Below are 144,179 nucleotides of genomic sequence, written 5' to 3'. Positions count from 1 at the left end.
ATTTAATTCCGATGCAATATCTGTGTTTCATCGTCAATAAGAAGATCCAAGGGATACAGTAAACCTGAAGTAAAGCATCGGAATCTAAAACTGGACTCACAGGAGAGGTTCAATTCATAGAAAGTTAGAGTGTCAGTCCTCTTGTACTTAAATCGGCATTGTGCCTTTTGTATTAAATTCGGATGCAAACTCTGTGTTTCTTCGTCAATAAGAAGGTCCAAGGGATACAGTAAACCTGAAGTGAAGCATCGGAATCTAAAACTGGACTCACAGGAGAGGTTCAAATCATAGAAAGTTAGAGTGTCAGTCCTCATGTACTTAAGTCGGCATTGTGCCTTTTGTATTAAATTCGGATGCAAACTCTGTGTTTCATCGTCAATAAGAAGGTCCAAGGGATACAGTAAACCTGAAGTGAAGCATCGGAATCTAAAACTGGACTCACAGGAGAGGTTCAAATCATAAAAAGTTAGAGTGTCTGTCCTCTTGTACTTAAGTAGCATTGTGCCTTTTGAATTTAATTCCGATGCTATTTCTGTGTTTCATTGTCAATAAGAAGGTCCAAGGGATACAGTAATCCTGAAGTGAAGCATCGGAACCTAAAACTGGACTCACAGGAGAGATTCAAATCATAGAAAGTGAGAGTGTCAGTCCTCTTGTACTTAAGTCGGCATTGTGCCATTTGTATTAAATTCGGATGCAATTTCTGTTTTCATCGTCAATAAGAAGGTCCAAGGGATACAGTACACCCGAAGTAAAGCATCGGAATCTAAAACTGGACTCACAGGAGAGGTTCAAATCATAGAAAGTTAGAGTGTCAGTCCTCATGTACTTAAGTCGGCATTGTGCCTTTTGTATTAAATTCGGATGCAAACTCTGTGTTTCATCGTCAATAAGAAGGTCCAAGGGATACAGTAAACCTGAAGTGAAGCATCGGAATCTAAAACTGGACTCACAGGAGAGGTTCAAATCATAAAAAGTTAGAGTGTCTGTCCTCTTGTACTTAAGTAGCATTGTGCCTTTTGAATTTAATTCCGATGCTATTTCTGTGTTTCATTGTCAATAAGAAGGTCCAAGGGATACAGTAAACCTGAAGTGAAGCATCGGAACCTAAAACTGGACTCACAGGAGAGATTCAAATCATAGAAAGTGAGCGTGTCAGTCCTCTTGTACTTAAGTCGGCATTGTGCCATTTGTATTAAATTCGGATGCAAACTCTGTGTTTCTTCGTCAATAAGAAGGTCCAAGGGATACAGTAAACCTGAAGTGAAGCATCGTAATCTAAAACTGGACTCACAGGAGAGGTTCAAATCATAGGAAGATAGAGTGTCAGTCCTCTTGTACGTAAGTCGGCATTGTGCCTTATGAATTTAATTCCGATGCTGTTTCTGTGTTTCATTGTCAATAAGAAGGTCCAAGGGATAATGTAAACCTGAAGTGAAGCATCGGAATCTAAAACTGGACTCACAGGAGAGGTTCAATTCATAGAAAGTGAGAGTGTCAGTCCTCTTGTACTTAAAACGGCATTGTGCCTTTTGAATTTAATTCCGATGCAATTTCTGTGTTTCATCGTCAATAAGAAGATCCAAGGGATACAGTAAACCTGAAGTAAAGCATCGGAAACTAAAACTGGACTCACAGGAGAGGTTCAAATCATAGAAAGTTAGAGTGTCAGTCCTCTTGTACTTAAATCGGCATTGTGCCTTTTGTATTAAATTCGGATGCAAACTCTGTGTTTCTTCGTCAATAAGAAGGTCCAAGGGATACAGTAAACCTGAAGTGAAGCATCGGAATCTAAAACTGGACTCACAGGAGAGGTTCAAATCATAGGAAGATAGAGTGTCAGTCCTCTTGTACTTAAGTCGGCATTGTGCCTTATGAATTTAATTCCGATGCTGTTTCTGTGTTTCATTGTCAATAAGAAGGTCCAAGGGATAATGTAAACCTGAAGTGAAGCATCGGAATCTAAAACTGGACTCACAGGAGAGGTTCAAATCATAGAAACTGAGAGTGTCAGTCCTCTTGTACTTAAAACGGCATTGTGCCTTTTGAATTTAATTCCGATGCAATTTCTGTTTCATCGTCAATAAGAATGTGCAAGGTATACAGTAACCCTGAAGTGAAGCATCGGAATATAAATCTGACCTCACAGGAGAGGTTCGAATCATAGAAAGTGAGAGTGTCAGTCCTCTTGTACTTAAGTCGCCATTGTGCCTTTTGTATTAAGTTCGGATGCAATTTCTGTTTTCATCGTCAATAAGAAGGTCAAAGGGATACAGTACACCCGAAGTAAAGCATCGGAATCTAAAACTGGACTCACAGGAGAGGTTCAAATCATAGAAAGTTAGAGTGTCAGTCCTCATGTACTTAAGTCGGCATTGTGCCTTTTGTATTAAATTCGGATGCAAACTCTGTGTTTCATCGTCAATAAGAAGGTCCAAGGGATACAGTAAACCTGAAGTGAAGCATCCCAATCTAAAACTGGACTCACAGGAGAGGTTCAAATCATAAAAAGTTAGAGTGTCTGTCCTCTTGTACTTAAGTAGCATTGTGCCTTTTGAATTTAATTCCGATGCTATTTCTGTGTTTCATTGTCAATAAGAAGGTCCAAGGGATACAGTAAACCTGAAGTGAAGCATCGGAACCTAAATCTGGACTCACAGGAGAGATTCAAATCATAGAAAGTGAGCGTGTCAGTCCTCTTATACTTAAGTCGGCATTGTGCCATTTGTATTAAATTCGTATGCAATTTATGTGTTTCATCGTCAATAAGAAGGTCCAAGGAATACAGTAAACCTGAAGTAAAGCATCGGAATCTAAAACTGGACTCACAGGAGAGGTTCAAATCATTGAAAGTTAGAGTGTCAGTCCTCTTGTACTTAAGTCGGCATTGTGCCATTTGTATTAAATTCGGATGCAATTTCTGTGTTTCATCGTCAATAAGAAGATCCAAGGGATACAGTAAACCTGAAGTAAAGCATCGGAATCTAAAACTGGACTCACAGGAGAGGTTCAAATCATAGAAAGTTAGAGTGTCAGTCCTCTTGTACTAAAATCGGCGTTGTGCCTTTGTATTAAATTCGGATGCAAACTCTGTGTTTCTTCGTCAATAAGAAGGTCCAAGGGATACAGTAAACCTGAAGTGAAGCATCGGAATCTAAAACTGGACTCACAGGAGAGGTTCAAATCATAGAAAGTTAGAGTGTCAGTCCTCTTGTACTTATTTCGGCATTGTGCCTTTTGAATTTAATTCCGATGCTATTTCTGTGTTTCATTGTCAATAAGAAGGTCCAAGGGATAATGTAAACCTGAAGTGAAGCATCGGAATCTAAAACTGGACTCACAGGAGAGGTTCAAATCATTGAAAGTGAGAGTGTCAGTCCTCTTGTACTTAAAACGGCATTGTGCCTTTTGAATTTAATTCCGATGCAATTTCTGTTTCATCGTCAATAAGAATGTGCAAGGTATACAGTAACCCTGAAGTGAAGCATCGGAATATAAATCTGACCTCACAGGAGAGGTTCGAATCATAGAAAGTTAGAGTGTCAGTCCTCTTGTACTTAAAACGGCATTGTGCCTTTTGAATTTAATTCCGATGCAATATCTGTGTTTCATCGTCAATAAGAAGATCCAAGGGATACAGTAAACCTGAAGTAAAGCATCGGAATCTAAAACTGGACTCACAGGAGAGGTTCAATTCATAGAAAGTTAGAGTGTCAGTCCTCTTGTACTTAAATCGGCATTGTGCCTTTTGTATTAAATTCGGATGCAAACTCTGTGTTTCTTCGTCAATAAGAAGGTCCAAGGGATACAGTAAACCTGAAGTGAAGCATCGGAATCTAAAACTGGACTCACAGGAGAGGTTCAAATCATAGAAAGTTAGAGTGTCAGTCCTCATGTACTTAAGTCGGCATTGTGCCTTTTGTATTAAATTCGGATGCAAACTCTGTGTTTCATCGTCAATAAGAAGGTCCAAGGGATACAGTAAACCTGAAGTGAAGCATCGGAATCTAAAACTGGACTCACAGGAGAGGTTCAAATCATAAAAAGTTAGAGTGTCTGTCCTCTTGTACTTAAGTAGCATTGTGCCTTTTGAATTTAATTCCGATGCTATTTCTGTGTTTCATTGTCAATAAGAAGGTCCAAGGGATACAGTAATCCTGAAGTGAAGCATCGGAACCTAAAACTGGACTCACAGGAGAGATTCAAATCATAGAAAGTGAGAGTGTCAGTCCTCTTGTACTTAAGTCGGCATTGTGCCATTTGTATTAAATTCGGATGCAATTTCTGTTTTCATCGTCAATAAGAAGGTCCAAGGGATACAGTACACCCGAAGTAAAGCATCGGAATCTAAAACTGGACTCACAGGAGAGGTTCAAATCATAGAAAGTTAGAGTGTCAGTCCTCATGTACTTAAGTCGGCATTGTGCCTTTTGTATTAAATTCGGATGCAAACTCTGTGTTTCATCGTCAATAAGAAGGTCCAAGGGATACAGTAAACCTGAAGTGAAGCATCGGAATCTAAAACTGGACTCACAGGAGAGGTTCAAATCATAAAAAGTTAGAGTGTCTGTCCTCTTGTACTTAAGTAGCATTGTGCCTTTTGAATTTAATTCCGATGCTATTTCTGTGTTTCATTGTCAATAAGAAGGTCCAAAGGGATACAGTAAACCTGAAGTGAAGCATCGGAACCTAAAACTGGACTCACAGGAGAGATTCAAATCATAGAAAGTGAGCGTGTCAGTCCTCTTGTACTTAAGTCGGCATTGTGCCATTTGTATTAAATTCGGATGCAAACTCTGTGTTTCTTCGTCAATAAGAAGGTCCAAGGGATACAGTAAACCTGAAGTGAAGCATCGTAATCTAAAACTGGACTCACAGGAGAGGTTCAAATCATAGGAAGATAGAGTGTCAGTCCTCTTGTACGTAAGTCGGCATTGTGCCTTATGAATTTAATTCCGATGCTGTTTCTGTGTTTCATTGTCAATAAGAAGGTCCAAGGGATAATGTAAACCTGAAGCGAAGCATCGGAATCTAAAACTGGACTCACAGGAGAGGTTCAATTCATAGAAAGTGAGAGTGTCAGTCCTCTTGTACTTAAAACGGCATTGTGCCTTTTGAATTTAATTCCGATGCAATTTCTGTGTTTCATCGTCAATAAGAAGATCCAAGGGATACAGTAAACCTGAAGTAAAGCATCGGAATCTAAAACTGGACTCACAGGAGAGGTTCAAATCATAGAAAGTTAGAGTGTCAGTCCTCTTGTACTTAAATCGGCATTGTGCCTTTTGTATTAAATTCGGATGCAAACTCTGTGTTTCTTCGTCAATAAGAAGGTCCAAGGGATACAGTAAACCTGAAGTGAAGCATCGGAATCTAAAACTGGACTCACAGGAGAGGTTCAAATCATAGGAAGATAGAGTGTCAGTCCTCTTGTACTTAAGTCGGCATTGTGCCTTATGAATTTAATTCCGATGCTGTTTCTGTGTTTCATTGTCAATAAGAAGGTCCAAGGGATAATGTAAACCTGAAGTGAAGCATCGGAATCTAAAACTGGACTCACAGGAGAGGTTCAAATCATAGAAACTGAGAGTGTCAGTCCTCTTGTACTTAAAACGGCATTGTGCCTTTTGAATTTAATTCCGATGCAATTTCTGTTTCATCGTCAATAAGAATGTGCAAGGTATACAGTAACCCTGAAGTGAAGCATCGGAATATAAATCTGACCTCACAGGAGAGGTTCGAATCATAGAAAGTGAGTGTGTCAGTCCTCTTGTACTTAAGTCGCCATTGTGCCTTTTGTATTAAGTTCGGATGCAATTTCTGTTTTCATCGTCAATAAGAAGGTCAAAGGGATACAGTACACCCGAAGTAAAGCATCGGAATCTAAAACTGGACTCACAGGAGAGGTTCAAATCATAGAAAGTTAGAGTGTCAGTCCTCATGTACTTAAGTCGGCATTGTGCCTTTTGTATTAAATTCGGATGCAAACTCTGTGTTTCATCGTCAATAAGAAGGTCCAAGGGATACAGTAAACCTGAAGTGAAGCATCGGAATCTAAAACTGGACTCACAGGAGAGGTTCAAATCATAAAAAGTTAGAGTGTCTGTCCTCTTGTACTTAAGTAGCATTGTGCCTTTTGAATTTAATTCCGATGCTATTTCTGTGTTTCATTGTCAATAAGAAGGTCCAAGGGATACAGTAAACCTGAAGTGAAGCATCGGAACCTAAAACTGGACTCACAGGAGAGATTCAAATCATAGAAAGTGAGCGTGTCAGTCCTCTTATACTTAAGTCGGCATTGTGCCATTTGTATTAAATTCGGATGCAATTTCTGTGTTTCATCGTCAATAAGAAGGTCCAAGGAATACAGTAAACCTGAAGTAAAGCATCGGAATCTAAAACTGGACTCACAGGAGAGGTTCAAATCATTGAAAGTTAGAGTGTCAGTCCTCTTGTACTTAAGTCGGCATTGTGCCATTTGTATTAAATTCGGATGCAATTTCTGTGTTTCATCGTCAATAAGAAGATCCAAGGGATACAGAAAACTTGAAGTGAAGCATCGGAATATAAATCTGACCTCACAGGAGAGGTTCGAATCATAGAAAGTTAGAGTGTCAGTCCTCTTGTATTTAAAACGGCATTGTGCCTTTTGAATTTAATTCCGATGCAATTTCTGTTTCATCGTCAATAAGAATGTGCAAGGTATACAGTAACCCTGAAGTGAAGCATCGGAATATAAATCTGACCTCACAGGAGAGGTTCGAATCATAGAAAGTTAGAGTGTCAGTCCTCTTGTACTTAGGTCGCCATTGTGCCTTTTGTATTTAGTTCGGATGCAATATCTGTTTTCATCGTCAATAAGAAGGTCCAAGGGATACAGTAAACCTGAAGTAAAGCATCGGAATCTAAAACTGGACTCACAGGAGAGGTTCAAATCATAGAAAGTTAGAGTGTCAGTCCTCTTGTACTTAAGTCGGCATTGTGCCTTTTGTATTAAATTCGGATGCAAACTCTGTGATTCATCGTCAATAAGAAGGTCCAAGGGATACAGTAAACCTCAAGTGAAGCATCGGAAACTAAAACTGGACTCACAGGAGAAGTTCAAATCATAAAAAGTTAGAGTGTCAGTCCTCTTGTACTTAAGTCGGCATTGTGCCTTTTGAATTTAATTCCGATGCAATTTCTGTGTTTCATTGTCAATAAGAAGGCCCAAGGGATACAGTAAACCTGTAGTGAAGCATCGGAATCTAAAACTGGACTCACAGGAGAGGTGCAAATCATAGAAAGTTAGAGTGTCAGTCCTCTTGTACTTAAGTCGGCATTGTACCTTTTGTATTAAATACGGATGCAAACTCTGTGTTTCATCGTCAATTACAAGGTCCAAGGGATACAGTAAACCTGAAGTTAAGCATCGGAATGTGAAACTGGACTCACAGGAGAGGTTCAAATCATAGAAAGTGAGAGTGTCAGTCCTCTTGTACTTAAGTCAGCATTGTGCCTTTTGAATTTAATTCCGATGCAATTTCTGTGTTTCATCGTCAATAAGAAGGTGCAAGGTATACAGTAAACCTAAAGTGAAGCATCGGAAACTAAAACTGGACACACAGGAGAGGTTCAAATCATAGAAAGTGAGAGTGTTAGTCGTCTTCTACTTAGGTCGGCACTGTGGCTTTTGAATTTAATTCCGATGCAATTTCTGTGTTTCAGCGTCAATAAGGACGTCCAAGGGATACAGTAAACCTGAAGTGAAGCGTCGGAATCTAAATCTGACCGCACAGGAGAGGTTCGAATCATAGAAAGTGAGAGTGTCAATCCTCTTGTACTTAAGTCGGCATTGAGCCATTTGTATTAAATTCAGATGCAATTTCTGTGTTTCATCGTCAATAAGAAGGTCCAAGAGATACAGTAAACCTGAGGTGAAGCATCGGATCTAAAACTGGACTCACAAGAGAGGTTCAAATCATAGAAAGTTAGAGTGTCAGTCCTCTTGTACTTAAGTCGGCATTGTGCCTTTTGTAATAAATTCGGATGCAAACTCTGTGTTTCATCGTCAATAAGAAGGTGCAAGGTATACAGTAAACGTGAAGTGAAGCATCGGAATCTAAAACTGAACTCACAGGAGAGGTTCAAATCATAGAAAGTGAGAGTTCAGTGCTCTTGCACTTAAGTCGGCAATGTGCCATTTGTATTAAATGCAGATGCAATTTCTGTGTTTCATCGCCGATAAGAAGGTTTCAAGGGATACAGTAAACATGAAGTGGAGCATCGGAAACTAAAATTGGACTCACAGGAGAGGTTCAAATCAAAGAAAGTGAGAGTGTCTGTCCTCTTGCACTTAAGTCTGCATTGTGCCATTTGTATTAAATTCGGTCGCAATTTCTGTGTTTCATCGTCAATAAGAAGGTCCAAGGGATACAGTAAACCGGAAGTGAGGCATCGGAATCTAAAACTGGACTCACAGCAGAGATACAAATCATAGATAGTTAGAGTGTCAGTCCTCTTGTACTTAAGTCGGTATTGTGCCTTTTGTATTAAATTCGGATGCAATTTCTGTGTTTCATCGTCAATAAGAAGGTCCAAGGGATACAGTAAACCTGAAGTGAAGCATCAGAACCTAAAACTGGACTCACAGGAGAGATTCAAATCATAGATAGTTAGAGTGTCAGTCCTCTTGTACTTAAGCCGCCATTGTGCCATTTGTATTAAATTCGGATGCAGTTTCTGTGTTTCATCGTCAATAAGAAGGTCCAAGGGATACAGTAAACCTGAAGTGAAGCATCGGAACCTAAAACTGGACTCACAGGAGAGATTCAAATCATAGATAGTTAGAGTGTCAGTCCTCTTGTACTTAAGTCGGTATTGTGCCTTTTGTATTAAATTCGGATGCATTTTCTGTGTTTCATCGTCAATAAGAAGGTCCAAGGGATACAGTAAACCTGTAGTGAAGAATCGGAATCTAAAACTGGACTCACAGGAGACGTTCAAATCATAGAAAGTGAGAGTGTCAGTCCTCTTGTACTTTAGTCGGCATTGTGCCATTTGTATTAAATTCGGATGCAATTTCTGTGTTTCATCGTCATTAAGAAGATGCAAGGTATACAGTAAACCTGAAGTGAAGCACCGGAATCTAAAACGGGGCACACAGGAGAGGTTAAAAGCATAAAAAGTGAGAGTGTCAGTCCTCTTGTGCTTTAGTCGCCATTGTGCCGTTTGTATTAAATTCGGATGCAATTTCTGTGTTTCATCGTCAATAAGAAGGTCCAAGGGATACAGTAAACCTGAAGTGTAGCATCGGAATCTAAAACTGGACTCACAGGAGAGGTTCAAATCATAGAATGTTAGAGTGTCAGTCCTCTTGTACTTAAGTCGGTATTGTGCCTTTTGTATTAAATTCGGATGCAAACTCTGTGTTTCATCGTCAATAAGAAGGTCCAAGGGATACAGTAAACCTGAAGTGAAGCATCGGAATCTAAAACTGGACTCACAGGAGAGGTTCAAATCATAGAAAGTTTGAGTGTCAGTCCTCTTGTACTTAAGTCGGCATTGTGCCTTTTGAATTTAATTCCGATGCAATTGCTGTGTTTCATCGTCAATAAGATGGTCCAAGGGATACAGTAAACTTTAAGCGAAGCATCGGAATCTAAAACTGGATTCACAGGAGAGGTTCAAATCATAGAGATTGAGAGTGTCAGTCATCTTTTACTTAAGTTGGTATTGTGCCTTTTGAATTTAATTCCGATGCAATTTCTGTGTTTCATTGCCAACAAGAAGGTCCAAGGGATACAGTAAACCTGAAGTGAAGTATCGGAAACTAAAACTGTACACACAGGAGAGGTTCAAATCATAGAAAGTGAGAGTGTCGGTCCTCTTGTACTTAAGTCGGCATTGTGCCATCTGTATTAAATTCGGATGCAATTTCTGTGTTTCATCGTCAATAAGAACGTCCAAGGGATACAGTAAACCTGAAGTGAAGCATCGGAATCTAAAACTGGACTCACAAGAGAGATTCAAATTATAGATATAGTGTCTCTCCTCTTGTCCTTAAGTCGGTATTCTGCCTTTTGTATTAATTTCGGTTGCAATTTCTGTGTTTCATCGTCAATAAGAAGGTCCAAGTGATACTGTAAACCTAAAGTGAAGCATCGGAATCTAAAACTGGACTCACAGGAGAGGTTCAAATCATAGAAAGCTAGAGTGTCAGTCCTCTTTTGCTTAAGTCACCATTGTGCCTTTTGTATTAACTTCCGATGCAATTTCTATGTTTCATCGTCAATAAGAAGGTGCACGATATACAGTAAACCTGAAGTGAAGAATCGGAATCTAAAACCGGACTCACAGGAGAGGTTCAAATCATAGAAAGTGAGAGTGTCAGTCCTCTTGTACTTAAGTCGGCATTGTGCCATTTGTATTAAATTCGGATGCACTTTCTGTGTTTCATCTTCAATAAGAAGGTCCAAGGGATACAGTAAACCTGAAGTGAAGCATCGGAATCTAAAACTGGACTCACAGGAGAGGTTCCAATCATAGAAAGTGAGAGTGTCAGTCCTCTTGTACTTAAATCGTCATTGTGACTTTTGTATTAACTTCCGATGCAATTTCTATGTTTCATCGTCAATAAGAAGGTGCAAGATATACAGTAAACCTGAAGTGAAGAATCGGAATCTAAAACCGGACTCACAGGAGAGGTTCAAATCATGGAAAGTGAGAGTGTCAGTCCTCTTGTACTTAAGTCGCCATTGTGCCTTTTGTATTAAATTCGGATGCAATTTCTATGTTTCATCGTCTATAAGAAGTTCCAAGGGATACAGTAAACCTGAAGTAAAGCATCGGAATCTAAAACTGGACTCTCAGGAGAGGTTCAAATACAAGAAAGTTAGAGTGTCACTCCTCTTGTACTTAAGTCGGTATTGTGCCTTTTGGATTAAATTCGGATGCAATTTCTGTGTTTCATCGTCAATAAAAAGGTCCAAGGGATACAGTAAACCTGAAGTGAAGCATCGGAATCCAATACTGGACTCACAGGAGAGGTTCAAGTCATAGAAAGTTAGAGTGTCAGTCCCCTTGTACTTATGTCGGCGTGCTGCCTTTTGAATTTAATTCCGATGCAACTTCTTTGTTTCATCGTCAATAAGACGGTGCAAGGTATACAGTAAAACTGAAGTGAAGCATTGGAATCTGAAACTGGACTGACAGGAGAGGTTCAAATCATAGAAAGTGTGAGTCTCAATCCTCTTGTACTTAAGTCGCCATTGTACCATTTGTATTAAATTCGGATGCAATTTCTGTGTTTCATCGTCAATAAGAAGGTCCAAGGGATACAGTAAACCTGAAGTGAAGCATCGGAACCTAAATCAGGACTCACAGGAGAGATACAAATCATAGATATTTAGAGTGTCAGTCCTCTTGTACTTAAGTCGGTATTGTGCCTTTTGTATTAAATTCGGATGCAATTTCTGTGTTTCATCGTCAATAAGAAGGTCCAAGGGATACAGTAACCCTGAAGTGAAGCATCGGAACCTAAAACTGGACTCACAGGAGAGATTCAAATCATAGATAGTTAGAGTGTCAGTCCTCTTGTACTTAAGTCGCCATTGTGCCATTTGTATTAAATTCGGATGCAATTTCTGTGTTTCATCGTCAATAAGAAGGTCCAAGGGATACAGTAAACCTGAAGTGAAGCATCGGAACCAAAAACTGGACTCACAGGAGAGATTCAAATCATAGATAGTTAGAGTGTCAGTCCTCTTGTACTTAAGTCGGTATTGTGCCTTTTGTATTAAATTCGGATGCATTTTCTGTGTTTCATCGTCAATAAGAAGGTCCAAGGGATACAGTAAACCTGAAGTGAAGAATCGTAATCTAAAACTGGACTCACAGGAGAGGTTCAAATCATAGAAAGTGAGAGTGTCAGTCCTCTTGTACTTTAGTCGGCATTGTGCCATTTGTATTAAATTCCGATGCAATTTCTGTGTTTCATCTTCATTAAGAAGGTCCAAGTGATACAGTAAACCTGAAGTGAAGCATCGGAATCTAAAACTAGACTCACAGGAGAGATTCAAATCATAGAAAGTTAGAGTGTCAGTCCTCTGGCACTTAAGTCGGCATTGTGCCTTTTGTATTAAATTCGGATGCAAACTCTGTATTTCATCGTCAATAAGAAGGTCCAAGGGATACAGTAATCCTGAAGTGAAGCATCGCAACCTAAAACTGGACCCACAGGAGAGGATCAAAATATAGAAAGTTAGAGTGTCAGTAATCTTGTACTTAAGTCGGCGTGGTGCCTTTTGAATTTAATTCCGATGCAACTTCTGTGTTTCATCGTCATTAAGAAGGTGCAAGGTATACAGTAAACCTGAAGTGAAGCTCCGGAATCTAAAACTGGGCTCACAGGAGAGGTTCAAAGCATAAAAAGTGAGAGTGTCAGTCCTCTTGTACTTTAGTCGCCATTGTGCCGTTTGTATTAAATTCGAATGCAATTTCTGTGTTTCATCGTCAATAAGAAGGTCCAAGGGATACAATAACCTGAAGTATAGCATCGGAATCTAAAACTGGACTCACAGGAGAGGTTCAAATCATAGAATGTTAGAGTGTCAGTCCTCTTGTACTTAAGTCGGTATTGTGCCTTTTGTATTAAATTCGGATGCAAACTCTGTGTTTCATCGTCAATAAGAAGGTCCAGGGGATACAGTAAACCTGAAGTGAAGCATCGGAATCTAAAACTTGACTCACAGGAGAGGTTCAAATCATAGAAAGTTTGAGTGTCAGTCCTCTTGTAATTTAATTCCGATGCAATTTCTGTGTTTCATCGTCAATAAGATGGTCCAAGGGATATAGTAAACCTTAAGCGAAGCATCGGAATCTAAAACTGGATTCACAGGAGAGGTTCAAATCATAGAGATTGAGAGTGTCAGTCATCTTTTACTTAAGTCGGTATTGTGCCTTTTGAATTTAATTCCGATGCAATTTCTGTGTTTCATCGTCAACAAGAAGGTCCAAGGAATACAGTAAACCTGAAGTGAAGTATCGGAAACTAAAACTGTACACACAGGAGAGGTTCAAATCATAGAAAGTGAGAGTGTCGGTCCTCTTGTACTTAAGTCGGCATTGTGCCATCTGTATTAAATTCGGATGCAATTTCTGTGTTTCATCGTCAATAAGAACGTCCAAGGGATACAGTAAACCTGAAGTGAAGCATCGGAATCTAAAACTGGACTCACAGGAGAGATTCAAATCATAGATATAGTGTCACTCCCCTTGTCCTTAAGTCGGTATTCTGCCTTTTGTATTAAATTCGGATGCAATTTCTGTGTTTCATCGTCAATAAGAAGGTCCAAGTGATACTGTAAACCTGAAGTGAAGCATCGGAATCTAAAACTGGACTCACAGGAGAGGTTCAAATCATAGAAAGTTAGAGTGTCAGTCCTCTTTTACTTAAGTCACCATTGTGTCTTTTGTATTAACTTCCGATGCAATTTCTATGTTTCATCGACAATAAGAAGGTGCAAGATATACAGTAAACCTGAAGTGAAGAATCGGAATCTAAAACCGGATTCACAGGAGAGGTTCAAATCATAGGAAGTGAGAGTGTCAGTCCTCTTGTACTTAAGTCGGCATTGTGCCATTTGTATTAAATTCGGATGCACTTTCTGTGTTTCATCTTCAATAAGAAGGTCCAAGGGATACAATAAACCTGAAGTGAAGCATCGGAATCTAAAACTGGACTCACAGGAGATGTTCCATTCATAGAAAGTGAGAGTGTCAGTCCTCTTGTACTTAAGTCGTCATTGTGACTTTTGTATTAAAATCGGATGCAATTCCTGTGATTCTTCGTAAATAAGAAGGTCCAAGGAATACAGTAAACCGGAAGTGAAGCATCAGAATCTAAAACTGGACTCACAGGGGAGGTTCAAATCATAGAGATTTAGAGTGTCTCTCCTCTTGTACTTAAGTCGCTATTGTGCCACTTGTATTAAATACGGATGCAATTTCTGTGTTTTTTCGTCAATAAGAATGTCCAAGGGATACAGTTAACCTGAAGTGAAGCATCCGAATCTAAAACTGACCTCACAGGAGAGGTTCGAATCATAGAAAGTAAGAGTGTCAGTCCTCTTGTACATAAGTCAGCATTGTGCCATTTGTATTAAATTCGGATGCAATTTCGGTGTTTCATCGTCAATAAGAAGGTCCAAGGGATACAGTAAACCTGAAGTGAAGCATCGGAATCTAAAACTGGACTCACAGGAGAGGTTCAAATCATAGTACGTGAGAGTGTCAGTCCTCTTGTACTTAAGTAGGCATTGTGCCATTTGTATTAAATTCGGATGCAATTTCGGTGTTTCATCGTCAATAAGAAGGTCCAAGGGATACAGTAAACCTGAAGTGAAACATCGGAATCTAAAACTAGACTCACAGGAGAGGTTCAAATCATAGAAATTTAGAGTGTCACTCCTCTTGCACGTAAGTCGGCATTGTGTCTTTTGTATTAAATTCGGATGCAAACTCTGTGTTTCATCGTCAATAAGAAGGTCCAAGGGATACAGTAAACCTGAAGTGAAGCATCGGAATCTAAAACTGGACTCACAGGAGAGGTTCAAAGTATAGAAAGTTAGAGTGTCAGTCCTCTTGTACTTAAGTCGGCGTGGTGCCTTTTGAATTTAATTCCGATGCAACTTCTGTGTTTCATCGTCATTAAGAAGGTGCAAGGTATACAGTAAACCTGAAGTGAAGCACCGGAATCTAAAACTGGGCTCACAGGTGAGGTTCAAATCATAAAAAGTGAGAGTGTCAGTCCTTTTGTACTTTAGTCGCCATTGTGCCGTTTGTATTAAATTCGGATGCAATTTCTGTGTTTCATCGTCAATAAGAAGGTCCAAGGGATACAGTAAACCTGAAGTATAGCATCGGAATTTAAAACTGGACTCACAGGAGAGGTTCAAATAATAGAAAGTTAGAGTGTCATTCCTCTTGTACTTTAGTCGCCATTGTGCCTTTTGTATTAAATTCGGATGCAATTTCTGTGTTTCATCGTCAATAAGAAGGTCCAAGGGATACAGTAAACCTGAAGTGAAGCATCGGAATCCAAAACTGGACTCACAGGAGAGGTTCAAATCATAGAAAGTTAGAGTGTCAGTCCTCTTGTACTTAAGTCGGTATTGTGCCTTTTGTATTAAATTCGGATGCAAACTCTGTGTTTCATCGTCAACAAGAAGGTCCAAGGGATACAGTAAACCTGAAGTGAAGCATCGAAATCTAAAACTGCAGTCACAGGAGAAGTTCAAATCATAGAAAGTTTGAGTGTCAGTCCTCTCGTACGTAAGTCGGCATTGTGCCTTTTGAATTTAATTCCGATGCAATTTCTGTGTTTCATCGTCAATAAGATGGTCCAAGGGATACAGTAAACCTTAAGCGAAGCATCGGAATCTAAAACTGGATTCACAGGAGAGGTTCAAATCATAGAGATTGAGAGTGTCAGTCATCTTTTACTTAAGTCGGTATTGTGCCTTTTGAATTTAATTCCGATGCAATTTCTGTGTTTCATCGTCAACAAGAATGTCCAAGGGATACAGCAAACCTGAAGTGAAGTATCGGAATCTAAAACTGTACACTCAGGGGAGGTTCAAATCATAGAAAGTGAGAGTGTCGGTCCTCTTGTACTTAAGTCGGCATTGTGCCATCTGTATTAAATTCGGATGCAATTTCTGTGTTTCATCGTCAATAAGAGGTTCCAAGGGATACAGTAAACCTAAAGTGATGCATCGGAATCTAAAACTGGACTCACAGGAGAGATTCAAATCGTAGATATAGTGTCACTCCTCTTGTACTTAAGTCGGTATTCTGCCTTTTGTATTAAATTCGGATGCAATTTCTGTGTTTCATCGTCAATAAGAAGGTCCAAGGGATACAGTAAACCTGAAGTGAAGCATCGGAATCTAAAACTGGACCCACAGGAGAGGTTCCAAACATAGAAAGTGTGAGTGTCAGTCCTCTTGTACTTAGGTCGTCATTGTGACTTTTGTATTAAAATCGGATGCAATTCCTGTGATTCTTCGTCAATAAGAATGTCCAAGGGATTCAGTAAACCTGAAGTGAAGCATCAGAATCTAAAACTGGACTCACAGGGGAGGTTCAAATCATTGAGAGTTAGAGTGTCTCTCCTCTTGTACTTAAGTCGGTATTTTGCCTTTTCTATTAACTTCGGATGCTATTTCTGTGTTTCCTCGTCAATAAGAAGGTCCAAGGGATACAGTAAACCTGAAGTGAAGCATCAGAAGTTAAAACTGGACTCACAGGAGAGGTTAAAATCATAGAAAGTAATAGTGTCAGTCCTCTTTTACTTAAGTCGGCATTGTGCGTTTTGAATTTAATTCCGATGCAATTTCTTTGTTTCATCGTCATTAAGAAGGTCCAAGGGATACAGTAAACCTGAAGTGAAGCATCGGAATCTGAAACTGGACTAACAGGAGAGGTTCAAATCATAGAAAGTGAGAGTGGCAGTCCTCTTGTACTTAAGTCGGCATTGTGCCATTTGTATTAAATTCGGGTGCAATTTCTGTGTTTCATCGTGAATAAGAAGGTCCAAGGGATACAGTAAACCTGAAGTGAAGCATCGGAATCTCAAACTGGACTCACAGGAAAGGTTCAAATCATAGAAAGTTTGAGTGTCAGTCCTCTTGTACTTAAGTCGGCATTGTGGCATTTGTATAAAATTCGGATGCAATTTCTGTGTTTCATCGTCAATAAGAAGGTCCAAGGGATACAGTAAACCTGATGTGAAGCATCGGAATCTAAAACTGGACTCACAGGAGAGATTTAAATCATAGAAAGTGAGAGTGTCAGTCCTCTTTTACTTAAGTCGGCATTGTGCCTTTTGAATTTAATTCCGATGCAATTTCTGTGTTTCATCGTCAATATGAAGGTCTAAGGGATACAGCAAACCTGAAGTGAAGCATCGGAATCTAAAACTGGACTCGCAGGAGAGGTTCAAATCATAGAAAGTGAGAGTGTCGGTCCTCTAGTACTTAAGTCGGCATTGTGCTATTTTTATTAAATTCGGATGCAATTCCTGTCATTCAAAGTCAATAAGAAGGTCCAAGGGATACAGTAAAACTGAAGTGAAACATCGGAATCTAAAACTGGATTCACAGCAGAGGTTCAATTCATAGAAAGTGAGAGTGTCACTCCTCTTGTACTTAAGTCGGTATTGTGCCTTTTGTATTAAATTAGGATGCAATTTCTGTGTTTCATCGTCAATAAGAAGGTCCAAGGGATACAGTAAACCTGAATAGAAGCATCGGAATCTATAACTGGACCCACAGGAGAGGTTAAAATCATTGAAAGAAAGAGTGTCAGTCCTCTTTTACTTATGTCGGCATTGTGCCATTTGTATTAAATTCGGATGCAATTTCTATGTTTCATCGTCAATAAGAAGGTCCAAGGGATACAGTAAACATGAAGATAAGCATCGGAATCTGAATTTGGACTCACAGGAGAGGTTCAAATCATAGAAAGTGAGAGTGTCAGTCCTCTTGTACTTAAGTCGCCATTGTGCCTTTGTATTAAATTCGGATGCAATATCTGTGTTTCATCGTCAATAAGAAGGTTCAAGGGATACAGTAAACATGAAGATAAGCATCGGAATCTGAATTTGGACTCACAGGAGAGGTTCAAATCATAGAGAGTTAGAGTGTCTCTCCTCTTGTACTTAAGTCGGTATTTTGCCTTTTGTATTAACTTCGGATGCTATTACTGTGTTTCCTCGTCAATAAGAAGGTCCAAGGGATACAGTAAACCTGAAGTGAAGCATCAGAAGTTAAAACTGGACTCACAGGAGAGGTTAAAATCATAGAAAGTAAGAGTGTCAGTCCTCTTTTACTTAAGTCGGCATTGTGCGTTTTGAATTTAATTCCGATGCAATTTCTTTGTTTCATCGTCATTAAGAAGGTCCAAGGAATACAGTAAACCTGAAGTGAAGCATCGGAATCTAAAACTGGACTAACAGGAGAGGTACAAATCATAGAAAGTGAGAGTGGCAGTCCTCTTGTACTTAAGTCGGCATTGTGCCATTTGTATTAAATTCGGGTGCAATTTCTGTGTTTCATCGTGAATAAGAAGGTCCAAGGGATGCAGTAAACCTTAAGTGAAGCATCGGAATCTCAAACTGGACTCACAGGAAAGGTTCAAATCATAGAAAGTTTGAGTGTCAGTCCTCTTGTACTTAAGTCGGCATTGTGGCATTTGTATAAAATTCGGATGCAATTTCTGTGTTTCATCGTCAATATGAAGGTCTAAGGGATACAGCAAACCTGAAGTGAAGAATCGGAATCTAAAACTCGACTCGCAGGAGAGGTTCAAATCATAGAAAGTGAGAGTGTCGGTCCTCTAGTACTTAAGTCGGCATTGTGCCATTTTTATTAAATTCGGATGCAATTCCTGTGATTCAAAGTCAATAAGAAGGTCCAAGGGATACAGTAAAACTGAAGTGAAACTTCGGAATCTAATACTGGATTTACAGGAGAGGTTCAATTCATAGAAGGTGAGAGTGTCACTCCTCTTGTACTTAAGTCGGTATTGTGCCTTTTGTATTAAATTAGGATGCAATTTCTGTGTTTCATCGTCAATAAGAAGATCCAAGGGATACAGTAAACCTGAATAGAAGCATTGGAATCTATAACTGGACCCACAGGAGAGGTTAAAATCATTGAAAGATAGAGTGTCAGTCCTCTTTTACTTATGTCGGCATTGTGCCATTTGTATTAAATTCGGATGCAATTTCTATGTTTCATCGTCAATAAGAAGGTCCAAGGGATACAGTAAACATGAAGATAAGCATCGGAATCTGAATTTGGACTCACAGGAGAGGTTCAAATCATAGAAAGTGAGAGTGTCAGTCCTCTTGTACTTAAGTCGCCATTGTGCCTTTGTATTAAATTCGGATGCAATATCTGTGTTTAATCGTCAATAAGTAGGACCAAGGGATACAGTAAACCTGAAGTGAAGCATCGGAATCTAAAACTGGACTCACAGGAAAGGTTCAAATCATAGAAAGTTAGAGTATCGGTCCTCTTGTATTTAAGTCGGCATTGTGATTTTTGAATTTAATTCCGATGCAATTTCTGTGTTTCATCGTCAATAAGAAGGTCCAAGGGATACAGTAAACCTGAAGTGAAGCATCGGAATCTAAAACTGGACTGACAGGAGAGGTTCAAATCATAGAAAGTGAGAGTGTCAGTCCTCTTGCACTTAAGTCGGCATTGTGCCTTTTGTATTAAATTCGGATGCAAACCCTGTGTTTCATCGTCAATAAGAAGGTCCAAGGGATACAGTAAACCTGAAGCGAAGCTTCAGAAGTTAAAACTGGACTCACAGGAGAGGTTAAAATCATAGAAAGTAAGAGTGTCAGTCCTCTTTTACTCAAGTCGGCATTGTGCGTTTTGAATTTAATTCCGATGCAATTTCTGTGTTTCATCGTCAATAAGAAGGTCCAAGGGATACAGTAAACCTGAAGTGAAGCATCGGAATTTAAAACTGGACCCACAGGAGAGGTTCAAATCATAGAAAGTTTGAGTATCAGTCCTCCTGTACTTAAGTCAGCATTTGCATTTTGAATTTAATTCCGATGCAATTTCTGTGTTTCATCGTCAATAAGATGGTCCAAGGGATACAGTAAACCTTAAGCGAAGCAACGGAATCTAAAACTGGACTCACAGGAGATGTTCAAATCATTGAGATTGAGAGTGTCAGTCCTCTTTTACATAAGTCGGTACTGTGCGTTTTGAATTTAATTCCGATGCAATTTCTGTGTTTCATCGTCAACAAGAAGGTCCAAGGGAGACAGTAAACCTGAAGAGAAGTATCGGAATCTAAAACTATACACACAGGAGAGGGTCAAATCATAGAAAGTGGGAGTGTCGATCCTCTTGTACTTAAGTCGGCATTGTGCCATCTGTATTAAATTCGGATGCAATTTCTGTGTTTCTTCGTCAATAAGAAGGTCCAAGGGATACAGTAAACCTGAAGAGAAGCATCGGAATCTAAAACTGGACCCACAGTAGAGGTTAAAATCATAGAAAGTTAGAGTGGCAGTCCTCTTTTACTCAAGTCGGCATTGTGCGTTTTGAATTTAATTCCGATGCAATTTCTGTGTTTCATCGTCAATAAGAAGGTCCAAGGGATACAGTAAACCTGAAGTGAAGCATCGGAATTTAAAACTGGACTCACAGGAGAGGTTCAAATCATAGAAAGTTTGAGTGTCAGTCCTCGTGTACTTAAGTCGCCATTGTGCCTTTTGTATTAAATTCGGATGCAATTTCTGTGTTTCATCCTCAATAAGAAGGTCCAAGGGATACAGTAAACCTGAAGAGAAGCATCGGAATCTAAAACTGGACCCACAGTAGAGGTTAAAATCATAGAAAGTTAGAGTGGCAGTCCTCTTTTACTTATGTCGGCATTGTGCCATTTGTATTAAATTCGGATGCAATTTCTATGTTTCATCGTCAATAAGAAGGTCCAAGGGATACAGTAAACCTGAAGTGAAACATCGGAATCCAAAACTGGATACACAGGAGAGGTTCAATTCATATAAAGTTAGAGTGTCACTCCTCTTGTACTTAAGTCGGTATTGTGCCTTTTGTATTAAATTCGGATGCAATTTCTGTGTTTCATCCTCAATAAGAAGGTCCAAGGGATACAGTAAACCTGAAGAGAAGCATCGGAATCTAAAACTGGACCCACAGTAGAGGTTAAAATCATAGAAAGTTAGAGTGGCAGTCCTCTTTTACTTATGTCGGCATTGTGCCATTTGTATTAAATTCGGATGCAATTTCTATGTTTCATCGTCAATAAGAAGGTCTAAGGGATACAGTAAACATGAAGATAAGCATCGGAATCTGAATTAGGACTCACAGGAGAGGCTCAAATCATAGAAAGTGAGAGTGTCAGTCCTCTTGTACTTAAGTCGGCATTGTGATTTTTGAATTTAATTCCGATGCAGTTTCTGTGTTTCATCGTCAATAAGAAGGTCCAAGGGATACATTAAACCTGAAGTGAAGCATCGGAATCTAAAACTGGACTGAGAGGAGAGGTTCAAATCATAGAAAGTGACAGTGTCAGTCCTCTTGCACTTAAGTCGGCATTGTGCCTTTTGTATTAAATTAGGATGCAAACCCTGTGTTTCAACGTCAATAAGAAGTTCCAAGGCATACAGTAAACCTGAAGTGAAGCATCAGAAGTTAAAACTGGACTCACAGGAGAGGTTAAAATCATAGAAAGTGAGAGTGTCGGTCCTGTTGTAGTTAAGTCGGCATTGTGCCATCTGTATTAAATTCGGATGCAATTTCTGTGTTTCATCGTCAATAAGAAGGTCCAAGTGATACAGTAAACCTGAAGTGAAGAATCGGAATCTAAAACTGGACTCACAGGAGAGGTTCAAATCATAGAAAGTGAGAGTGTCAGTCCTCTTGTACTTTAGTCGGCATTGTGCCATTTGTATTGAATTCCGATGCAATTTCTGTGTTTCATCTTCAATAAGAAGGTCCAAGTGATACAGTAAACCTGAAGTGAAGCATCGGAATCTAAAACTAGACTCACAGGAGAGGTTCAAATCATAGAAAGTTAGAGTGTCAGTCCTCTTGCACTTAAGTCGGCATTGTGCCTTTTGTAATAAATTCGGATGCAAACTCTGTGTTTCATCGTCAATAAGAAGGTCCAAGGGATACAGTAAACCTGAAGTGAAGCATCGGAACCTAAAACTGGACTCACAGGAGAGGTTCAAAATATAGAAAGTTAGAGTGTCAGTAATCTTGTACTTAAGTCGGCGTGGTGCCTTTTGAATTTAATTCCGATGCAACTTCTGTGTTTCATCGTCATTAAGAAGGTGCAAGGTATACAGTAAACCTGAAGTGAAGCACCGGAATCTAAAACTGGGCTCACAGGAGAGGTTCAAAGCATAAAAAGTGAGAGTGTCAGTCCTCTTGTACTTTAGTCGCCATTGTGCCGTTTGTATTAAATTCGGATGCAATTTCTGTGTTTCATCGTCAATAAGAAGGTCCAAGGGATACAGTAAACCCGAAGTATAGCATCGGAATCTAAAACTGGACTCACAGGAGAGGTTCAAATCATAGAATGTTAGTGTCAGTCCTCTTGTACTTAAGTCGGTATTGTGCCTTTTGTATTAAATTCGGATGCAAACTCTGTGTTTCATCGTCAATAAGAAGTTCCAAGGGATACAGTAAACCTCAAGTGAAGCATCGGAATCTAAAACTTGACTCACAGGAGAGGTTCAAATCATATAAAGTTTGAGTGTCAGTCCTCTTGTACTTAAGTCGGCATTGTGCCTTTTGAATTTAATTCTGATGCAATTTCTGTGTTTCATCGTCAATAAGATGGTCCAAGGGATACAGTAAACCTTAAGCGAAGCATCGGAATCTAAAACTGGATTCACAGGAGAGGTTCAAATCATAGAGATTGAGAGTGTCAGTCATCTTTTACTTAAGTCGGTATTGTGCCTTTTGAATTTAATTCCGATGCAATTTCTGTGTTTCATCGTCAACAAGAAGGTCGAAGGGATACAGTAAACCTGAAGTGAAGCATCGGAATCTAAAACTGGACTCACAGGAGAGGTTCAAATCATAGAAAGTTAGAGTGTCAGTCCTCACTTACTTAAGTCACCATTGTGCCTTTTGTATTAACTTCCGATGCAATTTCTATGTTTCATCGTCAATAAGAAGGTGCAAGATATACAGTAAACCTGAAGTGAAGAATCGGAATCTAAAACCGGACTCACAGGAGAGGTTCAAATCATATAAAGTTTGAGTGTCAGTCCTCTTGTACTTAAGTCGGCATTGTGCCTTTTGAATTTAATTCCGATGCAATTTCTGTGTTTCATCGTCAATAAGATGGTCCTAGGGATACAGTAAACCTTAAGCGAAGCATCGGAATCTAAAACTGGATTCACAGGAGAGGTTCAAATCATAGAGATTGAGAGTGTCAGTCCTCTTGTACTTAAGTCGCCATTGTGCCTTTTGTATTAAATTCGGATGCAATTTCTGTGTTTCATCGTCAACAAGAAGGTCCAAGGGATACAGTAAACCTAAAGGGAAGCATCGGAATCCAAAACTGGACTCACAGGAGAGGTTCAAATCATAGAAAGTGAGAGTGTCGGTCCTCTTGTACTTAAGTCGGCATTGTGCCATTTTTATTAAATTCGGATGCAATTCCTGTGATTCAAAGTCAATAAGAAGGTCCAAGGGATACAGTAAACCTGAAGTGAAACATCGGAATCCAAAACTGGATACACAGGAGAGGTTCAATTCATATAAAGTTAGAGTGTCACTCCGCTTGTACTTAAGTCGGTATTGTGCCTTTTGTATTAAATTCGGATGCAACTTCTGTGTTTCATCCTCAATAAGAAGGTCCAAGGGATACAGTAAACCTGAAGAGAAGCATCGGAATCTAAAACTGGACCCACAGTAGAGGTTAAAATCATAGAAAGTTAGAGTGGCAGTCCTCTTTTACTTATGTCGGCATTGTGCCATTTGTATTAAATTCGGATGCAATTTCTATGTTTCATCGTCAATAAGAAGGTCCAAGGGATACAGTAAACATGAAGATAAGCATCGGAATCTGAATTAGGACTCACAGGAGAGGCTCAAATCATAGAAAGTGAGAGTGTCAGTCCTCTTGTACTTAAGTCGGCATTGTGATTTTTGAATTTAATTCCGATGCAGTTTCTGTGTTTCATCGTCAATAAGAAGGTCCAAGGGATACAGTAAACCTGAAGTGAAGCATCGGAATCTAAAACTGGACTGAGAGGAGAGGTTCAAATCATAGAAAGTGACAGTGTCAGTCCTCTTGACTTAAGTCGGCATTGTGCCTTTTGTATTAAATTCGGATGCAAACCCTGTGTTTCAACGTCAATAAGAAGGTCCAAGGGATACAGTAAACCTGAAGTGAAGCATCAGAAGTTAAAACTGGACTCACAGGATAGGTTAAAATCATAGAAAGTGAGAGTGTCGGTCCTGTTGTAGTTAAGTCGGCATTGTGCCATCTGTATTAAATTCGGATGCAATTTATGTGTTTCATCGTCAATAAGAAGGTCCAAGTGATACAGTAAACCTGAAGTGAAGAACCGGAATCTAAAACTGGACTCACAGGAGAGGTTCAAATCATAGAAAGTGAGAGTGTCAGTCCTCTTGTACTTTAGTCGGCATTGTGCCATTTGTATTGAATTCCGATGCAATTTCTGTGTTTCATCTTCAATAAGAAGGTCCAAGTGATACAGTAAACCTGAAGTGAAGCATCGGAATCTAAAACTAGACTCACAGGAGAGGTTCAAATCATAGAAAGTTAGAGTGTCAGTCTTCTTGCACTTAAGTCGGCATTGTGCCTTTTGTAATAAATTCGGATGCAAACTCTGTGTTTCATCGTCAATAAGAAGGTCCAAGGGATACAGTAAACCTGAAGTGAAGCATCGGAACCTAAAACTGGACTCACAGGAGAGGTTCAAAATATAGAAAGTTAGAGTGTCAGTAATCTTGTACTTAAGTCGGCGTGGTGCCTTTTGAATTTAATTCCGATGCAACTTCTGTGTTTCATCGTCATTAAGAAGGTGCAAGGTATACAGTAAACCTGAAGTGAAGCACCGGAATCTAAAACTGGGCTCACAGGAGAGGTTCAAAGCATAAAAAGTGAGAGCGTCAGTCCTCTTGTACTTTAGTCGCCATTGTGCCGTTTGTATTAAATTCGGAAGCAATTTCTGTGTTTCATCGTCAATAAGAAGGTCCAAGGGATACAGTAAACCTGAAGTATAGCATCGGAATCTAAAACTGGACTCACAGGAGAGGTTCAAATCATAGAATGTTAGAGTGTCAGTCCTCTTGTACTTAAGTCGGTATTGTGCCTTTTGTATTAAATTCGGATGCGAACTCTGTGTTTCATCGTCAATAAGAAGGTCCAAGGGATACAGTAAACCTGAAGTGAAGCATCGGAATCTAAAACTTGACTCACAGGAGAGGTTCAAATCATATAAAGTTTGAGTGTCAGTCCTCTTGTACTTAAGTCGGCATTGTGCCTTTTGAATTTAATTCCGATGCAATTTCTGTGTTTCATCGTCAAAAAGATGGTCCAAGGGATACAGTAAACCTTAAGCGAAGCATCGGAATCTAAAACTGGATTCACAGGAGAGGTTCAAATCATAGAGATTGAGAGTGTCAGTCATCTTTTACTTAAGTCGGTATTGTGCCTTTTGAATTTAATTCCGATGCAATTTCTGTGTTTCATCGTCAACAAGAAGGTCGAAGGGATACGGTAAACCTGAAGTGAAGCATCGGAATCTAAAACTGGACTCACAGGAGAGATTCAAATCATAGATATAGTGTCACTCCTCTTGTCCTTAAGTCGGTATTCTGCCTTTTGTATTAAATTCGGATGCAATTTCTGTGTTTCATCGTCAATAAGAAGGTCCAAGTGATACTGTAAACCTGAAGTGAAGCATCGGAATCTAAAACTGGACTCACAGAAGAGGTTCAAATCATAGAAAGTTAGAGTGTCAGTCCTCTCTTACTTAAGTCACCATTGTGCCTTTTGTATTAACTTCCGATGCAATTTCTATGTTTCATCGTCAATAAGAAGGTGCAAGATATACAGTAAACCTGAAGTGAAGAATCGGAATCTAAAACCGGACTCACAGGAGAGGTTCAAATCATAGAAAGTGAGAGTGTCAGTCCTCTTGTACTTAAGTCGGCATTGTGCCATTTGTATTAAATTCGGATGCACTTTCTGTGTTTCATCTTCAATAAGAATGTCCAAGGGATACAGTAAACCTGAAGTGAAGCATCGGAATCTAAAACTGGACTCACAGGAGAGGTTCCAATCATAGAAAGTGAGAGTGTCAGTCCTCTTGTACTTAAGTCGTCATTGTGACTTTTGTATTAAAATCGCATGCAATTCCTGTGATTCTTCGTCAATAAGAAGGTCCAAGGGATACAGTAAACCGGAAGTGAAGCATCAGAATCTAAAACTGGACTCACAGGGGAGGTTCAAATCATAGAGAGTTAGAGTGTCTCTCCTCTTGTACTTAAGTCGCTATTGGGCCACTTGTATTAAATACGGATGCAATTTCTGTGTTTTTACGTCAATAAGAATGTCCAAGGGATACAGTTAACCTGAAGTGAAGCATCCGAATCTAAAACTGACCTCACAGGAGAGGTTCGAATCATAGAAAGTAAGAGTGTCAGTCCTCTTGTACATAAGTCGGCATTGTGCCATTTGTATTAAATTCGGATGCAATTTCGGTATTTCATCGTCAATAAGAAGGTCCAAGGGATACAGTAAACCTGAAGTGAAGCATCGGAATCTAAAACTGGACTCACAGGAGAGGTTCAAATCATAGTACGTGAGAGTGTCAGTCCTCTTGTACTTAAGTCGGCATTGTGCCATTTGTATAAAATTCGGATGCAATTTCTGTGTTTCATCTTCAATAAGAGGGTCCAAGGGATACAGTAAACCTGAAGTGAAGCATCGGAATCTAAAACTGGACTCACAGGAGAGGTTCAAATCATAGTACGTGAGAGTGTCAGTCCTCTTGTACTTAAGTCGGCATTGTGCCATTTGTATAAAATTCGGATGCAATTTCTGTGTTTCATCTTCAATAAGAGGGTCCAAGGGATACAGTAAACCTGAAGTGAAGCATCGGAATCTAAAACTTGACTCACAGGAGAGGTTCAAATCATAGAAAGTTAGAGTGTCAGTCCTCTCTTACTTAAGTCACCATTGTGCCTTTTGTATTAACTTCCGATGCAATTTCTGTGTTTCATCTTCAATAAGAAGGTCCAAGTGATACAGTAAACCTGAAGTGAAGCATCGGAATCTAAAACTAGACTCACAGGAGAGGTTCAAATCATAGAAAGTTAGAGTGTCAGTCCTCTTGCACTTAAGTCGGCATTGTGCCTTTTGTAATAAATTCGGATGCAAACTCTGTGTTTCATCGTCAATAAGAAGGTCCAAGGGATACAGTAAACCTGAAGTGAAGCATCGGAACCTAAAACTGGACTCACAGGAGAGGTTCAAAATATAGAAAGTTAGAGTGTCAGTAATCTTGTACTTCAGTCGGCGTGGTGCCTTTTGAATTTAATTCCGATGCAACTTCTGTGTTTCATCGTCATTAAGAAGGTGCAAGGTATACAGTAAACCTGAAGTGAAGCACCGGAATCTAAAACTGGGCTCACAGGAGAGGTTCAAAGCATAAAAAGTGAGAGTGTCAGTCCTCTTGTACTTTAGTCGCCATTGTGCCGTTTGTATTAAATTCGGATGCAATTTCTGTGTTTCATCGTCAATAAGAAGGTCCAAGGGATACAGTAAACCCGAAGTATAGCATCGGAATCTAAAACTGGACTCACAGGAGAGGTTCAAATCATAGAATGTTAGTGTCAGTCCTCTTGTACTTAAGTCGGTATTGTGCCTTTTGTATTAAATTCGGATGCAAACTCTGTGTTTCATCGTCAATAAGAAGGTCCAAGGGATACAGTAAACCTGAAGTGAAGCATCGGAATCTAAAACTTGACTCACAGGAGAGGTTCAAATCATATAAAGTTTGAGTGTCAGTCCTCTTGTACTTAAGTCGGCATTGTGCCTTTTGAATTTAATTCTGATGCAATTTCTGTGTTTCATCGTCAATAAGATGGTCCAAGGGATACAGTAAACCTTAAGCGAAGCATCGGAATCTAAAACTGGATTCACAGGAGAGGTTCAAATCATAGAGATTGAGAGTGTCAGTCATCTTTTACTTAAGTCGGTATTGTGCCTTTTGAATTTAATTCCGATGCAATTTCTGTGTTTCATCGTCAACAAGAAGGTCGAAGGGATACAGTAAACCTGAAGTGAAGCATCGGAATCTAAAACTGGACTCACAGGAGAGTTTCAAATCATAGATATAGTGTCACTCCTCTTGTCCTTAAGTCGGTATTCTGCCTTTTGTATTAAATTCGGATGCAATTTCTGTGTTTCATCGTCAATAAGAAGGTCCAAGTGATACTGTAAACCTGAAGTGAAGCATCGGAATCTAAAACTGGACTCACAGGAGAGGTTCAAATCATAGAAAGTTAGAGTGTCAGTCCTCTCTTACTTAAGTCACCATTGTGCCTTTTGTATTAACTTCCGATGCAATTTCTATGTTTCATCGTCAATAAGAAGGTGCAAGATATACAGTAAACCTGAAGTGAAGAATCGGAATCTAAAACCGGACTCACAGGAGAGGTTCAAATCATATAAAGTTTGAGTGTCAGTCCTCTTGTACTTAAGTCGGCATTGTGCCTTTTGAATTTAATTCCGATGCAATTTCTGTGTTTCATCGTCAATAAGATGGTCCAAGGGATACAGTAAACCTTAAGCGAAGCATCGGAATCTAAAACTGGATTCACTGGAGAGGTTCAAATCATAGAGATTGAGAGTGTCAGTCCTCTTGTACTTAAGTCGCCATTGTGCCTTTTGTATTAAATTCGGATGCAATTTCTGTGTTTCATCGTCAACAAGAAGGTCCAAGGGATACAGTAAACCTGAAGGGAAGCATCGGAATCCAAAACTGGACTCACAGGAGAGGTTCAAATCATAGAAAGTGAGAGTGTCGGTCCTCTTGTACTTAAGTCGGCATTGTACCATTTTTATTAAATTCGGATGCAATTCCTGTGATTCAAAGTCAATAAGAAGGTCCAAGGGATACAGTAAACCTGAAGTGAAACATCGGAATCCAAAACTGGATACACAGGAGAGGTTCAATTCATATAAAGTTAGAGTGTCACTCCGCTTGTACTTAAGTCGGTATTGTGCCTTTTGTATTAAATTCGGATGCAACTTCTGTGTTTCATCCTCAATAAGAAGGTCCAAGGGATACAGTAAACCTGAAGAGAAGCATCGGAATCTCAAACTGGACCCACAGTAGAGGTTAAAATCATAGAAAGTTAGAGTGGCAGTCCTCTTTTACTTATGTCGGCATTGTGCCATTTGTATTAAATTCGGATGCAATTTCTATGTTTCATCGTCAATAAGAAGGTCCAAGGGATACAGTAAACATGAAGATAAGCATCGGAATCTGAATTAGGACTCACAGGAGAGGCTCAAATCATAGAAAGTGAGAGTGTCAGTCCTCTTGTACTTAAGTCGGCATTGTGATTTTTGAATTTAATTCCGATGCAGTTTCTGTGTTTCATCGTCAATAAGAAGGTCCAAGGGATACAGTAAACCTGAAGTGAAGCATCGGAATCTAAAACTGGACTGAGAGGAGAGGTTCAAATCATAGAAAGTGACAGTGTCAGTCCTCTTGACTTAAGTCGGCATTGTGCCTTTTGTATTAAATTCGGATGCAAACCCTGTGTTTCAACGTCAATAAGAAGGTCCAAGGGATACAGTAAACCTGAAGTGAAGCATCAGAAGTTAAAACTGGACTCACAGGATAGGTTAAAATCATAGAAAGTGAGAGTGTCGGTCCTGTTGTAGTTAAGTCGGCATTGTGCCATCTGTATTAAATTCGGATGCAATTTCTGTGTTTCATCGTCAATAAGAAGGTCCAAGTGATACAGTAAACCTGAAGTGAAGAACCGGAATCTAAAACTGGACTCACAGGAGAGGTTCAAATCATAGAAAGTGAGAGTGTCAGTCCTCTTGTACTTTAGTCGGCATTGTGCCATTTGAATTGAATTCCGATGCAATTTCTGTGTTTCATCTTCAATAAGAAGGTCCAAGTGATACAGTAAACCTGAAGTGAAGCATCGGAATCTAAAACTAGACTCACAGGAGAGGTTCAAATCATAGAAAGTTAGAGGTCAGTCCTCTTGCACTTAAGTCGGCATTGTGCCTTTTGTAATAAATTCGGATGCAAACTCTGTGTTTCATCGTCAATAAGAAGGTCCAAGGGATACAGTAAACCTGAAGTGAAGCATCGGAACCTAAAACTGGACTCACAGGAGAGGTTCAAAATATAGAAAGTTAGAGTGTCAGTAATCTTGTACTTAAGTCGGCGTGGTGCCTTTTGAATTTAATTCCGATGCAACTTCTGTGTTTCATCGTCATTAAGAAGGTGCAAGGTATACAGTAAACCTGAAGTGAAGCACCGGAATCTAAAACTGGGCTCACAGGAGAGGTTCAAAGCATAAAAAGTGAGAGCGTCAGTCCTCTTGTACTTTAGTCGCCATTGTGCCGTTTGTATTAAATTCGGAAGCAATTTCTGTGTTTCATCGTCAATAAGAAGGTCCAAGGGATACAGTAAACCTGAAGTATAGCATCGGAATCTAAAACTGGACTCACAGGAGAGGTTCAAATCATAGAATGTTAGAGTGTCAGTCCTCTTGTACTTAAGTCGGTATTGTGCCTTTTGTATTAAATTCGGATGCGAACTCTGTGTTTCATCGTCAATAAGAAGGTCCAAGGGATACAGTAAACCTGAAGTGAAGCATCGGAATCTAAAACTTGACTCACAGGAGAGGTTCAAATCATATAAAGTTTGAGTGTCAGTCCTCTTGTACTTAAGTCGGCATTGTGCCTTTTGAATTTAATTCCGATGCAATTTCTGTGTTTCATCGTCAAAAAGATGGTCCAAGGGATACAGTAAACCTTAAGCGAAGCATCGGAATCTAAAACTGGATTCACAGGAGAGGTTCAAATCGTAGAGATTGAGAGTGTCAGTCATCTTTTACTTAAGTCGGTATTGTGCCTTTTGAATTTAATTCCGATGCAATTTCTGTGTTTCATCGTCAACAAGAAGGTCGAAGGGATACAGTAAACCTGAAGTGAAGCATCGGAATCTAAAACTGGACTCACAGGAGAGATTCAAATCATAGATATAGTGTCACTCCTCTTGTCCTTATGTCGGTATTCTGCCTTTTGTATTAAATTCGGATGCAATTTCTGTGTTTCATCGTCAATAAGAAGGTCCAAGTGATACTGTAAACCTGAAGTGAAGCATCGGAATCTAAAACTGGACTCACAGAAGAGGTTCAAATCATAGAAAGTTAGAGTGTCAGTCCTCTCTTACTTAAGTCACCATTGTGCCTTTTGTATTAACTTCCGATGCAATTTCTATGTTTCATCGTCAATAAGAAGGTGCAAGATATACAGTAAACCTGAAGTGAAGAATCGGAATCTAAAACCGGACTCACAGGAGAGGTTCAAATCATAGAAAGTGAGAGTGTCAGTCCTCTTGTACTTAAGTCGGCATTGTGCCATTTGTATTAAATTCGGATGCACTTTCTGTGTTTCATCTTCAATAAGAATGTCCAAGGGATACAGTAAACCTGAAGTGAAGCATCGGAATCTAAAACTGGACTCACAGGAGAGGTTCCAATCATAGAAAGTGAGAGTGTCAGTCCTCTTGTACTTAAGTCGTCATTGTGACTTTTGTATTAAAATCGCATGCAATTCCTGTGATTCTTCGTCAATAAGAAGGTCCAAGGGATACAGTAAACCGGAAGTGAAGCATCAGAATCTAAAACTGGACTCACAGGGGAGGTTCAAATCATAGAGAGTTAGAGTGTCTCTCCTCTTGTACTTAAGTCGCTATTGGGCCACTTGTATTAAATACGGATGCAATTTCTGTGTTTTTACGTCAATAAGAATGTCCAAGGGATACAGTTAACCTGAAGTGAAGCATCCGAATCTAAAACTGACCTCACAGGAGAGGTTCGAATCATAGAAAGTAAGAGTGTCAGTCCTCTTGTACTTAAGTCGTCATTGTGACTTTTGTATTAAAATCGGATGCAATTCCTGTGATTCTTCGTCAATAAGAAGGTCCAAGGGATACAGTAAACCGGAAGTGAAGCATCAGAATCTAAAACTGGACTCACAGGGGAGGTTCAAATCATAGAGAGTTAGAGTGTCTCTCCTCTTGTACTTAAGTCGCTATTGTGCCACTTGTATTAAATACGGATGCAATTTCTGTGTTTTTACGTCAATAAGAATGTCCAAGGGATACAGTTAACCTGAAGTGAAGCATCCGAATCTAAAACTGACCTCACAGGAGAGGTTCGAATCATAGAAAGTAAGAGTGTCAGTCCTCTTGTACATAAGTCGGCATTGTGCCATTTGTATTAAATTCGGATGCAATTTCGGTATTTCATCGTCAATAAGAAGGTCCAAGGGATACAGTAAACCTGAAGTGAAGCATCGGAATCTAAAACTGGACTCACAGGAGAGGTTCAAATCATAGTACGTGAGAGTGTCAGTCCTCTTGTACTTAAGTCGGCATTGTGCCATTTGTATAAAATTCGGATGCAATTTCTGTGTTTCATCTTCAATAAGAAAGTCCAAGGGATACAGTAAACCTGAAGTGAAACATGGGAATCTAAAACTAGACTCACAGGAGAGGTTCAAATCATAGAAAGTTAGAGTGTCAGTCCTCTTGCACGTAAGTCGGCATTGTGCCTTTTGTATTAAATTCGGATGCAAACTCTGTGTTTCATCGTCAATAAGAAGGTCCAAGGGATACAGTAAACCTGAAGTGAAGCATCGGAATCTAAAACTGGACTCACAGGAGAGATTCAAAGTATAGAAAGTTAGAGTGTTAGTCCTCTTGTACTTAAGTCGGCGTGGTGACTTTTGAATTTAATTCCGATGCAACTTCTGTGTTTCATCGTCATTAAGAAGGTGCAAGGTATACAGTAAACCTGAAGTGAAGCACCGGAATCTAAAACTGGGCTCACAGGAGAGGTTCAAATCATAAAAAGTGAGAGTGTCATTCCTCTTGTACTTAAGTCGCCATTGTGCCGTTTGTATTTAATTCGGATTCAATTTCTGTGTTTCATCGTCAATAAGAAGGTCCAAGGGATACAGTAAACCTGAAGTATAGCATCGGAATTTAAAACTGGGCTCACAGGAGAGGTTCAAATCATAGAAAGTGAGAGTGTCATTCCTCTTGTACTTAAGTCGCCATTGTGCCTTTTGTATTAAATTCGGATGCAATTTCTGTGTTTCATCGTCAATAAGAAGGTCCAAGGGATACAGTAAACCTGAAGTGAAGCATCGGAATCTGAAACTGGACTCACAGGAAAGGTTCAAATCATAGAAAGTTTGAGTGTCAGTCCTCTTGTACTTAAGTCGGTATTGTGCCTTTTGTATTAAATTCGGATGCAAACTCTGTGTTTCATCGTCAATAAGAAGGTCCAAGGGATACAGTAAACCTGAAGTGAAGCATCGGAATCTAAAACTGGAGTCACAGAAGTTCAAATCATAGAAAGTTTGAGTGTCAGTCCTCTTGTACTTAAGTCAGCATTGTGCGTTTTGAATTTAATTCCGATGCAATTTCTGTGTTTCATCGTCAATAAGATGGTCCAAGGGATACAGTAAACCTTAAGCGAAGCATCGGAATCTAAAACTGGACTCACAGGAGAGGTTTAAATCATAGAGATTGAGAGTGTCAGTCATCTTTTACTTAAGTCGGTATTGTGCCTTTTGAATTTAATTCCGATGCAATTTCTGTGTTTCATCGTCAACAAGAATGTCCAAGGGATACAGTAAACTTGAAGTGAAGAATCGGAATCTAAAACTGTACACTCAGGGGAGGTTCAAATCATAGAAAGTGAGAGTGTCGGTCCTCTTGTACTTAAGTCGGCATTGTGCCATCTGTATTAAATTCGGATGCAATTTCTGTGTTTCATCGCCAATAAGAAGTTCCAAGGGATACAGTAAACCTGAAGTGATGCATCGGAATCTAAAACTGGACTCACAGGAGAGATTCAAATCATAGATATAGTGTCACTCCTCTTGTACTTAAGTCGGTATTCTGCCTTTTGTATTAAATTCGGATGCAATTTCTGTGTTTCATCGTCAATAAGAAGGTCCAAGGGATACAGTAAGCCTGAAGTGAAGCATCGGAATCTAAAACTGGACTCACAGGAGAGGTTCCAAACATAGAAAGTGAGAGTGTCAGTCCTCTTGTACTTAAGTCGTCATTGTGACTTTTGTATTAAAATCGGATGCAATTCCTGTGATTCTTCGTCAATAAGAATGTCCAAGGGATTCAGTAAGCCTGAAGTAAAGCATCAGAATCTAAAACTGGTCTCACAGGGGAGGTTCAAATCGTAGAGAGTTAGAGTGTCTCTCCTCTTGTACTTAAGTCGGTATTTTGCCTTTTGTATTAACTTCGGATGCTATTTCTGTGTTTCCTCGTCAATAAGAAGGTCCAAGGGATACAGTAAACCTGAAATGAAGCATCAGAAGTTAAAACTGGACTCACAGGAGAGGTTAAAATCATAGAAAGTAAGAGTGTCAGTCCTCTTGTACTTAAGTCGGCATTTGCCTTTTGAATTTAATTCCGATGCAATTTCTTTGTTTCATCGTCATTAAGAAGGTCCAAGGGATACAGTAAACCTGAAGTGAAGCATCGGAATCTAAAACTGGACTAACAGGAGAGGTTCAAATCATAGAAAGTGAGAGTGGCAGTCCTCTTGTACTTAAGTCGGCATTGTGCCATTTGTATTAAATTCGGGTGCAATTTCTGTGTTTCATCGTGAATAAGAAGGTCCAAGGGATACAGTAAACCTGAAGTGAAGCATCGGAATCTCAAACTGGACTCACAGGAAAGGTTCAAATCATAGAAAGTTTGAGTGTCAGTCCTCTTGTACTTAAGTCGGCATTGTGGCATTTGTATAAAATTCGGATGCAATTTCTGTGTTTCATCGTCAATAAGAAGGTCCAAGGGATACAGTAAACCTGATGTGAAGCATCGGAATCTAAAACTGGACTCACTGGAGAGATTTAAATCATAGAAAGTGAGAGTGTCAGTCCTCTTTTACTTAAGTCGGCATTGTGCCTTTTGAATTTAATTCCGATGCAATTTCTGTGTTTCATCGTCAATATGAAGGTCTAAGGGATACAGCAAACCTGAAGTGAAGCATCGGAATCTAAAACTGGACTCGCAGGAGAGGTTCAAATCATAGAAAGTGAGAGTGTCGGTCCTCTAGTACTTAAGTCGGCATTGTGCCATTTTTATTAAATTCGGATGCAATTCCTGTGATTCAAAGTCAATAAGAAGGTCCAAGGGATACAGTAAAACTGAAGTGAAACATCGGAATCTAAAACTGGATTCACAGGAGAGGTTCAATTCATAGAAAGTGAGAGTGTCACTCGTCTTGTACTTAAGTCGGTATTGTGCCTTTTGTATTAAGTTAGGATGCAATTTCTGTGTTTCATCGTCAATAAGAAGGTCCAAGGGATACAGTAAACCTGAATAGAAGCATCGGAATCTATAACTGGACCCACAGGAGAGGTTAAAATCATTGAAAGATAGAGTGTCAGTCCTCTTTTACTTATGTCTGCATTGTGCCATTTGTATTAAATTCGGATACAATTTCTATGTTTCATCGTCAATAAGAAGGTCCAAGGGATACAGTAAACATGAAGATAAGCATCGGAATCTGAATTTGGTCTCACAGGAGAGGTTCAAATCATAGAAAGTGAGAGTGTCAGTCCTCTTGTACTTAAGTCGCCATTGTGCCTTTGTATTAAATTCGGATGCAATATCTGTGTTTCATCGTCAATAACAAGGACCAAGGGATACTGTAAACCTGAAGTGAAGCATCGGAATCTAAAACTGGACTCACAGGAAAGGTTCAAATCATAGAATGTTAGAGTATCGGTCCTCTTGTATTTAAGTCGGCATTGTGATTTTTGAATTTCATTCCGATGCAATTTCTGTGTTTCATCGTCAATAAGAATATCCAAGGGATACAGTAAACCTCAAGTGAAGCATCGGAATCTAAAACTGGACTGACAGGAGAGGTTCAAATCATAGAAAGTGAGAGTGTCGGTCCTCTAGTACTTAAGTCGGCATTGTGCCATTTTTATTAAATTCGGATGCAATTCCTGTGATTCAAAGTCAATAAGAAGGTCCAAGGGATACAGTAAAACTGAAGTGAAACATCGGAATCTAAAACTGGATTCACAGGAGAGGTTCAATTCATAGAAAGTTAGAGTGTCACTCCTCTTGTACTTAAGTCGGTATTGTGCCTTTTGTATTAAATTAGGATGCAATTTCTATGTTTCATCGTCAATAAGAAGGTCCAAGGGATACAGTAAACCTGAATAGAAGCATCGGAATCTATAACTGGACCCACAGGAGAGGTTAAAATCATTGAAAGATAGAGTGTCAGTCCTCTTTTACTTATGTCGGCATTGTGCCATTTGTATTAAATTAGGATGCAATTTCTATGTTTCATCGTCAATAAGAAGGTCCAAGGGATACAGTAAACATGAAGATAAGCATCGGAATCTGAATTTGGACTCACAGGAGAGGTTCAAATCATAGAAAGTGAGAGTGTCAGTCCTCTTGCACTTAAGTCGGCATTGTGCCTTTTGTATTAAATTCGGATGCAAACCCTGTGTTTCATCGTCAATAAGAAGGTCCAAGGGATACAGTAAACATGAAGCGAAGCATCAGAGGTTAAAACTGGACTCACAGGAGAGGTTAAAATCATAGAAAGTAAGAGTGTCAGTCCTCTTTTACTTAAGTCGGCATTGTGCGTTTTGAATTTAATTCCGATGCAATTTCTGTGTTTCATCGTCAATAAGAGGGTCCAAGGGATACACTAAACCTGAAGTGAAGCATCGGAATTTAAAACTGGACTCACAGGAGGAGTTCAAATCATAGAAATTTGAGTGTCAGTCCTCTTGTAGTTAAGTCGGCATTTTCCTTTTGAATTTAATTCCGATGCAATTTCTGTTTTTCATCGTCAATAAGATGGTCCAAGGGATACAGTAAGCCTTAAGCGAAGCATCGGAATCAAAAACTGGACTCACAGGAGAGGTTCAAATCATAGAGATTGAGAGTGTCGGTCCTCTTGTACTTAAGTCGGCATTGTGCCATTTTTATTAAATTCGGATGCAATTCCTGTGATTCATCCTCAATAAGAAGGTCCAAGGGATACAGTAAACCTGAAAAGAAGCATCGGAATCTAAAACTGGACCCACAGCAGAGGTTAAAATCATAGAAAGTTAGAGTGGCAGTCCTCTTTTACTTATGTCGGCATTGTGCCATTTGTATTAAATTCGGATGCAATTTCTATGTTTCATCGTCAATAAGAAGGTCCAAGGGATACAGTAAACATGAAGATAAGTATCGGAATCTGAATTTGGACTCACAGGAGAGGTTCAAATCATAGAAAGTGAGAGTGTCAGTCCTCTTGTACTTAAGTCGGCATTGTGATTTTTGAATTTAATTCCGATGCAATTTCTGTGTTTCATCGTCAATAAGAAGGTCCAAGGGATACAGTAAACCTGAAGTGAAGCATCGGAATCTAAAACTGGACTGAGAGGAGAGGTTCAAATCATAGAAAGAGAGAGTGTCAGTCCTCTTGCACTTAAGTCGGCATTGTGCCTTATGTATTAAATTCGGATGCAAACCCTGTGTTTCATCGTCAATAAGAAGGTCCAAGGGATACAGTAAACCTGAAGTGAAGCATCAGAAGTTAAAACTGGACTCACAGGAGAGGTTAAAATCATAGAAAGTGAGAGTGTCGGTCCTCTTGTAGTTAAGTCGGCATTGTGCCATCTGTATTAAATTCAGATGCAATTTCTGTGTTTCATCGTCATTAAGAAGGTCCAAGGGATACAGTAAACCTGAAGTATAGCATCGGAATCTAAAACTGGACTCACAGGAGAGGTTCAAATCATATAAAGTGAGAGTGTCAGTCCTCTTGTACTTAAGTCGCCATTGTGCCTTTTGTATTAAATTCGGATGCAATTTCTGTGTTTCATCGTCAATAAGAAAGTCCAAGGGATACAGTAAACCTGAAGTGAAGCATCGGAATCCAAAACTGGACTCACAGGAGAGGTTCAAATCATAGAAAGTTAGAGTGTCAGTCCTCTTGTACTTAAGTCGGTATTGTGCCTTTTGTATTAAATTCGGATGCAAACTCTGTGTTTCATCGTCAATAAGAAGGTCCAAGGGATACAGTAAACCTGAAGTGAAGCATCGGAATCTAAAACTGGACTCACAGGAGAGGTTCAAATCATAGAAAATTTGAGTGTCAGTCCTCTTGTACTTAAGTCGGCATTGTTGATTTGAATTTAATTCCGATGCAATTTCTGTGTTTCATCGTCAACAAGAAGGTCCAAGGGATACAGTAAACCTGAAGTGAAGCATCGGAATCTAAAACTGGACTCAGAGGAGAGGTTCCAATCATAGAAAGTTAGAGTGTCAGTCCTCTTTTACTTATGTCGGCATTGCGCCATTTGTATTAAATTCGGATGCAATTTCTATGTTTCATCGTCAATAAGAGGGTCCAAGGGATACAGTAAACATGAAGATAAGCATCGGAATCTGAATTTGGACTCACAGGAGAGGTTCAAATCATAGAAAGTGAGAGTGTCAGTCCTCTTGTACTTAAGTCGCCATTGTGCCTTTGTATTAAATTCGGATGCAATATCTGTGTTTCATCGTCAATAAGAAGGTCCAAGGGATACAGTAAACCTGGAGTGAGGCATCGGAATCTAAAACTGGACTCACAGGAACGGTTCAAATCATAGAAAGTTAGAGTGTCAATCCTCTTGTACTTAAGTCGGCATTGTGATTTTTGAATTTAATTCCGATGCAATTTCTGTGTTTCATCGTCAATATGAAGGTCCAAGGGATACAGTAAACCTGAAGTGAAGCATCGGAATCTAAAGCTGGACTGACAGGAGAGGTTCAAATCATAGAAAGTGAGAGTGTCAGTCCTTTTGCACTTAAGTCGGCATTGTGCCTTTTGTATTAAATTCGGATGCAAACCCTGTGTTTCATCGTCAGTAAAAAGGTCCAAGGGATACAGTAAACATGAAGTGAAGCATCAGAAGTTAAAACTGGACTCACAGGCGAGGTTAAAATCATAGAAAGTAAGAGTGTCAGTCCTCTTTTACTTAAGTCGGCATTGTGCGTTTTGAATTTAATTCCGATGCAATTTCTGTGTTTCATCGTCAATAAGAAGGTCCAAGGGATACAGTAAACCTGAAGTCAAGCATCGGAATCTAAAACTGGACTAAGAGGAAAGGTTCAAATCATAGAAAGTGAGAGTGTCAGTCCTCATGTACTTAAGTCGGTATTGTGCCTTTTGTATTAAATTCGGATGCAATTTCTGTGTTTCATCGTCAATAAGAAGGTCCAAGGGATACAGTAAACCTGAAGAGAAGCATCGGAATCTAAAACTGGTCCCACAGGAGAGGTTAAAATCATAGAAAGTTAGAGTGTCAGTCCTCTTTTACTTATGTCGGCATTGTGCCATTTGTATTAAATTCGGATGCAATTTCTATGTTTCATCGTCAATAAGAAGGTCCAAGGGATACAGTAAACATGAAGATAAGCATCGGAATCTGAATTTGGACTCACAGCAGAGGTTCAAATCATAGAAAGTGAGAGTGTCAGTCCTCTTGTGCTTAAGTCGCCATTGTGCCTTTGTATTAAATTCGGATGCAATATCTGTGTTTCATCGTCAATAAGAAGGTCCAAGGGATACAGTAAACCTGAAGTGAAGCATCGGAATCTAAAACTGGACTCACAGGAAAGGTTCAAATCATAGAAAGTTAGAGTGTCAGTCCTCTTGTACTTAAGTCGGCATTGTGATTTTTGAATTTAATTCCAATGCAATTTCTGTGTTTCATCGTCAATACGAAAGTCCAAGGGATACAGTAAACCTGAAGTGAAGCATCGGAATCTAAAACTGGACTGGCAGGAGAGGTTCAAATCATAGAGAGTGAGGGTGTCAGTCCTCTTGCACTTAAGTCGGCATTGTGCCTTTTGTATTAAATTCGGATGCAAACCCTGTGTTTCATCGTCAATAAGAAGGTCCAAGGGATACAGTAAACCTGACGTGAAGCATCAGAAGTTAAAACTGGACTCACAGGAGAGGTTCAAATCATTGAAAGTGAGAGTGCCAGTCCTCTTGTACTTAAGTCGGCATGTGGCATTTGTATTAAATTCGGGTGCAATCTCTGTGTTTCATCGTCAATAAGAAGGTCTAAGGGATACAGTAAACCTGAAGTGAAGCATCGGAATCTAAAACTGGACTCACAGGAAAGGTTCAAATCATAGAAAGTGAGAGTGTCAGTCCTCTTGTACGTAAGTCGGCATTGTGGCATTTGTATAAAATTCGGATGCAATTTCTGTGTTTCATCGTCAATAAGAAAGTCCAAGGGATACAGTAAACCTGATGTGAAGCATCGGAATCTAAAACTGGACTCACAGGAGAGATTTAAATCATAGAAAGTGAGAGTGTCAGTCCTCTTTTACTTAAGTCGGCATTGCGTCTTTTGAATTTAATTCCGATGCAATTTCTGTGTTTTATCGTCAATAAGAAGGTCCAAGGGATAGAGCAAACCTGAAGTGAAGCATCGGAATCTAAAACTGGACTCGCAGGAGAGGTTCAAATCATAGAAAGTGAGAGTGTTGGTCCTCTTGTACTTAAGTCGGCATTGTGCCATTTTTATTAAATTCGGATGTAATTCCTGTGATTCAAAGTCAATAAGAAGGTCCAAGGGATACAGTAAACCTGAAGTGAAACATCGGAATCTAAAACTGGATTCACAGGAGAGGTTAAAATCATAGAAAGTTAGAGTGTCACTCCTCTTGTACTTAAGTCGGTATTGTGTCTTTTGTATTAAATTCAGATGGAATTTCTGTGTTTCATCGTCAATAAGAAGGTCCAAGTGATACAGTAAACCTGAATAGAAGCATCGGAATGTAAAACTGGACCCACAGGAGAGGTTAAAATCATAGAAAGTTAGAGTGTCAGTCCTCTTTTACTTATGTCAGCATTGTGCAATTTGTATTAAATTCGAATGCAATTTCTATGTTTCATCGTCAATAAGAAGGTCCAAGGGATACAGTAAACATGAAGATAAGCATCGGAATCTGAATTTGGACTCACAGGAGAGATTCAAATCATAGAAAGTGAGAGTGTCAGTCCTCTTGTACTTACGTCGCCATTGTGCCTTTGTATTAATTTCGGATGCAATATCTGTGTTTCATCGTCAATAAGAAGGTCCAAGAGATACAGTAAACCTGAAGTGAAGCATCGGAATCTAAAACTGGACTCACAGGAACGGTTCAAATCATAGAAAGTTAGAGTGTCAGTCCTCTTGTACTTAAGTCGGCATTGTGCCATCTGTATTAAATTCGGATGCAAATTTCTGTGTTTCATCGTCAATAAGAAGGTCCAAGGGATACAGTAAACCTGAAGTGAAGCATCGGAATCTAAAACTGGACTCACAGGAGAGATTCAAATCATAGATATAGTGTCACTCCTCTTGTACTTCAGTCGGTATTCTGCCTTTTGTATTAAATTCGGATGCAATTTCTGTGTTTCATCGTCAATAAGAAGGTCCAAGGGATACTGTAAACCTGAAGTGAAGCATCGGAATCTAAAACTGGACTCACAGGAGAGGTTCAAATCTTAGAAAGTTAGAGTGTCAGTCCTCTTTTACTTAAGTCATCATTGTGCCTTTTGTATTAACTTCCGATGCAATTTCTATGTTTCATCGTCAATAAGAAGGTGCAAGATATACAGTAAACCTGAAGTGAAGAATCGGAATCTAAAACCGGACTCACAGGAGAGGTTCAAATCATAGAAAGTGAGAGTGTCAGTCCTCTTGTACTTAAGTCGGCATTGTGCCATTTGTATTAAATTCGGATGCACTTTCTGTGTTTCATCTTCAATAAGAAGGTCCAAGGGATACAGTAAACCTGAAGTGAAGCATCGGAATCTAAAACCGGACTCAGAGGAGAGGTTCCAATCATAGAAAGTGTGAGTGTCAATCCTCTTGTACTTAAGTCGTCATTGTGACTTTTGTATTAAAATCAGATGCAATTCCTGTGATTCTTCGACAATAAGAAGGTCCAAGGGATACAGTAAATCTGAAGTGAAGCATCAGAATCTAAAACTGGACTCACGGGGGAGGTTCAAATCATAGAGAGTTAGAGTGTCTCTCCTCTTGTACTTAAGTCGGTATTTTGCCTTTTGAATTAACTTCGAATGCTATTTCTGTGTTTCCTCGTCAATAAGAAGGTCCAAGGGATACAGTAAACCTGAAGTGAAGCATCAGAAGTTAAAACTGGACTCACAGGAGAGATTTAAATCATAGAAAGTGAGAGTGTCAGTCCTCTTTTACTTAAGTCGGCATTGTGCATTTTGAATTTAATTCCGATGCAATTTCTGTGTTTCATCATCAATAAGAAGGTCTAAGGGATACAGCAAACCTGAAGTGAAGCATCGGAATCTAAAACTGGACTCGCAGGAGAGGTTCAAATCATAGAAAGTGAGAGTGTCGGTCCTCTTGTACTTATGTCGGCATTGTGCCATTTTTATTAAATTCGGAAGCAATTCCTGTGATTCAAAGTCAATAAGAAGGTCCAAGGGATACAGTAAACCTGAAGTGAAACATCGGAATCTAAAACTGGACTCACAGGAGAGGTTCAAATCATAGAAAGTTAGGGTGTCACTCTTCTTGTACTTAAGTCGGTATTGTGCCTTTTGTATTAAATTCGGATGCAATTTCTGTGTTTCATCGTCAATAAGAAGGTCCAAGGGATACAGTAAACCTGAAGAGAAGCATCGGAATCTAAAACTGGACCCACAGGCGAAGTTAAAATCGTAGAAAGTTAGAGTGTCAGTCCTCTTTTACTTATGTCGGCATTGTGCCATTAGTAATAAATTCGGATACAATTTCTATGTTTCATCGTGAATAAGAAGGTCCAAGGGATACAGTAAACATGAAGATAAGCATCGAAATCTGAATTTGGACTCACAGGAGAGGTTCAAATCATAGAAAGTGAGAGTGTCAGTCCTCTTGTACTTAAGACGCCATTGTGCCTTCGTATTACATTCGGATGCAATATCTGTGTTTCATCGTCAATAAGAAGGTCCAAGGGATACAGTAAACCTGAAGTGAAGCATCGGAATCTAAAACTGGACTCACAGGTAAGGTTCTAATCATAGAATGTTAGAGTGTCAGTCCTCTTGTACTTAAGTCGGCATTGTGATTTTTGAATTTAATTCCGATGCAATTTCTGTGTTTCATCGTCAATAAGAAGGTCTAAGGGATACAGAAAACCTGAAGTGAAGCATCGGAATCTAAAACTGGACTCGCAGGAGAGGTTCAAATCATAGAAAGTGAGAGTGTCGATCCTCTTCTACTTAAGTCGGCATTGTGCCATTTTTATTAAATTCGGATGCAATTCCTGTGATTCAAAGTCAATAAGAAGGTCCAAGGGATACAGTAAACCTGAAGAGAAGCATCGGAATCTAAAACTGGACCCACAGGAGAGGTTACAATCATAGAAAGTTAGTGTCAGTCCTCTTTTACTTATGTCGGCATTGTGCCATTTGTATTACATTCGGATGCAATATCTGTGTTTCATCGTCAATAAGAGGGTCCAAGGGATACAGTAAACATGAAGATAAGCATCGGAATCTGAATTTAGACTCACAGGAGAGGTTCAAATCATAGAAAGTGAGAGTGTCAATCCTCTTGTACTTAAGTCGGCATTGTGATTTTTGAATTTAATTCCGATGCAATTTCTGTGTTTCATCGTCAATAAGAAGGTCCAAGGGATACAGTAAACCTGAAGTGAAGCATCGGAATCTAAAACTGGACTCACAGGAACGGTTCAAATCATAGAAAGTTAGAGTGTCAATCCTCTTGTACTTAAGTCGGCATTGTGATTTTTGAATTTAATTCCGATGCAATATCTGTGTATCATCGTCAATAAGAAGGTCCAAGGGATACAGTAAACCTGAAGTGAAGCATCGGAATCTAAAACTGGACTGACAGGAGAGGTTCAAATCATAGAAAGTGAGAGTGTCAGTCCTTTTGCACTTAAGTCGGCATTGTGCCTTTTGTATTAAATTCGGATGCAAACCCTGTGTTTCATCGTCAATAAAAAGGTCCAAGGGATACAGTAAACATGAAGTGAAGCATCAGAAGTTAAAACTGGACTCACAGGAGAGGTTAAAATCATAGAAAGTAAGAGTGTCTGTCCTCTTTTACTTAAGTCGGCATTGTGCGTTTTGAATTTAATTCCGATGCAATTTCTGTGTTTCATCGTCAATAAGAAGGTCCAAGGGATACAGTAAACCAGAAGTGAAGCTTCGGAATCTAAAACTGGACTAACAGGAGAGGTTCAAATCATAGAAAGTGAGAGTGTCAGTCCTCTTGTACTTAAGTCGGCATTGTGGCATTTGTATTAAATTCGGGTGCAATTTCTGTGTTTCATCGTCAATAAGAAGGTCTAAGGGATACAGTAAACCTGAAGTGAAGCATCGGAATCTAAAACTGGACTCACAGGAAAGGTTCAAATCATAGAAAGTGAGAGTGTCAGTCCTCTTGTACTTAAGTCGGCATTGTGGCATTTGTATAAAATTCGGATGCAATTTCTGTGTTTCATCGTCAATAAGAAAGTCCAAGGGATACAGTAAACCTGATGTGAAGCATCGGAATCTAAAACTGGACTCACAGGAGAGATTAAAATCATAGAAAGTGAGAGTGTCAGTCCTCTTTTACTTAAGTCGGCATTGTGCCTTTTGAATTTAACTCCGATGCAATTTCTGTGTTTTATCGTCAATAAGAAGGTCCAAGGGATAGAGCAAACCTGAAGTGAAGCATCGGAATCTAAAACTGGACTCGCAGGAGAGGTTCAAATCATAGAAAGTGAGAGTGTCGGTCCTCTTGTACTTAAGTCGGCATTGTGCCATTTTTATTAAATTCGGATGCAATTCCTGTGATTCAAAGTCAATAAGAAGGTCCAAGGGATACAGTAAACCTGAAGTGAAACATCGGAATCTAAAACTGGATTCACAGGAGAGGTTCAAATCATAGAAAGTTAGAGTGTCACTCCTCTTGTACTTAAGTCGGTATTGTGCCTTTTGTATTAAATTCAGATGCAATTTCTGTGTTTCATCGTCAATAAGAACGTCCAAGTGATACAGTAAACCTGAATAGAAGCATCGGAATCAAAAACTGGACCCACAGGAGAGGTTAAAATCATAGATAGTTAGAGTGTCAGTCCTCTTTTACTTATGTCGGCATTGTGCCATTTGTATTAAATTCGAATGCAATTTCTATGTTTCATCGTCAATAAGAAGGTCCAAGGGATACAGTAAACATGAAGATAAGCATCGGAATCTGAATTTGGACTCACAGGAGAGGTTCAAATCATAGAAAGTGAGAGTGTCAGTCCTCTTGTACTTGAGTCGCCATTGTGCCTTTGTATTAAATTCGGATGCAATATCTGTGTTTCATCGTCAATAAGAAGGTCTAAGAGATACAGTAAACCTGAAGTGCAGCATCGGAATCTAAAACTGGACTCACAGGAACGGTTCAAATCATAGAAAGTTAGAGTGTCAGTCCTCTTGTACTTAAGTCGGCATTGTGATTTTTGAATTTAATTCCGATGCAATTTCTGTGTTTCATCGTCAATAAGAAGGTCCAAGGGATACAGTAAACCTGAAGTGAAGCATCGGAATCTAAAACTGGACTGACAGGAGAGGTTCAAATCATAGAAAGTGAGAGTGTCAGTCCTTTTGCACTTAAGTCGGCATTGTGCCTTTTGTATTACATTCGGATGCAAACCCTGTGTTTCATCGTCAATAAGAAGGTCCAAGGGATACAGTAAACCTGAAGTGAAGCATCAGAAGTTAAAACTGGACTCACAGGAGAGGTTAAAATCATAGAAAGTAAGAGTGTGAGTCCTCTTTTACTGAAGTCGGCATTGTGCGTTTTGAATTTAATTCCGATGCAATTTCTGTGTTTCATCGTCAATAAGAAGGTCCAAGGGATACAGTAAACCTGAAGTGAAGCATCGGAATCTACAACTGGACTAACAGGAGAGGTTCAAATCATAGAAAGTGAGAGTGTCAGTCCTCTTGTACTTAAGTCGGTATTGTGCCATTTGTATTAAATTCGGATGCAATTTCTGTGTTTCATCGTCAATAAGAAGGTCCAAGGGATACAGTAAACCTGAAGAGAAGCATCGGAATCTAAAACTGGTCCAACAGGAGAGGTTAAAATCATAGAAAGCTAGAGTGTCAGTTCTCTTTTACTTATGTCGGCATTGTGCCATTTGTATTAAATTCGGATGCAATTTCTATGTTTCATCGTCAATAAGAAGGTCCAAGGGATACAGTAAACATGAAGATAAGCATCGGAATCTGAATTTGGACTCACAGGAGAGGTTCAAATCATAGAACGTGAGAGTGTCAGTCCTCTTGTACTTAAGTCGCCATTGTGCCTTTGTATTAAATTCGGATGCAATATCTGTGTTTCATCGTCAATAAGAAGGTCCAAGGGATACAGTAAACCTGAAGTGAAGCATCGGAATCTAAATCTGGACTCACAGGAAAGGTTCAAATCATAGAAAATTAGAGTGTCAGTCCTCTTGTACTAAAGTCGGCATTGTGATTTTTGAATTTACTTCCGATGCAATTTCTGTGTTTCATCGTCAATAAGAATGTCCAAGGGATACAGTAAACCTGTAGTGAAGCATCGGAATCTAAAACTGGACTGACAGGAGAGGTTCAAATCATAGAAAGTGAGAGTGTCAGTCCTCTTGCACTTAAGTCGGCATTGTGCCTTTTGTATTAAATTCGGATGCAATTTCTGTGCTTCATCGTCAATAAGAAGGTCCAAGGGATACAGTAAACCTGATGTGAAGCATCGGAATCTAAAACTGGACTCACAGGAGAGATTTAAATCATAGAAAGTGAGAGTGTCAGTCCTCTTTCACTTAAGTCGGCATTGTGCCTTTTGAATTTAATTCCGATGCAATTTCTGTGTTTCATCGTCAATAAGAAGGTCCAAGGGATAGAGCAAACCTGAAGTGAAGCATCGGAATCTAAAACTGGACTCGCAGGAGAGGTTCAAATCACAGAAAGTGAGAGTGTCGGTCCTCTTGTACTTAAGTCGGCATTGTGCCATTTTTATTAAATTCGGATGCAATTCCTGTGATTCAAAGTCAATAAGAAGGTCCAAGGGATACAGTAAACCTGAAGTGAAACATCGGAATCTAAAACTGGATTAATAGGAGAGGTTCAAATCATTGAAAGTTAGAGTGTCACTCCTCTTGTACTTAAGTCGGTATTGTGCCTTTTGTATTAAATTCAGATGCAATTTCTGTGTTTCATCGTCTATAAGAAGGTCCAAGTGATACAGTAAACCTGAATAGAAGCATCGGAATCAAAAACTGGACCCACAGGAGAGGTTAAAATCATAGAAAGTTAGAGTGTCAGTCCTCTTTTACTTATGTCGGCATTGTGCCATTTGTATTAAATTCGAATGCAATTTCTATGTTTCATCGTCAATAAGAAGGTCCAAGGGATACAGTAAACATGAAGATAAGCATCGGAATCTGAATTAGGTCTCACAGGTGAGGTTCAAATCATAGAAAGTGAGAGTGTCAGTCATTTTGCACTTAAGTCGGCATTGTGCCTTTTGTATTAAATTCGGATGCAAACCCTGTGTTTCATCGTCAATAAAAAGGTCCACGGGATACAGTAAACATGAAGTGAAGCATCAGAAGTTAAAACTGGACTCACAGGAGAGGTTAAAATCATAGAAAGTGAGAGTGTCAGTCCTCTTTTACTTAAGTCGGCATTGTGCCTTTTGAATTTAATTCCGATGCAATTTCTGTGTTTTATCGTCAATAAGAAGGTCCAAGGGATAGAGCAAACCTGAAGTGAAGCATCGGAATCTAAAACTGGACTCGCAGGAGAGGTTCAAATCATAGAAAGTGAGAGTGTCGGTCCTCTTGTACTTATGTCGGCATTGTGCCATTTTTATTAAATTCGGATGCAATACCTGTGATTCAAAGTCAATAAGAAGGTCCAAGGGATACAGTAAACCTGAAGTGAAACATCGGAATCTAAAACTGGATTCACAGGAGAAGTTCAAATCATAGAAAGTTAGAGTGTCACTCCTCTTGTACTTAAGTCGGTATTGTGCCTTTTGTATTAAATTCAGATGCAATTTCTGTGTTTCATCGTCAATAAGAACGTCCAAGTGATACAGTAAACCTGAATAGAAGCATCGGAATCAAAACCTGGACCCACAGGAGAGGTTAAAATCATAGCAAGTTAGAGTGTCAGTCCTCTTTTACTTATGTCGGCATTGTGCCATTTGTATTAAATTCGAATGCAATTTCTATGTTTCATCGTCAATAAGAAGGTCCAAGGGATACAGTAAACATGAAGATAAGCATCGGAATCTGAATTTGGACTCACAGGAGAGGTTCAAATCATAGAAAGTGAGAGTGTCAGTCCTCTTGTACTTGAGTCGCCATTGTGCCTTTGTATTAAATTCGGATGCAATATCTGTGTTTCATCGTCAATAAGAAGGTCCAAGGGATACAGTAAACCTGAAGTGAAGCATCGGAATCTAAAAGTGGACTGACAGGAGAGGTTCAAATCATAGAAAGTGAGAGTGTCAGTCCTTTTGCACTTAAGACGGCATTGTGCCTTTTGTATTAAATTCGGATGCAAACCCTGTGTTTCATCGTCAATAAGAAGGTCCAAGGGATACAGTAAACCTGAAGTGAAGCATCAGAAGTTAAAACTGGACTCACAGGAGAGGTTAAAATCATAGAAAGTAAGAGTGTGAGTCCTCTTTTACTTAAGTCGGCATTGTGCGTTTTGAATTTAATTCCGATGCAATTTCTGTGTTTCATCGTCAATAAGAAGGTCCAAGGGATACAGTAAACCTGAAGTGAAGCATCGGAATCTACAACTGGACTAACAGGAGAGGTTCAAATCATAGAAAGTGAGAGTGTCAGTCCTCTTGTACTTAAGTCGGTATTGTGCCTTTTGTATTAAATTCGGATGCAATTTCTGTGTTTCATCGTCAATAAGAAGGTCCAAGGGATACAGTAAACCTGAAGAGAAGCATCGGAATCTAAAACTGGTCCAACAGGAGAGGTTAAAATCATAGAAAGCTAGAGTGTCAGTTCTCTTTTACTTATGTCGGCATTGTGCCATTTGTATTAAATTCGGATGCAATTTCTATGTTTCATCGTCAATAAGAAGGTCCAAGGGATACAGTAAACATGAAGATAAGCATCGGAATCTGAATTTGGACTCACAGGAGAGGTTCAAATCATAGAAAGTGAGAGTGTCAGTCCTCTTGTACTTAAGTCGCCATTGTGCCTTTGTATTAAATTCGGATGCAATATCTGTGTTTCATCGTCAATAAGAAGGTCCAAGGGATACAGTAAACCTGAAGTGAAGCATCGGAATCTAAATCTGGACTCACAGGAAAGGTTCAAATCATAGAAAATTAGAGTGTCAGTCCTCTTGTACTAAAGTCGGCATTGTGATTTTTGAATTTAATTCCGATGCAATTTCTGTGTTTCATCGTCAATAAGAATGTCCAAGGGATACAGTAAACCTGTAGTGAAGCATCGGAATCTAAAACTGGACTGACAGGAGAGGTTCAAATCATAGAAAGTGAGAGTGTCAGTCCTCTTGCACTTAAGTCGGCATTGTGCCTTTTGTATTAAATTCGGATGCAATTTCTGTGCTTCATCGTCAATAAGAAGGTCCAAGGGATACAGTAAACCTGATGTGAAGCATCGGAATCTAAAACTGGACTCACAGGAGAGATTTAAATCATAGAAAGTGAGAGTGTCAGTCCTCTTTCACTTAAGTCGGCATTGTGCCTTTTGAATTTAATTCCGATGCAATTTCTGTGTTTCATCGTCAATAAGAAGGTCCAAGGGATAGAGCAAACCTGAAGTGAAGCATCGGAATCTAAAACTGGACTCGCAGGAGAGGTTCAAATCACAGAAAGTGAGAGTGTCGGTCCTCTTGTACTTAAGTCGGCATTGTGCCATTTTTATTAAATTCGGATGCAATTCCTGTGATTCAAAGTCAATAAGAAGGTCCAAGGGATACAGTAAACCTGAAGTGAAACATCGGAATCTAAAACTGGATTAATAGGAGAGGTTCAAATCATTGAAAGTTAGAGTGTCACTCCTCTTGTACTTAAGTCGGTATTGTGCCTTTTGTATTAAATTCAGATGCAATTTCTGTGTTTCATCGTCTATAAGAAGGTCCAAGTGATACAGTAAACCTGAATAGAAGCATCGGAATCAAAAACTGGACCCACAGGAGAGGTTAAAATCATAGAAAGTTAGAGTGTCAGTCCTCTTTTACTTATGTCGGCATTGTGCCATTTGTATTAAATTCGAATGCAATTTCTATGTTTCATCGTCAATAAGAAGGTCCAAGGGATACAGTAAACATGAAGATAAGCATCGGAATCTGAATTAGGTCTCACAGGTGAGGTTCAAATCATAGAAAGTGAGAGTGTCAGTCATTTTGACCTTAAGTCGGCATTGTGCCTTTTGTATTAAATTCGGATGCAAACCCTGTGTTTCATCGTCAATAAAAAGGTCCACGGGATACAGTAAACATGAAGTGAAGCATCAGAAGTTAAAACTGGACTCACAGGAGAGGTTAAAATCATAGAAAGTGAGAGTGTCAGTCCTCTTTTACTTAAGTCGGCATTGTGCCTTTTGAATTTAATTCCGATGCAATTTCTGTGTTTTATCGTCAATAAGAAGGTCCAAGGGATAGAGCAAACCTGAAGTGAAGCATCGGAATCTAAAACTGGACTCGCAGGAGAGGTTCAAATCATAGAAAGTGAGAGTGTCGGTCCTCTTGTACTTAAGTCGGCATTGTGCCATTTTTATTAAATTCGGATGCAATACCTGTGATTCAAAGTCAATAAGAAGGTCCAAGGGATACAGTAAACCTGAAGTGAAACATCGGAATCTAAAACTGGATTCACAGGAGAAGTTCAAATCATAGAAAGTTAGAGTGTCACTCCTCTTGTACTTAAGTCGGTATTGTGCCTTTTGTATTAAATTCAGATGCAATTTCTGTGTTTCATCGTCAATAAGAACGTCCAAGTGATACAGTAAACCTGAATAGAAGCATCGCAATCAAAAACTGGACCCACAGGAGAGGTTAAAATCATAGCAAGTTAGAGTGTCAGTCCTCTTTTACTTATGTCGGCATTGTGCCATTTGTATTAAATTCGAATGCAATTTCTATGTTTCATCGTCAATAAGAAGGTCCAAGGGATACAGTAAACATGAAGATAAGCATCGGAAACTGAATTTGGACTCACAGGAGAGGTTCAAATCATAGAAAGTGAGAGTGTCAGTCCTCTTGTACTTGAGTCGCCATTGTGCCTTTGTATTAAATTCGGATGCAATATCTGTGTTTCATCGTCAATAAGAAGGTCTAAGAGATACAGTAAACCTGAAGTGCAGCATCGGAATCTAAAACTGGACTCACAGGAACGGTTCAAATCATAGAAAGTTAGAGTGTCAGTCCTCTTGTACTTAAGTCGGCATTGTGATTTTTGAATTTAATTCCGATGCAATTTCTGTGTTTCATCGTCAATAAGAAGGTCCAAGGGATACAGTAAACCTGAAGTGAAGCATCGGAATCTAAAAGTGGACTGACAGGAGAGGTTCAAATCATAGAAAGTGAGAGTGTCAGTCCTTTTGCACTTAAGACGGCATTGTGCCTTTTGTATTAAATTCGGATGCAAACCCTGTGTTTCATCGTCAATAAGAAGGTCCAAGGGATACAGTAAACCTGAAGTGAAGCATCAGAAGTTAAAACTGGACTCACAGGAGAGGTTAAAATCATAGAAAGTAAGAGTGTGAGTCCTCTTTTACTTAAGTCGGCATTGTGCGTTTTGAATTTAATTCCGATGCAATTTCTGTGTTTCATCGTCAATAAGAAGGTCCAAGGGATACAGTAAACCTGAAGTGAAGCATCGGAATCTACAACTGGACTAACAGGAGAGGTTCAAATCATAGAAAGTGAGAGTGTCAGTCCTCTTGTACTTAAGTCGGTATTGTGCCTTTTGTATTAAATTCGGATGCAATTTCTGTGTTTCATCGTCAATAAGAAGGTCCAAGGGATACAGTAAACCTGAAGAGAAGCATCGGAATCTAAAACTGGTCCCACAGGAGAGGTTAAAATCATAGAAAGTTAGAGTGTCAGTTCTCTTTTACTTATGTCGGCATTGTGCCATTTGTATTAAATTCGGATGCAATTTCTATGTTTCATCGTCAATAAGAAGGTCCAAGGGATACAGTAAACATGAAGATAAGCATCGGAACCTGAATTTGGACTCACAGGAGAGGTTCAAATCATAGAAAGTGAGAGTGTCAGTCCTCTTGTACTTAAGTCGCCATTGTGCCTTTGTATTAAATTCGGATGCAATATCTGTGTTTCATCGTCAATAAGAAGGTCCAAGGGATACAGTAAACCAGAAGTGAAGCATCGGAATCTAAATCTGGACTCACAGGAGAGGTTCAAATCATAGAAAATTAGAGTGTCAGTCCTCTTGTACTAAGGTCGGCATTGTGATTTTTGAATTTAATTCCGATGCAATTTCTGTGTTTCATCGTCAATAAGAAAGTCCAAGGGATACAGTAAACCTGTAGTGAAGCATCGGAATCTAAAACTGGACTGACAGGAGAGGTTCAAATCATAGAAAGTGAGAGTGTCAGTCCTCTTGCACTTAAGTCGGCATTGTGCCTTTTGTATTAAATTCGGATGCAATTTCTGTGCTTCATCGTCAATAAGAAGGTCCAAGGGATACAGTAAACCTGATGTGAAGCATCGGAATCTAAAACTGGACTCACAGGAGAGATTTAAATCATAGAAAGTGAGAGTGTCAGTCCTCTTTTAGTTAAGTCGGCATTGTGCCTTTTGAATTTAATTCCGATGCAATTTCTGTGTTTCATCGTCAATAAGAAGGTCCAAGGGATAGAGCAAACCTGAAGTGAAGCATCGGAATCTAAAACTGGACTCGCAGGAGAGGTTCAAATCACAGAAAGTGAGAGTGTCGGTCCTCTTGTACTTAAGTCGGCATTGTGCCATTTTTATTAAATTCGGATGCAATTCCTGTGATTCAAAGTCAATAAGAAGGTCCAAGGGATACAGTAAACCTGAAGTGAAACATCGGAATCTAAAACTGGATTCATAGGAGAGGTTCAAATCATAGAAAGTTAGAGTGTCACTCCTCTTGTACTTAAGTCGGTATTGTGCCTTTTGTATTAAATTCAGATGCAATTTCTGTGTTTCATCGTCAATAAGAAGGTCCAAGTGATACAGTAAACCTGAATAGAAGCATCGGAATCAAAAACTGGACCCACAGGAGAGGTTAAAATCATAGAAAGTTAGAGTGTCAGTCCTCTTTTACTTATGTCGGCATTGTGCCATTTGTATTAAATTCGAATGCAATTTCTATGTTTCATCGTCAATAAGAAGGTCCAAGGGATACAGTAAACATGAAGATAAGCATCGGAATCTGAATTAGGTCTCACAGGTGAGGTTCAAATCATAGAAAGTGAGAGTGTCAGTCCTCTTCTACTTAAGTCGCCATTGTGCCTTTTGTATAAATTCGGATGCAATTTCTGTGTTTCATCGCCAATAAGAAGGTCCAAGGGATACAGTAAACCTGAAGTAAAGCATCGGAATCTAAAACTGGACCCACAGGAGAGGTACAAATCATAGAAAGTTAGAGTGTCACTCCTCTTGTACTTAAGTCGGTATTGTGCCTTTTGGATTAAATTCGGATGCATTTTCTGTGTTTCATCGTCAATAAAAAGGTCCAAGGGATACAGTAAACCTGAAGTGAAGCATCGGAATCTAAAACTTGACTCACAGGAGAGGTTCAAATCATAGAAAGTTAGAGTGTCAGTCCTCTTGTACTTATGACGGCGTGGTGCCTTTTGAATTTAATTCCGATGCAACTTCTGTGTTTCATCGTCAATAAGAAAGTGCAAGATATACAGTAAACCTGAAGTGAAGCATCGGAATCTGAAACTGGCCTTACAGGAGAGGTTCAAATCATAGAAAGTGAGAGTCTCAGTACTCTTGTACTTAAGTCGCCATTGTGCCTTTTGTATTAAATTCGGAAGCAATTTCTCTGTTTCTTCGTCAATAAGAAGGTCCAAGGGATACAGTAAACCTGAAGTGAAGCATCGGAATATAAAAGTGGACTCACAGGAGAGGTGCAAATCATAGAAAGTTAGAGTGGTAGTCCTCTTGTACTTAAGTCGGCATTGTGCCTTTTGTATTAAATTCGGATGCAACCTCTGTGTTTCATCGTCAATAAGAAGGTCACAGGGATACAGTAAACCTGAAGTGAAGCATCGGAATCTAAAACTAGACTCACAGGAGAGGTTCAAAATATAGAAAGTTAGAGTGTCAGTCCTCTTGTACTTAAGTCGGCGTGGTGCCTTTTGAATTTAATTCCGATGCAACTTCTGTGTTTCATCGTCAATAAGAAGGTGCAAGGTATACAGTAAACCTGAAGTGAAGCACCGGAATCTAAAACTGGGCTCACAGTAGAGGTTCAAATCATAGAAAGTGAGAGTGTCAGTCCTCTTGTACTTTAGTCGCCATTGTGCCGTTTGTATTAAGGGGATACGGAATCACCTATCCCCGCAATGTTAATATATGCCTACTATAGGGAACATTTTCTCACAAACTACTGGAGACAGAGAGGTAAAAATTTTACTGTATGTGCATTCATATGTTACTACAATACTGAAACAACAGTTTATTGTCAAAGTATTTTCTTACAGAGATATTGTACATTTATTTTTAAGTAAATTTTTTCCATCGCTTTTTACTAGACTATCACCCCTAAGTCTTTTGTAAATCAAGTAATTAAAAAATCGTTGTTTCAGTATGTAATAGGGACCTATGTCACTACGTCATAAAAATTTCAGACTTCTAGGTTGACCAGTACCTGAGATAATGTTCCTAGATGAAGTAAAAAGTAAACTTACGGGAAACGGAGAAAGAAGATTAAAACATTCCTGATCCGTAGCTAATACCCCCTTCACAGTCTTCATAATCATCTTCAAGTCTTCTTTTGGCACCCCTCTGCACCTGTCTTGCTTTTTTCACTAATGTCTTGATTATATTATCAGCATGCCTTAGTCTGTGCTGATCTAAAAAGAACATAGCACGTACCGTACGGGAACCAACACACATACCCAACTTTTGAAGGACCTGGCATTTAGTTATATTTCCAAGATTGAAGGTTGCCACAGCATCATACACACCAAAATGTAGTGTATTAATTCCGACAAACACTGTTTTTGGGAGACGATGCCATATCACACTATTCAAGCACTCGTTGGGGTTCTGCGTTTTTCCGTGAAGACATTTCATCAGAAGACTTCTGTCAGGCAGATCTCTGAAAATGGGCTTTATTTCTGCCATAATGGCTGATGGTAGACTGTGGTGGTGAATGTATTTCTCTCCTGTTGTTAGTCCCCTATTGTATTTACACCAGCTGTTTTCACCTTTGGGGCACAAACCATGTTGTGGATGCTCATCCGTGGATGCGGTGTGGAAATATAAAGCCCATATAGCTCTCCTCATTTCTTCAAGATTGCCTGTATTTTGCCTGATTGCAAGGCCATAGCAGTTCTGAATGTGGTCTATTATGGAATCAGTCAATCTTCCTCTGCCATCCAAGGTTTTCCCATCATCTAGTTTTTTCCCTTTCATAACTGATTTTAACCTTCTCAGCCTGGCACCCATTCTCTTCTGCACATGTCCTATACATTCAAGTTTGCTTATATTTACACTGTTCCCATATGGTTTGCTTTCCAAAACTTCTTTGAATGCTTTAGAGTCACCATCTCCCAGATATTTGACATAGCGAACATTATACCACTGTGAAGAGCGATGAAAAATTTTCTTCACCCCAGCAACCTCCATGCCACCACTACTACCATAATAATTAGCAATACAGTCATCACTGTGTTCATTTTTCAGCCTGCCTGTGCACCTACAGTATTTAGACATTATTGCAACATCAATAACCTTGCCAGTATCAACACTAGTTGCTGTTACAACACCATTGTTGGAGGTGTGGCCCCTTTTCTGCCACGTGCCATCAAACGCCACTGTGAGGTCACGACTGCCGTCATTTTCTTCCACTGCTTCTTCCACAGCAACCTGCATTGACTTCTGTGCTACATCTTCAACTGCAGATCCTAGTACATAATTGTAAGCTTCAAACTTTGAAGGTGCACTTGGAAGATTTAGAACACCACATAGCATATCACCAGCTGCTTTGCCCTTACCAATTGCTCGCAATCCATAAACTAACCTAATATTTACACTATAAAGTTCAGTTTTCTTGTATCCATTATTTACAGTTACTGAAACCGAACTTGGAAACTTACAGCTGTATTTACAAACACTGCATATTAAATTAAACTGGGCAGCCAGGCCAACATGGGATTCTACTTTCAGAGAAACGTTTCCATGACATTTTTTGCAGCACAAACTATTTTCAAGAGCTTCACACAATATATTCGTATCAATGAGTTCAAAAACTTCATTCCCTCTATCAAGTAAATTATATTTCTCTTCCAAATCTCTTAGTTTTTTATGAGAAGCACTGTTTTCATTTGGTGTAAGTTCGTTCGGCAAATCAGTAATAAGTGGATTCACATTTTCCAACAGTGATGATGATGAACTGCTTTGCTTTGCTAATGAATCATTATTTCTTTTCTTTTGCCAGTTCACACGCTTTTTAAATACTTTTGCTTTAGCTCTAGGCATTTTCACTGCGAAAAATGAAGCACTAAATACGAAATAACTCAACAACAACTACTTTCTTATATCACACTGTTTACAAAACAGTCCCGCCACAAAGTCAAAGAGTAACTTGAGGAAACCAGAGAGAAACATTTTCGGGCAACTAGTGTATAAATAGTCGCTGGAAACCGGGATATTTGAATTCATGTCACTTTAAAGGTACTGCCAAAAAGTTCATGGTCAGCCACGAGAGACGTGTATAACTAAAGCGCAATACCCGATCTCACAAATATATAAAAATAAAATAGTTATAATTGTAGTAGAGCTATGTATGATACGTCATTTTAAAGAGGAAACATGGCAGAATATAATACGCCAATAAAAAAAATTTCGATTTTTTAACACAAAATCCGATTCCGTATCCCCTTAAATTCAGATGCAATTTCTGTGTTTCATCGTTAATAAGAAGGTCCAAGGGATACAGTAAACCTGAAGTATAGCATCGGAATCAAAAACTGGACTCACAGGAGAGGTTCAAATAATAGAAAGTTAGAGTGTCAGTCCTCTTGTACTTAAGTCGGAATTGTGCCTTTTGTATTAAATTCGGATGCAAACTCTGTGCTTCATCGTCAATTAGAAGGTCCAAGGGATACAGTAAGTCTGAAGTGAAGCATCGGAATCTAAAACTGGAACCACAGGAGAGGTTCAAATCATAGAATATTTGAGTGGCAGTCCTCTTGTAGTTAAGTCGGCATTGTGCCTTTTGAATTTAATTCCGATGCAATTTCTGTGTTTCATCGTCAATAAGATGGTCCAAGGGATACAGTAAACCTTAAGCGAAGCATCGGAATCTAAATCTGGACTCACAGGAGAGGTTCAAATCATAGAGAGTGAGAGTGTCAGTCCTCTTTTACTTACGTCGGTATTGTGCCTTTTGAATTTAATTCCGATGCAATTTCTGTGTTTCATCGTCAATAAGAAGGTCCAAGGGATACAGTAAACCTGAAGTGAAGTATCGGAATCTAAAACTGTACACACAGGAGAGGTTCAAATCATAGAAAGTGAGAGTGTCGGTCCTCTTGTACTTAAGTCGGCATTGTGCCATCTGTATTAAATTCGGATGCAATTTCTGTGTTTCATCGTCAAAAAGAAGGTCCAAGGGATACAGTAAACCTGAAGTGAAGCATCGGAATCTAATACTGGACACACAGGAGAGATTCAAATCATAGATATAGTGTCACTCCTCTTGTACTTAAGTCGGTATTGTGCCTTTTGGATTAAATTCGGATGCATTTTCTGTGTTTCATCGTCAATAAAAAGGTCCAAGGGATACAGTAAACCTGAAGTGTAGCATCGGAATCTAAAACTGGACTCACAGGAGAGGTTCAAATCATAGAAAGTTAGAGTGTCAGTCCTCTTGTACTTATGACGGCGTGGTGCCTTTTGAATTTAATTCCGATGCAACTTCTGTGTTTCATCGTCAATAAGAAAGTGCAAGATATACAGTAAACCTGAAGTGAAGCATCGGAATCTGAAACTGGCCTTACAGGAGAGGTTCAAATCATAGAAAGTGAGAGTCTCAGTACAATTGTACTTAAGTCGCCATTGTGCCTTTTGTATTAAATTCGGAAGCAATTTCTCTGTTTCTTCGTCTATAAGAAGGTCCAAGGGATACAGTAAACCTGAAGTGAAGCATCGGAATATAAAAGTGGACTCACAGGAGAGGTTCAAATCATAGAAAGTTAGAGTGGTAGTCCTCTTGTACTTAAGTCGGCATTGTGCCTTTTGTATTAAATTCGGGTGCAAACTCTGTGTTTCATCGTCAATAAGAAGGTCAAAGGGATACAGTAAACCTGAAGTGAAGCATCGGAATCTAAAACTAGACTCACAGGAGAGGTTCAAATCATAGAAAGTTAGAGTGTCAGTCGTCTTGCACGTAAGTCGGCATTGTGCCTTTTGTATTAAATTCGGGTGCAAACTCTGTGTTTCATCGTCAATAAGAAAGTCCAAGGGATACAGTAAACCTGAAGTTAAGCATCGGACTCTAAAACTGGACTCACAGGAGAGGTTCAAAATATAGAAAGTTAGAGTGTCAGTCCTCTTGTACTTAAGTCGGCGTGGTGCCTTTTGAATTTAATTCCGATGCAACTTCTGTGTTTCATCGTCAATAAGAAGGTGCAAGGTATACAGTAAACCTGAAGTGAAGCACCGGAATCTAAATCTGGGCTCACAGTAGAGGTTCAAATCATAGAAAGTGAGAGTGTCAGTCCTCTTGTACTTTAGTCGCCATTGTGCCGTTTGGATTAAATTCAGATGCAATTTCTGTGTTTCATCGTCAATAAGAAGGTCCAAGGGATACAGTAAACCTGAAGTATAGCATCGGAATCAAAAACTGGACTCACAGAAGAGGTTCAAATAATAGAAAGTTAGAGTGTCAGTCCTCTTGTACCTAGGTCGGAATTGTGCCTTTTGTATTAAATTCGGATGCAAACTGTGTGCTTCATCGTCAATAAGAATGTCCAAGGGATACAGTAAATCTGAAGTGATGCATCTGAATCTAAAACTGGAATCACAGGAGAGGTTCAAATCATAGAATATTTGAGTGTCAGTCCTCTTGTACTTAAGTCGGCATTGTGCCTTTTGAATTTAATTCCGATGCAATTTCTGTGTTTCATCGTCAATAAGATGGTCCAAGGGATACAGTAAACCTTAAGCGAAGCATCGGAATCTAATACTGGACACACAGGAGAGATTCAAATCATAGATATAGTGTCACTCCTCTTGTACTTAAGTCGGTATTCTGCCTTTTGTATTAAATTCGGATGCAATGTCTGTGTTTCATCGTCAATAAGAAGGTCCATGGGATACAGTAAACCTGATGTGAAGCATCGGAATCTAAAACTGGACTCACAGGAGAGATTTAAATCATAGAAAGTGAGAGTGTCAGTCCTCTTTTACTTAAGTCGGCATTGTGCCTTTTGAATTTAATTCCGATGCAATTTCTGTGTTTCATCGTCAATAAGAAGGTCCAAGGGATAGAGCAAACCTGAAGTGAAGCATCGGAATCTAAAACTGGACTCGCAGGAGAGGTTCAAATCACAGAAAGTGAGAGTGTCGGTCCTCTTGTACTTAAGTCGGTATTGTTCCTTTTGTATTAAATTCAGATGCAATTTCTGTGTTTCATCGTCTATAAGAAGGTCCAAGTGATACAGTAAACCTGAATAGAAGCATCGGAATCAAAAACTGGACCCACAGGAGAGGTTAAAATCATAGAAAGTTAGAGTGTCAGTCCTCTTTTACTTATGTCGGCATTGTGCCATTTGTATTAAATTCGAATGCAATTTCTATGTTTCATCGTCAATAAGAAAGTCCAAGGGATACAGTAAACATGAAGATAAGCATCGGAATCTGAATTAGGTCTCACAGGTGAGGTTCAAATCATAGAAAGTGAGAGTGTCAGTCCTCTTCTACTTAAGTCGCCATTGTGCCTTTTGTATAAATTCGGATGCAATTTCTGTGTTTCATCGTCAATAAGAAGGTCCAAGGGATACAGTAAACCTGAAGTAAAGCATCGGAATCTAAAACTGGACTCACAGGAGAGGTACAAATCATAGAAAGTTAGAGTGTCACTCCTCTTGTACTTAAGTCGGTATTGTGCCTTTTGGATTAAATTCGGATGCATTTTCTGTGTTTCATCGTCAATAAAAAGGTCCAAGGGATACAGTAAACCTGAAGTGAAGCATCGGAATCTAAAACTGGACTCACAGTAGAGGTTCAAATCATAGAAAGTTAGAGTGTCAGTCCTCTTGTACTTATGACGGCGTGGTGCCATTTGAATTTAATTCCGATGCAACTTCTGTGTTTAATCGTCAATAAGAAAGTGCAAGATATACAGTAAACCTGAAGTGAAGCATCGGAATCTGAAACTGACCTTACAGGAGAGGTTCAAATCATAGAAAGTGAGAGTCTCAGTACTCTTGTACTTAAGTCGCCATTGTGCCTTTTGTATTAAATTCGGAAGCAATTTCTCTGTTCCTTCGTCAATAAGAAGGTCCAAGGGATACAGTAAACCTGAAGTGAAGCATCGGAATATAAAAGTGGACTCACAGGAGAGGTGCAAATCATAGAAAGTTAGAGTGGTAGTCCTCTTGTACTTAAGTTGGCATTGTGCCTTTTGTATTAAATTCGGATGCAAACTCTGTGTTTCATCGTCAATAAGAAGGTCAAAGGGATACAGTAAACCTGAAGTGAAGCATCGGAATCTAAAACTAGACTCACAGGAGAGGTTCAAATCATAGAAAGTTAGAGTGTCAGTCCTCTTGCACGTAAGTCGGCATTGTGCCATTTGTATTAAATTCGGGTGCAAACTCTGTGTTTCATCGTCAATAAGAGAGTCCAAGGGATACAGTAAACCTGAAGTGAAGCATCGGAATCTAAAACTGGACTCACAGGAGAGGTTCAAAATATAGAAAGTTAGAGTGTCAGTCCTCTTGTACTTAAGTCGGCGTGGTGCCTTTTGAATTTAATTCCGATGCAACTTCTGTGTTTCATCGTCAATAAGAAGGTGCAAGGTATACAGTAAACCTGAAGTGAAGCACCGGAATCTAAAACTGGGCTCACGGTAGAGGTTCAAATCATAGAAAGTGAGAGTGTCAGTCCTCTTGTACTTTAGTCGCCATTGTGCCGTTTGTATTAAATTCAGATGCAATTTCTGTGTTTCATCGTCAATAAGAAGGTCCAAGGGATACAGTAAACCTGAAGTATAGCATCGGAATCAAAAACTGGACTCACAGGAGAGGTTCAAATAATAGAAAGTTAGAGTGTCAGTCCTCTTGTACTTAAGTCGGAATTGTGCCTTTTGTATTAAATTCGGATGCAAACTCTGTGCTTCATCGTCAATAAGAAGGTCCAAGGGATACAGTAAATCTGAAGTGATGCATCGGAATCTAAAACTGGAATCACAGGAGAGGTTCAAATCATAGAATATTTGAGTGTCAGTCCTCTTGTACTTAAGTCGGCATTGTGCCTTTTGTATTTAATTCCGATGCAATTTCTGTGTTTCAACGTCAATAAGATGGTCCAAGGGATACAGTAAACTTTAAGCGAAGCATCGGAATCTAAATCTGGACTCACAGGAGAGGTTCAAATCATAGAGAGTGAGAGTGTCAGTCCTCTTTTACTTAAGTCGGTATTGTGCCTTTTGAATTTAATTCCGATGCAATTTCTGTGTTTCATCGTCAATAAGAAGGTCCAAGGGATACAGTAAACCTGAAGTGAAGTATCGGAATCTAAAACTGGACTCACAGGAGAGGTTCAAATCATAGAAAGTGAGAGTGTCGGTCCTCTTGTACTTAAGTCGGCATTGTGCCATCTGTATTAAATTCGGATGCAATTTCTGTGTTTCATCGTCAAAAAGAAGGTCCAAGGGATAAAGTAAACCTGAAGTGAAGCATCGGAATCTAATACTGGACACACAGGAGAGATTCAAATCATAGATATAGTGTCACTCCTCTTGTACTTACGTCGGTATTGTGCCTTTTGGATTAAATTCGGATGCATTTTCTGTGTTTCATCGTCAATAAAAAGGTCCAAGGGATACAGTAAACCTGAAGTGAAGCATCGGAATCTAAAACTGGACTCACAGGAGAGGTTCAAATCATAGAAAGTTAGAGTGTCAGTCCTCTTCTACTTATGACGGCGTGGTGCCTTTTGAATTTAATTCCGATGCAACTTCTGTGTTTCATCGTCAATAAGAAAGTGCAAGATATACAGTAAACCTGAAATGAAGCATCGGAATCTGAAACTGGCCTTACAGGAGAGGTTCAAATCATAGAAAGTGAGAGTCTCAGTACTATTGTACTTAAGTCGCCATTGTGCCTTTTGTATTAAATTCGGAAGCAATTTCTCTGTTTCTTCGTCAATAAGAAGGTCCAAGGGATACAGTAAACCTGAAGTGAAGCATCGGAATATAAAAGTGGACTCACAGGAGAGGTTCAAATCATAGAAAGTTAGAGTGGTAGTCCTCTTGTACTTAAGTCGGCATTGTGCCTTTTGTATTAAATTCGGATGCAAACTCTGTGTTTCATCGTCAATAAGAAGGTCAAAGGGATACAGTAAACCTGAAGTGAAGCATCGGAATCTAAAACTAGACTCACAGGAGAGGTTCAAATCATAGAAAGTTAGAGTGTCAGTCCTCTTGCACGTAAGTCGGCATTGTGCCTTTTGTATTAAATTCGGGAGCAAACTCTGTGTTTCATCGTCAATAAGAAAGTCCAAGGGATACAGTAAACCTGAAGTGAAGCATCGGAATCTAAAACTGGACTCACAGGAGAGGTTCAAAATATAGAAAGTTAGAGTGTCAGTCCTCTTGTACTTAAGTCGGCGTGGTGCCTTTTGAATTTAATTACGATGCAACTTCTGTGTTTCATCGTCAATAAGAAGGTGCAAGGTATACAGTAAACCTGAAGTGAAGCACCGGAATCTAAAACTGGGCTCACAGTAGAGGTTCAAATCATAGAAAGTGAGAGTGTCAGTCCTCTTGTACTTTAGTCGCCATTGTGCCGTTTGTATTAAATTCAGATGCAATTTCTGTGCTTCATCGTCAATAAGAAGGTCCAAGGGATACAGTAAACCTGAAGTATAGCATCGGAATCAAAAACTGGACTCACAGGAGAGGTTCAAATAATAGAAAGTTAGAGTGTCAGTCCTCTTGTACTTAGGTCGGAATTGTGCCTTTTGTATTATATTCGGATGCAAACTCAGTGCTTCATCTTCAATAAGAAGGTCCAAGGGATACAGTAAATCTGAAGTGATGCATCGGAATCTAAAACTGGAATCACAGGAGAGGTTCAAATCATAGAATATTTGTGTGTCAGTCCTCTTGTACTTAAGTCGGCATTGTGCCTTTTGAATTTAATTCCGATGCAATTTCTGTGTTTCATCGTCAATAAGATGGTCCAAGGGATACAGTAAACCTTAAGCGAAGCATCGGAATCTAAATCTGGACTCACAGGAGAGGTTCAAATCATAGAGAGCGAGAGTGTCAGTCCTCCTTTACTTAAGTCGGTATTGTGCCTTTTGAATTTAATTCCGATGCAATTTCTGTGTTTCATCGTCAATAAGAAGGTCCAAGGGATACAGTAAACCTGAAGGGAAGCATCGGAATCTAATACTGGACACACAGGAGAGATTCAAATCATATAGTGTCACTCCTCTTGTACTTAAGTCGGTATTCTGCCTTTTGTATTAAATTCGGATGCAATTTCTGTGTTTCATCGTCAATAAGAATGTCCAAGGGATACAGTAAACCTGAAGTGAAGCATCGGAATCTAAAACTAGACTCACAGGAGAGGTTCGAATCATAGAAAGTTAGAGTGTCAGTCCTCTTTTACTTATGTCGGCTTTGTGCCATTTGTATTAAATTCGGATGCAATATCTATGTTTCATCGTCAATAAGAAGGTCCAAGGGATACAGTAAACATGAAGATAAGCATCGGAATCTGAATTTGGACTCACAGGAGAGGTTCAAATCGTAGAAAGTGAGAGTGTCAGTCCTCTTGTACTTAAGTCGCCATTGTGCCTTTGTATTAAATTCGGATGCAATTTCTGTGTTTCATCGTCAATAAGAAAGTCCAAGGGATACAGTAAACCTGAAGTGAAGCATCGGAATCTAAAACTGGACTGACAGGAGAGGTTCAAATCATAGAAAGTGAGAGTGTCAGTCCTCTTGCACTCGAGTCGGCATTGTGCCTTTTGTATTAAATTCGGATGCAAACCCTGTGTTTCATCGTCAATAAGAAGGTCCAAGGGATACAGTAAACCTGAAGTGAAGCATCAGAAGTTAAAACTGGACTCACAGGAGAGGTTAAAATCATAGAAAGTAAGAGTGTCAGTCCTCTTTTACTTAAGTCGGCATTGTGCGTTTTGAATTTAATTCCGATGCAATTTCTGTGTTTCATCGTCAATAAGAAGGTCCAAGGGATACAGTAAACTTGAAGTGAAGCATCGGAATCTAAAACTGGACTAACAGGAGAGGTTCAAATCATAGAAAGTGAGAGTGTCAGTCCTCTTGTACTTAAGTCGGCATTGTGGCATTTGTATTAAATTCGGGTGCAATTTCTGTGTTTCATCGTCAATAAGAAGGTCTAAGGGATACAGTAAACCTGAAGTGAAGCATCGGAATCTAAAACTGGACTCACAGGAAAGGTTCAAATCATAGAAAGTGAGAGTGTCAGTCCTCTTGTACTTAAGTCGGCATTGTGGCATTTGTATAAAATTCGGATGCAATTTCAGTGTTTCATCGTCAATAAGAAAGTCCAAGGGATACAGTAAACCTGATGTGAAGCATCGGAATCTAAAACTGGACTCACAGGAGAGATTTAAATCATAGAAAGTGAGAGTGTCAGTCCTCTTTCACTTAAGTCGGCATTGTGCCTCTTGAATTTAAATCCGATGCAATTTCTGTGTTTCATCGTCAATAAGAAGGTCCAAGGGATAGAGCAAACCTGAAGTGAAGCATCGGAATCTAAAACTGGACTCGCTGGAGAGGTACAAATCATAGAAAGTGAGAGTGTCGGTCCTCTTGTACTTAAGTCGGCATTGTGCCATTTTTATTAAATTCGGATGCAATTCCTGTGATTCAAAGTCAATAAGAAAGTCCAAGGGATACAGTAAACCTGAAGTGAAACATCGGAATCAAAAACTGGATTCACAGGAGAGGTTCAAATCATAGAAAGTTAGAGTGTCACTCCTCTTGTACTTAAGTCGGTATTGTGCCTTTTGTATTAAATTCAGATGCAATTTCTGTGTTTCATCGTCCATATGAAGGACCAAGTGATACAGTAAACCTGAAGAGAAGCATCGGAATCTAAAACTGGACCCACAGGAGAGGTTAAAATCATAGAAAGTTAGAGTGTCAGTACTCTTTTACTTATGTCGGCATTGTGCCATTTGTATTAAATTCGAATGCAATTTCTATGTTTCATCGTCAATAAGAAGGTCCAAGGGATACAGTAAACATGAAGATAAGCATCGGAATCTGAATTTGGACTCACAGGAGAGGTTCAAATCATAGAAAGTGAGAGTGTCAGTCCTCTTCTACTTAAGTCGCCATTGTGCCTTTGTATTAAATTCGGATGCAATATCTGTGCTTCATCGTCAATAAGAAGGTCCAAGGTATACAGTAAACCTGAAGTGAAGCATCGGAATCTAAAACTGGACTCACATGAAAGGTTCAAATCATAGAAAGTTAGAGTGTCAGTCCTCTTGTACTTAAGTCGGCATTGTGATTTTTGAATTTAATTCCGATGCAATTTCTGTGTTTCATCGTCAATAAGAAGGTCCAAGGGATACAGTAAACCTGAAGTGAAGCATCGGAATCTAAAACTGTACTGACAGGAGAGGTTCAAATCATAGAAAGTGAGAGTGTCAGTCCTCTTGCACTTAAGTCGGCTTTGTGCCTTTTGTATTAAATTCGGATGCAAACCCTGTGTTTCATCGTCAATAAGAAGGTCCCAGGGATACAGTAAACCTGAAGTGAAGCATCGGAATCTAAAACTGGACTCACAGGAGAGGTTGAAACCATAGAAAGTTAGAGTGTCAGTCCTCTTGTACTTAAGTCGGCGTGGTGCCTTTTGAATTTAATTCCCATGCAACTTCTGTGTTTCATCGTCAATAAGAAGGTGCAAGGTATACAGTAAACCTGAAGTGAAGCACCGGAATCTAAAACTGGGCTCACAGGAGAGGTTCAAATCATAGAAAGTGAGAGTGTCAGTCCTCTTGTACTTTAGTCGCCATTATGCCGTTTGTATTAAATTCAGATGCAATTTCTGTGTTTCATCGTCAATAAGAAGGTCCAAGGGATACAGTAAACCTGAAGTATAGCATCGGAATCAAAAACTGGACTCACAGGAGAGGTTCAAATCATAGAATGTTAGAGTGTCAGTCCTCTTGTACTTAAGTCGGAATTGTGCCTTTTGTATTAAATTCGGATGCAAACTCTGTGTTTCATCGTCAATAAGAAGGTCCAAGGGATACAGTAAATCTGAAGTGATGCATCGGAATCTAAAACTGGAATCACAGGAGACGTTCAAATCATAGAATGTTTGAGTGTCAGTCCTCTTGTACTTAAGTCGGCATTGTGCCTTTTGAATTTATTTCCAATGAAATTTCTGTGTTTCATCGTCAATAAGATGGTCCTAGGGATACAGTAAACCCTAAGCGAAGCATCGGAATCCAAAACAGGACTCACAGGAGAGGTTCAAATCATAGAGAGTGAGAGTGTCAGTCCTCTTTTCCTTAAGTCGGTATTGTGCCTTTTGAATTTAATTCCGATGCAATTTCTGTGTTTCATCGTCAATAAGAAGGTCCAAGGGATACAGTAAACCTGAAGTGAAGTATCGGAATCTAAAACTGTACACACAGGAGAGGTTCAAATCATAGAAAGTGAGAGTGTCGGTCCTCTTGTACTTAAGTCGGCATTGTGCCATCTGTATTACATTCGGATGCAATTTCCGTGTTTCATCATCAAAAAGAAGGTCCAAGGGATACAGTAAACCTGAAGTGAAGCATCGGAATCTAATACTGGACACACAGGAGAGATTCAAATCATAGATATAGTGTCACTCATCTTGTACTTAAGTCGGTATTCTGCCTTTTGTATTAAATTCGGATGCAATTTCTGTGTTTCATCGTCAATAAGAAGGTCCAAGGGATACAGTAAACCTGAAGTGAAGAATCGGAATCTAAAACTAGACTCACAGGAGAGGTTCAAATCATAGAAAGTTAGAGTGTCAGTCCTCTTTTACTTAAGTCATCATTGTGCCTTTTGTATTAACTTCCGATTCAATTTCCATGTTTCATCGTCAATAAGAAGGTGCATGATATACAGTAAACCTGAAGTGAAGAATCGGAATCTAAAACCTGACTCACAGGAGAAGTTCAAATCATAGAAAGTGAGAGTGACAGTCCTCTTGTACTTAAGTCGGCATTGTGCCATTTGTATTAAATTCGGATGCAATTTCTGTGTTTCGTCGTCAATAAGAAGGTCCAAGGGATACTGTAAACCTGAAATGAAGCATCGGAATCTAAAAATGGACTCACAGGAGAGGTTCAAATCATACAAAGTGAGAGTGTCAGTCCTCTTGTACTTAAGTCGGCATTGTGCCATTTGTATTAAATTCGGATGCACTTTCTGTGTTTCATCTTCAATGAGAAGGTCCAAGGGATACAGTAAACCTGAAGTGAAGCATCGGAATCTAAAACTGGACTCACAGGAGAGGTTCCAAACATAGAAAGTGAGAGTGTCAGTCCTCTTGTACTTAAGTCGGCATTGTGACTTTTGTATTAAAATCGGATGCAATTTCTGTGGTTCTCCGTCAATAAGAAGGTCCAAGGGATACAGTAAACCTGAAGTGAAGCATCAGAATCTAAAACTGGACTGACAGGGGAGGTTCAAATCATAGAGAGTTAGAGTGTCTCTCCTCTTGTACTTAAGTCGGTATTGTGCCTTTTGTATTAAAACCGGATGCTATTTCTGTGTTTCATCGTCAATAAGACGGTCCAAGGGATACAGTAAACCTGAAGAGAAGCATCGGAATCTAAAACTGGACCAAAGGAGAGGTTCAAATCATAGAAAGTTTGAGTGTCAGTCCTCTTGAACTTAAGTCGGCATTGTGCCTTTTGAATTTAATTCCGATGCAATTTCTGTGTATCTTCGTCAATAAGATGGTCCAAAGTATACAGTAAACCTTAAGCGAAATATCGGAATCTAAAACTGGACTCACAGGAGAGGTTCAAATTATAGAGAGTGAGAGTGTCAGTCCTCTTTTACTTACGTCGCCATTGTGCCTTTCGTATTAAATTCGGATGCAATTTCTGTGTTTCATCGTCAATAAGAAGGTCCAAGGGATACAGTAAACCTGAAGCAAAGCATCGGAATCTGACACTGGACTCACAGGAGAGGTTCAAATCATAGAAAGTTAGAGTGTCAGTCCTCTTGTACTTAAGTCGGCATTGTGATCTTTTCATTTAATTCCGATGCAATTTCTGTGTTTCATCGTTAATAAGAAGGTCCAAGGGATACAGTAAACCTGAAGTGAAGCATCAGAATCTATAACTGGACTGACAGGAGAGGTTCAAATCATAGAAAGTGAGAGTGTCAGTCCTCTTGCACTTAAGTCGGCATTGTGCCTTTTGTATTAAATTCGGATGCAAACCCTGTGTTTCATCGTCAATAAGAAGGTCCAAGGGATACAGTAAACCTGAAGTGAAGCATCGGAATCTAAAACTAGACTCACAGGAGAGGTTCAAATCATAGAAAGTTAGAGTGTCAGTCCTCTTGCACGTAAGTCGGCATTGTGCCTTTTGTATTAAATTCGGATGTAAACTCTGTGTTTCATCGTCAAAAAGAAGCTCCAAGGGATACAGTAAACCTGAAGTGAAGCATCGGAAACTATAACTGGACTGACAGGAGAGGTTCAAATCATAGAAAGTGAGAGTGTCAGTCCTCTTGTACTTAAGTCGGCATTGTGCCATTTGTATTAAATTCGGATGCACTTTCTGTGTTTCATCTTCAATAAGAAGGTCCAAGGGATACAGTAAACCTGAAGTGAAGCTTCGGAATCTAAAACTGGACTCACAGGAAAGGTTCCAAACATAGAAAGTGAGAGTGTCAGTCCTCTTGTACTTAAGTCGGCATTGTGACTTTTGTATTAAAATCGGATGCAATTTCTGTGATTCTTCGTCAATAAGAAGGTCCAAGGGATACAGTAAACCTGAAGTGAAGCATCAGAATCTAAAACTGGACTCACAGGGGAGGTTCAAATCATAGAGAGTTAGTGTGTCTCTCCTCTTGTACTTAAGTCGGTATTGTGCCTTTTGTATTAAATTCGGAGCTACTTCTGTGTTTCCTCGTCAATAAGACGGTCCAAGGGATACAGTAAACCTGAAGAGAAGCATCGGAATCTAAAACTGGACCCACAGGAGAGGTTCAAATCATAGAAAGTTTGAGTGTCAGTCCTCTTGTACTTAAGTCGGCATTGTGCCCTTTGAATTTAATTCCGATGCAATTTATGTGTATCTTCGTCAATAAGATGGTCCAAGGGATACAGTAAACCTTAAGCGAAGTATCGGAATCTAAAACTGGACTCACAGGAGAGGTTCAAATCATAGAGAGTGAGAGTGTCAGTCCTCTTTTACTTAAGTCGCCATTGTGCCTTTTGCATTAAATTCGGATGCAATTTCTGTGTTTCGTCGTCAATAAGAAGGTCCAAGGGATACAGTAAACCTGAAATGAAGCATCGGAATCTAAAAATGGACTCACAGGAGAGTTTCAAATCATACAAAGTGAGAGTGTCAGTCCTCTTGTACTTAAGTCGGCATTGTGCCATTTGTATTAAATTCGGATGCACTTTCTGTGTTTCATCTTCAATAAGAAGGTCCAAGGGATACAGTAAACCTGAAGTGAAGCATCGGAATCTAAAACTGGACTCACAGGAGAGGTTCCAAACATAGAAAGTGAGAGTGTCAGTCCTCTTGTACTTAAGTCGGCATTGTGACTTTTGTATTAAAATCGGATGCAATTTCTGTGGTTCTTCGTCAATAAGAAGGTCCAAGGGATACAGTAAACCTGAAGTGAAGCATCAGAATCTAAAACTGGACTCACAGGGGAGGTTCAAATCATAGAGAGTTAGAGTGTCTCTCCTCTTGTACTTAAGTCGGTATTGTGCCTTTTGTATTAAATTCGGATGCTATTTCTGTGTTTCCTCGTCAATAAGTCGGTCCAAGGGATACAGTAAACCTGAAGAGAAGCATCGGAATCTAAAACTGGACCCACAGGAGAGATTCAAATCATAGAAAGTTTGAGTGTCAGTCCTCTTGAACTTAAGTCGGCATTGTGCCTTTTGAATTTAATTCCGATGCAATTTCTGTGTATCTTCGTCAATAAGATGGTCCAAAGGATACAGTAAACCTTAAGCGAAATATCGGAATCTAAAACTGGACTCACAGGAGAGGTTCAAATTATAGAGAGTGAGAGTGTCAGTCCTCTTTTACTTAAGTCGCCATTGTGCCTTTTGTATTAAATTCGGATGCAATTTCTATGTTTCATCGTCAATAAGAAGGTCCAAGGGATACAGTAAACCTGAAGTAAAGCATCGGAATCGAAAACTGGTCTCACAGGAGAGGGTCAAATCATAGAAAGTTAGAGTGTCAGTCCTCTTGTACTTAAGTCGGCATTGTGATTTTTTAATTTAATCCCGATGCAATTTCTGTGTTTCATCGTTAATAAGAAGGTCCAAGGGATACAGTAAACCTGAAGTGAAGCATCGGAATCTATAACTGGACTGACAGGAGAGGTTCAAATCATAGAAAGTGAGAGTGTCAGTCCTCTTGCACTTAAGTCGGCATTGTGCCTTTTGTATTAAATTCGGATGCAAACCCTGTGTTTCATCGTCTATAAGAAGGTCCAAGGGATACAGTAAACCTGAAGTGAAGCATCGGAATCTAAAACTAGACTCACAGGAGAGGTTCAAATCATAGAAAGTTAGAGTGTCAGTCCTCTTCCACGTAAGTCGGCATTGTGCCTTTTGTATTAAATTCGGATATAAACTCTGTGATTCATCGTCAAAAAGAAGGTCGAAGGGATACAGTAAACCTGAAGTGAAGCACCGGAATCTAAAACTGGGCTCACAGGAGAGGTTCAAATCATAGGAAGTGAGAGTGTCAGTCCTCTTGTACTTTAGTCGCCATTGTGCCGTTTGTATTAAATTCGGATGCAATTTCTGTGTTTCATCGTCAATAAGAAGGTCCAAGGGATACAGTAAACCTGAAGTATAGCATCGAAATCAAAAACTGGACTCACAGGAGGGGTTCAAATCATAGATAGTTAGAGTGTCAGTCCTCTTGTACTTAAGTCGGAATTGTGCCTTTTGTATTAAATTCGAATGGAAACTCTGTGTTTCATCGTCAATAAGAAGGTCCAAGGGATACAGTACATCTGAAGTGATGCATCGGAATCTAAAACTGGAATCACATGAGAGGTTCAAATCATAGAAAGTTTGAGTGTCAGTCCTCTTGTACTTAAGTCGGCATTGTGCCTTTTGAATTTAATTCCGATGCAATATCTGTGTTTCATCGTCAATAAGATGGTCCAAGGGATACAGTAAACCTTAAGCGAAGCATCGGAATCTAAAACTGGACTCACAGGAGAGGTTCAAATCATAGAGGGTGAGAGTGTCAGTCCTCTTTTACTTAAGTCGGTATTGTGCCTTTTGAATTTAATTCCGATGCAATTTCTGTGTTTCATCGTCAATAAGAAGGTCCAAGGGATACAGTAAACCTGAGGTGAAGTATCGGAATCTAAAACTGTACACACAGGAGAGGTTCAAATCATAGAAAGTGAGAGTGTCGGTCCTCTTGTACTTAAGTCGGCATTGTGCCATCTGTATTAAATTCGGATGCAATTTCTGTGTTTCATCGTCAATAAGAAGGTCCATGGCATACAGTAAACCTGAAGTGAAGCATCGGAATCTAAAACTAGACTCACAGGAGAGGTTCGAATCATAGAAAGTTAGAGTGTCAGTCCTCTTTTACTTATGTCGGCTTTGTGCCATTTGTATTAAATTCGGATGCAATATCTATGTTTCATCGTCAATAAGAAGGTCCAAGGGATACAGTAAACATGAAGATAAGCATCGGAATCTGAATTTGGACTCACAGGAGAGGTTCAAATCGTAGAAAGTGAGAGTGTCAGTCCTCTTGTACTTAAGTCGCCATTGTGCCTTTGTATTAAATTCGGATGCAATTTCTGTGTTTCATCGTCAATAAGAAAGTCCAAGGGATACAGTAAACCTGAAGTGAAGCATCGGAATCTAAAACTGGACTGACAGGAGAGGTTCAAATCATAGAAAGTGAGAGTGTCAGTCCTCTTGCACTCGAGTCGGCATTGTGCCTTTTGTATTAAATTCGGATGCAAACCCTGTGTTTCATCGTCAATAAGAAGGTCCAAGGGATACAGTAAACCTGAAGTGAAGCATCAGAAGTTAAAACTGGACTCACAGGAGAGGTTAAAATCATAGAAAGTAAGAGTGTCAGTCCTCTTTTACTTAAGTCGGCATTGTGCGTTTTGAATTTAATTCCGATGCAATTTCTGTGTTTCATCGTCAATAAGAAGGTCCAAGGGATACAGTAAACTTGAAGTGAAGCATCGGAATCTAAAACTGGACTAACAGGAGAGGTTCAAATCATAGAAAGTGAGAGTGTCAGTCCTCTTGTACTTAAGTCGGCATTGTGGCATTTGTATTAAATTCGGGTGCAATTTCTGTGTTTCATCGTCAATAAGAAGGTCTAAGGGATACAGTAAACCTGAAGTGAAGCGTCGGAATCTAAAACTGGACTCACAGGAAAGGTTCAAATCATAGAAAGTGAGAGTGTCAGTCCTCTTGTACTTAAGTCGGCATTGTGGCATTTGTATAAAATTCGGATGCAATTTCAGTGTTTCATCGTCAATAAGAAAGTCCAAGGGATACAGTAAACCTGATGTGAAGCATCGGAATCTAAAACTGGACTCACAGGAGAGATTTAAATCATAGAAAGTGAGAGTGTCAGTCCTCTTTCACTTAAGTCGGCATTGTGCCTCTTGAATTTAAATCCGATGCAATTTCTGTGTTTCATCGTCAATAAGAAGGTCCAAGGGATAGAGCAAACCTGAAGTGAAGCATCGGAATCTAAAACTGGACTCGCTGGAGAGGTACAAATCATAGAAAGTGAGAGTGTCGGTCCTCTTGTACTTAAGTCGGCATTGTGCCATTTTTATTAAATTCGGATGCAATTCCTGTGATTCAAAGTCAATAAGAAAGTCCAAGGGATACAGTAAACCTGAAGTGAAACATCGGAATCAAAAACTGGATTCACAGGAGAGGTTCAAATCATAGAAAGTTAGAGTGTCAGTACTCTTTTACTTATGTCGGCATTGTGCCATTTGTATTAAATTCGAATGCAATTTCTATGTTTCATCGTCAATAAGAAGGTCCAAGGGATACAGTAAACATGAAGATAAGCATCGGAATCTGAATTTGGACTCACAGGAGAGGTTCAAATCATAGAAAGTGAGAGTGTCAGTCCTCTTCTACTTAAGTCGCCATTGTGCCTTTGTATTAAATTCGGATGCAATATCTGTGCTTCATCGTCAATAAGAAGGTCCAAGGTATACAGTAAACCTGAAGTGAAGCATCGGAATCTAAAACTGGACTCACATGAAAGGTTCAAATCATAGAAAGTTAGAGTGTCAGTCCTCTTGTACTTAAGTCGGCATTGTGATTTTTGAATTTAATTCCGATGCAATTTCTGTGTTTCATCGTCAATAAGAAGGTCCAAGGGATACAGTAAACCTGAAGTGAAGCATCGGAATCTAAAACTGTACTGACAGGAGAGGTTCAAATCATAGAAAGTGAGAGTGTCAGTCCTCTTGCACTTAAGTCGGCTTTGTGCCTTTTGTATTAAATTCGGATGCAAACCCTGTGTTTCATCGTCAATAAGAAGGTCCCAGGGATACAGTAAACCTGAAGTGAAGCATCGGAATCTAAAACTGGACTCACAGGAGAGGTTGAAACCATAGAAAGTTAGAGTGTCAGTCCTCTTGTACTTAAGTCGGCGTGGTGCCTTTTGAATTTAATTCCCATGCAACTTCTGTGTTTCATCGTCAATAAGAAGGTGCAAGGTATACAGTAAACCTGAAGTGAAGCACCGGAATCTAAAACTGGGCTCACAGGAGAGGTTCAAATCATAGAAAGTGAGAGTGTCAGTCCTCTCGTACTTTAGTCGCCATTATGCCGTTTGTATTAAATTCAGATGCAATTTCTGTGTTTCATCGTCAATAAGAAGGTCCAAGGGATACAGTAAACCTGAAGTATAGCATCGGAATCAAAAACTGGACTCACAGGAGAGGTTCAAATCATAGAATGTTAGAGTGTCAGTCCTCTTGTACTTAAGTCGGAATTGTGCCTTTTGTATTAAATTCGGATGCAAACTCTGTGTTTCATCGTCAATAAGAAGGTCCAAGGGATACAGTAAATCTGAAGTGATGCATCGGAATCTAAAACTGGAATCACAGGAGACGTTCAAATCATAGAATGTTTGAGTGTCAGTCCTCTTGTACTTAAGTCGGCATTGTGCCTTTTGAATTTATTTCCAATGCAATTTCTGTGTTTCATCGTCAATAAGATGGTCCTAGGGATACAGTAAACCCTAAGCGAAGCATCGGAATCCAAAACAGGACTCACAGGAGAGGTTCAAATCATAGAGAGTGAGAGTGTCAGTCCTCTTTTCCTTAAGTCGGTATTGTGCCTTTTGAATTTAATTCCGATGCAATTTCTGTGTTTCATCGTCAATAAGAAGGTCCAAGGGATACAGTAAACCTGAAGTGAAGCATCGGAATCTAAAACTGGACTCACAGGAGAGGTTCCAAACATAGAAAGTGAGAGCGTCAGTCCTCTTGTACTTAAGTCGGCATTGTGACTTCTGTATTAATATCGGATGCAATTTCTGTGATTCTTCGTCAATAAGAAGGTCCAAGGGATACAGTAAACCTGAAGTGAAGCATCAGAATCTAAAACTGGAGTCACAGGGGAGGTTCAAATCATAGAGAGTTAGAGTGTCTCTCCTCTTGTACTTAAGTCGGTATTGTGCCTTTTGTATTAAAGTCGGATGCTATTTCTGTGTGTCCTCGTCAATAAGACGGTCCAAGGGATACAGTAAACCTGAAGAGAAGCATCGGAATCTAAAACTGGACCCACAGGAGAGGTTCAAATCATAGAAAGTTTGAGTGTCAGTCCTCCTGTACTTAAGTCGGCGTGGTGCCTTTTGAATTTAATTCCGATGCAACTTCAGTGTTTCATCGTCAAAAAGAAGGTGCAAGATATACAGTAAACCTGAAGTGAAGCACCGGAATCTAAAAGTGGACTCACAGGAGAGGTTCAAATCATAGAAAGTTAGAGTGGTAGTCCTCTTGTACTTAAGTCGGCATTGTGCCTTTTGTATTAAATTCGGACGCAATTTCTGTGTTTCCTCGTCAATAAAAATGTCCAAGGGATACAGTAAACCTGAAGTGAAGCATCGGAACCTAAAACTGGACTGACAGGAGAGGTTCAAATCATAGAAAGTGAGAGTGTCAGTCCTCTTGTACTTAAGTCGGCGTTGTGCCATTTGTATTAATTTCGGATGCAACTTCTGTGTTTCATCTACAATACGAAGGTCCAAGGGATACAGTAAACCTGAAGTGAAGCATCGGAATCTAAAACTAGACTCACAGGAGAGGTTCAAATCATAGAAAGTTAGAGTGTCAGTCCTCTTGCACGTAAGTCGGCATTGTGCCTTTTGTATTAAATTCGAATGCAAACTCTGTGTTTCATCGTCAATAAGAAGGTCCAAGGGATATAGTAATTCTGAAGTGAAGCATCGGAATCTAAAACTGGAATCACAGGAGAGGTTCAAATCATAGAAAGTTTGAGTGTCAGTCCTCTTGTACTTAAGTCGGCATTGTGCCTTTTGATTTTAATTCCGATGCAATATCTGTGTTTCATCGTCAATAAGATGGTCCAAGGGATACAGTAAACCTTAAGCGAAGCATCGGAATCTAAAACTGGAATCACAGGAGAGGTTCAAATCATAGAAAGTTTGAGTGTCAGTCCTCTTGTACTTAAGTCGGTATTGTGCCTTTTGAATTTAATTCCGATGCAATTTCTGTGTTTCATCGTCAATAAGAAGGTCCAAGGGATACAGTAAACCTGAGGTGAAGTATCGGAATCTAAAACTGTACACACAGGAGAGGTTCAAATCATAGAAAGTGAGAGTGTCGGTCCTCTTGTACTTAAGTCGGCATTGTGCCATCTGTATTAAATTCGGATGCAATTTCTGTGTTTCATCGTCAAAAAGAAGGTCCAAGGGATACAGTAAACCTGAGGTGAATCATCGGAATCTAATACTGGACTCACAGGAGAGATTCAAGTCATAGATATAGTGTCCCTCCTCTTGTACTTAAGTCGGTATTCTGCCTTTTGTATTAAATTCAGATACTATTTCCTTGTTTCATCGTCAATAAGAAGGTCCAAGGGATACAGTAAACCTGGAGTGAAGCATCGGAATCTAAAACTGGACTCACAGAAGAGGTTCAAATCATAGAAAGTTAGAGAGTCAGTCCTCTTTTACTTAAGTCATCATTGTGCCTTTTGTATTAACTTCCGATGCAATTTCCATGTTTCATCGTCAATAAGAAGGTGCAAGATATACAGTAAACCTGAAGTGAAGAATCGGAATCTAAAACCGGACTCACAGGAGAGGTTCAAATCATAGAAAGTGAGAGTGTCAGTCCTCTTGTACTTAAGTCGGTATTGCGCCTTTCGTATTAAATTCGGATGCTATTTCTGTGTTTCCTCGTCAATAAGACGGTCCAAGGGATACAGTAAACCTGGAGAGAAGCATCGGAATCTAAAACTGGACCACTGGAGAGGTTCAAATCATAGAAAGTTTGAGTGTCAGTCCTCTTGTACTTAAGTCGGCATTGTGTCTTTTGAATTTAATTCCGATGCAATTTCTGTGTATCTTCGTCAATAAGATGGTCCAAGGGATACAGTAAACCTTAAGCGAAGTACCGGAATCTAAAACTGGACTCACAGGAGAGGTTCAAATCATAGAGAGTGAGAGTGTCAGTCCTCTTTTACTTAAGTCGCCATTATGCCTTTTGTATTAAATTCGGATGCAATTTCTGTGATTCATCGTCAATAAGAAGGTCCAAGGGATACAGTAAACCTGAAGTGAAGCATCGGAATCTAAAACTGGACTCACAGGAGAGGTTCAAATCATAGAAAGTTAGAGTGTCAGTCCTCTTGTACTTAAGTCGGCGTGGTGCCTTTTGAATTTAATTCCGATGCAACTTCAGTGTTTCATCGTCAAAAAGAAGGTGCAAGATATACAGTAAACCTGAAGTGAAGCATCGGAATCTGAAACTGGACTCACAGGAGAGGTTCAAATCATAGAAAGTGAGAGTCTCAGTACTCTTGTACTTAAGTCACCATTGTGCCTTTTGAATTAAATTCAAAAGCAATTTCTGTGTTTCATCGTCAATAAGAAGGTCCAAGGGATACAGCAAACCTGAAGTGAAGCATCGGAATCTAAAACTGGACTCGCAGGAGATGTTCAAATCGTAGAATGTGAGAGTGTCGGTCCTCTTGTACTTAAGTCGGCATTGGGCCATTTGTATTAAATTCGGATGCAATTTCTGTGTTTCATCGTCAATAAGAAGGTCCAAGGGATACAGTAAACCTGAAGTGAAGCATCGGAATCTAAAACTGGACTCACAGGTGAGGTTCAAATCATAGAAAGAGAGAGTGTCAGTCCTCTTGTACTTAAGTCGGCATTGTGCCATTTGTATTAAATTCGGATGCAACTTCTGTGTTTCATCTTCAATAAGAAGGTCCAAGGGATACAGTAAACCTGAAGTGAAGCATCGGAATCTAAAAGTAGACTCACAGGAGAGGTTCAAATCATAGAAAGTTAGAGTGTCAGTCCTCTTGCACGTAAGTCGGCATTGTGCCCTTAGTATTAAATTCGGATGCAAACTCTGTGTTTCATCGTCAATTAGAAGGTCCAAGGGATACAGTAAACCTGAAGTGAAGCATCGGAATCTAAAACTGGACTCACAGGATGGGTTCAAAACATAGAAAGTTAGAGTGTCAGTCCTCTTGTACTTAAGTCGGCGTGGTGCCTTTTGAATTTAATTCCGATGCAACTTCTGTGTTTCATCGTCAATAAGAAGGTGCAAGGTATACAGTAAACCTGAAGTGAAGCACCGGAATCTAAATCTGGGCTCACAGGAGAGTTTCAAATCATAGAAAGTGAGAGTGTCAGTCCACTTGTACTTTAGTCGCCATTGTGCCGTTTGTATTAAATTCGGATGCAATTTCTGTGTTTCATCGTCAATAAGAAGGTCCAAGGGATACAGTAAACCTGAAGTGAAGCATCGGAATCTAAAACTGGACTCACAGGAGAGATTCAAATCATAGATATAGTGTCACTCCTCTTGTACTTAAGTGGCCATTGTGCCTTTTGTATTATATTCGGATGCAATTTCTGTGTTTCATCGTCAATAAGAAGGTCCAAGGGATACAGTAAACCTGAAGTAAGGCATCGGAATCTAAAACTGGACTCACAGGAGAGGTTCAAATCATAGAAAGTTAGAGTGTCACTCCTCTTGTACTTAAGTCGGTATTGTGCCTTTTGGATTAAATTCGGATGCCATTTCTGTGTTTCATCGTCAATAAAAACGTCCAAGGGATACAGTAAATCTGAAGTGAAGCATCGGAATCTGAAACTGTACTCACAGGAGAGGTTCAAATCATAGAAAGTTAGAGTGTCAGTCCTCTTGTACTTATGTCGGCGTGGTGCCTTTTGAATTTAATTCCGATGCAACTTCTGTGTTTCATCGTCAATAAGAAGGTACAAGGTATACAGTAAACCTGAAGTGAAGCATCGGAATCTGAAACTGGACTCACAGGATAGGTTCAAATCATAGAAAGTGAGAGTCTCAGTCCTCTTGTACTTAATTCGGCATTGTGCCTTTTGTATTAAATTCGGATGCAATTTCTGTGTTTCATCGTCAACAAGAAGGTCCAAGGGATACAGTAAACCTGAAGTATAGCATCGGAATCTAAAACTGGACTCACAGGAGAGGTTCAAATCATAGAAAGTAAGAGTGTCAGACCTCTTGTACTTAAGTCGGCATTGTGCCATTTTTATTAAATTCGGATGCAATTCCTGTGATTCATAGTCAATAAGAAGGTCCAAGGGATACAGTAAACCTGAAGTGAAACATCGGAATCTAAAACTGGACTCACAGGAGAGGTTAAAATCATAGAAAGTTAGAGTGTCACTCCTCTTGTACTTAAGTCGGTATTGTGCCATTTGTATTAAATACGGATGCAATTTCTGTGTTTTTTCGTCAATAAGAAAGTTCAAGGGATACAGTTAACCTGAAGTGAAGCATCCGAATCTAAAACTGACCTCACAGGAGAGGTTCGAATCATAGAGAGTATGAGTGTCAGTCCTCTTGTACTTAAGTCGGCATTGTGCCATTTGTATTAAATTCGGATGCAATTTCTGTGTTTCATCGTCAATAAGAAGGTCCAATGGATACAGTAAACCTGTTGTGAAGCATTGGAATCTAAAACTGGACTCACAGGAAAAGTTCAAATCATAGAATGTGAGAGTGTCAGTCCTCATGTACTTAAGTCGGCATTGTGCCATTTGTATTAAATTCGGATGCAATTTCTGTGTTTCATCTTCAATAAGAAGGTCCAAGTAATACAGTAAACCTGAAGTGAAGCATCGGAATCTAAAACTAGACTCACAGGAGAGGTTCAAATCATAAAAAGTTAGAGTGTCAGTCCTATGGCACGTAAGTCGGCATTGTGCCTTTTGTATTAAATTCGGATGCAAACTCTGTGCTTCATCGTCAATAAGAAGGTCCAAGGGATACAGTAAACCTGAAGTGAAGCATCGGAATCTAAAACTGGACTCACAGGAGAGGTTCAAATCATAGAAAGTTAGAGTGTCAGTCCTCTTGTACTTAAGTCGGCGTGGTGCCTTTTGAATTTAATTCCCATGCAACCTCTGTGCTTCATCGCCAATAAAAATGTGCAAGGTATACAGTAAACCTGAAGTGAAGCATCGGAATCTAAAACTGGACTCACAGGAGAGGTTCAAATCATAGAAAGTGAGGGTGTCAGTCCTCTTGTACTTAAGTCGCCATTGTGATTTTTGTATTAAATTCGGATGCAATTTCTGTGTTTCATCGTCAATAAGAGGTTCCAAGGGATACAGTAAACCTGAAGTAAAGCATCGGAATCTAAAACTGGACTCACAGGAGAGGTTCAAATCATAGAAAGTTAGAGTGTCACTCCTCTTGTACTTAAGTCGGTATTGTGCCTTTTGGATTAAATTCGGATGCATTTTCTATGTTTCATCGTCAATAAAAAGGTAAAAGGGATACAGTAAACCTGAAGTGAAGCATCGGAATCTAAAACTGGACTCACAGGAAAGGTTCAAATCATAGAAAGTTAGAGTGTCAGTCCTCTTGTAGTTATGTCGGCATTGTGCCTTTTGAATTTAATTCCGATGCAATTTCTGTGTATCATCGTCAATAAGATGGTCCGAGGGATACAGTAAACCGTAAGCGAAGCATCGGAATATAAAACTGGACTCACAGGAGAGGTTCAAATCATAGAGAGTGAGAGTGTCAGTCCTCTTTTACATAAGTCGGCATTGTGCCTTTTGAATTTAATTCCCAAGCAATTTCTGTGTTTCATCGTCAATAAGAAGGTCCAAGGGTTACAGTAAACCTGAAGTGAAGCATCGGAATCTGAAACTGGACTCACAGGAGAGATTCAAATCTTAGATATGGTGTCACTCCTCTTGTACTGAAGTCACCATTGTGCCTTTTGTATTAAATTCGGATGCAATTTCTGTGTTTCATCGTCAATAAGAAGGTCCAAGGGATACAGTAAACCTGAAGTAAGACATCGGAATCTGAAACTGGACTCACAGGAGAGGTTGAAATCATAGAAAGTTAGAGTGTTACTCCTCTTGTACTTAAGTCGGTATTGTGCCTTTTGGATTAAATTCGGATGCAATTTCTGTGTTTCATCGTCAATAAAAAGGTCCAAGGGATACAGTAAACCTGAAGTGAAGCATCGGAATCTAAAACTGGACTCACAGGAGAGGTTCAAATCATAGAAACTTAGAGTGTCAGTCCTCTTGTACTTATGTCGGCGTGGTGCCTTTTGAATTTAATTCCGATGCAACTTCTGTGTTTCATCGTCAATAAGAAGGTACAAGGTATACAGTAAACCTGAAGTGAAGCATCGGAATCTGAAACTGGACTCACAGGAGAGGTTCAAATCATAGAAAGTGAGAGTCTCAGTCCTCTTGTAATTAAGTCGGCATTGTGCCTTTTGTATTAATTTCGGATGCAATTTCTGTGGTTCATCGTCAACAAGAAGGTCCAAGGGATACAGTAAACCTGAAGTATAACATCGGAATCTAAAACTGGACTCACAGGAGAGGTTCAAATCATAGAAAGTGAGAGTGTCAGACCTCTTGTACTTAAGTCGGCATTGTGCCATTTGTATTAAATTCGGATGCAATTCCTGTGATTCATAGTCAATAAGAAGGTCCAAGGGATACAGTAAACCTGAAGTAAGGTATCGGAATCTAAAAGTGGACTCACAGGAGAGGTTCAAATCATAGAAAGTTAGAGTCTCACTCCTCTTGTACTTAAGTCGGTATTGTGCCTTTAGGATTAAATTCGGATGCAATTTCAGTGTTTCATCGTCAATAAAAAGGTCCAAGGGATACAGTAAACCTAAAGTGAAGCATCGGATTCTAAAACTGGACTCACCGGAGAGGTTCAAATAATAGAAAGTTAGAGTGTCAGTCCTCTTGTACTTAAGTCGGCGTGGTGCCTTTTGAATTTAATTCCCATGCAACCTCTGTGCTTCATCGCCAATAAGAAGGTCCAAGGGATACAGTAAACCTGAAGTGAAGCATCGGAATCTAAAACTGGACTCACAGGATGGGTTCAAAACATAGAAAGTTAGAGTGTCAGTCCTCTTGTACTTAAGACGGCGTGGTGCCTTTTGAATTTAATTCCGATGCAACTTCTGTGTTTCATCGTCAATAAGAAGGTGCAAGGTATACAGTAAACCTGAAGTGAAGCACCGGAATCTACATCTGGGCTCACAGGAGAGTTTCAAATCATAGAAAGTGAGAGTGTCAGTCCACTTGTACTTTAGTCGCCATTGTGCCGTTTGTATTAAATTCGGATGCAATTTCTGTGTTTCATCGTCAATGAGAAGGTCCAAGGGATACAGTAAACCTGAAGTGAAGCATCGGAATCTAAAACTGGACTCACAGGAGAGATTCAAATCATAGATATAGTGTCACTCCTCTTGTACTTAAGTGGCCATTGTGCCTTTTGTATTATATTCGGATGCAATTTCTGTGTTTCCTCGTCAATAAGAAGGTCCAAGGGATACAGTAAACCTGAAGTAAGGCATCGGAATCTAAAACTGGACTCACAGGAGAGGTTCAAATCATAGAAAGTTAGAGTGTCACTCCTCTTGTACTTAAGTCGGTATTGTGCCTTTTGGATTAAATTCGGATGCAATTTCTGTGTTTCATCGTCAATAAAAACGTCCAAGGGATACAGTAAACCTGAAGTGAAGCATCGGAATCTGAAACTGGACTCACAGGATATGTTCAAATCATAGAAAGTGAGAGTCTCAGTCCTCTTGTACTTAATTCGGCATTGTGCCTTTTGTATTAAATTCGGATGCAATTTCTGTGTTTCATCGTCAACAAGAAGGTCCAAGGGATACAGTAAACCTGAAGTATAGCATCGGAATCTAAAACTGGACTCACAGAAGAGGTTCAAATCATAGAAAGTAAGAGCGTCAGGCCTCTTGTACTTAAGTCGGCATTGTGCCATTTGTATTAAATTCGGATGCAATTCCTGTGATTCATAGTCAATAAGAAGGTCCAAGGGATACAGTAAACCTGAAGTGAAACATCGGAATCTAAAAGTGGACTCACACAAGAGGTTAAAATCATAGAAAGTTAGAGTGTCACTCTTACTGTACTTAAGTCGGTATTGTGCCATTTGTATTAAATACGGATGCAATTTCTGTGTTTTTTCGTCAATAAGAAAGTTCAAGGGATACAGTTAACCTGAAGTGAAGCATCCGAATCTAAAACTGACCTCACAGGAGAGGTTCGAATCATAGAGAGTATGAGTGTCAGTCCTCTTGTACTTAAGTCGGCATTGTGCCATTTGTATTAAATTCGGATGCAATTTCTGTGTTTCATCGTCAATAAGAAGGTCCAATGGATACAGTAAACCTGTTGTGAAGCATTGGAATCTAAAACTGGACTCACAGGAAAAGTTCAAATCATAGAATGTGAGAGTGTCAGTCCTCATGTACTTAAGTCGGCATTGTGCCATTTGTATTAAATTCGGATGCAATTTCTGTGTTTCATCTTCAATAAGAAGGTCCAAGGGATACAGTAAACCTGAAGTGAAGCATCGGAATCTAAAACTAGACTCACAGTAGAGGTTCAAATCATAGAAAGTTAGAGTGTCAGTCCTCTTCTACTTAAGTCGGCGTGGTGCCTTTTGAATTTAATTCCCATGCAACCTCTGTGCTTCATCGCCATAAGAAGGTGCAAGGTATACAGTAAACCTGAAGTGAAGCATCGGAATCTAAAACTGGACTCACAGGAGAGGTTCAAATCATAGAAAGTGAGGGTGTCAGTCCTCTTGTACTTAAGTCGCCATTGTGCCTTTTGTATTAAATTCGGATGCAATTTCTGTGTTTCATCTTCAATAAGAGGGTCCAAGGGAAACAGTAAACCTGAAGTAAAGCATCGGAATCTAAAACTGGACTCACAGGAGAGGTTCAAATCATAGAAAGTTAGAGTGTCACTCCTCTTGTACTTAAGTCGGTATTGTGCCTTTTGGATTAAATTCGGATGCATTTTCTATGTTTCATCGTCAATAAAAAGGTAAAAGGGATACAGTAAAGCTGAAGTGAAGCATCGGAATCTAAAACTGGACTCACAGGAGAGGTTCAAATCATAGAGAGTGAGAGTGTCAGTCCTCTTTTACATAAGTCGGCATTTTGCCTTTTGAGTTTAATTCCCAAGCAATTTCTGTGTTTCATCGTCAATAAGAAGGTCCAAGGGTTACAGTAAACCTGAAGTGAAGCATCGGAATCTAAAACTGGACTCACAGGACAGATTCAAATCATAGATATGGTGTCACTCCTCTTGTACTGAAGTTACCATTGTGCCATTTGTATTAAATTCGGATGCAATTTCTGTGTTTCATCGTCAATAAGAAGGTCCAAGGGATACAGTAAACCTGAAGTAAGGCATCGGAATCTAAAACTGGATTCACAGGAGAGGTTGAAATCATAGAAAGTTAGAGTGTTACTCCTCTTGTACTTAAGTCGGTATTGTGCCTTTTGGATTAAATTCGGATGCAATTTCTGTGTTTCATCGTCAATAAAAAGGTCCAAGGGTTACAGTAAACCTGAAGTGAAGCATCGGAATCTAAAACTGGACTCACAGGAGAGGTTCAAATCATAGAAACTTAGAGTGTCAGTCCTCTTGTAGTTATGTCGGCATTGTGCCTTTTGAATTTAATTCCGATGCAATTTCTGTGTATCATCGTCAATAAGATGGTCCAAGGGATACAGTAAACCTTAAGCGAAGCATCGGAATATAAAACTGGACTCACAGGAGAGGTTCGAATCATAGAGAGTGAGAGTGTCAGTCCTCTTTTACATAAGTCGGCATTGTGCCTTTTGAGTTTAATTCCCAAGCAATTTCTGTGTTTCATCGTCAATAAGAAGGTCCAAGGGTTACAGTAAACCTGAAGTGAAGCATCGGAATCTAAAACTGGACTCACAGGAGAGATTCAAATCATAGATATGGTGTCACTCCTCTTGTACTGAAGTCACCATTGTGCCTTTTGTATTAAATTCGGATGCAATATCTGTGTTTCATCGTCAATAAGAAGGTCCAAGGGATACAGTAAACCTGAAGTAAGGCATCGGAATCTAAAACTGGATTCACAGGAGAGGTTGAAATCATAGAAAGTTAGAGTGTTACTCCTCTTGTACTTAAGTCGGTATTGTGCCTTTTGGATTAATTTCGGATGCAATTTCTGTGTTTCATCGTCAATAAAAAGGTCCAAGGGTTACAGTAAACCTGAAGTGAAGCATCGGAATCTAAAACTGGACTCACAGGAGAGGTTCAAATCATAGAAACTTAGAGTGTCAGTCCTCTTGTACTTATGTCGGCGTGGTGCCTTTTGAATTTAATTCCGATGCAACTTCTGTGTTTCATCGTCAATAAGAAGGTACAAGGTATACAGTAAACCTGAAGTGAAGCATCGGAATCTGAAACTGGACTCACAGGAGAGGTTCAAATCATAGAAAGTGAGAGTCTCAGTCCTCTTGTACTTAAGTCGGCATTGTGCCTTTTGTATTAAATTCGGATGCAATTTCTGTGTTTCATCGTCAACAAGAAGGTCCAAGGGATACAGTAAACCTGAAGTATAGCATCGGATCTAAAACTGGACTCACAGGAGAGGTTCAAATCATAGAAAGTGAGAGTGTCAGACCTCTTGTACTTAAGTCGGCATTGTGCCATTTGTATTAAATTCGGATGCAATTCCTGTGATTCATAGTCAATAAGAAGGTCCAAGGGATACAGTAAACCTGAAGTAAGGCATCGGAATCTAAAACTGCACTCACAGGAGAGGTTCAAATCATAGAAAGTTAGAGTGTCACTCCTCTTGTACTTATGTCGGCGTGGTGCCTTTTGAATTTAATTCCGATGCAACTTCTGTGTTTCATCATCAATAAGAAGGTACAAGGTATACAGTAATCGTGAAGTGAAGCATCGGAATCTGAAACTGGACTCACAGGAGAGGTTCAGATCATAGAAAGTGAGAGTCTCAGTCCTCTTGTACTTAATTCGGCATTGTGCCTTTTGTATTAAATTCGGATGCAATTTCTGTGTTTCATCGTCAACAAGAAGGTCCAAGGGATACAGTAAACCTGAAGTATAGCATCGGAATCTAAAACTGGACTCACAGGAGAGGTTCAAATCATAGAAAGTGAGAGTGTCAGACCTCTTGTACTTAAGTTGGCATTGTGCCATTTGTAATAAATTCGGATGCAATTCCTGTGATTCATAGTCAATAAGAAGGTCCAAGGGATACAGTAAACCTGAAGTGAAACATCGGAATCTAAAACTGGACTCACAGGAGAGGTTAAAATCATAGAAAGTTAGAGTGTCACTCCTCTTGTACTTAAGTCGGTATTGTGCCATTTGTATTAAATACGGATGCAATTTCTGTGTTTTTTCGTCAATAAGAAAGTTCAAGGGATACAGTTAACCTGAAATGAAGCATCCGAATCTAAAACTGACCTCACAGGAGAGGTTCGAATCATAGAGAGTAAGAGTGTCAGTCCTCTTGTACTTAAGTCGGCATTGTGCCTTTTGTATTAAATTCGGATGCAATTTCTGTGTTTCATCGTCAATAAGAGGGTCCAAGGGATACAGTAAACCTGAAGTAAAGCATCGGAATCTAAAACTGGACTCACAGGAGAGGTTCAAATCATAGAAAGTTAGAGTGTCACTCTCTTGTACTTAAGTCGGTATTGTGCCTTTTGGACTAAATTCGGATGCATTTTCTGTGTTTCATCGTCAATAAAAAGGTAAAAGGGATACAGTAAACCTGAAGTGAAGCATCGGAATCTAAAACTGGACTCACAGGAGAGGTTCAAATCATAGAATGTTAGAGTGTCACACCTCTTGTAGATATGTCGGCATTGTGCCTTTTGAATTTAATTCCGATGCAATTTCTGAGTATCATCGTCAATAAGATGGTCCAAGGGATACAGTAAACCTTAAACGAAGCATCGGAATATAAAACTGGACTCACAGGAGAGGTTCAAATCATAGAGAGTGAGAGTGTCAGTCCTCTTGTACATAAGTCGGCGTTGTGCCTTTTGAATTTAATTCCCAAGCAATTTCTGTGTTTCATCGTCAATAAGAAGGTCCAAGGGTTACAGTAAACCTGAAGTGAAGCATCGGAATCTACAACTGGACTCACAGGAGAGATTCAAATCATAGATATGGTATCACTCCTCTTGTACTGAAGTCACCATTGTGCCTTTTGTATTGAATTCGGATGCAATTTCTGTGTGTCATCGTCAATAAGAAGGTCCAAGGGATACAGTAAACCTGAAGTAAGGCATCGGAATCTAAAACTGGACTCACAGGAGAGGTTCAAATCATAGAAAGTTAGAGTGTCACTCCTCTTGTACTTAAGTCGATATTGTGCCTTTTGGATTAAATTCGGATGCAATTTCTGTGTCAAATCATAGAAAGTTAGAGTGTCACTCCTCTTGTACTTAAGTCGATATTGTGCCTTTTGGATTAAATTCGGATGCAATTTCTGTGTTTCATCGTCAATATAAAGGTCCAAGGGATACAGTAAACCTGAAGTGAAGCATCGGAATCTAAAACTGGACTCACAGGAGAGGTTCAAATCATAGAAAGTTAGAGTGTCAGTCCTCTTGTCCTTAATGTCGGCGTGGTGCCTTTTTAATTTAATTCCGATGCAACTTCTGTGTTTCATCGTCTATAAGAAGGTACAAGGTATACAGTAAACCTGAAGTGAAGCATCGGAATCTGAAACTGGACTCACAGGAGAGGTTCAAATCATAGAAAGTGAGAGTCTCAGTCCTCTTGTACTTAAGTCGGCATTGTGCCTTTTGTATTAAATTCGGATGCAATTTCTGTGTTTCATCGTCAACAAGAAGGTCCAAGGGATACAGTAAACCTGAAGTATAGCATCGGAATCTAAAACTGTACTCACAGGAGAGGTTCAAATCATAGAAAGTGAGAGTGTCAGACCTCTTGTACCTAAGTCGGCATTGTGCCAATTGTATTAAATTCGGATGCAATTCCTGTGATTCATAGTCATTAAGAAGGTCCAAGGGATACAGTTAACCTGAAGTGAAACATCGGAATCTAAAACTGGACTCACAGTAGAGGTTCAAATCATAGAAAGTTAGAGTGTCACTCCTCTTGTACTTAAGTCGGTATTGTGCCATTTGTATTAAATACGGATGCAATTTCTGTGTTTTTTCGTCAATAAGAAGGTCCAAGGGATACAGTAAACCTGAAGTGAAGCATCCGAATCTAAAACTGACCTCACAGGAGAGGTTCGAATCATAAAGAGTAAAAGTCTCAGTACTCTTGTACTTAAGTCGCCATTGTGCCTTTTGTAATAAATTCGGAAGCAATTTCTGTGTTTCGTCGTCAATAAGAAGGTCCAAGGGATACAGTAAACCTGAAGTGAAGCATCGGAATCTAAAACTAGACTCACAGGAGAGGTTCAAACCATAGAAAGTTAGAGTGTCAGTCCTCTTGCACGTAAGTCGGCATTGTGCCTTTTGTATTAAATTCGGATGCAAACTCTGTGTATCATCGTCAATAAGAAGGTCCAAGGGATACAGTAAACCTGAAGTGAAGCATCGGAATCTAAAACTGGACTCACAGGAGAGGTTCAAAATATAGAAAGGTAGAGTGTCAGTCCTCTTGTACTTATGTCGGCGTGGTGCCCTTTAAATTTAATTCCGATGCAACTTCTGTGTTTCACCGTCAATAAGAAGGTGCAAGGTATACAGTAAATCTGAAGTGAAGCACCGGAATCTAAAACTGGGCTCACAGGAGAGGTTCAAATCATAGAAAGTGAGAGTGTCAGTCCTCTTGTACTTTAGTCTCCATTGTGCCGTTTGTATTAAATTCGGATGCAATTTCTGTGTTTCATCGTCAATAAGAAGGTCCAAGGGGTACAGTAAACCTGAAGTATAGCATCGGAAACAAAAACAGGACTCACAGGAGAGGTTCAAATCATAGAAAGTTAGAGTGTCAGTCCTCTTGTACTTAAGTCGGAATTGAGCCTTTTGTATTAAATTCGGATGCAAACAATGTGTTTCATCGTCAATAAGAAGGTCCAAGGGATACAGTAAACCTGAAGTGATGCATCGGAATCTAAAACTGGAATCACAGGAGTGGTTCAAATCATAGAAAATTTGAGTGTCAGTCCTCTTGTACTTAAGTCGGCATTGTGCCTTTTGAATTTAATTCCGATGCAATTACTGTGTTTCATCGTTAATAAGATGGTCCAAGGGATACAGTAAACCTTAAGCGAAGCATCGGAATCTAAAACTGGACTCACAGGAGAGGTTCAAATCATAGAGAGTGAGAGTGTCAGTCCTCTTTTACTTAAGTCGGTATTGTGCCTTTTGAATTTAATTCCGATGCAATTTCTGTGTTTCATCGTCAATACGAAGGTCCAAGGGATACAGTAAACCTGAAGTGAAGTATCGGAATCTAAAACTGTACACACAGGAGAGGTTCAAATCATAGAAAGTGAGAGTGTCGGTCCTCTTGTACTTTAGTCGGCATTGTGCCATCTGTATTAAATTCGGATGCAATTTCTGTGTTTCATCGTCAATAAGAAGGTCCAAGGGATACAGTAAACCTGAATTGAAGCATCGGAATCTAATACTGGACTCACAGGAGAGATTCAAATCATAGATATAGTGTCACTCCTCTTGTACTTAAGTCGGTATTGTGCCTTTTGTATTAAATTCGGATGCAATTTCTGTGTTTCATCGTAAATAAGAAGGTCCAAGGGATACAGTAAACCTGAAGTGAAGCATCGGAATCTAAAACTGGACTCACAGGAGAGGTTGAAATCATAGAAAGTTAGAGTGTCAGTCCTCTTTTACTTAAGTCATCATTGTGCCTTTTGTATTAACTTCCGATGCAATTTCTATGTTTCATCGTCAATAAGAAGGTGCAAGATATACAGTAAACCTGAAGTGAAGAATCGGAATCTAAAACCGGACTCACAGGAGAGGTTCAAATCATAGAAAGTGAGAGTGTCAGTCCTCTTGTACTTAAGTCGGCATTGTGCCATTTGTATTAAATTCGGATGCAATTTCTGTGTTTCGTCGTCAATAAGTAGGTCCAAGGGATACAGTAATCCTGAAGTATAGCACCGGAATCTAAAACTGTACTCACAGGAGAGGTTCAAATCATAGAAAGTGAGAGTGTCAGACCTCTTGTACCTAAGTCGGCATTGTGCCAATTGTATTAAATTCGGATGCAATTCCTGTGATTCATAGTCATTAAGAAGGTCCAAGGGATACAGTTAACCTGAAGTGAAACATCGGAATCTAAAACTGGACTCACAGTAGAGGTTCAAATCATAGAAAGTTAGAGTGTCACTCCTCTTGTACTTAAGTCGGTATTGTGCCATTTGTATTAAATACGGATGCAATTTCTGTGTTTTTTCGTCAATAAGAAGGTCCAAGGGATACAGTAAACCTGAAGTGAAGCATCCGAATCTAAAACTGACCTCACAGGAGAGGTTCGAATCATAAAGAGTAAAAGTCTCAGTACTCTTGTACTTAAGTCGCCATTGTGCCTTTTGTAATAAATTCGGAAGCAATTTCTGTGTTTCGTCGTCAATAAGAAGGTCCAAGGGATACAGTAAACCTGAAGTGAAGCATCGGAATCTAAAACTAGACTCACAGGAGAGGTTCAAACCATAGAAAGTTAGAGTGTCAGTCCTCTTGCACGTAAGTCGGCATTGTGCCTTTTGTATTAAATTCGGATGCAAACTCTGTGTATCATCGTAAATAAGAAGGTCCAAGGGATACAGTAAACCTGAAGTGAAGCATCGGAATCTAAAACTGGACTCACAGGAGAGGTTCAAAATATAGAAAGGTAGAGTGTCAGTCCTCTTGTACTTATGTCGGCGTGGTGCCCTTTAAATTTAATTCCAAAGCAACTTCTGTGTTTCACCGTCAATAAGAAGGTGCAAGGTATACAGTAAATCTGAAGTGAAGCACCGGAATCTAAAACTGGGCTCACAGGAGAGGTTCAAATCATAGAAAGTGAGAGTGTCAGTCCTCTTGTACTTTAGTCTCCATTGTGCCGTTTGTATTAAATTCGGATGCAATTTCTGTGTTTCATCGTCAATAAGAAGGTCCAAGGGGTACAGTAAACCTGAAGTATAGCATCGGAAACAAAAACAGGACTCACAGGAGAGGTTCAAATCATAGAAAGTTAGAGTGTCAGTCCTCTTGTACTTAAGTCGGAATTGAGCCTTTTGTATTAAATTCGGATGCAAACAATGTGTTTCATCGTCAATAAGAAGGTCCAAGGGATACAGTAAACCTGAAGTGATGCATCGGAATCTAAAACTGGAATCACAGGAGTGGTTCAAATCATAGAAAATTTGAGTGTCAGTCCTCTTGTACTTAAGTCGGCATTGTGCCTTTTGAATTTAATTCCGATGCAATTACTGTGTTTCATCGTCAATAAGATGGTCCAAGGGATACAGTAAACCTTAAGCGAAGCATCGGAATCTAAAACTGGACTCACAGGAGAGGTTCAAATCATAGAGAGTGAGAGTGTCAGTCCTCTTTTACTTAAGTCGGTATTGTGCGTTTTGAATTTAATTCCGATGCAATTTCTGTGTTTCATCGTCAATACGAAGGTCCAAGGGATACAGTAAACCTGAAGTGAAGTATCGGAATCTAAAACTGTACACACAGGAGAGGTTCAAATCATAGAAAGTGAGAGTGTCGGTCCTCTTGTACTTAAGTCGGCATTGTGCCATCTGTATTAAATTCGGATGCAATTTCTGTGTTTCATCGTCAATAAGAAGGTCCAAGGGATACAGTAAACCTGAATTGAAGCATCGGAATCTAATACTGGACTCACAGGAGAGATTCAAATCATAGATATAGTGTCACTCCTCTTGTACTTAAGTCGGTATTGTGCCTTTTGTATTAAATTCGGATGCAATTTCTGTGTTTCATCGTAAATAAGAAGGTCCAAGGGATACAGTAAACCTGAAGTGAAGCATCGGAATCTAAAACTGGACTCACAGGAGAGGTTGAAATCATAGAAAGTTAGAGTGTCAGTCCTCTTTTACTTAAGTCATCATTGTGCCTTTTGTATTAACTTCCGATGCAATTTCTATGTTTCATCGTCAATAAGAAGGTGCAAGATATACAGTAAACCTGAAGTGAAGAATCGGAATCTAAAACCGGACTCACAGGAGAGGTTCAAATCATAGAAAGTGAGAGTGTCAGTCCTCTTGTACTTAAGTCGGCATTGTGCCATTTGTATTAAATTCGGATGCAATTTCTGTGTTTCGTCGTCAATAAGTAGGTCCAAGGGATACAGTAAACCTGAAGTGAATCATCGGAATCTAAAAATGGACTCACAGGAGAGGTTCAAATCATAGAAAGTGAGAGTGTCAGTCCTCTTGTACTAAAGTCGGCATTGTGCCATTTGTATTAAATTCGGATGCACTTTCTGTGTTTCATCTTCAATAAGAAGGTCGAAGGGATACAGTAAACCTGAAGTGAAGCATCGGAATCTAAAACTGGACTCACAGGAGAGGTTCCAATCATAGAAAGTGAGAGTGTCAGTCCTCTTGTACTTAAGTCGGCATTGTGCCTTTTGAATTTAATACCGATGCAATTTCTGTGTATCTTCGTCAATAAGATGGTCCAAGGGATACAGTAAACCTTAAGCGAAGCATCGGAATCTAAAACTGGACTCACAGGAGAGGTTCAAATCATAGAGAGTGAGAGTGTCAGTCCTCTTTTACTTAAGTCGCCATTGTGCCTTTTGTATTAAATTCGGATGCAATTTCTGTGTTTCATCGTCAATAAGAAGGTCCAAGGGATACAGTAAACCTGAAGTAAAGCATCGGAATCTAAAACTGGACTCACAGGAGAGGTTCAAATCATAGAAAGTTAGAGTGTCAGTCCTCATGCACGTAAGTCGGCATTGTGCCTTTTGTATTAAATTCGGATGCAAACTCTGTGTTTCATCGTCAACAAGAAGGTCCAAGGGATACAGTAAACCTGAAGTGAAGCATCGGAATCTAAAACTGGACTCACAGGAGAGGTTCAAATCATACAAAGTGAGGGTGTCAGTCCTCTTGTACTTAAGTCGCCATTATGCCTTTTGTATTAAATTCGGATGTAATTTCTGTGTTTCATCGTCAATAAGAAGGTCCAAGGGATACAGTAAACCTGAAGTATAGCATCGGAATCAAAAACACAACTCACAGGAGAGGTTCAAATCATAGAAAGTTAGAGTGTCAGTCCTCTTGTACTTAAGTCGGAATTGTGCCTTTTGTATTAAATTCGGATGCAAACTCTGTGTTTCATCGTCAATAAGAAGGTCCAAGGGATACAGTAAACCTGAAGTGATGCATCGGAATCTAAAACTGGAATCACAGGAGAGGTTCAAATCATAGAAAGTTTGAGTGTCAGTCCTCTTGTATTTAAGTCGGCATTGTGCCTTTTGAATATAATTCCGATGCAATTACTGTGTTTCATCGTCAATAAGATGGTCCTAGGGATACAGTAAACCTTAAGCGAAGCATCGGAATCTAAAACTGGACTCACAGGAGAGGTTCAAATCATAGAGTGTGAGAGTGTCAGTCCTCTTTTACTAAAGTCGGTATTGTGCCTTTTGAATTTAATTCCGATGCAATTTCTGTGTTTCATCGTCAATAAGAAGATCCAAGGGATACAGTAAACCTGAAGTGAAGTATCGGAATCTAAAACTGTACACACAGGAGAGGTTCAAATCATAGAAATTGAGAGTGTCGGTCCTCTTGTACTTAAGTCGGCATTGTGCCATCTGTATTAAATTCGGATGCAATTTCTGTGTTTCATCGTCAATAAGAAGATCCAAGGGATACAGTAAACCTGAAGTGAAGCATCGGAATCTTATACTGGACTCACAGGAGAGATTCAAATCATAGATATAGTGTCACTCCTCTTGTACTTAAGTCGGTATTCTGCCTTTTGTATTAAATTCGGATGCAATTTCTGTGTTTCATCGTAAATAAGAAGGTCCAAGGGATACTGTAAACCTGAAGTGAAGCATCGGAATCTAAAACTGGACTCACAGGAGAGGTTCAAATCATAGAAAGTTAGAGTGTCAGTCCTCTTTTACTTAAGTCATCATTGTGCCTTTTGTATTAACTTCCGATGCAATTTCTATGTTTCATCGTCAATAAGAAGGTGCAAGATATACAGTAAACCTGAAGTGAAGAATCGGAATCTAAAACCGGACTCACAGCAGAGGTTCAAATCATAGAAAGTGAGAGTGTCAGTCCTCTTGTACTTAAGTCGGCATTGTGCCATTTGTATTAAATTCGGATGCATTTTCTGTGTTTCGTCGTCAATAAGAAGGTCCATGGGATACAGTAAACCTGAAGTGAAGCATCGGAATCTAAAAATGGACTCACAGGAGAGGTTCAAATCATAGAAAGTGAGAGTGTCAGTCCTCTTGTACTTAAGTCGGCATTGTGCCATTTGTATTAAATTCGGATGCACTTTCTGTGTTTCATCTTCAATAAGAATGTCCAAGGAATACAGTAAATCTGAAGTGAAGCATCGGAATCCAAAACTGGACTCACAGGAGAGGTTCCAATCATAAAAAGTGAGAGTGTCAGTCCTCTTGTACTTAAGTCGGCATTGTGACTTTTGTATTAAAATCGGATGCAATTTCTGTGATTCTTCGTCAATAAGAAGGTCCATGGGATACAGTAAACCTGAAGTGTAGCATCAGAATCTAAAACTGGACTCTCAGGGGAGGTTCAAATCATAGAGAGTTAGAGTGTCTCTCCACTTGTACTTAAGTCGGTATTGTGCCTTTTGTATTAAATTCGGATGCTATTTCTGTGTTTCCTCGTCAATAAGAAGGTCCAAGGGATACAGTAAACCTGAAGAGAAGCATCGGAATCTAAAACTGGACCCACAGGAGAGGTTCATATCGTAGAAAGTTTGAGTGTCAGTCCTCTTGTACTTAAGTCGGCATTGTGCCTTTTGAATTTATTACCGATGCAATTTCTGTGTATCTTCGTCAATAAGATGGTCCAAGGGATACAGTAAACCTTAAGGGAAGCTTCGGAATCTACAACTGGACTCACAGGAGAGGTTCAAATCATAGAGAGTGAGAGTGTCAGTCCTCTTTTACTTAAGTCGCCATTGTGCCTTTTGTATTAAATTCGGATGCAATATCTGTGTTTCATCGTCAATAAGAAGGTCCAAGGGATACAGTAAACCTGAAGTAAAGCATCGGAATCTAAAACTGGACTCACAGGAGAGGTTCAAATCATAGAAAGATAGAGTGTCAGTCCTCTTGCACGTAAGTCGGCATTGTGCCTTTGGTATTAAATTCGGATGCAAACACTGTGTTTCATAGTCAATAAGAAGGTCCAAGGGATACAGTAAACCTGAAGTGAAGCATCGGAATCTAGAACCGGACTCACAGGAGAGGTTCAAATCATAGAAAGTGAGGGTGTCAGTCCTCTTGTACTTAAGTCGCCATTGTGCCTTTTGTATTAAATTCGGATGCAATTTCTGTGTTTCATCGTCAATAAGAAGGTCCAAGTGATACAGTAAACCTGAAGTAAAGCATCGGAATCTAAAACTGGACTCACAGGAGAGGTTCAAATCATAGAAAGTTAGAGTGTCACTCCTCTTGTACTTAAGTCGGTATTGTGCCTTTTGGATTAAATTCGGATGCATTTTCAGTGTTTCATCGTCAATAAAAAGGTCCAAGGGATACAGTAAACCTGAAGTGAAGCATCGGAATCTAAAACTGGACTCACAGTAGAGGTTCAAATCATAGAAAGTTAGAGTGTCAGCCCTCTTGTAGTTAAGTCGGCATTGTGCCTTTTGAATTTAATTCCGATGCAATTTCTGTGTATCATCGTCAATAAGATGGTCCAAGGGATACAGTAAACCTTAAGCGACGCCTCGGAATCTAAAACTGGACTCACAGGAGAGGTTCAAATCATAGAGAGTGAGAGTGTCAGTCCTCTTTTACATAAGTCGGCATTGTGCCTTTTGAATTTAATTCCGAAGCAATTTCTGTGTTTCATCGTCAACAAGAAGGTCCAAGGGATACAGTAAACCTGAATTATAGCATCGGAATCTAAAACTGGACTCACAGGTGAGGTTCAAATCATAGAAAGTGAGAGTGTCAGACCTCTTGTACTTAAGTCGGCATTGTGCCATTTGTATTAAATTCGGATGCAATTCCTGTGATTCATAGTCAATAAGAAGGTCCAAGGGATACAGTAAACCTGCAGTGAAACATCGGAATCTCAAACTGGACTCACAGTAGAGGTTCAAATCATAGAAAGTAAGAGTGTCACTCCTCTTGTACTTAAGTCGGTATTGTGCCATTTGTATTGAATACGGATGCAATTTCTGTGTTTCATCGTCAATAAGAAGGTCCAAGGGATACAGTAAACCTGAAGTGAAGCATCGGAATCTAAAACTGGACTCACAGGAGAGGTTCAAATCATAGAAAGTTAGAGTCTCAGTCCTGTTGTACTTATGTTGGCGTGGTGCCTTTTGAATTTAATTCCGATGCAACTTCTGTGTTTCATCATCAATAAGAAGGTGCAAGATGTACAGTAAACCTGAAGTGAAGCATTGGAATCTAAAACTGGACTCACAGGAGAGGTTCATAGTATAGAAAGTTAGAGTGTCAGTCCTCTTGTACTTAAGTCGGGGTGGTGCCTTTTAAATTTAATTCCGATGCAACTTCTGTGTTTCATCGTCAATAAGAAGGTGCAAGGTATACAGTAAACCTGAAGTGAAGCACCGGAATCTAAAACTGGGCTCACAGGAGAGATTCAAATCATAGAAAGTGAGAGTGTCAGTCCTCTTGTACTTTAGTCGCCATTGTGCCGTTCGTATTAAATTCGGATGCAATTTCTGTGTTTCATCGTCAATAAGAAGGTCCAAGGGATACAGTAAACCTGAAGTATAGCATCGGAATCAAAAACTGGACTCACAGGAGAGGTTCAAATCATAGAAAGTTAAAGTTTCAGTCCTCTTGTACTTAAGTCGGAATTGTGCCTTTTGGATTAAATTCGGATGCATTTTCTGTGTTTCATCGTCAATAAAAAGGTCCAAGGGATACAGTAAACCTGAAGTGAAGCATCGGAATCTAAAACGGGACTCACAGGAGAGGTTCAAATCAGAGAAAGTGAGAGTGTCAGTCCTCTTTTACTGAAGTCGGCATTGTGCATTTTTAATTTAATTCCGATGCAATATCTGTGTATCATCGTCAATAAGATGGTACAAGGGATACAGTAAACCTTAAGCGAAGCCTCGGAATCTAAAACTGGACCCACAGGAGAGGTTCAAATCATAGAGAGTGAGAGTGTCAGTCCTCTTTTACATAAGTCGGCATTGTGCCTTTTGAATTTAATTCCGAAGCAATTTCTGTGATTCATCGTCAATAAGAAGGTCCAAGGGATAGAGTAAACCTGAAGTGAAGCATCGGAATCTAAAACTGGACTCACAGGAGAGATTCAAATCATAGATATAGTGTCACTCCTCTTGTACTGAAGTCACCATTAGCCTTTTGTATTAAATTCGGATGCAATTTCTGTGTTTCATCGTCAATAAGAAGGTCCAAGGGATACAGTAAACCTGAAGTAAGGCATCGGAACCTAAAACTGGACTCACAGGAGAGGTTCAAATCATAGAAAGTTAGAGTGTCACTCCTCTTGTACTTAAGTCGGTAATGTGCCTTTTGGATTAAATTCGGATGCAATTTCTGTGTTTTATCGTCAATAAAAAGGTCCAAGGGATACAGTAAACCTGAAGTGAAGCATCGGAATCTAAAACTAGACTCACAGGAGAGGTTCAAATCATAGAAAGTTAGAGTGTCAGTCCTCTTGCACGTAAGTCGGCATTGTGCCTTTTGTATTAAATTCGGATGCAAACTCTGTGTTTCATCGTCAATAAGAAGGTCCAACGGATAGAGTAAACCTGAAGTGAAGCATTGGAATCTAAAACTGGACTCACAGGAGAGGTTCAAAGTATAGAAAGTAAGAGTGTCTGTCCTCTTGTACTTAAGTCGGGGTGGTGCCTTTTGAATTTAATTCCGATGCAACTTCTGTGTTTCATCGTCGATAAGAAGGTGCAAGGGATACAGTAAACCTGAAGTGAAGCATTGGAATCTAAAACTGGACTCACAGGAGAGGTTCAAAGTATAGAAAGTTAGAGTGTCAGTCCTCTTGTACTTAAGTCGGGGTGGTTCCTTTTGAATTTAATTCCGATGCAACTTCTGTGTTTCATCGTCAATAAGAAGGTGCAAGGCATACAGTAAACCTGAAGTGAAGCACAGGAATCTAAAACTGGGCTCACAGGAGAGGTTCAAATCATAGAAAGTGAGAGTGTCAGTCCTCTTGTACTTTAGTCGCCATTGGGCCGTTTGTATTAAAATCGGATGCAATTTCTGTGTTTCATCGTCAATATGAAGGTCCAAGGGATACAGTAAACCTGAAGTATAGCATCGGAATCAAAAACTGGACTCACAGGAGAGGTTCAAATCATAGAAAGTGAGAGTGTCAGTCCTCTTGTACTTAAGTCGGCATTGTGCCTTTTGAATTTAATTCCGATGCAATTTCTGTGTATCATCGTCAATAAGATGGTCCAGGGGATACAGTAAACCTTAAGCGAAGCCTCGGAATCTAAAACTGGACCCACAGGAGAGGTTCAAATCATAGAGAGTGAGGGTGTCAGTCCTCTTTTACATAAGTGGGCATTGTGCCTTTTGAATTTAATTCCGAAGCAATTTCTATGTTTCATCGTCAATAAGAAGGTCCAAGGGATACAGGAAACCTGTAGTGAAGCATCGGAATTTAAAACTGGACTCACAGGAGAGATTCAAATCATAGATATAGTGTCACTCCTCTTGTACTGAAGTCACCATTGTGCCTTTTGTATTAAATTCGGATGCAATTTCTGTGTTTCATCGTCAATAAGAAGGTCCAAGTGATACAGTAAACCTGAAGTAAGGCATCGGAATCTAAAACTGGACTCACAGGAGAGGTTCAAATCATAGAAAGTTAGAGTGTCACTCCTCTTGTACTTAAGTCGGTAATGTGCCTTTTGGATTAAATTCGGATGCAATTTCTGTGTTTCATCGTCAATAAAAAGGTCCAAGGGATACAGTAAACCTGAAGTGAAACATCGGAATCTAAAACTGGACTCACAGGAGAGGTTCAAATCATAGAAAGTTAGAGTGTCAGTCCTCTGGTACTTATGTCGGCGTGGTGCCTTTTGAATTTAATTCCGATGCAACTTCTGTGTTTCATCGTCAATAAGAAGGTACAAGGTATACAGTAAACCTGAAGTGAAGCATCGGAATCTAAAACTGGACTCACAGCAGAGGTTCAAATCATAGAAAGTGAGAGTCTCAGTCCTCTTGTACTTAAGTCGGCATTGTGCCTTTTGTATTAAATTCGGATGCAATTTCTGTGTTTCATCGTCAACAAGAAGGTCCAAGGGATACAGTAAACCTGAAGTATAGCATCGGATTCTAAAACTGGACTCACAGGTGAGATTCAAATCATAGAAAGTGAGAGTGTCAGACCTCTTGTACTTAAGTCGGCATTGTGCCTTTTGTATTAAATTCGGATGCAATTCCTGTGATTCATAGTCAATAAGAAGGTCCAAGGGATACAGTAAACCTGAAGTGAAACATCGGAATCTAAAGCTGGACTCACAGTAGAGGTTCAAATCAAAGAAAGTTAGAGTGTCACTCCTCTTGTACTTAAGTCGGTATTGTGCCATTTGTATTGAATACGGATGCAATTTCTGTGTTTCATCGTCAATAAGAAGGTCCAAGGGATACAGTAAACCTGAAGTGAAGCATCGGAATCTAAAACTGGACTCACAGGAGAGGTTCAAATCATAGAAACTTAGAGTGTCAGTCCTCTTGTACTTATGTCGGCGTGGTGCCTTTTGAATTTAATTCCGATGCAACTTCTGTGTTTCATCATCAATAAGAAGGTGCAAGATATACAGTAAACCTGAAGTGAAGCATCAGAATCTGAAACTGGCCTCATAGGACATGTTCAAATCATAGAAAGTGAGAGTCTCAGTTCTCTTGTACTTAAGTCGCCATTGTGCCTTATGTATTAAATTCGGAAGCAATTTCAGTGTTTCATCGTCAATAAGAAGGTCCAAGGGATACAGTAAACCTGAAGTGAAGCATCGGAATATAAAAGTGGACTCACAGGAGCGGTTCAAATCATAGAAAGTTAGAGTGGTAGTCCTCTTGTACTTAAGTCGGCACTGTGCCTTTTGTATTAAATTCGGAGGCAAACTCTGTGTTTCATCGTCAATAAGAAGGTCCAAGGGATACAGTAAACCTGAAGTGAAGCATCGGAATCTAAAACTAGACTCACAGGAGAGGTTCAAATCATAGAAAGTCAGAGTGTCAGTCCTCTTGCACGTAAGTCGGCATTGTGCCTTTTGTATTAAATTCGGATGCAAACTCTGTGTTTCATCGTCAATAAGAAGGTCCAACGGATACAGTAAACCTGAAGTGAAGCATTGGAATCTAAAACTGGATTCACAGGAGAGGTTCAAAGTATAGAAAGTTAGAGTGTCAGTCCTCTTGTACTTAAGTCGGGGTGGTGCCTTTTGAATTTAATTCCGATGCAACTTCTGTGTTTCATCGTCAATAAGAAGGTGCAAGGGATACAGTAAACCTGAAGTGAAGCATTGGAATCTAAAACTGGACTCACAGGAGAGGTTCAAAGTATAGAAAGTTAGAGTGTCAGTCCTCTTGTACTTAAGTCGGGGTGGTGCTTTTTGAATTTAATTCCGATGCAACTTCTGTGTTTCATCGTCAATAAGAAGGTGCAAGGTATACAGTAAACCTGAAGTGAAGCATCGGAATCTAAAACTGGACTCACAGGAGAGATTCAAATCATAGAAATAGTGTCACTCCTCTTGTACTGAAGTCACCATTGTGCCTTTTGTATTAAATTCGGATGCAATTTCTGTGTTTCATCGTCAATAAGAAGGTCCAAGGGATACAGTAAACCTGATGTAAGGCATCGGAATCTAAAACTGGACTCACAGGAGATGTTCAAATCATAGAAAGTTAGAGTGTCACTCCTCTTGTACTTAAGTCGGTAATGTGCCTTTTGGATTAAATTCGGATGCAATTTCTGTGTTTCATCGTCAATAAAAAGGTCCAAGGGATACAGTAAACCTGAAGTGAAGCATCGGAATCTAAAACTGGACTCACAGGAGAGGTTCAAATCATAGAAAGTTAGAGTGTCAGTCCTCTGGTACTTATGTCGGCGTGGTGCCTTTTGAATTTAATTCCGATGCAACTTCTGTGTGTCATCGTCAATAAGAAGGTACAAGGTATACAGTAAACCTGAAGTGAAGCATCGGAATCTGAAACTGGACTCACAGGAGAGGTTCAAATCATAGAAAGTGAGAGTCTCAGTCCTCTTGTACTTAAGTCGGCACTGTGCCTTTTGTATTAAATTCGGAGGCAAACTCTGTGTATCATCGTCAATAAAAAGGTCCAAGGGATACAGTAAACCTGAAGTGAAGCATCGGAATCTAAAACGGGACTCACAGGAGAGGTTCAAATCAGAGAAAGTGAGAGTGTCAGTCCTCTTTTACTTAAGTCGGCATTGTGCATTTTTAATTTAATTCCGATGCAATATCTGTGTATCATCGTCAATAAGATGGTACAAGGGATACAGTAAACCTTAAGCGAAGCCTCGGAATCCAAAACTGGACCCACAGGAGAGGTTCAAATCATAGAGAGTGAGAGTGTCAGTCCTCTTTTACATAAGTCGGCATTGTGCCTTTTGAATTTAATTCCGAAGCAATTTCTGTGATTCATCGTCAATAAGAAGGTCCAAGGGATAGAGTAAACCTGAAGTGAAGCATCGGAATCTAAAACTGGACTCACAGGAGAGATTCAAATCATAGATATAGTGTCACTCCTCTTGTACTGAGGTCACCATTAGCCTTTTGTATTAAATTCGGATGCAATTTCTGTGTTTCATCGTCAATAAGAAGGTCCAAGGGATACAGTAAACCTGAAGTAAGGCATCGGAACCTAAAACTGGACTCACAGGAGAGGTTCAAATCATAGAAAGTTAGAGTGTCACTCCTCTTGTACTTAAGTCGGTAATGTGTCTTTTGGATTAAATTCGGATGCAATTTCTGTGTTTCATCGTCAATAAAAAGGTCCAAGGGATACAGTAAACCTGAAGTGAAGCATCGGAATCTAAAACTAGACTCACAGGAGAGGTTCAAATCATAGAAAGTTAGAGTGTCAGTCCTCTTGCACGTAAGTCGGCATTGTGCCTTTTGTATTAAATTCGGATGCAAACTCTGTGTTTCATCGTCAATAAGAAGGTCCAACGGATAGAGTAAACCTGAAGTGAAGCATTGGAATCTAAAACTGGACTCACAGGAGAGGTTCAAAGTATAGAAAGTAAGAGTGTCTGTCCTCTTGTACTTAAGTCGGGGTGGTGCCTTTTGAATTTAATTCCGATGCAACTTCTGTGTTTCATCGTCGATAAGAAGGTGCAAGGGATACAGTAAACCTGAAGTGAAGCATTGGAATCTAAAACTGGACTCACAGGAGAGGTTCAAAGTATAGAAAGTTAGAGTGTCAGTCCTCTTGTACTTAAGTCGGGGTGGTTCCTTTTGAATTTAATTCCGATGCAACTTCTGTGTTTCATCGTCAATAAGAAGGTGCAAGGCATACAGTAAACCTGAAGTGAAGCACCGGAATCTAAAACTGGGCTCACAGGAGAGGTTCAAATCATAGAAAGTGAGAGTGTCAGTCCTCTTGTACTTTAGTCGCCATTGTGCCGTTTGTATTAAAATCGGATGCAATTTCTGTGTTTCATCGTCAATATGAAGGTCCAAGGGATACAGTAAACCTGAAGTATAGCATCGGAATCAAAAACTGGACTCACAGGAGAGGTTCAAATCATAGAAAGTTAGAGTGTCAGTCCTCTTGTACTTAAGTCGGAATTGTGCCTTTTGGATTAAATTCGGATGCATTTTCTGTGTTTCATCGTCAATAAAATGGTCCAAGGGATACAGTAAACCTGAAGTGAAGCATCGGAATCTAAAACGGGACTCACAGGAGAGGTTCAAATCATAGAAAGTGAGAGTGTCAGTCCTCTTGTACTTAAGTCGGCATTGTGCCTTTTGAATTTAATTCCGATGCAATTTCTGTGTATGATCGTCAATAAGATGGTCCAAGGGATACAGTAAACCTTAAGCGAAGCCTCGGAATCTAAAACTGGACCCACAGGAGAGGTTCAAATCATAGAGAGTGAGGGTGTCAGTCCTCTTTTACATAAGTGGGCATTGTGCTTTTTGAATTTAATTCCGAAGCAATTTCTATGTTTCATCGTCAATAAGAAGGTCCAAGGGATACAGTAAACCTGAAGTGAAGCATCGGAATTTAAAACTGGACTCACAGGAGAGATTCAAATCATAGATATAGTGTCACTCCTCTTGTACTGAAGTCACCATTGTGCCTTTTGTATTAAATTCGGATGCAATTTCTGTGTTTCATCGTCAATAAGAAGGTCCAAGTGATACAGTAAACCTGAAGTAAGGCATCGGAATCTAGAACTGGACTCACAGGAGAGGTTCAAATCATAGAAAGTTAGAGTGTCACTCCTCTTGTACTTAAGTCGGTAATGTGCCTTTTGGATTAAATTCGGATGCAATTTCTGTGTTTCATCGTCAATAAAAGGGTCCAAGGGATACAGTAAACCTGAAGTGAAACATCGGAATCTAAAACTGGACTCACAGGAGAGGTTCAAATCATAGAAAGTTAGAGTGTCAGTCCTCTGGTACTTATGTCGGCGTGGTGCCTTTTGAATTTAATTCCGATGCAACTTCTGTGTTTCATCGTCAATAAGAAGGTACAAGGTATACAGTAAACCTGAAGTGAAGCATCGGAATCTGAAACTGGACTCACAGGAGAGGTTCAAATCATAGAAAGTGAGAGTCTCAGTCCTCTTGTACTTAAGTCGGCATTGTGCCTTTTGTATTAAATTCGGATGCAATTTCTGTGTTTCATCGTCAACAAGAAGGTCCAAGGGATACAGTAAACCTGAAGTATAGCATCGGATTCTAAAACTGGACTCACAGGTGAGATTCAAATCATAGAAAGTGAGAGTGTCAGACCTCTTGTACTTAAGTCGGCATTGTGCCTTTTGTATTAAATTCGGATGCAATTCCTGTGATTCATAGTCAATAAGAAGGTCCAAGGGATACAGTAAACCTGAAGTGAAACATCGGAATCTAAAACTGGACTCACAGTAGAGGTTCAAATCAAAGAAAGTTAGAGTGTCACTCCTCTTGTACTTAAGTCGGTATTGTGCCATTTGTATTGAATACGGATGCAATTTCTGTGTTTCATCGTCAATAAGAAGGTCCAAGGGATACAGTAAACCTGAAGTGAAGCATCGGAATCTAAAACTGGACTCACAGGAGAGGTTCAAATCATAGAAACTTAGAGTGTCAGTCCTCTTGTACTTATGTCGGCGTGGTGCCTTTTGAATTTAATTCCGATGCAACTTCTGTGTTTCATCATCAATAAGAAGGTGCAAGATATACAGTAAACCTGAAGTGAAGCATCAGAATCTGAAACTGGCCTCATAGGACATGTTCAAATCATAGAAAGTGAGAGTCTCAGTTCTCTTGTACTTAAGTCGCCATTGTGCCTTATGTATTAAATTCGGAAGCAATTTCAGTGTTTCATCGTCAATAAGAAGGTCCAAGGGATACAGTAAACCTGAAGTGAAGCATCGGAATATAAAAGTGGACTCACAGGAGAGGTTCAAATCATAGAAAGTTAGAGTGGTAGTCCTCTTGTACTTAAGTCGGCACTGTGCCTTTTGTATTAAATTCGGATGCAAACTCTGTGTTTCATCGTCAATAAGAAGGTCCAACGGATACAGTAAACCTGAAGTGAAGCATTGGAATCTAAAACTGGATTCACAGGAGAGGTTCAAAGTATAGAAAGTTAGAGTGTCAGTCCTCTTGTACTTAAGTCGGGGTGGTGCCTTTTGAATTTAATTCCGATGCAACTTCTGTGTTTCATCGTCAATAAGAAGGTGCAAGGGATACAGTAAACCTGAAGTGAAGCATTGGAATCTAAAACTGGACTCACAGGAGAGGTTCAAAGTATAGAAAGTTAGAGTGTCAGTCCTCTTGTACTTAAGTCGGGGTGGTGCTTTTTGAATTTAATTCCGATGCAACTTCTGTGTTTCATCGTCAATAAGAAGGTGCAAGGTATACAGTAAACCTGAAGTGAAGCATCGGAATCTAAAACTGGACTCACAGGAGAGATTCAAATCATAGATATAGTGTCACTCCTCTTGTACTGAAGTCACCATTGTGCCTTTTGTATTAAATTCGGATGCAATTTCTGTGTTTCATCGTCAATAAGAAGGTCCAAGGGATACAGTAAACCTGATGTAAGGCATCGGAATCTGAAACTGGACTCACAGGAGATGTTCAAATCATAGAAAGTTAGAGTGTCACTCCTCTTGTACTTAAGTCGGTAATGTGCCTTTTGGATTAAATTCGGATGCAATTTCTGTGTTTCATCGTCAATAAAAAGGTCCAAGGGATACAGTAAACCTGAAGTGAAGCATCGGAATCTAAAACTGGACTCACAGGAGAGGTTCAAATCATAGAAAGTTAGAGTGTCAGTCCTCTGGTACTTATGTCGGCGTGGTGCCTTTTGAATTTAATTCCGATGCAACTTCTGTGTGTCATCGTCAATAAGAAGGTACAAGGTATACAGTAAACCTGAAGTGAAGCATCGGAATCTGAAACTGGACTCACAGGAGAGGTTCAAATCATAGAAAGTGAGAGTCTCAGTCCTCTTGTACTTAAGTCGGCACTGTGCCTTTTGTATTAAATTCGGAGGCAAACTCCGTGTATCATCGTCAATAAGAAGGTCCAAGGGATACAGTAAACCTGAAGTGAAGCATCGGAATCTAAAACTAGACTCACAGGAGAGGTTCAAATCATAGAAAGTCAGAGTGTCAGTCCTCTTGCACGTAAGTCGGCATTGTGCCTTTTGTATTAAATTCGGATGCAAACTCTGTGTTTCATCGTCAATAAGAAGGTCCAACGGATACAGTAAACGTGAGGTGAAGCATCGGAATCTAAAACTAGACTCACAGGAGAGGTTCAATACATAGAAAGTCAGAGTGTCAGTCCTCTTGTACTTAAGTCGGTAATGTGCCTTTGGATTAAATTCGGATGCAATTTCTGAGTTTCATCGTCAATAAAAAGGTCCAAGGGATACAGTAAACCTGAAGTGAAGCTTCGGAATCTAAAACTGGACTCACAGGAGAGGTTCAAAGTATAGAAAGTTAGAGTGTCAGTCCTCTTGTACTTAAGTCGGGGTGGTGCCTTTTGAATTTAATTCCGATGCAACTTCTGTGTTTCATCGTCAATAAGAAGGTGCAAGGTATACAGTAAACCTGAAGTGAAACACCGGAATCTAAAACTGGGCTCACAGGAGAGGTTCAAATCATAGAAAGTGAGAGTGTCAGTCCTCTTGTACTTTAGTCGCCATTGTGCCGTTTGTATTAAATTCGGATGCAATTTCTGTGTTTCATCGTCAATAAGAAGGTCCAAGGGATACAGTAAATCTGAAGTATAGCATCGGAATCAAAAACTGGACTCACAGGAGAGGTTCAAATCATAGAAAGTTAGAGTGTCAGTCCTCTTGTACTTAAGTCGGAATTGTGCCTTTTGTATTAAATTCGGATGCAAACTCTGTGTTTCATCGTCAATAAGAAGGTCCAAGGGATACAGTAAACCTGAAGTGATGCATCGGAATCTAAAACTGGAATCACAGGAGAGGTTCAAATCATAGAAAGTGTGAGTGTCAGTCCTCTTGTACTTAAGACGGCATTGTGCCTTTTGAATTTAATTCCGATTCAATTTCTGTCTTTCATCGTCAATAAGATGGTCCAAGGGATCCAGAAAACCTTAAGCGAAGCATCGGAATCTAAAACTGGACTCACAGGAGAAGTTCAAATCATAGAGAGTGAGAGTGTCAGTCCTCTTTTACTTAAGTCGGTATTGTGCCTTTTGAATTTAATTCCGATGCAATTTCTGTGTTTCATCGTCAATAAGAAGGTCCAAGGGATACAGTAAACCTGTAGTGAAGTATCGGAAAGTAAAACTGTACACACAGGAGAGGTTCAAATCATAGAAAGTGAGAGTGTCGGTCCTCTTGTACTTTAGTCGTCATTGTGCCATCTGTATCAAATTCGGATGCAATTTCTGTGTTTCATCGTCAATAAGAGGGTCCAAGGGATATAGTAAACCTGATGTGAAGCGTCGGAATCTAATACTGAACTCACAGGGGAGACTCAAATCATAGATATAGTGTCACACCTCTTGTACTTAAGTCGGTATTCTGCCTTTTGTATTAAATTCGGATGCAATATCTGTGTTTCATCGTCAATAAGAAGGTCCAAGGGATACAGTAAACCTGAAGTGAAGCATCGGAATCTAAAACTGGACTCACAGGAGAGGTTCAAATCATAGAAAGTTAGTGTGCTGTCCTCTTTTCCTTAAGTCATCATTGTGCCTTTTGTATTAACTTCCGATGCAATTTCCATGTTTCATCGTCAATAAGAAGGTGCAAGATATACAGTAAACCTGAAGTGAAGAATCGGAATCTAAAACCGGACTCACAGGAGAGGTTCAAATCATAGAAAGTGAGAGTGTCGGTCCTCTTGTACTTAAGTCGGCATTGTGCCATTTGTATTAAATTCGGATGCAATTTCTGTGTTTCGTCGTCAATAAGAAGGTCCAAGGGATACAGTAAACCTGAAGTGAAGCATCGGAATCTAAAACTGGACTCACAGGAGAGGTTCCAATCATAGAAATTGAGAGTGTCAGTCCTCTTGTACTTAACTCGGCATTGTGACTTTTGTATTAAAATCGGATGCAATTTCTGTGATTCTTCGTCAATAACAAGGTCCAAGGGATACAGTAAACCTGAAGTGAAGCATCGGAATCTAAAAATGGACTCACAGGAGAGGTTCAAATCATAGAAAGTGAGAGTGTCAGTCCTCTGGTACTTAAGTCGGTATTCTGCCTTTTGTATTAAATTCGGATGCAATATCTGTGTTTCATCTTCAATACGAAGGTCCAAGGGATACAGTAATCCTGAAGTGAAGCATCGGAATCTAAAACTGGACTCACAGGAGAGGTTCAAATCATAGAAAGTTTGAGTGTCAGTCCTCTTGTACTTAAGTCGGCATTGTGCCTTTTGAATTTAATTCCGAAGCAATTTCTGTGTATCTTCGTCAATAAGATGGTCCAAGGGATACAGTAAACCTTAAGCGAAGCATCGGAATCTAAAACTGGACTCACAGGAGAGCTTCAAATCATAGAGAGTGAGAGTGTCAGTCCTCTTTTACTTAAGTCGCCATTGTGCCTTTTGTATTAAATTCGGATGCAATTTCTGTGTTTCATCGTCAATAAGAAGGTCCAAGGGATACAGTAAACCAGAAGTGAAGCATCGGAATCTAAAACTGGACTGACAGGAGAGGTTCAAATCATAGAAAGTTAGAGTGGTAGTCCTCTTGTACTTAAGTCGGCATTGTGCCTTTTGTATTAAATTCGGATGCAAACTCTGTGTTTCATCGTCAATAAGAAGGTCCAAGGGATACAGTAAACCTGAAGTGAAGCATCGGAATCTAAAACTGGACTCACAGGAGAGGTTCAAAGTATAGAAAGTTAGAGTGTCAGTCCTCTTGTACTTAAGTCGGCGTGGTGCCCTTTGAATTTAATTCCGATGCACTTCTGTGTTTCTTCGTGAATAAGAAGGTGCAAGGTATACAGTAAACCTGAAGTGAAGCACCGGAATCTAAAACTGGGCTCACAGGAGAGGTTCAAATCATAGAAAGTGCGAGTGTCAGTCCTCTTGTACTTTAGTCGCCATTGTGCCGTTTGTATTAAATTCGGATGCAATGTCTGTGTTTCATCGTCAATAAGAAGGTCCAAGGGATACAGTAAACCTGAAGTATAGCATCGGAATCAAAAACTGGACTCACAGGAGAGGTACAAATCATAGAAAGTTAGAGTGTCAGTCCTCTTGTACTTAAGTCGGAATTGTGCCTTTTGTATTAAATTCGGATGCAAACTCTGTGTTTCATCGCCAATAAGAAGGTCCAAGTGATACAGTAAACCTGAAGTGATGCATCGGAATGTAAAACTGGAATCACAGGAGAGGTTCAAATCATAGAAAGTTTGAGTGTCAGTCCTCTTGTACTTAAGTCGGCAATGTGCCTTTTGAATTTAATTCCGATGCAATTTCTGTGTTTCATCGTCAATAAGATGGTCCAAGGGATACAGTAAACCTTAAGCGAAGCATCGGAATCTAAAACTGGACTCACAGGAGTGGTTCAAATCATAGAGAGTGAGAGTGTCAGTCCTCTTTTACTTGAGTCGGTATTGTGCCTTTTGAACTTAATTCCGATGCAATTTCTGTGTTTCATCGTCAATAAGAAGGTCCAAGGGATACAGTAAACCTGAAGTGAAGTATCGGAATCTAAAACTGTACACACAGGAGAGGTTCAAATCATAGAAAGTGAGAGTGTCGGTCCTCTTGTACTTAAGTCGGCATTGTGACTTTTGTATTAAAATCGGATGCAATTTCTGTGATTTTTCGTCAATAAGAAGGTCCAAGGGATACAGTAAACCTGAAGTTAAGCATCAGATTCTAAAACTGGACTCACAGGAGAGGTTCAAATCATAGAAAGTGAAAGTCTCAGTACTCTTGTAGTTAAGTCGGCATTGTGCCTTTTGTATTAAATTCGGATGCAAACTCTGTGTTTCATCGTCAATAAGAAGGTCCAAGGGATACAGTAAACCTGAAGTGAAGCATCCGAATCGAAAACTGGACCCACAGGAGAGGATCAAATCATAGAAAGTTTGAGTGTCAGTCCTCTTGTACTTAAGTCGGCATTGTGCCTTTTGAATTTAATTCCGATGCAATTTCTGTGCTTCATCGTCAATAAGAAGATCCAAGGGATACAGCAAACCTGAAGTGAAGCATCGGAATCTAAAACTGGACTCGCAGGAGATGTTCAAATCATAGAAAGTGAGAGTGTCGGTCCTCTTGTACTTAAGTCGGCATTGGGCCATTTGTATTAAATTCGGATGCAACTTCTGTGTTTCATATTCAATAAGAAGGTCCAAGGGATACAGTAAACCTGAAGTGAAGCATCGGAATCTAAAACTAGACGCACAGGAGAGGTTCAAATCATAGAAAGTTAGAGTGTCAGTCCTCTTGCACGTAAGTCGGCTTTGTGCCTTTTGTATTAAATTCGGATGCAAACTCTGTGTTTCATCGTCAATAAGAAGGTCCAAGGGATACAGTAAACCTGAAGTGAAGCATCGGAATCTAAAACTAGACTGACAGGAGAGGTTCAAAACAAAAAAAGTTAGAGTGTCAGTCCACTTGTACTTAAGTCGGCGTGGTGCCTTTTGAATTTAATTCCGTTGCAACTTCTGTGTTTCATCGTCAATAAGAAGGTGCAAGGTATACAGTAAACCTGAAGTGAAGCACCGGAATCTAAATATGGGCTCACAGGAGAGTTTCAAATCATAGAAAGTGAGAGTGTCAGTCCTCTTGTAGTTATTTCGGCATTGTGCCTTTTGAATTTAATTCCGATGCAATTTCTGTGTATCATCGTCAATAAGATGGTCCAAGGGATACAGTAAACCTTAAGCGAAGCATCGGAATCTAAAACTGAACTCACAGGAGAGGTTCAAATCATAGAGAGTGAGAGTGTCAGTCCTCTTTTACATAAGTCGGCATTGTGCCTTTTGAATTTAATTCCGAAGCAATTTCTGTGTTTTTTCGTTAATAAGAAGGTCCAAGGGATACAGTAAACCTGAAGTGAAGGATCGGAATCTAAAACTGTACTCACAGGAGAGGCTCAAATCATAGAAAGTGAGAGTGTCGGTCCTCTTGTACTTAAGTCGGCATTGTGCCATCTGTATTAAATTCGGATGCAATTTCTGTGTTTCATCGTCAACAAGAAGGTCCAAGGGATACAGTAAACCTGAAGTGAAGCATCGGAATCTAAAACTGGACTCACAGGAGAGATTCGAATCATAGATATAGTGTCACTCCTCTTGTACTTAAATCGCCATTGTGCCTTTTGTATTAAATTTGGATGCAATTTCTGTGTTTCATCGTCAATAAAAAGGTCCAAGGGATACAGTAAACCTGAAGTGAAGCATTGGAATCTAAAACTGGACTCACAGGAGAGGTTCAAATCATAGAAAGTTAGAGTGTCAGTCCTCTTGTACTTATGTCGGCGTGGTACCTTTTGAATTTAATTCCTATGCAACTTCTGTGTTTCATCGTCAGTAAGAAGGTACAAGGTATACAGTAAACTTGTAGTGAAGCATCGGAATCTGAAACTGGACTCACAGGAGAGGTTAAAATCATAGAAAGTGAGAGTCTCAGTCCTCTTGTACTTAAGTCGGCATTGTGCGTTTTGTATTAAATTCGGATGCAATTTCTGTGTTTCATCGTCAACAAGAAGGTCCAAGGGATACAGTAAACCTGAAGTATAGCATCGTAATCTAAAACTGGACTCACAGGAGAGGTTCAAATCATAGAAAGTGAGAGTGTCAGACCTCTTGTACTTAAGTCGGCATTGTGCCTTTTGTATTAAATTCGGATGCAATTCCTGTGATTCATAGTCTATAAGAAGGTCCAAGGTATACCGTAAACCTGAAGTGAAACATCGGAATCTAAAACTGGACTCACAGGAGCGGTTCAAATCATAGAAATTAGAGTGTCACTCCTCTTGTACTTATGTCGGTATTGTGCCATTTGTATTAAATACGGATGCAATTTCTGTGGTTTTTCGTCAATAAGAAGGTCCAAGGGATACAGTTAACCTGAAGTGAAACATCCGAATCTAAAACTGACCTCACAGGAGAGGTTCGAATCATAGAGAGTAAGAGTGTCAGTCCTCTTGTACTTAAGTCGGCATTGTGCCATTTGTATTAAATTTGGATGCAATTTCTGTGTTTCGTCGTCAATAAGAAGGTCCAAGGGATACAGTAAACCTGAAGTGAAGCATCGGAATCTTAAACTGGACTCACAGGAGAGGTTCAAAACATAGAAAGTTAGAGTGTCAGTCCTCTTGTACTTAAGTCGGCGTGGTGCTTTTTGAATTTAATTCCGATGCAACTTCTGTGTTTCATCGTCAATAAGAAGGTGGTAGGTATACAGTAAACCCCAAGTGAAGCAACGGAATCTAAAACTGGGCTCACAGAAGAGGTTCAAATCATAGAAAGTGAGAGTGTCAGTCCTCTTGTACTTTAGTCGCCATTGTGCCGTTTGTATTAAATTCGGATGCAATTTCTGTGTTTCATCGTCAATAAGAAGGTCCAAGGGATACAGTAAACCTGAACTATAGCATCGGAATCTAAAACTGGACTCACAGGAGTGGTTCAAATCATAGAAAGTTAGAGTGTCAGTCCTCTTGTACTTAAGTCGGAATTGTGCCTTTTGTATTAAATTCGGATGCAAACTCTGTGATTCTTCGTCAATAAGAAGGTCCAAGAGATACAGTAAACCTGAAGTGATGCATCGGAATCTAAAACTGGAATCACAGGGGAGGTTCAAATCATAGAAAGTTTGAGTGTCAGTCCTCTTGTACTTAAGTCGGCATTGTGCCTTTTGAATTTAATTCCGATGCAATTTCTGTGTTTCATCGACAATAAGATGGTCCAAGGGATACAGTAAACCTTAAGCGAAGCATCGGAATCTAAAAGTGGACTCACAGGAGAGGTTCAAATCATAGAGAGTGAGAGTGTCAGTCCACTTTTACTTCAGTCGGCATTGTGCCTTTTGGATTTAATTCTGATGCAATTTCTGTGTTTCATTGTCAATAAGAAGGTCCAAGGGATACAGTAAACCTGAAGTGAAGTATCGGAATCTAAAACTGTACTCACAGGAGAGGTTCAAATCATAGAAAGTGAGAGTGTCGGTCCTCTTGTACTTAAGTCGGCATTGTGCCATCTGTATTAAATTCGGATGCAATTTCTGTGTTTCATCGTCAATAAGAGGGTCGAAGGGATACAGTAAACCTGAAGTGAAGCATCGGAATCTAAAACTGGACTCACAGGAGAGATTCAAATCATAGATATAGTGTCACTCCTCTTGTACTTAAGTCGGTATTGTGCCTTTTGTATTAAATTCGGATGCAATTTCTGTGTTTAATCGTCAATAAGAAGGTCCAAGAGATACAGTAAACCTGAAGTTAGGCATCGGAATCTAAAACTGGACTCACAGGAGAGGTTCAAATCATAGAAAGTGAGAGTGTCAGTCCTCTAGTACTTAACTCGGCATTGTGCCATTTGTATTAAATTCGGACGCACTTACTGTGTTTCATCTTCAATAAGAAGGTCCAAGGGATACAGTACACCTGAAGTGAAGCATCGGAATCTAAAACTGGACTCACAGGAGAGGTTCCAATCATAGAAAGTGAGAGTGTCAGTCCTCTTGTACTTAAGTCGGCATTGTGACTTTTGTATTAAAATCGGATGCAAATTCAGTGATTATTCGCCAATAAGAAGGTCCAAGGGATACATTAAACCTGATGTGAAGCATCAGAATCTAAAACTGGATTCACAGGGGAGGTTCAAATCATAGAGAGTTAGAGTGTCCCTCCTCTTGTTCTTAAGTCGGTATTGTGCCTTTTGTATTACATTCGGATGCTATTTCTGTGTTTCCTCGTCAATAAGAAGGTCCAAGGGATACAGTAAACGTGAAGTGAAGAATCGGAATCTAAAACTGGACTCACAGGAGAAGTTCAAATCATAGAAAGTTAGAGTATCAGTCCTCTTGTACTTAAGTCGGCATTGTGACTTTTGTATTAAAATCGTTTGCAATTTCTGTGATTCTTCGTCAATAAGAAGGTCCAAGGGATACAATAAACCTGAAGTGAAGCATCAGACGTTAAAACTGGACTCACAGGAGAGATTAAAATCATAGAAAGTGAGAGTGTTAGTCCTCTTTTACTTAAGGCGGCATTGTGCGTTTCGAATTTAATTCCGATGCAATATCTGTGTTTCATCGTCTATAAGAGGGTCCAAGGGATACAGTAAACCTGAAGTGAAGCATCGGAACCTATAACTGGACTAACAGGAGAGGTTCAAATCATAGAATGTGAGAGTGTCAGTCCTCTTGTACTTAAGTCGGAATTGTGCCTTTTGTATTAAATTCGGATGCAAACTCTGTGATTCTTCGTCAATAAGAAGGTCCAAGGGATACAGTAAACCTGAAGTGAAGCATCGGAATCTAAAACTGGACTCACAGCAGAGGTTCAAATCATAGAGAGTGTGAGTGTCAGTCCACTTTTACTTAAGTCGGCATTGTGCCTTTTGAATTTAATTCTGATGCAATTTCTGTGTTTCATTGTCAATAAGAAGGTGCAAGGGATACAGTAAACCTGAAGTGAAGTATCGGAATCTAAAACTGTACTCACAGGAGAGGTTCAAATCACAGAAAGTGAGAGTGTCGGTCCTCTTGTACTTAAGTCGGCATTGTGCCATCTGTATTAAATTCGGATGCAATTTCTGTGTTTCATCGTCAATAAGAGGGTCCAAGGGATACAGTAAACCTGAAGTGAAGCATCGGAATCTATAATTGGACTCACAGGAGAGATTCAAATCATAGATATAGTGTCACACCTCTTTTACTTAAGTCGGTAGTGTGCCTTTTGTATTAAATTCGGATGCAATTTCTGTGTTTCATCGTCAATAAGAAGGTCCAAGGGATACAGTAAACCTGAAGTGAAGCATCGGAATCTAAAAGTGGACTCACAGGAGAGGTTCAAATAATAGAAAGTGAGAGTGTCAGTCCTCTTGTACTTAACTCGACATTGTGCCATTTGTATTAAATTCGGACGCACTTTCTGTGATTCATCGTCAGTAAGAAGGTCCAAGGGATACAGTAAATCTGAAGTATAGCATCGGAATCAAAAACTGGACTCACAGGAGAGGTTCAAATCATAGAAAGTTAGAGTGTCAGTCCTCTTGTACTTAAGTCGGAATTGTGCCTTTTGTATTAAATTCGGATGCAAACTCTGTGTTTCATCGTCAATAAGAAGGTCCAAGGGATACAGTAAACCTGAAGTGATGCATCGGAATCTAAAACTGGAATCACAGGAGAGGTTCAAATCATAGAAAGTGTGAGTGTCAGTCCTCTTGTACTTAAGTCGGCATTGTCCCTTTTGAATTTAATTCCGATGCAATGTCTGTCTTTCATCGTCAATAAGATGGTCCAAGGGATCCAGAAAACCTTAAGCGAAGCATCGGAATCTAAAACTGGACTCACAGGAGAAGTTCAAATCATAGAGAGTGAGAGTGTCAGTCCTCTTTTACTGAAGTCGGTATTGTGCCTTTTGAATTTAATTCCGATGCAATTTCTGTGTTTCATCGTCAATAAGAAGGTCCAAGGGATACAGTAAACCTGTAGTGAAGTATCGGAAAGTAAAACTGTACACACAGGAGAGGTTCAAATCATAGAAAGTGAGAGTGTCGGTCCTCTTGTACTTTAGTCGTCATTGTGCCATCTGTATCAAATTCGGATGCAATTTCTGTGTTTCATCGTCAATAAGAGGGTCCAAGGGATATAGTAAACCTGAAGTGAAGCGTCGGAATCTAATACTGGACTCACAGGGGAGACTCAAATCATAGATATAGTGTCACACCTCTTGTACTTAAGTCGGTATTCTGCCTTTTGTATTAAATTCGGATGCAATATCTGTGTTTCATCGTCAATAAGAAGGTCCAAGGGATACAGTAAACCTGAAGTGAAGCATCGGAATCTAAAACTGGACTCACAGGAGAGGTTCAAATCATAGAAAGTTAGAATGTCAGTCCTCTTTTCCTTAAGTCATCATAGTGCCTTTTGTATTAACTTCCGATGCAATTTCCATGTTTCATCGTCAATAAGAAGGTGCAAGATATACAGTAAACCTGAAGTGAAGAATCGGAATCTAAAACCGGACTCACAGGAGAGGTTCAAATCATAGAAAGTGTGAGTGTCGGTCCTCTTGTACTTAACTCGGCATTGTGACTTTTGTATTAAAATCGGATGCAATTTCTGTGATTCTTCGTCAATAACAAGGTCCAAGGGATACAGTAAACCTGAAGTGAAGCATCGGAATCTAAAAATGGACTCACAGGAGAGGTTCAAATCATAGAAAGTGAGAGTGTCAGTCCTCTGGTACTTAAGTCGGTATTCTGCCTTTTGTATTAAATTCGGATGCAATATCTGTGTTTCATCTTCAATAAGAAGGTCCAAGGGATACAGTAATCCTGAAGTGAAGCATCGGAATCTAAAACTGGACCCACAGGAGAGGTTCAAATCATAGAAAGTTTGAGTGTCAGTCCTCTTGTACTTAAGTCGGCATTGTGCCTTTTGAATTTAATTCCGATGCAATTTCTGTGTATCTTCGTGAATAAGATGGTCCAAGGGATACAGTAAACCTTAAGCGAAGCATCGGAATCTAAAACTGGACTCACAGGAGAGCTTCATATCATAGAGAGTGAGAGTGTCAGTCCTCTTTTACTTAAGTCGCCATTGTGCCTTTTGTATTAAATTCGGATGCAATTTCTGTGTTTCATCGTCAATAAGAAGGTCCAAGGGATACAGTAAACCAGAAGTGAAGCATCGGAATCTAAAACTGGACTGACAGGAGAGGTTCAAATCATAGAAAGTTAGAGTGGTAGTCCTCTTGTACTTAAGTCGGCATTGTGCCTTTTGTATTAAGTTCGGATGCAAACTCTGTGTTTCATCGTCAATAAGAAGGTCCAAGGGATACAGTAAACCTGAAGTGAAGCATCGGAATCTAAAACTGGACTCACAGGAGAGGTTCAAAGTATAGAACGTTAGAGTGTCAGTCCTCTTGTACTTAAGTCGGCGTGGTGCCCTTTGAATTTAATTCCGATGCAACTTCTGTGTTTCATCGTGAATAAGAAGGTGCAAGGTATACAGTAAACCTGAAGTGAAGCACCGGAATCTAAAACTGGGCTCACAGGAGAGGTTCAAATCATAGAAAGTGCGAGTGTCAGTCCTCTTGTACTTTAGTCGCCATTGTGCCGTTTGTATTAAATTCTGATGCAATTTCTGTGTTTCATCGTCAATAAGAAGGTCCAAGGGATACAGTAAAACTGAAGTATAGCATCGGAATCAAAAACTGGACTCACAGGAGAGGAACAAATCATAGAAAGTTAGAGTGTCAGTCCTCTTGTACTTAAGTCGGAATTGTGCCTTTTGTATTAAATTCGGATGCAAACTCTGTGTTTCATCGCCAATATGAAGGTCCAAGTGATACAGTAAACCTGAAGTGATGCATCGGAATGTAAAACTGGAATCACAGGAGAGGTTCAAATCATAGAAAGTTTGAGTGTCAGTCCTCTTGTACTTAAGTCGGCATTGTGCCTTTTGAATTTAATTCCGATGCAATTTCTGTGTTTCATCGTCAATAAGATGGTCCAAGGGATACAGTAAACCTTAAGCGAAGCATCGGAATCTAAAACTGGACTCACAGGAGTGGTTCAAATCATAGGGAGTGAGAGTGTCAGTCCTCTTTTACTTAAGTCGGTATTGTGCCTTTTGAACTTAATTCCGATGCAATTTCTGTGTTTCATCGTCAATAAGAATATCCAAGGGATACAGTAAACCTGAAGTGAAGTATCGGAATCTAAAACTGTACACACAGGAGAGGTTCAAATCATAGAAAGTGAGAGTGTCGGTCCTCTTGTACTTAAGTCGGCATTGTGACTTATGTATTAAAATCGGATGCAATTTCTGTGATTCTTCGTCAATAAGAAGGTCCAAGGGATACAGTAAACCTGAAGTTAAGCATCAGAATCTAAAACAGGACTCACAGGAGAGGTTCAAATCATAGAAAGTGAAAGTCTCAGTACTCTTGTACTTAAGTCGGCATTGTGCCTTTTGTATTAAATTCGGATGCAAACTCTGTGTTTCATCGTCAATAAGAAGGTCCAAGGGATACAGTAAACCTGAAGTGAAGCATCCGAATCGAAAACTGGACCCACAGGAGAGGATCAAATCATAGAAAGTTTGAGTGTCAGTCCTCTTGTACTTAAGTCGGCATTGTGCCTTTTGAATTTAATTCCGATGCAATTTCTGTGCTTCATCGTCAATAAGAAGATCCAAGGGATACAGCAAACCTGAAGTGAAGCATCGGAATCTAAAACTGGACTCGCAGGAGATGTTCAAATCATAGAAAGTGAGAGTGTCGGTCCTCTTGTACTTAAGTCGGCATTGGGCCATTTGTATTAAATTCGGATGCAACTTCTGTGTTTCATCTTCAATAAGAAGGTCCAAGGGATACAGTAAACCTGAATTGAAGCATCGGAATCTAAAACTAGACGCACAGGAGAGGTTCAAATCATAGAAAGTTAGAGTGTCAGTCCTCTTGCACGTAAGTCGGCTTTGTGCCTTTTGTATTAAATTCGGATGCAAACTCTGTGTTTCATCGTCAATAAGAAGGTCCAAGGGATACAGTAAACCTGAAGTGAAGCATCGGAATCTAAAACTAGACTGACAGGAGAGGTTCAAAACAAAAAAAGTTAGAGTGTCAGTCCACTTGTACTTAAGTCGGCGTGGTGCCTTTTGAATTTAATTCCGATGCAACTTCTGTGTTTCATCGTCAATAAGAAGGTGCAAGGTATACAGTAAACCTGAAGTGAAGCACCGGAATCTAAATATGGGCTCACAGGAGAGTTTCAAATCATAGAAAGTGAGAGTGTCAGTCCTCTTGTAGTTATATCGGCATTGTGCCTTTTGAATTTAATTCCGATGCAATTTCTGTGTATCATCGTCAATAAGATGGTCCAAGGGATACAGTAAACCTTAAGCGAAGCATCGGAATCTAAAACTGAACTCACAGGAGAGGTTCAAATCATAGAGAGTGAGAGTGTCAGTCCTCTTTTACATAAGTCGGCATTGTGCCTTTTGAATTTAATTCCGAAGCAATTTCTGTGTTTTTTCGTTAATAAGAAGGTCCAAGGGATACAGTAAACCTGAAGTGAAGGATCGGAATCTAAAACTGTACTCACAGGAGAGGTTCAAATCATAGAAAGTGAGAGTGTCGGTCCTCTTGTACTTAAGTCGGCATTGTGCCATCTGTATTAAATTCGGATGCAATTTCTGTGTTTCATCGTCAACAAGAAGGTCCAAGGGATACAGTAAACCTGAAGTGAAGCATCGGAATCTAAAACTGGACTCACAGGAGAGATTCGAATCATAGATATAGTGTCACTCCTCTTGTACTTAAATCGCCATTGTGCCTTTTGTATTAAATTTGGATGCAATTTCTGTGTTTCATCGTCAATAAAAAGGTCCAAGGGATACAGTAAACCTGAAGTGAAGCATTGGAATCTAAAACTGGACTCACAGGAGAGGTTCAAATCATAGAAAGTTAGAGTGTCAGTCCTCTTGTACTTATGTCGGCGTGGTACCTTTTGAATTTAATTCCTATGCAACTTCTGTGTTTCATCGTCAATAGGAAGGTACAAGGTATACAGTAAACTTGTAGTGAAGCATCGGAATCTGAAACTGGACTCACAGGAGAGGTTAAAATCATAGAAAGTGAGAGTCTCAGTCCTCTTGTACTTAAGTCGGCATTGTGCGTTTTGTATTAAATTCGGATGCAATTTCTGTGTTTCATCGTCAACAAGAAGGTCCAAGGGATACAGTAAACCTGAAGTATAGCATCGTAATCTAAAACTGGACTCACAGGAGAGGTTCAAATCATAGAAAGTGAGGGTGTCAGACCTCTTGTACGTAAGTCGGCATTGTGCCCTTTGTATTAAATTCGGATGCAATTCCTGTGATTCATAGTCTATAAGAAGGTCCAAGGGATACCGTAAACCTGAAGTGAAACATCGGAATCTAAAACTGGACTCACAGGAGAGGTTCAAATCATAGAAATTAGAGTGTCACTCCTCTTGTACTTATGTCGGTATTGTGCCATTTGTATTAAATACGGATGCAATTTCTGTGTTTTTTCGTCAATAAGAAGGTCCAAGGGATACAGTTAACCTGAAGTGAAACATCCGAATCTAAAACTGACCTCACAGGAGAGGTTCGAATCATAGAGAGTAAGAGTGTCAGTCCTCTTGTACTTAAGTCGGCATTGTGCCATTTGTATTAAATTTGGATGCAATTTCTGTGTTTCATCGTCAATAAGAAGGTCCAAGGTATACAGTAAACCTGAAGTGAAGCATCGGAATCTTAAACTGGACTCACAGGAGAGGTTCAAAACATAGAAAGTTAGAGTGTCAGTCCTCTTGTACTTAAGTCGGCGTGGTGCTTTTTGAATTTAATTCCGATGCAACTTCTGTGTTTCATCGTCAATAAGAAGGTGGAAGGTATACAGTAAACCCCAAGTGAAGCAACGGAATCTAAAACTGGGCTCACAGAAGAGGTTCAAATCATAGAAAGTGAGAGTGTCAGTCCTCTTGTACTTTAGTCGCCATTGTGCCGTTTGTATTAAATTCGGATGCAATTTCTGTGTTTCATCGTCAATAAGAAGGTCCAAGGGATACAGTAAACCTGAACTATAGCATCGGAATCTAAAACTGGACTCACAGGAGTGGTTCAAATCATAGAAAGTTAGAGTGTCAGTCCTTTTGTACTTAAGTCGGAATTGTGCCTTTTGTATTAAATTCGGATGCAAACTTTGTGATTCTTCGTCAATAAGAAGGTCCAAGAGATACAGTAAACCTGAAGTGATGCATCGGAATCTAAAACTGGAATCACAGGGGAGGTTCAAATCATAGAAAGTTTGAGTGTCAGTCCTCTTGTACTTAAGTCGGCATTGTGCCTTTTGAATTTAATTCCGATGCAATTTCTGTGTTTCATCGACAATAAGATGGTCCAAGGGATACAGTAAACCTTAAGCGAAGCATCGGAATCTAAAACTGGACTCACAGGAGAGGTTCAAATCATAGAGAGTGAGAGTGTCAGTCCACTTTTACTTCAGTCGGCATTGTGCCTTTTGGATTTAATTCTGATGCAATTTCTGTGTTTCATTGTCAATAAGAAGGTCCAAGGGATACAGTAAACCTGAAGTGAAGTATCGGAATCTAAAACTGTACTCACAGGAGAGGTTCAAATCATAGAAAGTGAGAGTGTCGGTCCTCTTGTACTTAAGTCGGCATTGTGCCATCTGTATTAAATTCGGATGCAATTTCTGTGTTTCATCGTCAATAAGAGGGTCGAAGGGATACAGTAAACCTGAAGTGAAGCATCGGAATCTAAAACTGGACTCACAGGAGAGATTCAAATCATAGATATAGTGTCACTCCTCTTGTACTTAAGTCGGTATTGTGCCTTTTGTATTAAATTCGGATGCAATTTCTGTGTTTAATCGTCAATAAGAAGGTCCAAGGGATACAGTAAACCTGAAGTTAAGCATCGGAATCTAAAACTGGACTCACAGGAGAGGTTCAAATCATAGAAAGTGAGAGTGTCAGTCCTCTAGTACTTAACTCGGCATTGTGCCATTTGTATTAAATTCGGACGCACTTACTGTGTTTCATCTTCAATAAGAAGGTCCAAGGGATACAGTAAACCTGAAGTGAAGCATCGGAATCTAAAACTGGACTCACAGGAGAGGTTCAAATCATAGAAAGTGAGAGTGTCAGTCCTCTTGTACTTAACTCGACATTGTGCCATTTGTATTAAATTCGGACGCACTTTCTGTGATTCATCTTCAATAAGAAGGTCCAAGGGATATAGTAAACCTGAAGTGAAGCATCGGAATCTAAAACTGGACTCGCAGGAGAGGTTCCAATCATAGAAAGTGAGAGTGTCAGTCCTCTTGTACTTAAGTCGGCATTGTGACTTTTGTATTAAAATCGGATGCAATTTCTGTGATTCTTCGCCAATAAGAAGGTCCAAGGGATACATTAAACCTGATGTGAAGCATCAGAATCTAAAACTGGAATCACAGGGGAGGTTCAAATCAAAGAGAGTTAGAGTATCTCTCCTCTTGTACTTAAGTCGGTATTGTGCCTTTTGTATTACATTCGGATGCTATTTCTGAGTTTCCTCCTCAATAAGAAGGTCCCAGGGATACAGTAAACCTGAAGTGAAGAATCGGAATCTAAAACTGGACTCACAGGAGAAGTTCAAATCATAGAAAGTTAGAGTATCTGTCCTCTTGTACTTAAGTCGGCATTGTGTCTTTTGTATTAAAATCGTTTGCAATTTCTGTGATTCTTCGTCAATAAGAAGGTCCAAGGGATACAATAAACCTGAAGTGAAGCATCAGAAGTTAAAACTGGACTCACAGGAGAGATTAAAATCGTAGAAAGTGAGAGTGTTAGTCCTCTTTTACTTAAGGCGGCATTGTGCGTTTCGAATTTAATTCCGATGCAATATCTGTGTTTCATCGTCTATAAGAGGGTCCAAGGGATACAGTAAACCTGAAGTGAAGCATCGGAACCTATAACTGGACTAACAGGAGAGGTTCAAATCATAGAATGTGAGAGTGTCAGTCCTCTTGTACTTAAGTCGGAATTGTGCCTTTTGTATTAAATTCGGATGCAAACTCTGTGATTCTTCGTCAATAAGAAGGTCCAAGGGATACAGTAAACCTGAAGTGAAGCATCGGTATCTAAAACTGGAATCACAGCAGAGGTTCAAATCATAGAAAGTTAGAGTGTCAGTCCCCTTGTACATTAGTCGGCATTGTGCCTTTTGAATTTAATTCCGATGCAATTTCTGTGTTTCATCGACAATAAGGTGGTCCAAGGGATACAGTAAACCTTAAGCGAAGCATCGGAATCTAAAACTGGACTCACAGGAGAGGTTCAAATCATAGAGAGTGAGAGTGTCAGTCCACTTTTACTTAAGTCGGCATTGTGCCTTTTGAATTTAATTCTGATGCAATTTCTGTGTTTCATTGTCAATAAGAAGGTGCAAGGGATACAGTAAACCTGAAGTGAAGTATCGGAATCTAAAACTGTACTCACAGGAGAGGTTCAAATCACAGAAAGTGAGAGTGTCGGTCCTCTTGTACTTAAGTCGGCATTGTGCCATCTGTATTAAATTCGGATGCAATTTCTGTGTTTCATCGTCAATAAGAGGGTCCAAGGGATACAGTAAACCTGAAGTGAAGCATCGGAATCTATAATTGGACTCACAGGAGAGATTCAAATCATAGATATGGTGTCACACCTCTTGTACTTAAGTCGGCAGTGTGCCTTTTGTATTAAATTCGGATGCAATTTCTGTGTTTCATCGTCAATAAGAAGGTCCAAGGGATACAGTAAACCTGAAGTGAAGCATCGGAATCTAAAAGTGGACTCACAGGAGAGGTTCAAATCATAGAAAGTGAGAGTGTCAGTCCTCTTGTACTTAACTCGACATTGTGCCATTTGTATTAAATTCGGACGCACTTTCTGTGATTCATCTTCAATTAGAAGGTCCAAGGGATATAGTAAACCTGAAGTGAAGCATCGGAATCTAAAACTGGACTCGCAGGAGAGGTTCCAATCATAGAAAGTGAGAGTGTCAGTCCTCTTGTACTTAAGTCGGCATTGTGACTTTTGTATTAAAATCGGATGCAATTTCTGTGATTCTTCGCCAATAAGAAGGTCCAAGGGATACAATAAACCTGATGTGAAGCATCAGAATCTAAAACTGGAATCACAGGGGAGGTTCAAATCAAAGAGAGTTAGAGTATCTCTCCTCTTGTACTTAAGTCGGTATTGTGCCTTTTGTATTACATTCGGATGCTATTTCTGAGTTTCCTCCTCAATAAGAAGGTCCCAGGGATACAGTAAACCTGAAGTGAAGAATCGGAATCTAAAACTGGACTCACAGGAGAAGTTCAAATCATAGAAAGTTAGAGTATCAGTCCTCTTGTACTTAAGTCGGCATTGTGACTTTTGTATTAAAATCGGATGCAATTTCCGTGATTCTTCGTCAATAAGAAGGTCCAAGGGATACAATAAACCTGAAGTGAAGCATCAGAAGTTAAAACTGGACTCACAGGAGAGGTTAAAATCATAGAAAGTGAGAGTGTTAGTCCTCTTTTACTTAAGTCGGCATTGTGCGTTTCGAATTTAATTCCAATGCAATATCTGTGTTTCATCGTCAATAAGAAGGTCCAAGGGATACAGTAAACCTGAAGTGAAGCATCGCAACCTAAAACTGGACTAACGGGAGAGGTTCAAATCATAGAATGTGAGAGTGTCAGTCCTCTTGTACTTAAGTCGGCATTGTGCCATTTGTATTAAATTCTGGTACAATTTCTGTGTTTCATCGTCAATAAGAAAGTCCAAGGGATACAGTAAACCTGAAGTGAAGCATCGGAATCTAAAACTGGACTCACAGGAATGGTTCAAATCATAGAAAGTGAAAATGGTAGTCCTCTTGTACTTATGCCGCCATTGTGCCTTTTGAATTAAATTCGGATGCAATTTCTGTGTTTCATCGTCAATAAGAAGGTCCAAGGGATACAGTAAACCTGAAGTGAAGCATCGGAATCTAAAACTGGACTCACACGAGAGGTTTATATCATAGAAAGTTAGAGTGTCAGTCCTCTTGTACTTAAGTCGGCATTGTGCCCTTTGTATTAAATTCGAATGCAACTTCTGCATTTCATCGTCAATAAGAAGGTCCAACGGATACAGTAAACCTGAAGTGAAGCATCGGAATCTAAAACTGGACTCATAGGAGAGGTTCAAATCATAGAAAGTTAGAGTGTCACTCCTCTTGTACTTAAGTCGGTATTGTGCCTTTTGTATTAAATTCGCATGCAATTTCTGTGTTTCATCGTCAGTTAGAAGGTCCAAGGGATACAGTAAACCTGAAGAGAAGCATCGGAATCTAAAACTGGACTCACAGGAGAGGTTCAAAACATAGAAAGTTAGCGTGTCGGTCCTCTTTTACTTAAGTCAGCATTGTGCCTTTTGTATTAAATTCCGATGCAATTTCTATGTTTCATCGTCCATAAGAAGGTGCAAGGTATACAGTACACCTGAAGTGAAGCATCGAAATCTAAAACCGGACTCACAGGAGAGGTTCAAATCATAGAAAGTGAGAGTGTCAGTCCTCTTGTACTTAAGTCGGCATTGTGCATTTGTATCAAATTCGGATGCAATTCCTGTGATTCAAAGTCAATAAGAAGGTCCAAGGGATACAGTACACCTGAATCGAAACATCCGAATCTAAAACTGGACTCACAGGAGAGGTTCAAATCATAGAAAGTTAGAGTGTCACTCCTCTTGTACTTAAGTCGGTATTGTGCCTTTTGTATTAAATTCGGATGCAATTTCTGTGTTTCATCGTCAATAAGAAGGTCCAAGGGATACAGTAAACCTAAAGTGAAGCAACGGAATCTAAAACTGGACTCACAGGAGAGGTTCAAATCTTAGAAATTTAGAGTGTCAGTCCTCTTTTACTTATGTGGGCATTGTGCGATTTGCATTAAATTCGGATGCAATTTCTATGTTTCATCGTCAATAAGAAGGTCCAAAGGATACAGTAAACATGAAGTGAAGCATCGGAATCTAAAACTGTACTCACAGGAGAGGTTCAAATCATAGAAAGTTAGAGTGTCAGTCCTCTTGTACTTAAGTCGGCATTGTGCATTTTGAACTTAATTCCGATGCAATCTCTGTGTTTCATCGTCAATAAGAAGGTGCAAGGTATACAGTAAACCTGAAGTGAAGCATCGGAATCTGAAACTGGACTCACAGGAGAGGTTCAAATCATAGAAAGTGAGAGTGTCATTCCTCTTGTACTTAAGTCGCCATTGTGCCTTTGTATTAAATTCGGATGCAATATCTGCGTTTCATCGTCAATAAGAAGGTCCAAGGGATACAGTTAACCTGAAGTCAAACATCGGAATCAAAAACTGGACTGACAGGAGATGTTCAAATCATAGAAAGTGAGAGTGTCAGTCCTCTTGTACTTAAGTCGGCATTGTGCCATTTGTATTAAATTCGGGTGCAATTTCTGTGTTTCATCGTCAATAAGAAGGTCCAAGGGATACAGTAAACCTGAAGTGAAGCATCGGAATCTAAAACTGGACTCACAGGAAAGGTACAAATCATAGAAAGTGAGAGTGTCAGTCCTCTTGTACTTAAGTCTGCATTGTGGCATTTGTATTAAATTCGGATGCAATTTCTGAGTTTCATCGTCAATAAGAAGGTCCAAGGGATACAGTAAACCTGAAGTGAAGCATTGGAATCTAAAACTGGACTCACAGGAGAGATTTAAATCATGGAAAGTGAGAGTGTCAGTCCTCTTTTACTTAAGTCGGCAATGTGCATTTTGAATATAATTCCGATGCAATTTCTGTGTTTCATCGTCAATAAGAAGGTCCAAGGGATACAGCAAACCTGAAGTGAAGCATCGGAATCTAAAACTGGACTCGCAGGAGAGGTTCAAATCAGAGAAAGTGAGAGTGTCAGTCCTCTTGTACTTAAGTCGGCATTGTGCCATTTGTATTAAATTCGGAGACAATTTTTGTGTTTCATCGTCAATAAGATGGTCCAAGGGATTTAGTAAACCTGAAGTGAAGCAACGTAACCTAAAACTGGTCTCACAGGAGATATGTAAAACATAGAAAGTGAGAGTGTCAGTCCTCTTTTACCTAAGTCGGCATTGTGCCTTTTGAATTTAATTCCGATGCAATTTCTGTGTTTCATCGTCAATAAGAAGGTCCAAGGGATACAGCAAACCTGAAGTGAAGCATCGGAATCTAAAACTGGACTCGCAGGAGAGGTTCAAATCAGAGAAAGTGAGAGTGTCGGTCCTCTTGTACTTAAGTCGGCATTGTGCCATTTGTATTAAGTTCGGATGCTATTTCTGTGTTTCATCGTCAATAAGAAGGTCCAAGGGATACAGTGAACCTGAAGTGAAGCATCGGAATCTAAAACTGGACTCACAGGAGAGGTTCAAAGAATAGAAAGTTAGAGTGTCACTCCTCTTGTACTTAACTCGGCATTGTGCCTTTTTATTAATTTCTGATGCAAACTCTGTGTTTCATCGTCAATAAGAAGGTCCAAGGGGTACAGGAAACCTGAAGTGAAGCAACGTAATCTAAAACTGGACTCACAGGAGATATCTAAATCATAGAAAGTGAGAGTGTTAGTCCTCTTTTACTTAAGTCGGCATTGTGCCTTTTGAATTTAATTCCGATGCAATTTATGTGTTTCATCGTCAATAAGAAGGTCGAAGGGATACAGTAAACCTGAAGTGAAGCATCGGAATCTAAAACTGGACTCACAGGAGAGTTCAAATCATAGAAAATTATTGTGTCAGTCCTCTTGTACTTAAGTTTGCATTGTGCCTTTTGTATTAAATTCGGATGCAAACTCTGTGTTTCATCTTCAATAAGAAGGTCCAAGGGATACAGTAACCTTGAAGTGAAGCATCGGAATCTAGAAGTGGACTCACAGGAGAGGTTCAAATCATAGAATGTTAGAGTGTCAGTCATCTTGTACTTAAGTCGGCATTGTGATTTTTGAATTTAATTCACATGCAATTTCTGTGTTTCATCGTCAAAAAGAAGGTCCAAGGGATACAGTAAACCTGAAGTGAAGCATCGGAATCTAAAACTGGACTCACAGGAGAGGTTCAAATCATAGAAAGTGAGAGTGTCAGTCCTCTTGTACTTAACTCGACATTGTGCCATTTGTATTAAATTCGGACGCACTTTCTGTGATTCATCTTCAATAAGAAGGTCCAAGGGATATAGTAAACCTGAAGTGAAGCATCGGAATCTAAAACTGGACTCGCAGGAGAGGTTCCAATCATAGAAAGTGAGAGTGTCAGTCCTCTTGTACTTAAGTCGGCGTTGTGACTTTTGTATTTAAATCGGATGCAATTTCTGTGATTCTTCGCCAATAAGAAGGTCCAAGGGATACATTAAACCTGATGTGAAGCATCAGAATCTAAAACTGGAATCACAGGGGAGGTTCAAATCAAAGAGAGTTAGAGTATCTCTCCTCTTGTACTTAAGTCGGTATTGTGCCTTTTGTATTACATTCGGATGCTATTTCTGAGTTTCCTCCTCAATAAGAAGGTCCCAGGGATACAGTAAACCTGAAGTGAAGAATCGGAATCTAAAACTGGACTCACAGGAGGAGTTCAAATCATAGAAAGTTAGAGTATCTGTCCTCTTGTACTTAAGTCGGCATTGTGTCTTTTGTATTAAAATCGTTTGCAATTTCTGTGATTCTTCGTCAATAAGAAGGTCCAAGGGATACAATAAACCTGAAGTGAAGCATCAGAAGTTAAAACTGGACTCACAGGAGAGATTAAAATCGTAGAAAGTGAGAGTGTTAGTCCTCTTTTACTTAAGGCGGCATTGTGCGTTTCGAATTTAATTCCGATGCAATATCTGTGTTTCATCGTCTATAAGAGGGTCCAAGGGATACAGTAAACCTGAAGTGAAGCATCGGAACCTATAACTGGACTAACAGGAGAGGTTCAAATCATAGAATGTGAGAGTGTCAGTCCTCTTGTACTTAAGTCGGAATTGTGCCTTTTGTATTAAATTCGGATGCAAACTCTGTGATTCTTCGTCAATAAGAAGGTCCAAGGGATACAGGAAACCTGAAGTGAAGCATCGGTATGTAAAACTGGAATCACAGCAGAGGTTCAAATCATAGAAAGTTAGAGTGTCAGTCCCCTTGTACATTAGTCGGCATTGTGCCTTTTGAATTTAATTCCGATGCAATTTCTGTGTTTCATCGACAATAAGGTGGTCCAAGGGATACAGTAAACCTTAAGCGAAGCATCGGAATCTAAAACTGGACTCACAGGAGAGGTTCAAATCATAGAGAGTGAGAGTGTCAGTCCACTTTTACTTAAGTCGGCATTGTGCCTTTTGAATTTAATTCTGATGCAATTTCTGTGTTTCATTGTCAATAAGAAGGTGCAAGGGATACAGTAAACCTGAAGTGAGGTATCGGAATCTAAAACTGTACTCACAGGAGAGGTTCAAATCACAGAAAGTGAGAGTGTCGGTCCTCTTGTACTTAAGTCGGCATTGTGCCATCTGTATTAAATTCGGATGCAATTTCTGTGTTTCATCGTCAATAAGAGGGTCCAAGGGATACAGTAAACCTGAAGTGAAGCATCGGAATCTATAATTGGACTCACAGGAGAGATTCAAATCATAGATATGGTGTCACACCTCTTGTACTTAAGTCGGTAGTGTGCCTTTTGTATTAAATTCGGATGCAATTTCTGTGTTTCATCGTCAATAAGAAGGTCCAAGGGATACAGTAAACCTGAAGTGAAGCATCGGAATCTAAAAGTGGACTCACAGGAGAGGTTCAAATCATAGAAAGTGAGAGTGTCAGTCCTCTTGTACTTAACTCGACATTGTGCCATTTGTATTAAATTCGGACGCACTTTCTGTGATTCATCTTCAATTAGAAGGTCCAAGGGATATAGTAAACCTGAAGTGAAGCATCGGAATCTAAAACTGGACTCGCAGGAGAGGTTCCAATCATAGAAAGTGAGAGTGTCAGTCCTCTTGTACTTAAGTCGGCATTGTGACTTTTGTATTAAAATCGGATGCAATTTCTGTGATTCTTCGCCAATAAGAAGGTCCAAGGGATACATTAAACCTGATGTGAAGCATCAGAATCTAAAACTGGAATCACAGGGGAGGTTCAAATCAAAGAGAGTTAGAGTATCTCTCCTCTTGTACTTAAGTCGGTATTGTGCCTTTTGTATTACATTCGGATGCTATTTCTGAGTTTCCTCCTCAATAAGAAGGTCCCAGGGATACAGTAAACCTGAAGTGAAGAATCGGAATCTAAAACTGGACTCACAGGAGAAGTTCAAATCATAGAAAGTTAGAGTATCAGTCCTCTTGTACTTAAGTCGGCATTGTGACTTTTGTATTAAAATCGGATGCAATTTCCGTGATTCTTCGTCAATAAGAAGGTCCAAGGGATACAATAAACCTGAAGTGAAGCATCAGAAGTTAAAACTGGACTCACAGGAGAGGTTAAAATCATAGAAAGTGAGAGTGTTAGTCCTCTTTTACTTAAGTCGGCATTGTGCGTTTCGAATTTAATTCCAATGCAATATCTGTGTTTCATCGTCAATAAGAAGGTCCAAGGGATACAGTAAACCTGAAGTGAAGCATCGCAACCTAAAACTGGACTAACGGGAGAGGTTAAAATCATAGAATGTGAGAGTGTCAGTCCTCTTGTACTTAAGTCGGCATTGTGCCATTTGTATTAAATACTGGTACAATTTCTGTGTTTCATCGTCAATAAGAAAGTCCAAGGGATACAGTAAACCTGAAGTGAAGCATCGGAATCTAAAACTGGACTCACAGGAATGGTTCAAATCATAGAAAGTGAAAATGGTAGTCCTCTTGTACTTATGCCGCCATTGTGCCTTTTGAATTAAATTCGGATGCAATTTCTGTGTTTCATCGTCAATAAGAAGGTCCAAGGGATACAGTAAACCTGAAGTGAAGCATCGGAATCTAAAACTGGACTCACACGAGAGGTTTATATCATAGAAAGTTAGAGTGTCAGTCCTCTTGTACTTAAGTCGGCATTGTGCCCTTTGTATTTAATTCGAATGCAACTTCTGCATTTCATCGTCAATAAGAAGGTCCAACGGATACAGTACACCTGAAGTGAAGCATCGGAATCTAAAACTGGACTCATAGGAGAGGTTCAAATCATAGAAAGTTAGAGTGTCACTCCTCTTGTACTTAAGTCGGTATTGTGCCTTTTGTATTAAATTCGCATGCAATTTCTGTGTTTCATCGTCAGTTAGAAGGTCCAAGGGATACAGTAAACCTGAAGAGAAGCATCGGAATCTAAAACTGGACTCACAGGAGAGGTTCAAAACATAGAAAGTTAGCGTGTCGGTCCTCTTTTACTTAAGTCAGCATTGTGCCTTTTGTATTAAATTCCGATGCAATTTCTATGTTTCATCGTCCATAAGAAGGTGCAAGGTATACAGTACACCTGAAGTGAAGCATCGAAATCTAAAACCGGACTCACAGGAGAGGTTCAAATCATAGAAAGTGAGAGTGTCAGTCCTCTTGTACTTAAGTCGGCATTGTGCCATTTGTATCAAATTCGGATGCAATTCCTGTGATTCAAAGTCAATAAGAAGGTCCAAGGGATACAGTACACCTGAATCGAAACATCCGAATCTAAAACTGGACTCACAGGAGAGGTTCAAATCATAGAAAGTTAGAGTGTCACTCCTCTTGTACTTAAGTCGGTATTGTGCCTTTTGTATTAAATTCGGATGCAATTTCTGTGTTTCATCGTCAATAAGAAGGTCCAAGGGATACAGTAAACCTAAAGTGAAGCAACGGAATCTAAAACTGGACTCACAGGAGAGGTTCAAATCATAGAAATTTAGAGTGTCAGTCCTCTTTTACTTATGTGGGCATTGTGCGATTTGCATTAAATTCGGATTCAATTTCTACGTTTCATCGTCAATAAGAAGGTCCAAAGGATACAGTAAACATGAAGTGAAGCATCGGAATCTAAAACTGTACTCACAGGAGAGGTTCAAATCATAGAAAGTTAGAGTGTCAGTCCTCTTGTACTTAAGTCGGCATTGTGCATTTTGAACTTAATTCCGATGCAATCTCTGTGTTTCATCGTCAATAAGAAGGTGCAAGGTATACAGTAAACCTGAAGTGAAGCATCGGAATCTGAAACTGGACTCACAGGAGAGGTTCAAATCATAGAAAGTGAGAGTGTCATTCCTCTTGTACTTAAGTCGCCATTGTGCCTTTGTATTAAATTCGGATGCAATATCTGCGTTTCATCGTCAATAAGAAGGTCCAAGGGATACAGTTAACCTGAAGTCAAACATCGGAATCAAAAACTGGACTGACAGGAGATGTTCAAATCATAGAAAGTGAGAGTGTCAGTCCTCTTGTACTTAAGTCGGCATTGTGCCATTTGTATTAAATTCGGGTGCAATTTCTGTGTTTCATCGTCAATAAGAAGGTCCAAGGGATACAGTAAACCTGAAGTGAAGCATCGGAATCTAAAACTGGACTCACAGGAAAGGTACAAATCATAGAAAGTGAGAGTGTCAGTCCTCTTGTACTTAAGTCTGCATTGTGGCATTTGTATTAAATTCGGATGCAATTTCTGAGTTTCATCGTCAATAAGAAGGTCCAAGGGATACAGTAAACCTGAAGTGAAGCATCGGAATCTAAAACTGGACTCACAGGAGAGATTTAAATCATGGAAAGTGAGAGTGTCAGTCCTCTTTTACTTAAGTCGGCAATGTGCATTTTGAATATAATTCCGATGCAATTTCTGTGTTTCATCGTCAATAAGAAGGTCCAAGGGATACAGCAAACCTGAAGTGAAGCATCGGAATCTAAAACTGGACTCGCAGGAGAGGTTCAAATCAGAGAAAGTGAGAGTGTCGGTCCTCTTGTACTTAAGTCGGCATTGTGCCATTTGTATTAAGTTCGGATGCTATTTCTGTGTTTCATCGTCAATAAGAAGGTCCAAGGGATACAGTGAACCTGAAGTGAAGCATCGGAATCTAAAACTGGACTCACAGGAGAGGTTCAAAGAATAGAAAGTTAGAGTGTCACTCCTCTTGTACTTAACTCGGCATTGTGCCTTTTTATTAATTTCTGATGCAAACTCTGTGTTTCATCGTCAATAAGAAGGTCCAAGGGGTACAGGAAACCTGAAGTGAAGCAACGTAATCTAAAACTGGACTCACAGGAGATATCTAAATCATAGAAAGTGAGAGTGTTAGTCCTCTTTTACTTAAGTCGGCATTGTGCCTTTTGAATTTAATTCCGATGCAATTTCTGTGTTTCATCGTCAATAAGAAGGTCGAAGGGATACAGTAAACCTGAAGTGAAGCATCGGAATCTAAAACTGGACTCACAGGAGAGTTCAAATCATAGAAAATTATTGTGTCAGTCCTCTTGTACTTAAGTTTGCATTGTGCCTTTTGTATTAAATTCGGATGCAAACTCTGTGTTTCATCTTCAATAAGAAGGTCCAAGGGATACAGTAAACTTGAAGTGAAGCATCGGAATCTAGAAGTGGACTCACAGGAGAGGTTCAAATCATAGAATGTTAGAGTGTCAGTCATCTTGTACTTAAGTCGGCATTGTGATTTTTGAATTTAATTCACATGCAATTTCTGTGTTTCATCGTCAATAAGAAGGTCCAAGGGATACAGCAAACCTGAAGTTAAGCATCGGAATCTAAAACTGGACTCACAGGAGAGGTTCAAATCATAGAAAGTTAGAGTGTCAGTCCTCCTTAACTTAAGTCGGCATTGTGCGTTTTGAATTTAATTCCGATGCAATTTCTGTGTTTCATCGTCAATAAGAAGGTGCAAGGTATACAGTAAAACTGAAGTGAAGCACCGGAATCTAAATCTGGGCTCACAGGAGAGTTTCAAATCATAGAAAGTGAGAGTGTCAGTCCTCTTGTACTTTAGTCGCTATTGTGCCGATTGTATTAAATTCGGATGCAATTTCTGTGTTTCATCGTCAATAAGAAGGTCCAAGGGATACATTAAACCTGAAGTATAGCATCGGAATCTAAAACTGGACTCACAGGAGAGGTTCTAATCACAGAAAGTTAGAGTGTCAGTCCTCTTGTAGTTAAGTCGGCATTGTGCCTTTTGAATTTAATTCCGATGCAATTTCTGTGTATCATCGTTAATAAGATGGCCCAAGGGATACAGTAAACCTTAAGCGAAGCATCGGAATCTAAAACTGGACTCACAGGAGAGGTTCAAATCATAGAGAGTGAGAGTGTCAGTAATCTTTTACATAAGTCGGCATTGTGCCTTTTGAATTTAATTCCGAAGCAATTTCTATGTTTCATCGTCAATAAGAAGGTCCAAGGGATACAGTAAACCTGAAGTGAAGGATCGGAATCTAAAACTGTACTCACAGGAGAGGTTCAAATCATAGAAAGTGAGAGTGTCGGTCCTCTTGTACTTAAGTCGGCATTGTGCCATCTGTATTAAATTCGGATGCAATTTCTGTGTTTCATCGTCAACAAGAAGGTCCAAGGGATACAGTAAACCTGAAGTGAAGCATCGGAATCTAAAACTGGACTCACAGGAGAGATTCAAATCATAGATATAGTGTCACTCCTCTTGTACTTAAGTCGCCATTGTGCCTTTTGTATTAAATTCGGATGCAATTTCTGTGTTTCATCGTCAATAAGAAGGTCCAAGGGATACAGTAAACCTGAAGTAAGGCATCGGAATCTAAAACTGGACTCCCAGGAGAGGTTCAAATCATAGAAAGTTAGAGTGTCACTCCTCTTGTACTTAAATCGGTATTGTGCCTTTTGGATTAAATTCGGATGCAATTTCTGTGTTTCATCGTCAATAAAAAGGACCAAGGGATACAGTAAACCTGAAGTGAAGCATTGGAATCTGAAACTGGACCCACAGGAGAGGTTCAAATCATAGAAAGTTACAGTGTCAGTCCTCTTGTACTTATGTCGGAGTGGTGCCTTTTGAATTTAATTCCGTCGCAACTTCTGTGTTTCATCGTCAATAAGAAGGTACAAGGTATACAGTAAAGCTGAAGTGAAGCATCGGAATCTGAAACTGGACTCACAGGAGAGGTTCAAATCATAGAAAGTTACAGTGTCACTCCTCTTGTACTTAAGTCGGTATTGTGCCATTTGTATTAAATACGGATGCAATTTCTGTGTTTTTTCGTCAATAAGAAGGTCCAAGGGATACAGTTAACCTGAAGTGAAGCATCCGAATCTAAAACTGACCTCACAGGAGAGGTTCGAATCATAGAAAGTAAGAGTGTCAGTCCTCTTGTACTTAAGTCGGGATTGTGCCATTTGTATTAAATTCGGATGCAATTTCTGTGTTTCATCGTCAATAAGAAGGTCCAAGGGATACAGTAAACCTGAAGTGAAGCATCGGTATCTAAAACTGGAATCACAGCAGAGGTTCAAATCATAGAAAGTTAGAGTGTCAGTCCCCTTGTACATTAGTCGGCATTGTGCCTTTTGAATTTAATTCCGATGCAATTTCTGTGTTTCATCGACAATAAGGTGGTCCAAGGGATACAGTAAACCTTAAGCGAAGCATCGGAATCTAAAACTGGACTCACAGGAGAGGTTCAAATCATAGAGAGTGAGAGTGTCAGTCCACTTTTACTTAAGTCGGCATTGTGCCTTTTTAATTTAATTCTGATGCAATTTCTGTGTTTCATTGTCAATAAGAAGGTGCAAGGGATACAGTAAACCTGAAGTGAAGTATCGGAATCTAAAACTGTACTCACAGGAGAGGTTCAAATCACAGAAAGTGAGAGTGTCGGTCCTCTTGTACTTAAGTCGGCATTGTGCCATCTGTATTAAATTCGGATGCAATTTCTGTGTTTCATCGTCAATAAGAGGGTCCAAGGGATACAGTAAACCTGAAGTGAAGCATCGGAATCTATAATTGGACTCACAGGAGAGATTCAAATCATAGATATGGTGTCACACCTCTTGTACTTAAGTCGGTAGTGTGCCTTTTGTATTAAATTCGGATGCAATTTCTGTGTTTCATCGTCAATAAGAAGGTCCAAGGGATACAGTAAACCTGAAGTGAAGCATCGGAATCTAAAAGTGGACTCACAGGAGAGGTTCAAATCATAGAAAGTGAGAGTGTCAGTCCTCTTGTACTTAACTCGACATTGTGCCATTTGTATTAAATTCGGACGCACTTTCTGTGATTCATCTTCAATTAGAAGGTCCAAGGGATATAGTAAACCTGAAGTGAAGCATCGGAATCTAAAACTGGACTCGCAGGAGAGGTTCCAATCATAGAAAGTGAGAGTGTCAGTCCTCTTGTACTTAAGTCGGCATTGTGACTTTTGTATTAAAATCGGATGCAATTTCTGTGATTCTTCGCCAATAAGAAGGTCCAAGGGATACATTAAACCTGATGTGAAGCATCAGAATCTAAAACTGGAATCACAGGGGAGGTTCAAATCAAAGAGAGTTAGAGTATCTCTCCTCTTGTACTTAAGTCGGTATTGTGCCTTTTGTATTACATTCGGATGCTATTTCTGAGTTTCCTCCTCAATAAGAAGGTCCCAGGGATACAGTAAACCTGAAGTGAAGAATCGGAATCTAAAACTGGACTCACAGGAGAAGTTCAAATCATAGAAAGTTAGAGTATCAGTCCTCTTGTACTTAAGTCGGCATTGTGACTTTTGTATTAAGATCGGATGCAATTTCCGTGATTCTTCGTCAATAAGAAGGTCCAAGGGATACAATAAACCTGAAGTGAAGCATCAGAAGTTAAAACTGGACTCACAGGAGAGGTTAAAATCATAGAAAGTGAGAGTGTTAGTCCTCTTTTACTTAAGTCGGCATTGTGCGTTTCGAATTTAATTCCAATGCAATATCTGTGTTTCATCGTCAATAAGAAGGTCCAAGGGATACAGTAAACCTGAAGTGAAGCATCGCAACCTAAAACTGGACTAACGGGAGAGGTTCAAATCATAGAATGTGAGAGTGTCAGTCCTCTTGTACTTAAGTCGGCATTGTGCCATTTGTATTAAATTCTGGTACAATTTCTGTGTTTCATCGTCAATAAGAAAGTCCAAGGGATACAGTAAACCTGAAGTGAAGCATCGGAATCTAAAACTGGACTCACAGGAATGGTTCAAATCATAGAAAGTGAAAATGGTAGTCCTCTTGTACTTATGCCGCCATTGTGCCTTTTGAATTAAATTCGGATGCAATTTCTGTGTTTCATCGACAATAAGAAGGTCCAAGGGATACAGTAAACCTGAAGTGAAGCATCGGAATCTAAAACTGGACTCACACGAGAGGTTTATATCATAGAAAGTTAGAGTGTCAGTCCTCTTGTACTTAAGTCGGCATTGTGCCCTTTGTATTAAATTCGAATGCAACTTCTGCATTTCATCGTCAATAAGAAGGTCCAACGGATACAGTAAACCTGAAGTGAAGCATCGGAATCTAAAACTGGACTCATAGGAGAGGTTCAAATCATAGAAAGTTAGAGTGTCACTCCTCTTGTACTTAAGTCGGTATTGTGCCTTTTGTATTAAATTCGCATGCAATTTCTGTGTTTCATCGTCAGTTAGAAGGTCCAAGGGATACAGTAAACCTGAAGAGAAGCATCGGAATCAAAAACTGGACTCACAGGAGAGGTTCAAAACATAGAAAGTTAGCGTGTCGGTCCTCTTTTACTTAAGTCAGCATTGTGCCTTTTGTATTAAATTCCGATGCAATTTCTATGTTTCATCGTCCATAAGAAGGTGCAAGGTATACAGTACACCTGAAGTGAAGCATCGAAATCTAAAACCGGACTCACAGGAGAGGTTCAAATCATAGAAAGTGAGAGTGTCAGTCCTCTTGTACTTAAGTCGGCATTGTGCCATTTGTATCAAATTCGGATGCAATTCCTGTGATTCAAAGTCAATAAGAAGGTCCAAGGGATACAGTACACCTGAATCGAAACATCCGAATCTAAAACTGGACTCACAGGAGAGGTTCAAATCATAGAAAGTTAGAGTGTCACTCCTCTTGTACTTAAGTCGGTATTGTGCCTTTTGTATTAAATTCGGATGCAATTTCTGTGTTTCATCGTCAATAAGAAGGTCCAAGGGATACAGTAAACCTAAAGTGAAGCAACGGAATCTAAAACTGGACTCACAGGAGAGGTTCAAATCATAGAAATTTAGAGTGTCAGTCCTCTTTTACTTATGTGGGCATTGTGCGATTTGCATTAAATTCGGATGCAATTTCTATGTTTCATCGTCAATAAGAAGGTCCAAAGGATACAGTAAACATGAAGTGAAGCATCGGAATCTAAAACTGTACTCACAGGATAGGTTCAAATCATAGAAAGTTAGAGTGTCAGTCCTCTTGTACTTAAGTCGGCATTGTGCATTTTGAACTTAATTCCGATGCAATCTCTGTGTTTCATCGTCAATAAGAAGGTGCAAGGTATACAGTAAACCTGAAGTGAAGCATCGGAATCTGAAACTGGACTCACAGGAGAGGTTCAAATCATAGAAAGTGAGAGTGTCATTCCTCTTGTACTTAAGTCGCCATTGTGCCTTTGTATTAAATTCGGATGCAATATCTGCGTTTCATCGTCAATAAGAAGGTCCAAGGGATACAGTTAACCTGAAGTCAAACATCGGAATCTAAAACTGGACTGACAGGAGATGTTCAAATCATAGAAAGTGAGAGTGTCAGTCCTCTTGTACTTAAGTCTGCATTGTGGCATTTGTATTAAATTCGGATGCAATTTCTGAGTCTCATCGTCAATAAGAAGGTCCAAGGGATACAGTAAACCTGAAGTGAAGCATCGGAATCTAAAACTGGACTCACAGGAGAGATTTAAATCATGGAAAGTGAGAGTGTCAGTCCTCTTTTACTTAAGTCGGCAATGTGCATTTTGAATATAATTCCGATGCAATTTCTGTGTTTCATCGTCAATAAGAAGGTCCAAGGGATACAGCAAACCTGAAGTGAAGCATCGGAATCTAAAACTGGACTCGCAGGAGAGGTTCAAATCAGAGAAAGTGAGAGTGTCGGTCCTCTTGTACTTAAGTCGGCATTGTGCCATTTGTATTAAGTTCGGATGCTATTTCTGTGTTTCATCGTCAATAAGAAGGTCCAAGGGATACAGTGAACCTGAAGTGAAGCATCGGAATCTAAAACTGGACTCACAGGAGAGGTTCAAAGAATAGAAAGTTAGAGTGTCACTCCTCTTGTACTTAACTCGGCATTGTGCCTTTTTATTAATTTCTGATGCAAACTCTGTGTTTCATCGTCAATAAGAAGGTCCAAAGGGGACAGGAAACCTGAAGTGAAGCAACGTAATCTAAAACTGGACTCACAGGAGATATCTAAATCATAGAAAGTGAGAGTGTTAGTCCTCTTTTACTTAAGTCGGCATTGTGCCTTTTGAATTTAATTCCGATGCAATTTCTGTGTTTCATCGTCAATAAGAAGGTCGAAGGGATACAGTAAACCTGAAGTGAAGCATCGGAATCTAAAACTGGACTCACAGGAGAGTTCAAATCATAGAAAATTATTGTGTCAGTCCTCTTGTACTTAAGTTTGCATTGTGCCTTTTGTATTAAATTCGGATGCAAACTCTGTGTTTCATCTTCAATAAGAAGGTCCAAGGGATACAGTAAACTTGAAGTGAAGCATCGGAATCTAGAAGTGGACTCACAGGAGAGGTTCAAATCATAGAATGTTAGAGTGTCAGTCATCTTGTACTTAAGTCGGCATTGTGATTTTTGAATTTAATTCACATGCAATTTCTGTGTTTCATCGTCAATAAGAAGGTCCAAGGGATACAGCAAACCTGAAGTTAAGCATCGGAATCTAAAACTGGACTCACAGGAGAGGTTCAAATCATAGAAAGTTAGAGTGTCAGTCCTCCTTAACTTAAGTCGGCATTGTGCGTTTTGAATTTAATTCCGATGCAATTTCTGTGTTTCATCGTCAATAAGAAGGTGCAAGGTATACAGTAAAACTGAAGTGAAGCACCGGAATCTAAATCTGGGCTCACAGGAGAGTTTCAAATCATAGAAAGTGAGAGTGTCAGTCCTCTTGTACTTTAGTCGCTATTGTGCCGATTGTATTAAATTCGGATGCAATTTCTGTGTTTCATCGTCAATAAGAAGGTCCAAGGGATACATTAAACCTGAAGTATAGCATCGGAATCTAAAACTGGACTCACAGGAGAGGTTCTAATCACAGAAAGTTAGAGTGTCAGTCCTCTTGTAGTTAAGTCGGCATTGTGCCTTTTGAATTTAATTCCGATGCAATTTCTGTGTATCATCGTTAATAAGATGGCCCAAGGGATACAGTAAACCTTAAGCGAAGCATCGGAATCTAAAACTGGACTCACAGGAGAGGTTCAAATCATAGAGAGTGAGAGTGTCAGTCCTCTTTTACATAAGTCGGCATTGTGCCTTTTGAATTTAATTCCGAAGCAATTTCTATGTTTCATCGTCAATAAGAAGGTCCAAGGGATACAGTAAACCTGAAGTGAAGGATCGGAATCTAAAACTGTACTCACAGGAGAGGTTCAAATCATAGAAAGTGAGAGTGTCGGTCCTCTTGTACTTAAGTCGGCATTGTGCCATCTGTATTAAATTCGGATGCAATTTCTGTGTTTCATCGTCAACAAGAAGGTCCAAGGGATACAGTAAACCTGAAGTGAAGCATCGGAATCTAAAACTGGACTCACAGGAGAGATTCAAATCATAGATATAGTGTCACTCCTCTTGTACTTAAGTCGCCATTGTGCCTTTTGTATTAAATTCGGATGCAATTTCTGTGTTTCATCGTCAATAAGAAGGTCCAAGGGATACAGTAAACCTGAAGTAAGGCATCGGAATCTAAAACTGGACTCCCAGGAGAGGTTCAAATCATAGAAAGTTAGAGTGTCACTCCTCTTGTACTTAAATCGGTATTGTGCCTTTTGGATTAAATTCGGATGCAATTTCTGTGTTTCATCGTCAATAAAAAGGACCAAGGGATACAGTAAACCTGAAGTGAAGCATTGGAATCTAAAACTGGACCCACAGGAGAGGTTCAAATCATAGAAAGTTACAGTGTCAGTCCTCTTGTACTTATGTCGGAGTGGTGCCTTTTGAATTTAATTCCGTCGCAACTTCTGTGTTTCATCGTCAATAAGAAGGTACAAGGTATACAGTAAAGCTGAAGTGAAGCATCGGAATCTGAAACTGGACTCACAGGAGAGGTTCAAATCATAGAAAGTTACAGTGTCAGTCCTCTTGTACTTAAGTCGGGATTGTGCCATTTGTATTAAATTCGGATGCAATTTCTGTGTTTCATCGTCAATAAGAAGGTCCAAGGGATACAGTAAACCTGAAGTGAAGCATCGGAATCTAAAAGTGGAATCACAGGAGAGGTTCAAATCATAGAAAGTTTGAGTGTCAGTCCTCTTGTACTTAAGTCGGCATTGTGCCATTTGTATTAAATTCGGATGCAATTTTTGTGTTTCATCGTCAATAAGAAGGTACAAGGGATACAGTAAACCTGAAGTGAAGCATCGGAATCTAAAACTGGACACACAGGAGAGGTTCAAATCATAGAAAGTGAGAGTGTCAGTCCTCTTGTACTTAACTCGGCATTGTGCCATTTGTATTAAATTCGGACGCACTTTCTGTGTTTCATCTTCAATAAGAAGGTCGAAGGGATACAGTAAACCTGAAGTGAAGCATCGGAATCCAAAACTGGACTCACAGGAGAGGATCAACTCATAGAACTTTAGAGTGACAGTCCTCTTGTACTTAAGTCGGCATTGTGACTTTTGTATTAAATTCGGATGCAATTTCTGTGTTTCATCGTCAATAAGAAGGTCCAAGGGATACTGTAAACCTGAAGTGAAGCATCGGAATCTAAAACTGGACTCTCAGTAGAGGTTCAAATCATAGAAAGTTAAAGTGTAAGTCCTTTTGTACTTAAGTTGGCATTGTGCCTTTGTATTAAATTCGGATGCAATTTCTGTGTTTCGTCGTCATCAAGAAGGTACAAGGGATACAGTAAACCTGAAGTGAGCATCGGAATCCAAAACTGGACTCACACGAGAGGTTCAAATCATAGAAACTTAGAGTGTCAGTCTTCTTGTATTTAAGCCGTTAATTTGCCTTTTGTATTAAATTCGGATACAATTTCTGTGTTTCATGGTCAGTAAGAAGGTCCAACGTATACAATAAACCTGAAGTGAAGAATCGGAATCTAAAACTGGACTCATAGGAGAGGATCAACTCATAGAAAGTTAGAGTGTCAGTCCTCTTGTACATAAGTCGGCATTGTGACTTTTGTATTAAATTCGGATGCAATTTCTATGATTCATCGTCAATAAGAAGGTCCAAGGGATACAGTAAACCTGAAGTGAAACATCGGAATCTAAAACTGGACTCACAGGAGAGGTTCAAATCATAGAAAATTTGAGAGTCAGTCCTCTAGTACTTAAGCGGCATTATGCCTTTCGTATTAAATTGGGATGCAATTTCTGTGTCTCATCGTCAATAAGAAGGTCCAAGTGATACAGTAAACCTGAAGTGAAGCATCGGAATCTAAAACAGGACTCAAAGGAGAGGTTGAAATCATTGAAAGTTAAAGTGTCAGTCCTCTTGTACTTAAGTCGGCATTGTGCCTTTTGTGTTAAATTCGGATGCAATTTCTGTGTTTCATCGTCAATAAGAAGTTCCTAGGGATACAGTAAACCTGAAGTGAAGCATCGGAATCTAAAACAGGACTCACAGGAGAGGTTCAAATCATAGAAAGTTAGAGTGTCAGTCCTCTTGTACTTATGTCGGCATTACGCCTTTTGTATTAAATTTGGATGCAATTTCTGTGTTCCTTCGTCAATAAGAAGGTCCAAGGGATACAGTAAACCTGAAGTGAAGCATCGGAATCTATAACTGGACTCACAGGAGAGGTTCAAATCATAGAAAGTTAGAGTGTCAGTCCTCTTGTACTTAAGTCGGCATTGTGCCTTTTGTATTAAATTCGGATGCAATTTCTGTGTTTCATCGTCAATAAGATGGTCCAAGGGATACAGTAAACCTGAAGTGAAGCATCGGAATCTAAAACTGGACTCACAGGAGAGGTTCAAATAATAGAAAGTTAAAGTGTAAGTCCTCTTGTACTTAAGTCGGCATTGTGTCTTTTGTATTAAATTCGGATGCAACTTCTGTGTTTCATCGTCAATATGAAGGTCCAAAGGATACAGTAAACCTGAAGTGAAGCATCGGAATCTGAAACTGGACTCACAGGAGAGGTTCAAATCATAGAAAGTTAGAGCGTCTGTCCTCTTGTACTTAAGTCGGCATTGTGCATTTTGTATTTAAATTGGATCCAATTTCTGTGTTTCATCGTCAATAAGAAGTTCCTAGGGATACAGTAAACCTGAAGTGAAGCATCGGAATCTAAAACAGGACTCACAGGAGAGGTTCAAATCATAGAAAGTTAGAGTGTCAGTCCTCTTGTACTTAAGTCGGCATTATGCCTTATGTATAAAATTTGGATGCAATTTCTGTGTTTCGTCGTCAATAAGAAGGTCCAAGGGATACAGTAAACCTGAAGTGAAGCATCGGAAACTAAAACTGGACTCACTGGAGAGGTTCAAATCATAGAAAGTTAGAGTGTCAGTCTTCTTGTATTTAAGCTGTTATTGTGCCTTTTGTATTAAATTCGGATACAATTTCTGTGTCTCATCGTCAGTAAGAAGGTCCAAGGGATACAGTAAACGTGAAGTGAATCATCGGAATCTAAAACTGGACTCACAGGAGAGGATCAACTCATAGAAAGTCAGAGTGTCAGTCCTCTTGTACTTAAGTCGGCATTGTGACTTTTGTATTAACTTCGGATGCAATTTCTGTGTTTCATCGTCAATAAGAAGGTCCAAGAGATACAGTAATCCTGAAGTGAAGCATCGGAATCTAAAACTGGACTCACTGGAGAGGTTCAAATCATAGAAAGTTAGAGTGTCAGTCTTCTTGTATTTAAGCTGGTATTGTGCCTTTTGTATTAAATTCGGATACAATTTCTGTGTCTCATCGTCAGTAAGAAGGTCCAAGGGATACAGTAAACCTGAAGTGAATCATCGGAATCTAAAACTGGACTCACAGGAGAGGTTCAAATCTTAGAAAGTTAGAGTGTCAGTCCTCTTGTACTTAAGTCGGCATTGTGCATTTTGTATTTAATTCGGATGCAATTTCTGTGTTTCATCGTCAATAAGAAGGTCGAAGGGGAACAGTAAACCTGAAGTGAAGCATCGGAATCTAAAATAGGACTCACAGGAGAGGTTCAAATCATAGAAAGTTAAAGTGTCATTCCTCTTGTACTTAAGTCGGCATTGTGCCTTTTGTATTAAATTCGGATGCAACTTCTGTGTTTCATCGTC

The sequence above is a fragment of the Schistocerca serialis genome, chromosome 9 (genome assembly GCF_023864345.2).
Source record: "Schistocerca serialis cubense isolate TAMUIC-IGC-003099 chromosome 9, iqSchSeri2.2, whole genome shotgun sequence".
Taxonomy (NCBI): Eukaryota; Metazoa; Arthropoda; class Insecta; order Orthoptera; family Acrididae; genus Schistocerca; species Schistocerca serialis.
The sequence above is the reverse complement of the archived record's forward strand: the minus strand, read 5'-3'. Positions refer to the sequence as shown.